General features: G+C 43.7%; 4 protein-coding genes, 1 long non-coding RNA gene and 2 pseudogenes across 8 annotated transcripts; 2 read left to right on the top strand and 5 right to left on the bottom strand.

The window, feature by feature from the left end:
* Window positions 1-13,349: 13,349 nt before the first annotated feature.
* LOC139560023 (proteasome subunit beta type-5-like) lies at window positions 13,350-44,034 on the bottom strand (annotated as a pseudogene).
* Window positions 40,775-41,284, bottom strand: LOC139560252 (uncharacterized). The gene is made up of 2 exons (XR_011671899.1): window positions 41,046-41,284; window positions 40,775-40,943 (listed from the first exon to the last, which is right to left on the bottom strand). It is a non-coding gene; the product is annotated as an uncharacterized lncRNA (long non-coding RNA).
* A 570-nt stretch (window positions 44,035-44,604) lies between the features above and the next one.
* Window positions 44,605-45,573, bottom strand: LOC139560021 (proteasome subunit beta type-11-like; annotated as a pseudogene).
* Window positions 45,574-55,042: 9,469 nt separating this feature from the next.
* On the bottom strand, window positions 55,043-58,770 carry LOC139560163 (putative nuclease HARBI1). Of its 3 annotated transcripts, XM_071376707.1 has the most exons (11): window positions 58,389-58,770; window positions 58,027-58,097; window positions 57,763-57,939; window positions 57,611-57,672; window positions 57,442-57,528; window positions 57,313-57,354; window positions 57,071-57,244; window positions 56,956-56,991; window positions 56,303-56,857; window positions 55,910-56,021; window positions 55,043-55,815 (listed from the first exon to the last, which is right to left on the bottom strand). In XM_071376707.1, the coding sequence occupies exons 1-8, from the start codon at window positions 58,544-58,546 to the stop codon at window positions 56,956-56,958; spliced, it is 807 nt and encodes a 268-aa protein (XP_071232808.1). In that variant the 5' UTR covers window positions 58,547-58,770; the 3' UTR covers window positions 55,043-55,815; window positions 55,910-56,021; window positions 56,303-56,857. The 3 variants fall into 3 exon arrangements, with proteins under 3 accessions (XP_071232808.1, XP_071232807.1, XP_071232806.1); XM_071376706.1 differs by lacking the exons at window positions 57,611-57,672; window positions 57,763-57,939; window positions 58,027-58,097; window positions 58,389-58,770 and adding an exon at window positions 56,118-56,233 and having other exon boundaries at window positions 56,956-57,354; XM_071376705.1 differs by lacking the exons at window positions 57,611-57,672; window positions 57,763-57,939; window positions 58,027-58,097; window positions 58,389-58,770 and adding an exon at window positions 56,118-56,233 and having other exon boundaries at window positions 56,303-57,354.
* A 9,103-nt stretch (window positions 58,771-67,873) lies between these two features.
* On the top strand, window positions 67,874-76,564 carry prmt5 (protein arginine methyltransferase 5). 2 transcript variants are annotated; one of them, XM_071375849.1, is made up of 16 exons: window positions 67,874-68,070; window positions 71,065-71,183; window positions 71,337-71,422; window positions 71,693-71,827; window positions 71,969-72,081; window positions 72,163-72,212; window positions 72,332-72,495; window positions 72,601-72,762; window positions 73,558-73,635; window positions 73,757-73,815; window positions 73,930-74,052; window positions 74,308-74,483; window positions 74,838-75,041; window positions 75,188-75,298; window positions 75,387-75,451; window positions 75,548-76,564. In XM_071375849.1, the coding sequence occupies exons 1-16, from the start codon at window positions 67,973-67,975 to the stop codon at window positions 75,698-75,700; spliced, it is 1,896 nt and encodes a 631-aa protein (XP_071231950.1). In that variant the 5' UTR covers window positions 67,874-67,972; the 3' UTR covers window positions 75,701-76,564. The 2 variants fall into 2 exon arrangements, with proteins under 2 accessions (XP_071231950.1, XP_071231949.1); XM_071375848.1 differs by having other exon boundaries at window positions 67,894-68,070; window positions 75,188-75,300; window positions 75,383-75,451.
* A 16,419-nt stretch (window positions 76,565-92,983) lies between these two features.
* On the top strand, window positions 92,984-104,951 carry ap1g2 (adaptor related protein complex 1 subunit gamma 2). The gene is made up of 22 exons (XM_071377292.1): window positions 92,984-93,188; window positions 93,729-93,934; window positions 94,022-94,146; window positions 96,900-97,041; window positions 97,308-97,404; window positions 97,539-97,615; window positions 97,807-97,902; window positions 99,194-99,274; window positions 99,669-99,767; window positions 99,927-99,982; window positions 100,705-100,818; window positions 100,953-101,093; window positions 101,404-101,458; window positions 101,653-101,775; window positions 101,912-102,001; window positions 102,122-102,249; window positions 102,437-102,541; window positions 102,729-102,873; window positions 103,020-103,164; window positions 103,420-103,574; window positions 103,751-103,849; window positions 103,923-104,951. Exons 2-22 carry the CDS (start codon window positions 93,734-93,736, stop codon window positions 104,019-104,021), a joined length of 2,373 nt encoding a protein of 790 aa, XP_071233393.1. The 5' UTR covers window positions 92,984-93,188; window positions 93,729-93,733; the 3' UTR covers window positions 104,022-104,951.
* Window positions 104,952-105,070: 119 nt separating this feature from the next.
* LOC139560476 (ubiquitin-like protein NEDD8) lies at window positions 105,071-108,722 on the bottom strand. The gene is made up of 4 exons (XM_071377293.1): window positions 108,518-108,722; window positions 108,165-108,212; window positions 107,930-108,012; window positions 105,071-105,350 (listed from the first exon to the last, which is right to left on the bottom strand). The coding sequence occupies exons 1-4, from the start codon at window positions 108,533-108,535 to the stop codon at window positions 105,233-105,235; spliced, it is 267 nt and encodes an 88-aa protein (XP_071233394.1). The 5' UTR covers window positions 108,536-108,722; the 3' UTR covers window positions 105,071-105,232.
* Window positions 108,723-113,050: the final 4,328 nt, after the last annotated feature.

Below are 113,050 nucleotides of genomic sequence, written 5' to 3'. Positions count from 1 at the left end.
TACTACAAGTCAGTCACACAGTAGCATTGATTCAAGCCAAAAATAGCAATAACGTTATAAACCACCAAACGCTATTAATTTTTTCACTAACCTTCTCAGAATTCTTCAGATGACAGTCCTGTAACATCATATTACACAATGCATATAGTTTGTTCGAAAATGTGCATATTTAGCCGCACAATTCGTGGTTACACAACGTGTTTAGTGGGCAAAAAATCAAGCAATCTGTCCGGCGCCATTTTGGAAAGGCACCTAATCTTATCGAAAAATATTCATAAACTTGACTAAAAAAATACAGGTTGGACAGCAATTGAAAGAGAAATTAGTTCTTAATGCAATCGCTGAATTACATTTTTAAAATTAACCTTACTGCGCAATACTGGGTACAATACAGGGTGCGATAGCGCAATGCTACATGGAAAATAATGGCGTCTAATACATTTTTCTTTTTCAACAGAACAACGTTTTATCAGCATAAATAGTACCTACTATTAGCTGAACTCCCATCAGAATCTTGTGAAAGGTGTCCGTTGGCCAAAAGAATCGTTGCTGGGTTGGAGAATGTTTCCCTCGAAGTTGCAATTAGCAGTACAGAATGGCATTCGAGAGAGAGACACCCACGTTTCTACAGCGCCATGGAAATAAATACCTGAAAATCGCAATATACTGACCTAAACTGGTATAATTCGGTTCAAAATAACAAGATTATGATGTCTTTAAAGCCTATAGCGAATAAAAACAGAGCCGGATACTTCTAGGAGCTAAAACCAGACGTTCTAAAAAGACATGCCAAGACCCTCTTTGCGTCAGCGCGAAGTCCCAAAAGGTCGGACACCTCGGTTCCAATCAATTTAAAAACTTTGGGAAATACGTAGAGACGTAATTTCAACTCTCCCTATTCGCTAACAGCCAGGGGAAGGCGTATGCAGTGCATCTCAACCAATAGAAGACAGGCAAAGTTAAAGACAGGTCTCAAAGCAGATGATAGAATTTCCCATTCTCACACAGACATAGGAAAAGTGCTCTAAGTCGAGTTCTGTTTCACTTACAGACATAATTCCAACGGTTTTAGAAACTAGAGAGTGTTTTCTATCCAATAGTAAGAATAATATGCATATTGTACGAGCAAGAATTGAGTAGGAGACCGTTTACATTGTATACACATTTGTGCTATGTCGAAATAGCACCCCCCTAGTGGCAAGAATTAACAAGAAATTTGTGGAGTGGTTGAAAAACGAGTTTTAATGACTCCAACCTAAGTGTATGTAAACTTCCGACTTCAACTGTATGTACACTACCGTTCAAAAGTTTAGCCCATTATCAGCAACCATCACTCTTATGTCATGACGTTGGCCTGGGGGTAGGTTTATGACAGTCATAAATACCCCCCCCCCCCCCCCTTTCCTCTCCCTACTCTACTGATGTGACATTAGAAAGCCCCTTTGGTTAACATAGAGATTCTGGGAACATCAGAAGTTGGGGGGAAATGAATTATATTCTGGTAATCCGACCAACTGAACATATGCGGTGGTACTTAAGGTATATTATGTCAGTTCGGTTGTCCTCTGGCACATTCTCATCAATGATAGAATGACATAAACTCTACTGTGGAAAGTATAAACATCAGAGGTATCGGATTCACATGGAATTGTTGTTTAATTCAAATGTTTGAATATGAAATTATTTGTGAAGAGATGAAATGTAATTTTAGCTTCCAAATGAGAGATTTGGGTTTTCATAAGTTTAGGGCTCTGCTCAACCAGTGGCCCGCCCCTGTGAAGAGACATGGGTAATAAACTTTTCAGACACACCCCTCTCCCTCCACTATATAAGCCATTGACGAAAATTTAACTATCTGTTCCGAGGATGAGGACGACGGTCCTATGTCAGAATGGTTCAGATAATAACTACAGAACTAAGCCAACATCAGCATGAGCTTTGGTTGTGAATGGTATGAACTTTGAACTCGTATTCACTATAGAAGTGATACCTCCTAGACGTTGTTAGCAACAGCTGCTGCAAACGCAGGCTAGGAAGGACAGACAGAGTATCCCGTCTACTACACAACGACGTTACTACAACATATCCAATTTACCAGCAAAGACATTCTTCAAAGGACAAAGGACTCTGTTGGGCAACACGGCCTTCCATCTACCACCAACCTACCGAAGCACAGCTCAGAGTAAATATTTATTGCATTTTCCTTTTCCAAATGGGCGGTAACTTAGAATGCATAAGATATTGTATTTACGATAGCACAGCTTCGCCCTTTGTTCCTCAGTCTTCCCGCTCTTTCACTCAAACCCAGCCCTTTTCTTTTGTGTAACAAGCTGTCATATCTGTTCCGCCCGCTAGGGACGTTTTCCTTTATGACGTAATTTTTAATCAAGGTATGATTTATTCTGTGTATATGTAATTCTGTGTGATTTAGTTAGGTATTTAGTAAATAAATAATTAAACCCAATTTTGTATTGCTGATTCAACTTGTTAGCCAGGGTTCGTGAAGATAACCAAGAATTTACAAATTTCAGATGAGACTGAAATAAGGTGACGATTAATATTGACTGCTATTGATGTAAAATATTATTAGGTCTTTAAGAGTTTATTCGGAAGATAACAGCTCTATAAATATTATTTTGTGGTGCCCCTCCTCTCTAGTTAATTATATTTACATGATTAGTTCAATCAGGTAATATTAATTACGGAGAAAGTATTTTATAGAATAGCATGTCATAACACTTAATCCGGCATAGCAAAGACACGACACCTATGTTCCAATGGTACGTTGTGTTAGCTAATGCAAGTTTATATTTTTAAAAGGCTAATTGATCATTAAGTAACCCTTTTGCAGTTATGTTTGCACAGCTGAAAACTGTTGTGCTAATTAAAGAACCAATAATAACCAGCATTTGTCGGTTCGATTACAGGCTCAAAATGGCGAGAAACAAAGGACTTTCTTCTGAAAGGCAAGGCTATTCCATGCGAGAAATTGCCAAGAAACTGAAGATCCCGTACAACGCTGTGTGCTACTCCCTTCACAGAACAGTTCAAACTGGCTCTAACCAGCATAGAAAGAGGAGTGGGAAGCCCCAGTGCACAACTGAGCAAGAGGACAAGTACATTAGAGTGTCTAGTTTGAGAAACAGATGCCTCACAAGGCCTTAACTGGCAGCTTCATTAAATAGTACCCGCAAAACACCAGTCTCAAAGAAAGTTGCAAAGAAAAAGCCATATCTCAGACTGGCCAATAAAAAGAAAAGATTAAGATGGGCTAAAGAACAGAGACTCTGGACAGAGAACTCTCCCTAAAAGGCTATCAATCTGTAAGGCCTGGGTGTCGGAGTGGAAGTCAAGCGCAGGCAACAGCAGGTGCAATAACCAAATGTTCTTTAATGAACATGAAGAAAACTAGGCCACCCAACTAACACACTGGGTGACCACTTCAACAACCCCAGACACGGGGAATACGAAAACAGTACATCAAACACGATGCACGAAACAAACACCACCACTTACAAACAAACAATCCCGCACAAAGAAACGTGTATGCCGGCTGATTAAATAAGCCCAACTAATTAACCCTCATACAAAACAGGTGCGCCCAATAAACACATAGGGAGGGGGAGAAAAGGATCAGTGGCAGCTAATAGGCCGGTGACGACGACCGCCGAACGCCACCCGAACGGGAAGGAGAGCCTGCCTCGGTCGAAGTCGTGACAGTACCCCCCCTCTGACGCGCGGCTCCCGCAGCGCGCCGACACCGGCCTCGAGGTCGACCCGGAGGACGAGGTGCAGGGCGATCCGGATGGAGGCGATGGAAATCCCTCAGCATAGACGGATCCAAAATGTCCCCCACCGGTACCCAGCACCTCTCCTCCGGACCGTACCCCTCCCAGTCCACGAGGTACTGCAGGCCCCTCACCCGGCGTCTCGAGTCCAGAATGGCCCGTATCGTGTACGCCGGGGACCCCTCGATGTCCAGAGGGGGAGGAGGGACCTCCGGTACCTCACCGTCCTGCAGGGGACCAGCTACCACCGGCCTGAGGAGAGACACATGAAACGAGGGGTTAATACGATAATAGGAAGGGAGTTGTAATCGATAACACACCTCGTTTATTCTCCTCAGGACTTTGAAGGGCCCTACACACTGCGGACCCAGCTTCCGGCAGGGCAAGCGGAGGGGCAGGTTTCGGGTCGAGAGCCAGACCCTGTCCCCCGGTACAAACACGGGGGCCTCACTGCGGTGGCGGTCAGCACTCCTCTTCTGCCGTCCACTAGCTTCTTGAAGTGATTCCTGGACGGCTCTCCATGTCTCCTTGGAGCGCTGCACCCATTCCTCCACCGCAGGAGCCTCGGTCTGGCTCGGATGCCATGGTGCCAGGACCGGCTGGTACCCCAATACACACTGAAAGGGGGACACGTTAGTAGAGGAGTGGCGTAGTGAGTTCTGGGCCATTTCGGCCCAGGGAATGTATCTCGCCCACTCCCCTGGCCGGTCCTGACAATACGACCGCAGAAACCTACCCACCTCCTGGTTCACTCTCTCCACCTGCCCATTACTCTCAGGGTGATAACCGGAGGTAAGGCTGACCGAGACCCCCAACCGCTCCATAAACGCCCTCCATACTCGGGACGTGAATTGGGGACCCCGATCAGAAACAATGTCCTCCGGCACCCCGTAGTGCCGGAAGACGTGGGGAGGAGACGACAGGACTTCGAGAACCGATCCACAATCACCAGTACCGTAGTGTTCCCCTGAGACGGGGGAAGATCGGTCAGAAAATCTACGGACAGGTGCGACCAAGGCCGTTGTGGAACGGGGAGGGGTTGTAACTTCCCTCTAGGAAGGTGCCTAGGAGCCTTACTCTGGGCGCATACCGAACAGGAGGAAACATAAACCCTAACGTCTCTTGCCAAGGTAGGCCACCAATACCTTCCCCGAAGGCTCCCCACTGTCCTCTTCACCCCAGGGTGACCCGAGGAGGGTAGAACATGAGCCCACCGAATCAATTTGTCCCGGACACCAAGCGGCACGTACTTCCGCCCCACCGGACACTGAGGAGGAGCGGGTTCCGCCCGTAACGCCCGCTCGATGTCCGAGTCCACTTCCCACACCACTGGTGCTATCAGCCTAGAGGCGGGAAGGATGGGAGTGGGTTCAGTGGGCCGATCGTCCGAGTCGTAAAAACGGGACAGTGCATCCGCCTTTACGTTCTGGGAGCCCGGTCTATACGTTAAGGTAAACTGGAATCGGGTAAAGAACATGGCCCACCTTGCTTGACGTGGATTCAGTCTCCTGGCTGCCCGAATATACTCCAGATTCTGGTGGTCGGTCCAGATGAGAAAAGGGTGCTTAGCCCCCTCAAGCCAGTGTCTCCACACCTTCAGGGCACTGACCACTGCTAACAACTCCCGGTCCCCCACATCATAGTTACGCTCCGCTGGGCTGAGCTTCTTCGAGAAGAAAGCACAGGGGTGGAGTTTTGGTGGCGTACCAGAGCGCTGTGATAGCACGGCACCTACCCCAGCCTCGGACGCGTCCACCTCCACTATGAATGCTAGAGAGGGATCCGGATGTGCCAACACGGGCGCATCCGTGAACAGCGCCTTCAACCTGTTGAAAGCTCCGTCCGCTTTTGCTGACCACTGCAAACGCACCGGACCCCCCTTCAGCAGTGAGGTAATAGGAGCTGCCACCTGGCCAAAACCCCGGATAAACCTCCGGTAGTAGTTGGCAAAACCCAAAAACCGCTGCACTTCTTTTACCGTGGTCGGAGTCGGCCAATTACGCACGGCCTTAATGCGGTCACTCCCTACCACCACGCCCGAGGTGGAAATGCGATAACCCAGAAAAGAGACGGCTCGTTTGGAGAACTCACACTTCTCAGCCTTGACATATAGGTCATGCTCCAGCAGTCTACCAAGCACCTTGCGTACCAGAGACACATGCGCGGCGTAAGTGGCTGAGTAGATCAGAATGTCATCGATATAAACAACCACTCCCTGCCCGTGCAGGTCCCTGAGAATATCGTCTACAAAGGATTGGAAAACGGCTGGAGCATTCTTTAACCCATACGGCATGACGCAGTACTCATAATGGCCAGATGTGGTACTAAATGCGGTTTTCCACTCGTCTCCCTTCCGAATACGCACCAGATTATACGCGCTCCTGAGATCCAATTTTGTGAAGAACTGCGCTCCGTGAAATGATTCCATTGCCGTAGCAATGAGAGGTAGTGGGTAACTAAACCCCACTGTGATGGCATTTAGACCTCTATAATCAATACACGGACGCAAACCTCCCTCCTTTTTCTTCACAAAAAAGAAACTCGAGGAGGCGGGTGAGATGGAGGACCGAATGTACCCCTGTCCCAGAGACTCAGTGACATATGTCTCCATAGCCACCGTCTCCTCTTGGGACAATGGGTACACGTGACTCTTGGGAAGCGCAGCGTCTACCTGGAGATCTATCGCACAATCCCTTCCCGGTCGATAAGGTGGTAATTTAGTCGCTTTCTTTTTACTGAAAGCGATTGCCAAATCGGCATACTCGGAGGGAATGCACACCGTGGAACCCTGGTCTGGACTCTCCACCGACGTGGCACCGATGGAAACTCCCAAACACCTTCCAGAACACTCCTTTGACCACCCCTGGAGAACCCCCTGTTTCCACGAAATTTTAGGATTGTGCCGGGCCAGCCAGGGAATCCCTAGTACCACCGGAAACGCAGGCGAATCAATAATATAAAAGCTAATACGCTCCTTATGATTCCCCTGCGTCACCATGTCCAGGGGAACCGTGGTCTCCCTGACCACCCCTGACCCTAATGGCCGGCTATCTAGGGAGTGCACGGGAAAGGGAGAATCTATCGGCACAAGCGGAACCCTTAACCTAAGAGCGAGTCCGCGATCCATAAAATTCCCAACTGCGCCTGAATCGACTAGCGCCCTATGCTGGGAAGAGGGGAAAAATTTAAGGAAAAAAAATCAAGACAAACATGTGACTAACAGGGGGTTCTGGGTGAGTTTGGTGCTGACTCACCTGGGGTGATCGAGAAGTGTTCCGCCTGCCATCTCGACTCCCAGACGGACCCCCCCAGCACCGATCGGCCGTGTGTCCTCTCCGACCACAGCTGGTGCAGGGAGAGCCTCCTCCTCCGGTACCCCTCTGCCCAGCCCCTCCCACCTCCATCGGAATAGGAGCGGAGGGGCTGGGTGGTGGAACGTACAGGACCCTCTCAGAACGCCCGCGGGCAGCCAGCAGATTGTCCAGACGGATAGACATGTCAATCAGCTCATCCAGGGAAAGAGCGGTGTCCCGACATGCTAGCTCCCTGCGGACGTCCTCCCGGAGACTACACCGGTAGTGATCAATAAGGGCCCTGTCGTTCCACCCAGATCCTGCAGCCAGGGTCCGGAACTCCAGCGCGTAATCCTGGGCGCTCCTCTTCTCCTGCCTAAGGTGGAACAGTCGTTCTCCCGCCGCTCGGCCCTCTGGAGGATGGTCAAATACGGCCCGAAAACGGCGGGTGAACTCTGGGTAGTGCTCCTTCGCTGAGTCTGGGCCATTCCAGACTGCGTTTGCCCACTCCAGAGCACGACCCGTGAGGCAGGAGACGAGGACACTCACCCTCTCCGCTCCCGAGGGAGTGGGTCTTACGGTGGCAAGGTACAGATCCAGTTGGAGTAGGAACCCCTGGCACCCCGCCGCCGATCCATCATAATCCCTCGGGAGTGTCAGATGGAGAGCGCTGGAGCCGAGGGATGGAGAGTCCTGGGCTGGAGGAGCCGAAGGTGGAGAGAGGAAACCACTCCTCTCCCATCGATCCATACGTTCCTGCTGACTCCATATCAGTAGGTGCGGGATTCTGTAAGGCCTGGGTGTCGGAGTGGAAGTCAAGCGCAGGCAACAGCAGGTGCAATAACCAAATGTTCTTTAATGAACATGAAGAAAACTAGGCCACCCAACTAACACACTGGGTGACCACTTCAACAACCCCAGACACGGGGAATACGAAAACAGTACATCAAACACGATGCACGAAACAAACACCACCACTTACAAACAAACAATCCCGCACAAAGAAACGTGTATGCCGGCTGATTAAATAAGCCCAACTAATTAACCCTCATACAAAACAGGTGCGCCCAATAAACACATAGGGAGGGGGAGAAAAGGATCAGTGGCAGCTAATAGGCCGGTGACGACGACCGCCGAACGCCACCCGAACGGGAAGGAGAGCCTGCCTCGGTCGAAGTCGTGACACAATCTGTTTCCAGCTACAATAGTAATTTACAACATCAACAACTGTCTACACTGTATTTCTGATCAATTTGATGTTCTTTTAATGGACAATTTTTAAAATGTTCTTTCAAAAACAAGGAGATTTCTAAGAGACCCCATACTTTTGAACGGTAGTGTATATATTTATATTTATATTTTTTGAGGGGGGGGGGTTATATCTTCATTTATTTCCACAACTCACTAATAATATGCGTAATAATGTAGGCAGTTAATGCAAAGTATTGTTACCTATAACCAGGATTGCAATTACAAAAATATCATTTTGGCAATTATTATTTTAGCAAACAATTATTTTGATTCATCCTATATTGTCCCTAACATCATTACCCCATAGCAAGATGTGGGATACACACACACACACACACACACAACCACAAGCTCAGATGTTCAACAGTTGTTCCAAGCCCAACTCAAGAAAAGACTTGATGTGAGAATGCATATAGTTGTAGCTGTTTGAGAAGGCATGCAAATTTGAGAACGAATGTCACGTATACTCCCTCTCCGGCCTCTAGGTCATCAGGTTGCTGATTATCCTGCACACCTGTCACCATCGTCTCGCCCACCAGCGCCTCATGACACTCACCTGGACTCCATCACCTCCTTGATTATCTTCCCTATATCTGTCACTCCCCTTGGTTCTCTCAGGTGTTATCGACTCTGTTTTCATGCCGGTGCGTTGTTTGTGTTATGTGTTAATTGTTTTGTTTTATTTATTAAAAACACTCACTCCCTGAACTTGCTTCCTTATTGTGAGTGCACTCGTTACAAAGAATGGGGAGATTTGATTAACCAATGTCAAGTTCTAGCTGATGGAGCGCAGATACATCCCTTTCCCCTCAAACACACACACGCTGGTCTCCCATTGTGACCATTTCCCAAGCACCTTGGGCTCCCGAGTGGCGCAGCAGTCTAAGGCACCGCATCTCAGTGCAAGAGACGTCATTACAATCCATAGTTCGAATCCAGGCTGTATCACATCCGGCCGTGACTGGGAGTCCCATAGGGGCGGTGCACAATTGGCCCAACACTGTCTGGGTTTTGTCATTGTAAATAAGAATTTGTTCTTAAACTGACTTGCCTAGTTAAATAAAAAGATCTCTGTGCAGTCAGACATTTGATTATTTTGTGCCACCGGGGCCACAATAATTTGCCCCCTCTCTGATTGTCTGAGTGTGACACCCTCCCCATGGGTTACTGCAGCTAGTGTTGGCCTCACTGCCACTACCTGGGTGGGGGCACCCCACTGGAATTCCCACTGTGTAGATACAAGGTAATCAAGGTTCTCATTAGCAGTTTTGAGAACTTCCTTGTACAGTATATTATGCTCACCCATCCGGGGGCATTGGCTTTGTAGGACCAACTTTGCCAGGCAGGCACAAACTCTTGAAGGGGCAGTGCTGCTTTAGTGGGTCTCTGACTGCATGTATCATTCTATCTTGGCTGCGTATAGGCTACTTGCAGTAGGCCTATAAAACAGTAAAGGACTTCTCCTTAGTGTATGGGTCGCTCAGTTGGGTGTCTAGCGTATAGGGTTGGGGACCGTTCCATCATGATAGGACAATAAATAACCTATTGTTATCATTTATGTTAAAATGTACAGTATATCCCATATCCGCAGAAAATTGAAAGCTCTCTCTGTCACAACTCCCAATCGCAAACACACATGGGCTCTGGCATTTGCAACCATTTTCCTTTTGCACTCACTTTTCCAAACACAAAAACACACACCCCACCTTCCATCACAATACACATGCACATACACACATACTGTGGCTTCTATGTCCTCTGTTTGCTGTCTTTTTATCCGTACCATGTTGATTCCTACCTTATTTTAGGCTTTTGAGTACTTTCCTGTTCCAGTTCCATATATTTGAAGATGTATTATTTCAATAATTATCCTTTCTTCTAATGCTGTTTTATCTATTTATAAGTACTATTAATAGAAAGTCGAATACAAATTATTTTACAACATTCCCTATCTTGAATGGTAGTGTATTTGTAGTTAATTTCTTTATCAATTGTATTTGATTGTTTTCCTTTTTCTTTTTTCCTTTTCTTTTTAACAATCCCTACCATGGATAGTGTTGGGTGTTCCATTACTCAACTCCTCTATCGGAACTTTGTGTTATTTAGAACAGCCATGGAGTCATTATTCCTTCATTACTGTTTAGTATCATTAGAGTGTCAGACACAGACTGCAATTTAAGCTCTCCAGATCTGCTAACTTGGTCCTTCTATAAGTTACCTGATGTCCGCTTCGTAGAACAGTCATAGGCTGCGTCTCAAACGGCACCCTATAACCTAAACTGTATAGTGCACTACTTTTGACCAGAAGTAGTGCGCTATATAGGGAGTAGGGTGCCATACATTATCATATATTACTTTCTGTGTGAGTGAGTGGGTACTTACACAGAACCCTAGAACATCTGTCCATCACGCCGTCCGAGCCACTAGAGTCTGTGTTAGTCGGCAGTGTCATTGCCACGTCCATCCCTCCGGATCATCTGTCAATGGCGTCCTCTCCTCCTCTCTCATTACCCTCACATCCACTTCCAGCCTGAATTACAATTGCAGAGTCAGTAAACAGGCAGGAAGCCGAGGGGCTGGGCCTGAGTAATGAGCTCTGAGGTGTTTAATTAATGCCTCCCCTTCCACTGGTGTACTGGGCGGGCGTTCAGGCCAGAGGGAGATGGCATTGATCGGGCTGGGCCTGAATGGACCTGCGGGGTTGGTGGAGGGGGAGGTGGGCGATGGGCCGAGGTCGCCCTGGGGGAGATTAAGTGGAAATCTAGGAGAAGAGAGGAGAGGACTTCACGCCTCGCTGCAGAGTCTGGCTCTGGCTGAGATGGGTCTGCAGAAGCCTGGCAATGAATGTCAAAAACCCTGCAGTCCTTCGAGAAATTTCAAACCTCCAAAAACACTGTACTTTACTTCCCCCAGATACATGCAGGCAGGCAGAGAGCTAGCCTATTTCCATAACTAGTACAGCCGATGATGTGATGAATCTAAACTGAAATCATTTAATCGTGTATGTCATAAACTAGTCATTTGATGTTGGATACATGAACATGGTGCTCCGTACACCACACTGCCATGTAGCATATACAGAATTCTAAAAAGAGATTTGAATTTGGTGCACACCCCCCACATACAAGGTCAGACACACAACAACTTAAATGATGTGTCATCCTGACAAATGTTAGTACATACAAACAATACCAAGCACTAAAACCAGCAGGCTCTCAAAATTCTCTTGATACCCTGAAAAAACAACCAGAAACAACCAGAATCGAGATGCAATCCACGCTCCAGTCCTACAGGGCATGATGGTCACCACATATTAAAGGACAACAGCAATAAAAACAAGTGCCACATAGGAGTAAGTGGACTGGCCATGGCAGAGACCATCGCTCTTACTGCCATGTCTTTAGCGGCTTCTTTTGACCCCGTGTCTGTTTGCCTGGGAGGCCCTTATGCTGCTGACGATAAAACAAACAGACATGCCACATTTATACAGTCAGGTGTCATGACAAGGGCCAAACAGCCCTGAGCCCCGGGGCTCCTCTGGGACACGCTGTGCTAATAGTGGAGCTATCATTATCACCATCACCATCATCAAGAACAACATGCAGCAGCAACTGTGGCAGCAACACACTATAAGTGCCTAGAAAGGACAAGGACTGACTCGAGAATGGACCAGACCTGTCAGACTACACATAGAGACCGCCAATGTTTTCTCAGTGAGGCTTTATTCCTTCGTGCAGCCAAATTAATTGATGGGAAAGCCATTGCCAAAACCAGGAAAGGGGAAAACAGGCTCGAGGACACCGCGCAGCAGCAGCCGCCACTGCCGAGCCCAGAGGGATGAAAAACGGCACCTCTCAAATGAGGCGAGAGCAGCAGCCTCTTGCGCGACCGATGATAGGGATGCGCAAAAAGCACGAACACAATTATCCCTCGAAACTGGCACGCGTTTAAGGACTCGAGCACGCTGATTACACGACACCCCAAGGGCCTTCGGGGTGGACACGAGACAGTGCGCCCAGAAACATTACCTCAGCCAAATAACACTTCTCATTTGTTTTGTTGATGTACCTACAGCATCCAGGATGAGAGAAATTAATAGCTATTACTCTGGTACACTCAAATCATCACCGACGGCACACACTCGTATCATTGTGTTTTTCCTCTATGATCTCTGAGCTCACACCTTCAATGGGATAACGGTTTTCAGATAAACATGAAGTTTGAAGTGGATCTGTGCTCATCCAAGACTCGCCTCCCCCCGGAGTCTTGGCCTTAATCAGATCGAGTGGCTGAGACCAAAATCACATATGACCACCTGACAGATGGCATATCGTGGGCACAGAGGTTATTTTCTGACACTGAAAATCATCATGCTGGCACCTTCCAATATCGCCAGCTGGTCTTTTTCTAAATGCTCGCTCTCATTTAGGTTCAAACAATGTTATTTTCACCATTTGTCACGCTATCCCCCGATGTCACAATCCAGTAGTCGATTTTAAAGCATTGTGAGTGGAGAGAGCAAATCATAACGGAGGTAGTGACACTGAAAAATGTCAGACATTGAGAGCCAAATGGCCCTATACGATGGGTGAAGACCTCCGGTCATGGCTGGCTGCAGGTTGTATAGGCGTTCCATTCCAGTTCTTCCATACAAGAAAGCTCATCATGCTCGAAAGAGAAGACCAACATTAGTTTAATACTTGAATCATGTATTATAAATCCTGCACTTATCCTTAAAATAGTCTATACCCACATTACCTTTCAGTGTCATATCAAAGTGGTCTACTTACCAGTAAATTAAGTGCTCTGTATGATTCCAGCTTGCCATTGTGATTGTGTGGGTCCACCATGGTGTAATTCTCATCTCTTCATTTACTCAGCGCAGAGAGCTGGAAAGGAAGGCTCATTTACATTTATTGAAATCCCATTTATATTCCATCTGCTAACTATCCACCTGTGAAACTAGTTTTTAACCATGGCTGGAAGGTGCAGGGGCTTAGATGGCTACCAATCGCTTTTATTAGTGTTTATTTCCCGCCATAAAACCACTGAAGGGGCTCACACAGCCCCGCGCAGATCATTACATTGTAAAGCACAGTGACAGAGCGGCATATAACATTAGCATTGAGAAGCTAAGTGTGTCGGAGAGAAATAAAAAAAAAATACATTTCCCTTCCAATTAATGAAAAAAAAATATATAAAACCATTGGAGGGGAAGTTAAGTGAGGGGGAAAATATACCGTTTTCCACACAGGAAGCACAATTAGCGATAGATATGTAATTAGCAACTCCTATAGTTGAAAGGTAAACACTACAGCTACTCCCCAATGATCACAGAGCAGGGTTAGAGCTATAGCTGTAGGTTGAGGAACAGAATACATCAGGATCTCAACAGATGCAGATGACAAAACACCAACAGAAAATGGAAGGAGTTATATCAAGGGATGGAGAAAAGAAGAAAAAGATCAAATGACAGAAGTGAGAATGTGTTGTGTGTATGAATAAAATACACATCTACAGTAAACACAGGAGGAAAAACAAGAGGACCTAAATCAAATAAAAACACATTTCATGTTTACAAAAACATCACAAGGTTTTTCTGAGAAAAGATTTGCTTTCCCAGTTTTTGTTAGAAGGTAGATCTGTAACATTGTAAGAGATGCAGACTATTCCTACACCGAGTAAGACGGATTTGACTCATCAGCCTCTTCACTAGAAAACGGCACCCCCTTTATGAAACACGTTGTGTGTGGGAACTGCAGCAAACTGTTCGCGAAATGAATCCAAATGAATAAAACATTGCTGCTATATCATTATCAACCTTCCTGATTATTACTATTCTTCATCAATCCCTCCTTCCCCTCTCTATATGTTCTGTTCCTGGTATTGGTGGTGCAGCTTCAATACGTCTTCCTGGTTCAGATTGACCTGTCCTCCGCTATAGGCGTCTCGGTATGTGGCCTGGTAGATGGCTCTGCGGCCCAGCTCGCACGCCTCCTCTACAGACATAGCCTGTCTCAGCCCGCTGTCCACCACTCCATACGCATACATAAAGCCAGAGCCCACCGCAAATAGGTCTCCACACACACGGTTCCCCTCCGAGTCCACGTAGTACAGCCCTAAAGAGGAAGGAGACAGGAGTCAGTCTGTACCATCTGACATTCAGTGAGGGGCAGGGAGTATAGCAAGGTAAGAAAGCAGCAAGGTTCGTTGCACAGGCTTCATGAATTCTGACTCAGGTGTTGAACTTTGTCAGGGAAATTGAGAAGGTGTACACACACACACACTTCTCTCACACACACATAATAGATCCACACACACAGTGCGTTGCGGTGCCCTCCAGAGCGAATGTGAACAGCTGCATCCTCTCCGAGTAAACCAAGCCCAACAAAACCTGCTGATGAAGCGCACCCCGACACGCTGCCGGTCTGTCCTCCGTCCCTCCCCGGGGAACTGCTCCAGGCCTTATTGATCCCTCCCAACACATCCAAATGAATTATCGACCCGTACCTGGTCCAAGCAGGTGACCTGACCTCGGAACTCAGAGGAAAGACAGCGAAAGAGATGGCCAAAGAACAACATCCACACAATAACAACTATATTCATGTTTACACTCGCTCACTCACATAAGCTACACTTGATAATGCAAGTGTAACCCTCTCACCAGGCTCGAATTTGACTCTCACGATATTAATGTAACGCTCCTCCTCTTCGTCTGATGATGAGGAATAGGAATCATCGGACTAACACGCAGCGTGGTAACTGTTCATAGTAAATTTAATCACATAAACTGAACACTGAATGACAAAAAACAACAAAGAGAGTGAACGACACGAAACAGTCCTGTAAGGTGAAAAAACACAAAACAGGAAACAACTACCCACAAACACAGGTGGGAACATGCTACCTAAGTATGGTTCTCAATCAGAGACAACGATAGACAGCTGCCTCTGATTGAGAACCACACACGGCCAAACACAAAGAAATAGACAACATAGAACACCAGACATAGAATGCTCACCCCAACTCACGCCCTGACCAAACCAAAATAGAGACATAAAAAGGATCTCTAAGGTCAGGGCGTGACAGTACCCCCCCCCCCCCCCCCCCAAAGGTGCAGACTCCGGCTGCAAAACCTAAACCTATAGGGGAGGGTCTGGGTGGGCATCTATCCGCGGTGGCGGCTCTGGTGCGGGACGTGGACCCCGCTCCACCTTAGTCTTGGCCCACTTAGGTGGCGCCTCTGGAGCAGAAACCCTTGCAGCCGACCCCGGACTGGGAACCCTCGCAGCGGGCCCCGGACAGGAGGGAGACTCTGGCTGCTCCGGACAGGAGGGAGACTCTGGCAGCTACGGACAGGAGGGAGACTCTGGCTGCCCCGGACAGGAGGGAGACTCTGGCAGCTCCGGACAGGAGGGAGACTCTGGCTGCTCCGGACAGGAGGGAGACTCTGGCTGCTCCGGACAGGAGGGAGACTCTGGCTGCTCCGGACAGGAGGGAGACTCTGGCTGCTCCGGACAGGAGGGAGACTCTGGCTGCTCCGGACAGGAGGGAGATTCTGGCTGCTCCGGACAGGAGGGAGACTCTGGCTGCTCCGGACAGGAGGGAGACTCTGGCTGCTCCGGACAGGAGGGAGACTCTGGCTGCCCCGGACAGGAGGGAGACTCTGGCTGCCCCGGACAGGAGGGAGACTCTGGCTGCTCCGGACAGGAGGGAGACTCTGGCTGCTCCGGACAGGAGGGAGACTCTGGCTGCTCCTGACTGAAGCCCGTCGCTGGAGGCTCCGGACTAGAGGGCGTCGCTGGAGGCTCCGGACTAGAGGGCGTCGCTGGAGGCTCCGGACTAGAGGGCGTCGCTGGAGGCTCCGGACTGAAGGGCGTCGCTGGAGGCTCCGGACTAGAGGGCGTCGCTGGAAGCGCCGGACTGACGGCCTTCGTTGGAGGCCTCGTGCCATAACTCCTCACAGGAGGCTTCGTGCCATGGATCATCACTGGAGGCTTCTTACCATGGATCATCACTGGAGGCTTCGTGCCATGGATCACCAATGGAGGCTTCGTGCCATGGATCATCACTGGAGGCTTCGTGCCATGGATCATCACTGGAGGCTTCGTGCCATGGATCATAACTGGAGGCTTCGTGCCATGGATCACCAATGGAGGCTTCGTGCCATGGATCATCACTGGAGGCTTCTTGCCATGGATCATCACTGGAGGCTTCGTGCCATGGATCATCACTGGAGGCTTCTTGCCATGGATCATCACTGGAGGCTTTGTGCCATGGATCATCACTGGAGGCTTCGTGCCATGGATCATAACTGGAGGCTTCGTGCCATGGATCATCACTGGAGGCTTCGTGCCAATGGATCATCACTGGAGGCTTCACGCCATGGATCATCACTGGAGGCTTCGTGCCATGGATCATCACTGGAGGCTTCGTGCCATGGATCATCACTGGAGGCTTCGTGCCATGGATCATCACTGGAGGCTTCGTGCCATGGATCATCACTGGAGGCTTCGTGCCATGGATTATCACTGGAGGCTTTGTGCCATGGATTATCACTGGAGGCTTCGTGCCATGGATCATCACTGGAGTGGAGAGACACATAGGAGGCCTGGTAAGTGTTCATAGTAAATTTAATCAAATAAACTGAACACTGAATGACAAAAAACAACAAAGAGAGTGAACGACACGAAACAGTCCTGTAAGGTGAAAAAACACAAAACAGGAAACAACTACCCACAAACACAGGTGGGAACAGGCTACCTAAGTATGGTTCTCAATCAGAGACAACGATTGACAGCTGCCTCTTATTGGGAACCACACACGGCCAAACACAAAGAAATAGACAACATAGAACACCAGACATAGAATGCTCACCCCAACTCACGCCCTGACCAAACCAAAAGCGATACATAAAAAGGATCTCTAAGGTCAGGGCGTGACAATTAACTTACGTAGAATATCTCAACAACATGGGATGTTAGGTGAGAAGGACATCTCAAATAAGAATCCCTATTGTAAACTATCTAGGGTGATGACAAATAGGGTATTAACTTCAGATGGAATGATTATAGATTTTTGTTATTGTATAAGTATATACTTTCCCATGCATTAAATTAAATTGAAACAGGAAATGACTCCACCAAGGCAACATACATAAGGTTCAAGATGTGTAGTATTACATTTTCAATGCACCACATCAAAATAAATAGTAAATAATAAACCCCAATGAGTCATGCACAACCCATGTCCAAATTATTTCAAGCTTGCTTAACTTCGTTGGCGCGCGTTGGAGCTAAAAAAAAAATGGTGACACACATAAAGTCCAGAAGCACCCCACCGTTGTGGTTACTCACTACTCGTTGATATTCCCTCAGCGAAGTACGGCAGTTCTGTGCAGATTTCCTCACAAGATCCACAGCAAGCACAGCTATTAATGCAGACAGTACTCTTTAGCAGTAACCGATATCCCATGGGAACATGAACTCGTTAATCTTTCCCAAGCAATTCTCTCTCGGTTTCACACGATTCTAGGCTAACCTCAAGGCTGTCAAATAAGTCTTTCTTAACAAAATTATAACAACTCTCTTATAAAATCAAATCGTTATTTCCCTTCAAAACTCGGTAGCTATGGGTTTGGTTCAATTTTTACTGTTTTCTTTTATTATTTTTCTTCACCAACGGTCATAATGTAATGTCCATCCTTTTCTCATCTTCTCTCTCCCTCTCTTTTTTCCCCAGGCCTCCTGTTAACCAGGTCAACTCTCCCATTGGCCACAGCTTAACAAGCGACCATATTGGGCAAAACTTCAACTCAAAAGTAAACCAACCTATTCACTTATACATCACCAATTAATTATAACAAATAAACGAAATACTTGGTTCCAACAAGGGTATTAACAGAAGCATGCACACACACACAGTCATAATGAAGGCTGGTGTATCTGCAAGGATGACTTGTGAGACAGTTTGTTCCCCAACGTGACTCGCAGAGGGCTTGATCACAGTGACGCAGTGGCAGTGACTGGCACCACCAGCCTGCGTGGTGTTGCTCCACCAGAGAGCCCACCTACAGATGATGAATCAGGAAGGGGGAAAAGGCCTGTTTATCTCAACACCATCACAACGTGAACCTGTGAGAATTGTGGATCGCACACACAGGCTAGTGTTGCACGGTATACCGAAACTAGAACAACGATTTGGTACTAGGATTTCTGTTCTTTTCAGGACTTCTGTCAAATGTGTCAAATTGTCAAATTGGGTTTGATGCAAGAAACCACTTTACAAAATAAAATGCATCATTATTCTCATACCATTATTAGAGAAACAGACAAATTACACTACCCTTTGCCTATTGTCTACTTAGCTTACTCAAGACTGTCTCAAAATACAACTTTAAGACATAAAAAAGCTCTTTACCTGACTTGCTTTTCAAAGATGGATAGAAATGCACACATTTTGTGCTCTTGTAGGAATCAATCACTCCCCAATTGTTGACTAGAAATAACTGGGCTAATAACTCACTAACTAGCAAAGAATATGAACAAATGTGCACATGCAGCTCTCACTTTGATATCAAAACAAACACATCTACTCACAACCACTCATGCTATAAACACAGTCCAGTTCAAAGTGAATGGCACAGATCCATATATGGCACATTGGCTTAATGCAGCTCTGATTGGTTATGGTGCACCGGTCTGAGTACGGGCCTGAGTCATGCCTGTCAAAGCAATAGAATCCTACTCCAATACACTCTACCTACAAGAAAATCTCTCGCAGTTAGTTTTGCATACTAAATCTTGCATAGTTTGTTTTGTTTCGGTATGTTACATTGAAAGTGGCTAATGCTGTTTTTATTCAAGCACAATTCCCACAGTAGCGCGAAACATTGATAGTGTTAACTAAAGGAGAAAACTTGTGTGAAGAAAGTTGAGTGAAGTTCAATCTGCTGCTACTCTGCATTGGCTGCACCTGCGCAGCTTAGAGAGAACATTGGTGGGAAGCGGGAGGGCGGGTGGATGGGTTATCTTTGTCTGCATTTATATGATTGTTTTTGTACCCGTAACCCCCCTCTGAAAAAGAAAAATGACAAAACTTAAAATGTTTTTTTGGCCAACCAGCTTTATTTTGGTGTCCTCTGTTACATTCTACTGCCTTGATTCCATCTGAAACACACTGAAATTATTGAGTTTCCCTCCCAGATTTAAAAAATGTGTTGTGGTATCGTGTTTACAATTTAAAATGACTGAAAATGTATACATTCAGTGTATTGTTAGTTTTAGGGGATATCATCTAGGCCTATATGATCATGGCTATTTTCTAAGAGAACATTAAACCTTTTATTTTTTTTTACATTTAACCTGTCTTCTGTTATGGTTAAAGTATTTTACTGCAAGATATGAATTGCCCCAATTACAGTATGTTTGTTCTTCAAATTAAGTATTTTATTAAAACAGCAAAATTAAGTAAATAGGCCAAATTATCCCCAATGAAATGTGTAAGGTTACATTTAAAATCAAACAAATTGTGTGTTGGGCACTTTATCAAATGGAAAAATGGGACTAAAATAAAACAGAACAGATGCTCAATTAGGTTTTGGGCCCATATGTGTTAAGAGATCAATGCGTGTCAGTTAAATTAGTAAAATCATTTCAACATGTGCCTGCAACTCTTTGTGAATTGCAGTGTCATTTAAAAAAAAATTAAAATGTGTTTAGCTAACCCACAGATTTCTTCATAAAGAACCTTGTAAGAGTCTGCTAACTTCCACAGGCTTCAAGGTTCCTTTTAAGAGGCATTTTGTCAGCTATCTGCACCACAGGTATGATTGAGGAATGATGCAAGTGTTAATCATGGGCTTTGCTACACAGAAAGCAGCAGTTTACTACTCCATTGTCAACACTTTGATTAAATTAGTAGACCTATATCAATTTCTTAGAAAATACCATATAGTATTATTAGCTTTTAAAACAATTGTTTTCTTTTATCATATTTTCGACCAGAGTCGGGATATCGCTCCACTAGTCTAACTATTGTTCCTGCAGTGAGGATGATTCACTATCTTCATTGAACGTTTTCATAATGTATCTGCAGATAATCGGCAAAAAGCTTACTAGTATGCAAATTAAGGAGCCAACTAAACAGCTCTTACAGATGCGATTCGGTAGGCTACTGACGAGTCACTCACTTTAACGTCATTGTCTGGCAAGTCATGATTGATTTCATACCGAAAATACTAACTAGCTCTTTAGTTGACTTGTCGCGATGCAATACCATGGACATATAACTACGTTGTATGATGTATGAATGGCGACGATATGAAATTGACTTTATTCAATCAATTCGATACCATTTATGAACTAGTCAAGCTTCCTGTTCGTCAATCAAATCACAGTAAGCCTATACGCCAGCACTTCGTGGCTGAATATGAATCACGCTAAATTGAATAAATGGTGCCAGAAAACAATAGGCTTAGCGGATTTCGAATCATCGTTACCACATTATACAGGACGTGCAAATTGACTCACAGACGATGAAGGAGCTTCATGCTCTCTTCCTACGTGAAAATAAATTAGCCTGCAACCACACTGTACACAACACACACACACACACACACAAACGAGGTACAGGAAGGCGGAACAGACAGCAGACTGACAGGTGCCTGTCCTATCAATAGATAACTAGAAGATGCATATGCCTATCGTTCATTCTAGAGGGAGAGATTTTCCGAATTTAAAAGTAGCATAGTTAATTCATATCATTCATTGTAGCGAGAGAGTGCGTAGCTAAAAAAAATTCTGACTTGCGAATTGTTAAAAAGTGGCAAGGTTAATTTAAGTGGAAAAAGTACCCGGCGGAAAATATGTGTGTAACCGGCGCTAATGGAAAACACTGGGAAATTAGTTATTTATCATCTGTAGATCCGTGAAATCAACCAAAACAAGTTCAACTCAATGCATAAACATACTCCTATATAATATGCATTAATTCACCTGTATTGTGAATAGGCCTAGACTACATCTTGATTTACCCAGTTAATCAATAGAGATTTACCATTCAAATACATTGCCATTGTGTAGTTAGATTTTATGATTGACTCATTAATGCATAGATGTACATCAAATTTCAACATTTTTGAGAGCCATTTTTTTTACTAGAAAAGTACATTTCTTGAAGAAAATATGGTGTGCTTGCTAGATACACTAGTCCCCTGTGGCTCAGTTGGTAGAGCATGGCGCTTGCAACGCCAGGGTTGTGGGTTCATTCCCCACGGGGGGACCAGGATGAATATGTATGAACTTTCCAATTTGTAAGTCGCTCTGGATAAGAGCGTCTGCTAAATGACTTAAATGTAAATGTAATTGTTTTAAAGTATTTATGGTTTTGAAATAAGTTATAGTAGTGGTAGTGTCTGGTAATAGTTGGAAAAAGTAGGTAGATTTAAAAATGTATTGATTAATTGGCTGATTGATTGGATAGCCTTAACATGTAAAATTTGGTTTGGTGTCTCTAGCTTGAACGGTTCAACAGTTGTTGGTGGGTTATTTTTATAAGGGCACAAGGCGAGGCCCAGATGCAGACATGGGAGGCAGATGGTTAGAGTCTTTGATATTTATTCATAATCCAAAAGGGGTAGGCAAGAGAATGGTCGTGGACAGGCAAAATGTCAAAACCGGTTCAGAGTCCAGGAGGTACAGTGTGGCAGGCAGGCTCAAGGTCAGGGCAGGCAAAATGGTCAGGCAGGTGGGTACAGAGTCCAGAAAACAGGCAAGGGTCAAAACCAGGAGGACTAGCAAAAGAGAATAGACAAGGCAGGATCACGGGAAAAACACGCTGATTGACTTGGAACATACAAGACAAACTGGCACAAACAGACAGAAAACATAGCTTTAAATACCCAGGGGATGATGGGGAAGATGGGTGACACCTGGAGGGAGTAGAGACAAGCACAAGGACAGGTGAAACAGATCAGGGTGTGACAATTTTATGCTGATAATGCAAATGTATATAGTTATATTTGATAAACGTTTAATAATGAGAAGTCAGGATAGCCTGAACATTTGAACATTGGTTTGGTGTCTCTACCTTCAACGGTTCAGGTTGGTGGTTTTTTTATGCTAATTTATGTAGGCAAGGGGTGGCTAATTTGAAGAATCTAAAATATATTTGGATTTGTTTAACCATTTTTTGGTTAATACATGATTCCATATGTGACATTTCATAGTTTTGATGTCTTCACTATTATTCTATAATGTAGAAAATAGTAACAATTAAGAAAATAACCTTGAATGAGTAGGTGTGTCCAAACTTTTGACTGGTACTGTAAGTATTCAGACCCTTTGCTATGAGACTCGAAATTGAGCTCAGGTGCATCCTGTTTCCATTGGTCATATTTGAGATGTTTCTACAAATTGGAGTCCACCTGTGGTAAATTCAATTGATTGGACATGATTTGGAAAGGCACACACCTGTCTATATAAGGTCCCACAGTTGACCTTGCATGTCAGAGCAAAAGCCAAGCCATGAGGTCGAAGGAACTTTCCGGAGAGTGCCGAGACAGGATTGTGTCGAGGCACAGATCTGGAGAAGGGTACCACAAAAAAAATTCTGCAGTATTGGTGGTCCCCAAGAACACAGTGGTCTCCATCATTCTTAAAATGGAAGAAGTTTGGAACAACCAAGTGTCATGCCCTGATCTGTTTCACCTGTCCTTGTGATTGTCTCCACCCCTTCCAGGTGTCGCTTATTTTCCCAGGTGTATTTATCCCTGTGTTTCCTGTCTCTCTGTGCCAGTTCGTCTTGTATGTTCAAGTCAACCAGCATGTTTTTCCCGTGTTCCTGCTTTTGCTATTCTCTTTTTGCTAGTCCTCCCGGTTTTGACCCCTGCCTGTTTCTGGACTCGGTACCCGCCTGCATGCCTTGACCTCGAGCCTGCCAGCCACTCTGTACCTCCTGGACTCTGAACTGGTTTTGACCTTTTGGATTACAATAAATATCAAAGACTCAAACCATCTGCCTCTGAGCAATCGGGGGAGAAGGGCCTTGGTCACTCTGACAAAGCTCTAGAGTTCCTCTGTGGAGATGGGAGAACAGTAAGCAGAATTCCACCAATCAGACCTTAATGGTAAAGTAGCCAGACGGAAGCCACTCTTCAGTAAAAGGCAAAACAGCTCGCTTGGAGTTTGCCAAAAGGCACCTAAAGGACTCTCAGACCATGAGAAATAAGATTATCTTGTCTGATGAAACCAAGGTTGAACTCTTTGGCCTGAATGCCAAGTGTCACGTCTGGAGGAAACCTGGCACCATCCCTATGGTGAAGCATGGTGGTGGCAGCATCATGCCGTGGGGATGTTTTTCAGTGGCAGGGACTGGGAGTCTAGTCAATTGAAATAAATAATACCCTAATCTATGGATTACACTTGACTGGGCAGGGGCGCAGTCAAGGCTGGGCCTTGGGAGCCAGGCCCAGCCAATCAGAATGAGTTTCCTCACAAAAGAGCTTTATTACAGACAACACTACGCAAATCTGCTTTTAGTTTCATGCACCGTGTTCCTGAACAAAATTCTAAATACATTTCATCTTGATGTTCTGGTGCCGTTCGGGCAATTTATTTTTGGAGGAATGTAACTGTGTGGGTGATTTGTGATGTTTTATGTTTAGGTAAGACCCAGATGCAGACTGTGTTGAGGTAACAAAAGTTTATTACAACAACAGCGGCAGGCAAATGACAGGTCAAGGCAGGCAGGGTCAATAATCCAGAGAAGGTGTAAAAGGTCCAGAACGGCAGGCAGTCTCAGGGTCAGGGCAGACAGGGGTCAATAATCCAGTAAGGTGGGGTAAGGTACAAAACAGCAGGCAGTTTCAGGGTCAGGGCAGGCAGAACGGTCAAAACCAGGAAAGACTAGAAAACAGGAGCAAGAAACAGGCAGGAGTAGGGAAACAAACGCTGGTAGGTTTTACGAACAAAACGAACTGGCAACAGACAAACAAACACAGGTATAAATACACAGGGGATAATGGGGAAGATGGGTGACACCTGGAGGGGGGTGGAGACAATCACAAAGACAGTTGAAACAGATCAGGGTGTGACAATTTGTGCTTACCATGACTGTATTATTGCATTTTAATGTGTGAGAGTGTGTGTGAGATATATATCTCACATGTCTTGTGTTTATATATTGCATTATACAGGGCACATTTGGAAAATAGACCTACGTGTCAATATATCTTCCCTGTTAAATATACTACCGGTCAAAAGTTTTAGAACAGCTACTCATTCAAGGGTTTCTTTATTTTTACTATTTTCTACATTGTAGAATAATAGTGAAGACATACATCCAAACTATGAAATAACACATATGGAATCATGTAGTAACCAAAAAAAGTGTTAAACTTCTTTTATATTTGAGATTCTTCAAATAGCCACCCTTTGCCTTGATGACAGCTTTGCCCACTCTTGGCATTCTCTCAACCAGCTTCACCTGGAATGCTTTTCCAACAGTCTTGAAGGAGTTCCCACATATGCTGAGCACTTGTTGGCTGCTTTTCCTCTGACTCATCCAAAACCATCTCAATTTGGTTGAGGTCGGGGGATTGTGGGGGCCAGGTCATCTGATGCAGCACTCCATTACTCTCCTTCTTGGTAAAATAGCCCTTACACAGCCTGGTAGTGGGTCATTGTCCAGTTGAAAAACAAATGATAGTCCCACTAAACCCAAACAAGATGGGATGGCGTATCGCTGCAGAATGCTGTGGTAGCCATGCTGGTTAAGTGTGTCTTGAATTCTAAATAAATCACAGATAGCGTCACCAGCAAAGCACCCCAACACCATAACACCTCCATGCTTTACGGTGGGAAATACACATGCAGAGATCATCCGTTAACCCACACCGTGTCTCACAAAGATACGGCGGTTGGAACCAAAAATATCACATTTTGACTCATCAGACCAAAGGACAAATTTCCTCTGGTCTAATGTTCATTGCTCGTGTTTCTTGGCCCAAGCAAGTCTCTTCTTATTATTGGTGTCCTTGAGTAGTGGTTTCTTTGCAGCAATTCACCCACGAAGGCCTAATTCACACAGTCTCCTCTGAACAGTTGATGTTGAGATGTGTCTGTTACTTGAACTTTGTGAAGCATTTATATGGGCTGCAATTTCTGATGCTGGTAACTCTAATGAACTTATCCTCTGCAGCAGAGGTAATTCTGGGTCTTCCTTTCCTGTGGTGGTCCTCATGAGAGCAAGTTTCATCATAGCGCTTTATGTTTTTTGCGACTGCACTTGAAGAAACTTTAAAAGTTCTTGACATTTTCCGTATTGACTGACCTTCATGTCTTAAAATAATGATGGACTGTCGTTTCTCTTTGCTTCTTTGAGCTGTTCTTGCCATAAAATGGATTTGGTCTTTTACCAAAAAGGGCTATATTCTGAATACCCCCTACCTTGTCACAACACAACTGATTGACACAACTGATTGGCCCAAACGCATTAAGAAGGAAAGAAATTCCACAAATCAACTTTTAACAAGGCACACCTGTTAATTGAAATGCATTCCAGGTGACTACCTCGGTTGAGAGAATGCAAAGAGTGTGCAAAGCTGTCATCAATGCAAAGGGTGGCTATTTGAAGAAATCTCAAATCTCAAATATATTTTGATTTGTTTAACACTTTTTTGGTTACTACATGATTCCATATGTGACATTTCATAGTTTTGATGTCTTCACTATTATTCTACAATGTAGAAAATAGTAAAAATAAAGAAAAACCCTTGAATGAGTAGGTGTTCTAAAACTAGTGTATATATCTGTATTTTTTAAACATGTTCATTTTTGCAAATGTAAAATCGTTAAAGTTAAAAAGCATACATAGAAATCTAAGTAGGGGCAGTCTGATCATCTCAACGTTGGTTTGGAGTTGATAGCTTAAAGTTTGAATTCTTCAAAAATATTTTCTCAAGCTATCCGAACTGGGGCAGTCTGGACATTTGGAAGTTGGTTTCGTGTTAATAGTTTAAATCATTGAAGCTCTATAATAAGACTATAAGAGAAATCTAGAGTTGTGCTTTGCCATCAGCAAGCACATTAATGATAATGAACTCAAAAGATGCCCAATGACTGAACAGATCAGTAGCGGAATTTCTGTCTGGATCATGTGCTGTTCTGTGACTTTGGCTAATATGCTTTTTTTTGCCGTAGTATCAAGTATCATGATGGTATTGAGTATCGTGATAATTAACAAATAAACCATTGTCAGGTTTAGTATTGCCAGGGACCTCACGATGTGATATCACGATAATTATGTGCCGATAAGATATGCAATTTTATTGCGATTTTATGTTCAAAACGTCTTGCTCGCTATACACCGAGGGTACAAAACATTAGGAACCCTTGCTCTTTCCATGACAGACTGACCAGGTGAATATTATGATCCCTTATTGTTGTCATTACACAATCAACTTCAATCAGTGTAGATGAAGGAGAAGAGACAAGTTAAAGTAGGATTTTTAAGCCTTGAGACAATTGAGACATGGATTTTTTATGTGTGCCATTCAGAGGGTGAATGGGCAAGACAAAATATGTGCCTTTGAAAGGGGGTATGGTGGTAGGTGCCAGGCACACCGGTTTGAGTGTGTCAAGAATTGTAATGCTGTTAGGTTTTTCACGCTCATCATTTTACTGTGTGTATCAAGAATGGCCCGCCACCCAAAGGACATCCAGCCAACTTGACAACTGTGGAAAGCATTGGAGTCAACATGGGCCAGCATCACTGTGGAATGCTTCTGACACCTTGTAGAATCCATGTCCTGACAAATTGAGGCTGTTCTGAAGACAAAAGGGGATGCAACTCAATATTAGGTGTTCCTAATGTTCTGAAAACTCAGCGTACGTCTGCTGCAAAGAGACAAGATAACATGAGAAAATGAATTTTGATCAGTCAAGGAAATAGAAGTGCTAAAAAAAATGCTGTCTCCCTACTTAAAAAGATGAGAACAAGCTATAGGATGAAAAATACTGGAGTTTTGGCGCAGGTACAGCCAACTAGCGCCAGCTAACGCTTCCTACCGTATGTACATATTTTTTCTTTATTGATACTTTGAGTAAAATATTGATATATCGTCCACAAATAATGTAGCATCATATAACTATCGATCCCCCCCCCCCCCCCCCCATCACTACTAAACCTGGTATCGGTCCATAAGTACAAATTCTGGTGCACTAACACAAACATCTCAAAGAACAACCTTATGTCTATGCATTAGCATCCTGGGGCTGCATTTATTGTAACTGGGGATTTTAACAAAGCTAATCTGAAAACAAGGCTCCCGAAATTTTATCAGCATATCGAATGCGCGACCTGGGCTGGCAGCATTCTGGATCATTGCTACTCTAACTTGCGCGACGCATACAAAGCCCTCCCTCGCCCTCCTTTCGGCAAATCTGACCATGACTCCATTTTGTTGCTCCCAGCCTATAGACAGAAACTAAAACAGGAAACGCCCGTGCTCAGGTCTGTTCAACGCTGGTCCGACCAATCGGATTCCACGCTTCAACATTGCTTCGATCACGTGGACTGGGATATGTTCCGGATAGCCTCAGACAACAACATTGATGTATACGCTGATTCGGTGAGCAAGTTTATTAGCAAGTGCATCAGTGATGTTGTACCCACTGTGACTATTAAAACCTTCCCCAACCAGAAACTGTGGATTGAAGGCAGCATTCGCGCAAAACTGAAAGCGCGAACCACTGCTTTTATTCATGGCAAGGCGACCGGGAAAACACGACCGAATACAAAACAGTGTAGCTATTCCCTCCCTAAGGCAATCAAACAAGCTAAGCGTCAGTATAGAGACAAAGTAGAGTCGCAATTCAACGGCTCAGACACGAGACATGTGGCAGGGTCTTCAGTCAATCACGGATTACAAAAAGAAAACTAGCCCCGTCACGGACACCGACGTCTTGCTCCCAGACAAATTAAAACAACTTCATTGATCGCTTTGAGGACTATACAGTGCCACTAACACGGCCCGCTACTAAAACCTGTGGGCTCTCCTTCACCGCAGCCAACGTGAGTAAAACATTTACACGTGTTAACCCTCGCAAAGCTGCCGGCCCAGACGGCATCCCTAGCCGCGTGCTCAGAGCATGCGCAGACCAGCGGGCTGGTGTGTTTACGGACATATTCAATCAATCCCTATCCCAGTCTACTGTTCCCACATGCATAAAGAGGGCAACCATTGTTCCTGTTCCCAAGAAAACTAAGGTAACTGAGCTAAACGACTATCACCCCGTAGCACTCACTTCCGTCATCATGAAGTGCTTTGAGAGACTAGTCAAGGATCATATCACTTCCACCCTAACTGACACCATAGACCCACTTCAATTTGCTTACCGCCTCAATAGGTCCACAGACGACGCAATCGCAATCACACTGCACTCTGCCCTATCCCATCTGGACAAGAGGAATACCTATGCTGTTCATCGATTACAGCTCAGCATTTAACATCATAGTAACCTCCAAACTCGAGACCCTGGGTCTCGACCCCGCCCTGTGCAACTGGGTTCTGGACTCTCTGACAGGGTCCTGGGACAAACTGAAATGGTCCACCCACACAGACAGCGTGGTGAAGAAGGCGCGACAGCGCCTCTTCAATCTCAGGAGGCTGAAGAAATTTGGCTTGTCACCAAAAACACTGACAAACTTTTACAGATGCACATTCGAGAGCATCCTGTCGGGCTGTATCACCTCCTGGTACGGCAACTGCTCTGCCCACAACCGTAAGGCTCTCCAGAGGGTAGTGAGGTCTGCACAACGCATCACAAGCAAACTACCTTCCCTCCAGGACACCTACACCACCCGATGTCACAGGAAGGCCAAAAAGATCATCAAGGACAACAACCACCCGAGCCACTGCCTGTTCACCCCGCTATCATCCAGAAGGCGAGGTCAGTACAGGTGCATCAAAGCAGGGACCGAGAGACTGAAAAACAGCTTCTATCTCAAGGCCATCAGACTGTTAAACAGGCATCACTAACATTGAGTGGCTGCTGCCAACATACTGACTCAAATCTCTAGCCACTTTAATAATACAAAATTGGATGTAATAAATGTATCACTAGCTACTTTAAACAATGCCACTTTATATAATGTTTACATACCCTTCATTACTCATCTCATATGTATATACTGTACTCTATACCATCTACTGCATCTTGCCTATGTCGCACAGCCATCGCTCATCCATATATTTATATGTACATATTCTTATCATTCTTTTTCACTTGTGTGTATAAGGTAATTGTTGTGAAATTGTTAGATTACTTGTTAGATATTACTGCACAATCGGAACTAGAAGCACAAGCATTTCACTACACTCGCATTAACATCTGCTAACCATGTGTATGTGACCAATACAATTTGATTTGATTTACATCTCTCATACAAATCCTCCTGGCAGGTCAGAGCACAGTTCCCAGGCCAGTTAAGGCCAGTCTATTGGAGAACTGTTTTTTAAGAAACTGCTCTAGGAAGTCACATTTGCTTTCAACTGGCAAATTGCCCCTTCCTCCCTCTGATAATCACTGAGCTCCTACCTTTGCGCTGGCATAATTTGCAATTTTTGGAGCCACGACTCTGAAGACTAAGGACGACTTGTTAAAAATGTAATAGGAGATACTTTTCTAAAAGCAACCACTTATGCTAAGAGGCACACAGGAAGGAGGAGGACAGCTCTTCGGGCCAGGCAGGGATAAAAGCATCAACACTTTCACATCACACCTGGAATCTATATAGAGAAAGCAGGATCGGATGAAAAAGAGAGGGAGGGAGAGTGCCTCCCTGAGAAGCGGCATAGAAGATAAGGAGGGGAGATGAGGGTGACACTTGTCGTGGCAGAACAAAATAATTTAAGTTCATGAGCCCACATAAACCTGCAGGAAGGCAGCGGGCTGTGCGCAACGGAACGTTCCGGCGTAACGCCTCGCCTTCCACTCCACCAGCCAGGTGGCGGGCGGTTAAGCTCTTTTTCACGTCAACGCTGAGGAGCGTCAGAGTGACAGCCTTCAGAAGAGCATGGGCTGGCATCACAGATGAGCAGTTTCTGTCTGTCTGAATATGTCTGTATGTCCTTCTCACTAGAACACATCACTGGCTCCGCTCCGAGGGGAGAAATAAAGTGAAAAAAATAACATGCTTCAAAAACAGACGCACAGCCTCACACACGAGGGAGCAGCAGCTTGCCTTTACTGTAGTGCCAGCTATCTGAGCAAATCCACTGACTCACTCCTGAATCCTATGCGGTTTGGTTTTAAAGTGCAGTATTTGGCCGTCAATACACTATCTCGTCTTACTTAAGTTTACAGTGCATTCGGAAAGTATTCAGACGCCTTCACTTTTTCCACATTTTTTTATGTTACAGCCTTATTCTAAAATGGATGAAATTGTTTTTTTCCTCCCCTCAATCTACACACAATACCCCATAATGACAAAGCAAAAACAGGTTTTTGGATTATTTTTAAAAATAAACTGGAGTTGTGTTTTGGGTCATTGTCCTGTTGAAAAACAAATGACAGACCCACTAAGCGTAAACCAGATGGAATGGCGTATCGCTGCAGAATGTTATCGTAACCATCCTGGTTAAGTGTGCCTTGAATTCTAAATAAATCACAGACAGTGTCACCAGCAAAGCACCATCACACCTCCTCCTCCGTGCTTCACGGTGGGAACCACATATTGCAGAGATCATTCGTTCACCTACTCTATGCCTCACTAAGACGCATCAGACCAAAGGACAGGTTTCCACCAGTCTAATGTCCATTGCTCTTGTTTCCTGGCCCAAGGAAGTCTCCTCTTCTTATTGATGTCCTTTAGTAGTGGTTTCTTTGCAGCAACTCGACCATGAAGCCCTGATTCATGCAGTCTCCTCTGAACAGTTGATGTTGAGATGCACGATATATTGGTAAGCATATCGGAATCGGACGATATTAACTAAAAATGCCAACATCGCTATTGGCCCAATGTCTAGTTTAACGCCGATGTGCAAAACCGATATCAAAGCTGACGTGCATACCTATATAACGTAGGTAGATGACGTAATGACGGCACGAAAAATACAGCATTCCTAACCTAGCCCACAATGTCTGCAATGTGGATCTATTTTGAAGTTTCAAATTGAAGATAACAAAAAGGCCATATGCAACGTTGGTGCTACTATTATTTCCCGAGGAGGGGAGAAAGTGAAATCTTTCAATACCACTAATCTAATTACTAATTTGAAAGTGCATCACCCCGAAACGTTCAGCGACTACTTAGAACAAAAGCAGAAAAAACTAGATAATGGAATGGATAATGGAGATAATGGAATTCATTGCCCTTGACAATCAACCATTCTCTGTTGTGGATGATGTTGGCTTTCGCCGACTGGTTGAGCACCTCGAGCCCCGGTACACATTACTAAGTAGGGGATATTTTTCAGATGTTGCCCTACCGGAGTTACAGAGTATTGTTGAAACGCACATCCATGAGCTACTTGCTATGGGCTACTTGCTATACACTGCTATTAGCTTCACAACTGACATTTGGATCAGCGATGTCAGCCCCCAGTGTGTTGACGAGGATTTCGTAGAGGAAAGTCGTATTGCATGCTCAAGAATGTGCTGGTTTTCATACCGCTGCTGCCATTTCAATGGCATTTGAGAACATGTTTGAAACTTGGAAACATGAACACACTCCTAGCTCCATTTGAACAACTGCCTCGAGAAATAAGCTCATCAACTGCGTCTGCAGCAGACGTGATGATACCCTCTGTCATGTCATTGAAATGCCTGCTCAACAAACTGATGACAGACCGTGGGTTAAAACTTGCAAGAGTACTCTACTAGAGGCTGTGAACAAGCGAGTCGGTGGCATTCTCTCTGAGCCTCTTTACTGTGTCGCCACCATGCTCGATGCTAGGTACAAGGACCGCTACTTTGATACAGACAAGAAACAGGGTTTATGTGAAATGTTACAGACACAGCTGGACAAGATGGAAACGGACGGTTTTGATTATATTTTACAGATAATGGGGACATACGTAAATGCCAACGAAATAACTTTTTGGTCAGTGTGTGTGTGTGTGTGTTTCAACTATTTAACTGTACTAGAATGCTTAAAAGGCCGCCAAAATGTTCAATATCGGTAGCGTGTTTTTTGGCAAGGAAAATATTGGATATCAGTTGAGGCCAAAAATGGCATATCAGTGCATCCCTAGTTGAGATGTGTTTTTTACTTGAACTCTGTGAAGCATGTATTTGCGCTGCCATCTGAGGTGCAGCGCAAACTCTAATTAACTTATCCTCTGCAGCAGAGGTAACTCTGGGTCTTCCTTTCCTGTGGAGGTCCTCGTGAGAGCCAGTTTCATTATAGCGCTTGATGGTTTTTACAACTGCACTTGAAGAAAAGTTCAAAGTTCTTGAAATTTTCCGGAATGACTGACCATCTTTTAAAGTAATGATGGACTGTTGTTTCTCTTTGCTTATTTGAGCTGTTCTTGTCCTAAATGGACTTGGTATTTTACCAAATAGGGCTATCTTCTATCTTCGATTGGTCGAAATGTTAGGTGTATTTTTCCATATATAGACATCCTATGTGTTTAAATCAAATCATCTATATGCACTGAGCTTGTCTGATGCTTTAAGTGCACTGTTTGATGAAATAATGAAGACACACAAATGACTAGAGCGAGTCCGACCACAATTGATTTGATTGTGCCAGGCCGGGCCCAGACTTGCTGCACTGTGTAAATTATTTTTTTTTTAAATGGCTGCAAGTGACAAGCACCCACTGTCTCTCTCCTCCCTGCTGCAGCAACCACCACAGAACATCAACAGTGTTAATCCCGCTGTCCGTGTTGCTGAAGCTGCAACATAATTACAGCTATTTCTGACTGAAAAGTTTGGTTACCGAAATCCCCTCATATGTTTACGAAAAGCATTCCTTATTCACTCAACCCTTGCTCTCTTTATGTGACATGTATGCATCGCACGCACGACCTATAGCCTATTATAATCACATCAATAAATTGGTTATAACAAACTCAGAACACCGTAACACAATGACAGCAAAATGGATGCAGAGGACAAATAAACTAAAAAAGGCGAATGTTTACTGGTTGCTCAGGAGGTAAAGGGGAAGTCAGATGTGTGGAATAAATTTGACTATTCCTGGAAAGTACTGGAGATCAAGAAAAATAAGGTAATGTAAGGAGCAAGTGCTGCGTGCATATTGTGTGTGACAAACAGGTGCTGTTAGATTACAATATAATTTTTCTGACCGTTTGGAACAATGTAAACACAAAATAAATTAGAAGCGTACTAGAGTCTGTTGTAAAGTTCTTTTGGAAAATACTTTATTACAGCATAGACTAAAAACAGTCACATTTATTCCTGAATGCAATTTTCCTAAATAAAATGGATTATTATTTAGGAAAATTATTCAAGTGTGCATTTTTATTTTATATTAAACTAAAATGCTTGATTGCATTTCAAATCATGAATGACTCATATGCTGTGTGATGACATTAACAAATTACTGATTGATACAGAAGCATATATAACTACTGAAATATAGACCTAAGTAAATTACGGTATTAAGACTAAACATAATGTGCTCTTAGGCCTACAGTTCGATGGTGGTTATACAAGACTACTATACTAAGCCTACTAATTATAATGACGTTACTTATTGTTATAATGATGATCATAATAATAACAATAAAAAGGAGATTGAAAAAAGGCGTAAAATTATAAATATGATTTTTGGGACAATTTGGAACAGTGTAAACACTAAATAGGCTGTAACGTAACAAAATGTGGAAAAAGTCAAGGGGTCTGAATACTGTCCGAAGGCACTGTTTTGGGATGATTTATTAAGCCAGGCACATTTAACAGTTAGGCTGTTGATTATAGACCTAATTAAGTTGGTTTCCTCTCTCCACACTTTTCTTAGACAATTAAGGTAAGGACTGTTTTCTTGTCTCCTAACTCCACTGCTGCCTCCGCTACATTGTTCTCAACACCAACATGCAGACATCTAGGAAAAGGCGCCAATTCAACAGCGCACCGATGTGTTTCAGAACCGCGGACAGTGACCGCTATCCAACGGAGGAGAAAGGTCATTTGTTATAAACTAAATGTATTAGTGTTGCACCATTGTTCTTACAGTGTAACCATATACAATTTCAGTAGCCTGTCTTAGTGATGGACTGTGCCATTCCACATGGCCTCCACAATGGATTTGTTCCCTCAGCATGAAGCGAATCAGACAGGTGTCTTGTACACCATGAACATTCAAATTTTTGGGCTACTGCTCGACTAAAGAAATCTTGGTCGACCAATAGCTTATCGACGAAACAATTGACTAAATGGGGTCATCCCTAAACAGCCTGAATACAAAATGGATTAAATAAAATTAAAATCTCACACAATACCCCAGCGGTTCCCAAACTAGGAGTTGCGACCCCATGTGGGGGTCGCTTGATATGAAAATGACGAATTTGACAAATTTCCAAAATTCTGTTAGAAAATACAATTACAAAATTAATATATATACACACACACAGACACACACACACACACACAGAGCACCAAAAGTATGTGGCTATGTCAGCCACATCCATTACTGATAGGGGTAAAAAAAAAAAAAAAAAATAACGAGCACACAGCCATGCAATCTCCATATCAAATCAAATCAAATCAAATGTTATTTGTCACACACATGGTTAGCAGATGTTAATGCGAGTGTAGCGAAATGCTTGTGCTTCTAGTTCTGACAATGCAGTAATAACCAACAAGTAATCTAACCTAACAATTCCACAACTACTACCTTATACACACAAGTGTAAAGGGATAAAGAATATGTACATAAAGATATATGAATGAGTGATGGTACAGAACGGCATAGGCAAGATGCAGTAGATGGTATAGTGTACAGTCTATACATATGAGATGAGTAATGTAGGGTATGTAAACATAAAGTGGCATAGTTTAAAGTGGCTAGTGATACATGTATTACATAAAGATGGCAAGATGCAGTGGATGATATACAGTACAGTATATACATATACATATGAGATGAGTAATGTAGGGTATGTAAACATTATATTAAGTGGCATTGTTTAAAGTGGCTAGTGATACATTTTTACATAATTTCCATCAATTCCCATTATTAAAGTGGCTGGAGTTGAGTCAGTATGTTGGCAGCGGCCACTAAATGTTAGTGGTGGCTGTTTAACAGTCTGATGGCCTTGAGATAGAAGCTGTTTTTCAGTCTCTCGGTCCCTGCTTTGATGCACCTGTACTGACCTCGCCTTCTGGATGATAGCGGGGTGAACAGGCAGTGGCTCGGGTGGTTGTTGTCCTTGATGATCTTTATGGCCTTCCTGTGACATCGGGTGGTGTAGGTGTCCTGGAGGGCAGGTAGTTTGCCCCCGGTGATGCGTTGTGCAGACCTCACTACCCTCTGGAGAGCCTTACGGTTGTGGGCGGAGCAGTTGCCGTACCAGGCGGCGATACAGCCCGACAGGATGCTCTCGATTGTGCATCTGTAGAAGTTTGTGAGTGCTTTTGGTGACAAGCCGAATTTCTTCAGCCTCCTGAGGTTGAAGAGGCGCTGCTGCGCCTTCTTCACAACGCTGTCTGTGTGGGTGGACCAATTCAGTTTGTCCGTGATGTGTACACCGAGGAACTTAAAACTTTCCACCTTCTCCACTACTGTCCCGTCGATGTGGATAGGGGGGTGCTCCCTCTGCTGTTTCCTGAAGTCCACAATCATCTCCTTTGTTTTGTTGACGTTGAGTGTGAGGTTATTTTCCTGACACCACACTCCGAGGGCCCTCACCTCCTCCCTGTAGGCCGTCTCGTCGTTGTTGGTAATCAAGCCTACCACTGTAGTGTCGTCCGCAAACTTGATGATTGAGTTGACAAACATTGGCTGTAGAATGACCTTAATAAAGAGCTCAATGACTTTCAACATGGCACCGTCGTAGTATGTCAACTGTAAGGGATGTTATTGTGAAGTGGAAACGTCTAGGTGCAACAACGGCTCAGTCATGAAGTGGTAGGTTACACAAGCTCACAGAACGGGACCGCCAAGTGCTGAAGTACATAGCGCGTTAAAATTGTCTGCAACACTCAGTACCGCGTTCCAAAACGGCCTCAGGAAAGAAAAGTCAGCACAAGAACTGTCTGGAGCTTCATGAAATGGGTTTCCATGGCCGAGCAGATCACCATGCGCAATACCAAGCGTCGGCTGGTGTGGTGTAAAGTTCGCTGCCATTGGACTCTGGAGCAGTGGAAATGCATTCTCTGGAGTGATGAATCACGCTTCACCATCTGGCAGTATGACGGAGGAATCTGGGTTTGGCGGATGCCAGGAGAACGCTACCTGCCCCAATCCATAGTGCAAACTGTAAAGTTTGGTGGTGGAGGATTAATGGTCTGGGGCTGTTTTTCATTGTTCGTGCTAGGCCCCTTAGTTCCACTGAAGGGAAATCTTAACGCTACAGCATACTATAATATTCTGGACGATTCTGTGCTTCCAACTTAGTGGCAACAGTTTGGGGTAGGCCCTTTCCTGTTTCAGCATGACAATGCCCCACATGCCCAGAGCCCTGGCCTCAACCCCATTGAACACCTTTGGGATGAATTGGAATGCCGACTGCGATCCAGGCCTAATCGCCCAACCTCACTAATGCCCATGGCTGAATGGAAGCAAGTCCCTGCAGAAATGTTCCAACATCTAGTGTAAAGCCTTCCAAGAAGAGTGGAGGCTGAAATAGCAGCAAATGTGGGACCAACTCGATATTAATGCCCATGTTTTTGGAATGAGATGTTCGATGAGCAGGTCATGTAGTATACTTTTTTGTCTCTCAAAATCATTGTAATGTGGTTACACCTTAATTAAAAATCTAAAATGAAAATTATTCAACCAGAGAGCGCCCTTAGGTCATAGGAAAAGTCCGCACTTGACGGTTGCACTTGAATCATTCCCACGGTGAATGGCTAAGCCCGCTAAGATGAAACCAAACACTATTGCAGAGACTTTGATATTATCAGCCGCAATTGATAGTGACAACAGTGTGTGGGGAGGCAGAGGCACAGAAACTCACCACAATACCTTTTATCAGAGGAGGCACAGAAACTCACCACAATACCTTTTATCAGATAACACTGTGAAACTAAGAATTGATGCTATAGCTAGCAATCAAGAGGAAACTGACTGAACGACTCAAACTTCCCACCGTATGCTCTCTAAATGGACGTTAGCTGTGAGGGCCGAGATGCGTTGACTTTTGCTACATGTTCGGGGATGCTATTCACGAGAACATAGTGTTCCATCTCACGATTCCTGAGCATGAAACGGCACATGGGATGTTCAGTGTGCTGCGAGGCTAAATTGACAAAAAACAGATTCCATGGGATCGAATGTGTGCTTTTGCACAGATGGAGCTCCATCTATCACGGGACGGCAGAGAGGCCTCTGCACTCTAGTTATGAATGTGTCTCCCTCTGCCATATGGACGCATTGTATGATACACCCACTGAGCTATAATGGATACACCGAGAGCAACTGGCGGCAAAAGAGCTGAGCGCAGAACTCGGGAGATATGCAGGAAGTAACTTTGATTGTAAACTACATCACTCACATCTGTTCGCAAAACTATGTGGAGATATGGGATCAGAGCATGACAATGTTCTATTTCAGGCTTGGTGGTTATCGATGGGGAGTATTGGAAATATTTTTGGAATTGATAGAGTAACTGTTGTCATTCGCAATGGATGTAAAAATCAGACTGTTGACTTTTAGGGGAAATATTCAGACGAGTGACCGAATCAGCGAAATCCGTTTGAATGGGATCCTGGCTCAGTTGAGATGCCGGTAAGTGAAATCCACAGCTTATCAAGCTGTCATGTGACCGAATAATGCAGACAACTCATTCACGGGTGACTATGGAGGGATTTTGGTTCCTGACTCAAAGGGAATACTGTGGAGTCTCCTTCAGAGCATTAAAACTCATGGTCCTGATTCAGTGCTCTCCTCTGCATTAAAAACAAATACCGATCCAGGTTGGATGTGACAGGAGAGATGAGTGGCGCACTGTCGACTATACCCCCTGACTTTGAAAAGCGCCCGACGCGACATGCGTCAAGCACACCCATCTCATTAGTGGTGGTGAGATAAGAAATGATGTCAGACTCATTTGCAATTGACTGCCATAGCCCCACATTAAAAGTATATGATGGTGAGTTGAGAATACAAATCAGAAATACTGTTAGAATGTTTTGAAATTAACAAATCTTGGCTGTTAATTACTTTATTTTTTTTTCACATGGTTGGGGTAGTGAGAATGTTCAAATATCAAAATCTGGTCATGGGCCCAAAAAGTTTGGAAACCCCTCTAATACCTGATATTAGAAAAGTTTATTGAAAATGAAATACTGAAATCTCATTTAGATATGTATTCAATACTTTGTAGAAGCACCTATGGCAGCGATGACAACTTTCAGTCATCTTGGGTATGTCTATCAGCTTTTCACATCTGGATTTTAGGATTTTCTCCCCTTATTCTTTGCAGATTTTCTCAAGCTTTGTTAAGTTAGATGAGGAGGCGAGGTGAACAGAAATCTTCAAGTCTTTCCACAGATTTTCAATGGGATTCAAGTCTGGGCTTTGGCTGAAAGTCAAGGACTTTCACATTGTTGTTCTGAAGCCATTCCAGCATTGTTTTGCTTGGGGTCATTGTTCTGTTGGAACGTAAATCTTCACCCCAGTCTAAGGTCATTTGCACTCTCAAGCAGCTTCTCATCAAGGATTTGCCTGTATTTGGCTCCATTCATTGTTCCCTCGATCCTTACCAGTCTCCCAGTCCCTGCCGCTGAAAAGCATCCCCATAGCATGATGCTGCCAACACCATGCTTCACGGTTGGCATAGTGTTAGACGGGTGGATGAGCTGTACCCATTTTTCTCCGGACATGGCACTTTGCATTCAGACCAGATAGTTAAATTTTTGTGTCATGAGACCACAGAATATTTTAGCCTTATGCTCTGTCTTTCACGTGCCTTTTTGCAAACTCCAATCGTGTTGTCATGTGCCCTTTTCTCTGGAGTGTCTTCCGTCTAGCCACTCTCCCATAAAGGCCAGATTGGTGGTGCTATAGAGACTGCTGTCCTTCTGGCAGGTTCTTCCATCTCAGCCAAGGAACTCTGTAGTTCTGTCAGAGTGGTCATTGGGTCCTTCTTGCACGGTTGCTCATTTTGGTTGGACGTCCAGCTCTAGGCATTCTGGGTAGTTCCATATTTTTTCTATTTCCCAATAATGGAGAACTCTGTGCTCTTGGAAACTATCTATCTATCTATAGTTTTATACCCTTCCCCAGATATATGCCTCAGCACAATTCTATCTCAGAGATATACGGACAGTTCCTTGGACTTCATGGTATAGTTTCTGCTCTGACATGCACTGTCAACTTCAATCAAGTTGTAGTGACATCTCAATGGATGGACTTGAACTCAATTTGGAGTGTCATACCAAGGGGTGTGAATACTAAAAACATGTTTTCATTTTGAATTCAGGCTGTAACAACAAAATGTGGAATAAGTCAAGGGGTACGAATACTTTCTGAAGGCACTGTAACGTCAGTTCACTACTCTAGAACTTTATTTGGGATAGCTAATATTCAAGATATTCTCATTTCAAAGCTGAATGTCAACATAAATGTTATTAATTCACTGGTACTTGTTAGCTAAATTACTTGTATTTCCCTTGCTGAGCTGAACTGCCTGACTACATGACTTGCGAGTAGTGTCTTTTCTCTAGAAGACCATAGGCTACTTCTATGAAAATGTTGATCAGTAGGCTAACTTCCCTAACGACTCACCCTGAATTTAATTCCGTTGGTCTAGCTACATACACTCAGTCTGAAGCTGCCATCCTAGAAGTAATTTGTGCAACTTCAAAATAAAGAAGTTGATAACGTCATCATGTAGGGTGGCTCTGACCCAACCCAGCGGTTTCTGGGACCAATCAGAACGGACTGAATGTGTTCGCAAGCTAGAAATCCAGACCTATCGTGGAAAAGAAATGTCAGTTGGCCAGAGAGATTTGTATAGTTAGCCAGACACAGGCCTAACATGATCACAAATGAAAGGGGAAAAGGTCATGTCATCTGTAGTCCCATAGACCACTGAAATCAACCAAAATTAGCTCAATAACTCAAGACATGCACACAGTCCTATAGAATATGAATTCAACTGTATTGTGAGTAGGCCTATACCATCTTGATTTACCCAGTTTACCATTCAAATAAGTTATTACCATGATGTAGTTAAAAACAATGTCCAATCTATTGTCACGTTCTTTCAAAATCGAACCCAGAAGCAGACCAGGACAAGGAGCGTAGGAAGAAGGTGAGTATTTATTTACAAGTGAATGTGAATGGGTAGATATATCCAGGTGGCGTAGCGGGCAGCGGTGGTGAGTTGATGGGAGTAAATAGGTGAATCCAATGGGGTAGCGGAATCCTCCTCCGACCAGGCGGGAATGGGGTAAATGATCCGGGTGAGTAACTGAAGACAAAACAAACGGAGGTAAGTTTAAGGCAAGCAATACGTAAAAAACAACAAAACAAATTCTATCCAACTTGAGGCTGATACTATGGCACAACATACTGTTCATGGCTAACGATCCGGCAGGGAATGGATGTCAGGTCCGGGCTTATGAAGAGGAGAGATGATGATCAGGACCAGGTGTGCAGATAGCTGATGGGATACAGGTGCGGGTAATCAGAACTCCCAACTGGCTACATTGCCCGGCAACCAGACAGGGTGCGTTCCAGGACGCCGGAAAAAACACTCCAGGACAGAACACAGGCAAAAAACCGACTCAGGAAACGGGATTCGTGACATCTATTGTATGGTTGTATAATGTATTTGTTAATGCATACATGTTTGTCTCTGGGAAAATGTATCATCAAAACGTTGAAATGTAATAAAATAATATGTATAATAACAATAACAAGCCACCGGCCTCCTTGACACCCACAAATAAGTGTCAGCGTCGGCCCTGAAAAGAAACATATTGGTCGTTCTCTAGTTACGAGTGCGTGCACTCACACTGCCTAGCAACCAGGCACTAAGCATTTCACCAAATGAGTATCATGGCATTACATATTTGTCAAGCTCTTAACTGTACTTTATTCGATTTATTTCACGTGCCGCTTAAGACCCCCAATCACCAGAATAACTGTGCTTGACATCATTGTAGCCGCTAATGAGCCTTTTCTTAATCGAGATTTATTTAATTTACATGACATTTACCTCACCATTCAATCACTGGCATTGTAGCTGCCGCCGTTCCCATTGAACTTATACTGGGATCATTATTCTCCTGATTGACTGCAGGATTTAACACGTGTCACTTAGGTCCCAGGCTGTCTGGAGGCCTGTTATTGTCCACACATACTCCCCGCTCTATGAACAAAGCTCATCGATCAAGTAGAACAACATTATGCATGCGACCCAATTGTAAGGGCCGAGACCCTGCGTCCATCACCGCGCCGGCACTCCCAGGCCCACAGTCCCAGCCCTATTGATTTCCCATTACGGTGTCACTGTGCAGCCCTCTTTAAGCACATCTCCAGTGATGTACTGCCTCTTACTGCACAGTATCCAATAGCACAAGTCAAAGCCACAACAGGTAAACAAGAGTGGGGCAGCAATGCCATCTAGTGGCAGACGACCAAACTGTACTTAATCTGGTGCTTAGCAGAGACAGGGGAGGTTCGCTCAGTCACTGCTAACTACTCATATTAGGACATATGATACAAAAAATTATATCCTACGCTCTGAGCAGCTACTAAATCATGCTCATATTGCTACCCTTGGTCTGAGTATGTTAAAAAACAGTGTTTACATAGTTCAGCTGATGGTGGTTTAAACATATACATGTACATGCATGAATGGGGTTCAAGTCTATTGTGGTTACTAATGTGTGCTCAGGTGTATGAAACTATTAACCTGGCCCTCTCTTGTCCCAGCCGGCCCATGCCTTTGTACTGGTATACCATGTTAGCCAGAAGCTTGGAGGCGGCTCCCACAGAGATGCGCTCCTTGTTGCGGGGCTCGTAGACACGACAGCAAGCGCTCCCAGAAGCTGAAGTCAGCTGCACCTCCAACCATGGTGCCCAGCAGGTAGGGGTTGAACTCTATCACCTTCTTCACTGTCTGGGAGGCGATGTAGGCGCCAGCTGTGGCCCGAGAGTCCACTGCCATGATGACGCCATGTTGGAACTGTGGAATGATGACAAATGGGATTTTAGGTTAGTTAGGGAGTGCCAGCTGCACTTGACTTGAGATTGGTGGCCTTACTAGCGTGAGAGTTTTATCCACTTTTTGAAGGATACAAATTCTCATTAACAAAGTGCAGCCCTGGACAGGACCATGTAGCTAGTAGCTACAGAATTGTAACATGATATGTGAATGCTCCATACCCATTACAGTTTAGATAGTGTAAAGCCTGTGCAGCAATTTTTGCTCCATGAGGTAATCCAACAATGCGTACGCTGCCATATTGTCTGTTTCTTCTCTCATTGCTCAAAACTGGTGGGTGTCCACTCCAAAGTGATGCACATCATGAGCCCGACTCAGACATCAAGCTTCGCTTTGAATGACACTCACCGGTCTCGAGCAATGAGAAAATATCTGAAATGGACAATATGGCGGCATACACATTGTTGGATAATCTCATGGAGCAAAAAAAGTTTTTATTTAATAACGGAATATTTATAAAAATTCTTACATTCCACCTGCAACTAACGATGGGAGATTAGAATACACTGATAACTTCCAAATTGAGAGGAAGAATTGCTGCCGAGGCTTTACACTAGCTAAATTAACTAGGCAGGGCAATCCCGATCTGGTGATTTCTGGTATATCATCAAAATCAATCAATCGCAGAGCGTTTTTGGACCCATCCATCAGATTTAGTACAATACCATTGGAAATTAATGTTGAAAGGTACATGTAAATTCCTAAAACTTAAAGCCTTTGGTATTTTTTTATGTTTAAAAGCTCCAATAAATTGCTAGTGGTCATCCAATGTGATGCAACAGTAACAATAGATTTTCCCCTCAGATTTTGTGGCGCGCACAATAAGGGATGTGTTTTTCATTAGTGAGGAGGCGGTGTGACAGCCAATTGTTGGGCATGGGCTCAACTAACTAGCTAAAAGCTAAAAGCTAGCGGAGATACCTAGCTGACAGACATGGCAGATGCGAGGGGCAAACGACCTGACCTAGCAGCAACTACTCCTCAATCTAAACTAAAGAAACCTAGAAATTTGGAGAGCAGACAGGCAAAAAGGGAAAGCGATAGAACCCGGGCCAAGACGAGAGTAAACCTTGGATTTGCGCTCAGACAGTGGAGAGAACGAAGGGAGTTGAAAGGATTCAAAACCGACCCAGAATTAGCATTTTCTTCTGCTCAAAAGGTAAGATGTACAGTGCATTCGGAAACTTTCTCTCTCCCATAAAGTGGCCAGTCTTCTTCATCCATCTTTTTGATCCTCTTTTGTCACAAATTATTTTCTCTAATCTACTCCTACCCTCTCCCTAGCCCTGACTTTCCAATGCTGGCCCTTGGACAACCTAGTCAGGTTCATTTGTATTGACATCCCTTGTCTGTTACGAATGTTGAATAAAATTTCATTTGAACTTACTCTATGCCGACGTTGTCCTTTTGTGAGTAGAAATGTGAGACTAAATATCTACAGAAAAATATAATTAAACCGACTTCAAAACACGGGTCTCCGTGTGTGGCTATCACAATTAGTTTGCTCATCATCTAAGGCATCTAAGACGGAAGTACATGCAAGCAATGCATGCGTACTAACTGAAGTAATGCAGGTGTTTACATTGTTTTGTGCATGTGGCAGGTGCAAGAAATCTCAACGGTAATACCAGTGTTTGGTAAGTCAATTTAATAATACTTTCCTGTGGATATCTTTTCTCAAATTCCTACCCACCGCACAGACAACTGGTAGAGTAAGTTGAAAGGACCTTTGATTCAACATTCTGGCTTGTAGAGCTTGTGAGAGGAAATGTTCCTAACAACAACCAAAGGTATCGCAGTCTGTCAGATAACGCTCTCCCCAGCCCTAATCTCTCCCTTTCCCCATGCATCTTTCCCTATTCAAATGTCCTTTTTTCCTCCCTCCCTCTTCTCCTCTCATTCATTCTTTCACCATCTTCAGCACCCTCTCCCTCTCTCTGTGGTACTCCTCTCTCAAATCCTCCCTGTCTCTGTGGCTATATCCTTGGGCATTTATGTGAAAGAGGTCCACACAGTTCCCTGAATATGCATCGCTGTGTGTGGCCATGTACACAATTTCTCTGGCCAATGAGATTGCCTCCTCCTCACTAAGGCTCCACCGGACCCCTCCATCCAGTACTGCATAGGCATAGGGCAAACCTGAGTCCACTGAGAAAAGCTCTCCCTGCAGACGGGTGCCGTCACTGCACACATAGAAAAGCTTTGGGCTACAACGATCACTGACAAGGGATATTGTCAGGTTCCCGTCAGTTACTGCATGTCTTGTTCTGTCACTGGCACTGCCAGTCAAGTCATCCTGACTGCAAGAATCACTTGCAGACGTTCCTGTCTCTTCAAGGGGTACTTTTGCTGGAGAGATGCTGTCTCTGCCTGATCCTATCCTATCAACTTTTTGTCCCCTGAATTTCTACACCCTAACCTCCTCTACATCCGAGCCAGATAGAGTGGCTGCCACACACACGTCCCCTTAAATGGGTCCAGCATATGAGAGAGGAGCTTGGCAGAGCTAGTGATTGACAAGCGGCGGCCGTGGCGTAGCTGGTAAAGGCGGATCTTTCTAGCCAGGATTCTCTCCCATAGCATGCAGTCTGCACCACTGCCTGAAGTGGTGACCCAGTAAATGGGAGTGGATGGGCAGTATCTTCTGGGCAGAGGGACAGGAGACAAGCCCTGAGCAGCTGGCACGTGTGTCTGCTGCTGCTATAACACCTCCTTGGAACACAAAGGCCAGGGTAGTGGTTCCGTGAGACAAAGGGAATGGGCGGCGGGTGGGTGGTGATGGAGGGGTGGACAGGGAGGAAAGGGACGAGTGTCTGTTGTCACAGCGGAAAGGAACAGAGCTCTGAGGGGTAGGTGTGAAAGAATGCATAGGGACCCCTCCATCTCTCTCAGATTTAAATCCTCCCCAACCAAGGCTCCTTTCCATCAGCCATGTCCAGGAGAGGAGTGATATCTCCCATAGGCCTAGAGAGTGAGGCAGGAGTGTTCCACCTGTGAGACATCGGGGTATTCTGCTGAAGCAGCTTGTCAATGGAGCCACATTAGAGATGTGACACTTGCACTTGAATAAACATGTCTTCATTACATGTTGTGTTTCACATTAAATGTTATACCTTTGAGTTATATTTGACGGTAATTCAAATAATTATTTTGGGTCCCAAAAGCTCAAATGTTGTAATCGAAAGAGGACGTGACGGTGCAAGAGAAGCAAACAAGCCGGTATCCTGACAATCAAATAAACCGCCTCTACCCTCCGTTCTATTGGCGAACATACAATCACTAGGGAACAAACTGGACGAGCTCCACTCGAGACTATCCAATCAACGGTACCTGAAGAACTGTCATTTTCTATGTTTATTGGAGTCGTGGGTGAACCAGGACATGGATAATATATATTGAACAAAAATATAAACGCAACATGTAAAGTGTTGGTCCCATGTTTCATGAGCTGAAATAAAAAAAATCTAGGAAATGTTCCATAAGCACAAAAAGCTTATTTATGTCAAATGTTGTATTTCTGTCTGAAGAGTATTTCTGTCAATAATGAAGCCCTTTTGTGGGGAAAAACTCATTTTGATTGGCTTGGCCTTACTCCCCAGTGGGTAGGACTGGCTGCCAAGTGGCCCTCCCAGGACCACCAATGGCTGCACCCCTGCCCAGTCATTTGAAATCCATAGATTAGGGCCTAATTCATTCATTTAAATTGACTGATTTCCTTATACAGTATAAACTGTAACTCGGTAAAATCGTATACATTTTTGCATGTTGTGTTTATATTTTTGTTCAGTATACATCTCGCTGGTTTTTCCATGTTTGAACCAGGTTTTCCTCTAGAATTTTGCCTGTGCTTAGCTCTATTCCGTTTATTTTATTATTTAAAAAACTCTCTAATCCTTGCCGATGACAAGCATACCCATAACATGATGCAGCCACCACCATGCTTAAAGAGTGGTACTCAGTGATGTGTTGTGTTCGATTTGCCCCAAACATAATGCTTTGTATTCAGGACATAATGTTAATTAATTTGCTTTGCAGTTTTACTTTAGTGTCTTATTGCAAACAGGATGCATGTTTTGGAATTTTTATATTCTGTACAGGCTTACTTCTTTTCACTCTGTCAATTAGGTTAGTATTGTGGAGTAACTACAAGGTTGTTGATCCATTCTCAGTTGTCTCCTATCACATCAATTAAACTCTGTAACTGTTTTAAAGTCACAATTTACCTCATGGTGAAATCCCAGAGTGGTTTCCTTCTTCTCTGGCAAGGACGCCTCTATTTTTGTAGTGACTGGGTGTATGAATACACCATTGACCAATAGGTGCCCTTCTTTGCAAGGCACTGGGAAACCTCCCTGATCTTCATCGTTGAGTCTGTGTATGAAATTTATTATCGATTAAGGGATCTTACAGATAATTGTTTGGGGTACAGTCATTCAAAAATTATGTTAAACACTAGTATTGCACACAGAGTGAGTGCATGCAACTTATTATGTGGCTTCTTAAGCACATTTTTACTCCTGATCTTATTTAGGCTTGCCATAACAAAGGGGTTTGTTACTTATTAACTCAACTCAACTGCTCTGAGGCTGCATGGTCCTAAAGCACACCAATGCTGCTTTTTGTATCACAATGCAATAATAAAACTGGGGGGGGGGACAAAATGCAATTTCAGAATGTGTGTAGGAGGGGTCATGATGTTTATCTCCTTTCCCAGTTTCATCAACAGTTTTGAATTCACACTGTTCCAGATGCAAAGGGTGTTGTACCTAATAAAGTGACCACTGACCACTGAATCTATAGACTTTCCATAATGTGTTCTGGGAATACCCGGGGTATTAAACATTTGGCTGTAAGTGTTGAATAGTTGAATCTATTACCTCAGGAGATGGTACCATTCAGCTTGTCTGGGGATGACAAAGAAGGACTTCAACAAAGCCAAAATAGAAAATGATTGGAAGGGAACTCTTTGCTGTTAAATTAGAGACTTATAAATAAATGACTGTTGTGCCTTGTAACTGATGAATGTCTGTTGAATGTCTGTGTTGTGTGAATATAAAACCAACTTTACCTCGGCCTCATACCTCTGCTCCAAATGTCCCACCGCGTCCCTTACAGCCCGCTTGCTTTCAACTGCAGCTAATCTATTTTTCAATCTCAAGGCTCAATCCCTCTACTCATCATTTAAACTTCCGTTGAAACCTCAGCTTCTTCAATTTATTAAAACATGGCATAATTAGAGTGTCATCCAAAAAAAACACTAACAACACATTACCATTCACATACTGTCAACCCTCACCAAGTTGACATCAATCCTCTTTATCAATGTCTTCATCAGCTGCAAAATCTGGATCCCTACAAATCAGCTTGGCTAGACTATCTGGACCCTCTCTTCCTAAATGTATCCGCCGCCATTGTCGTGGATATTACTAGTCTGTTCAACCTCTCTTCGCATCGTCAGAGATTCCTAAAGATTGGAAAGCGCCTGCGGTCATCCCCCTCTTCAAAGGGGGAGACACTCTACACCCAAACGGTTACAGACCTATATCCATCCTGCCCTGCCTTTCTAAAGTCTTCGAAAGCCAAGTGCACAAACAGATCACCGACCATTTCGAATCCTACCATGCACCTCAGCCACGGGTGCACCTCAGCCACGCTCAAGGTCCTAAACGATATCATAACTGCCATCGATAAAAGACAGTACTGTGCAACCGTCTTCATCGACCTGGCCAAGGCTTTCGACTCTGTCAATCACCGTATTCTTATCGGCAGACTCAACAGCCTTGGTTTCTCTAATAACTTCCTCGCCTGGTTCACTAGCTACTTATTAGACAGAGTTCAGTGTGTCAAATCGGAGGGCCTGTTGTCCGGACCTCTGGCAGTCTCTATGGGGGTGCCACAGGGTTCAATTCTCGGGCCGACTCTTTTCTCTGTATACATCAATGGTGTCGCTCTTGCTGCGGGTGATTCTTTGATCCACCTCTACGCAGACGACACCATTCTGTATACATCTGGCCCTTCTTTGAACACTGTGTTAACAAACCTCCAAACGAGCTTCAATGCCATACAACACTCCTTCCGTGGCCTCCAACTGCTCTTAAACGCTAGTAAAACTAAATGCATGCTCTTTAACCGATCGCTGCCCGCACCTGCCCGCCTGACTATCATCACTACTCTGAATATGTGGACAACTACAAATACCTATGTGTCTGGCTAGACTGTAAAATCTCCTTCCAGACTCATATTAAGCATCACCAATCCAAAATTTTATCTGGAATCAGCTTCCTATTTCGCAACAAAGCCTCCTTCACACCAAATATACCCTTGTAAAACTGACTATCCTACCGATCTTTGACATTGGCGATGTCATTTACAAATTAGCCTCCAACACTCTACTCAGCAAATTGGATGCAGTCTATCACAGTGCCATCCGTTTTGTCACCAAAGCCCCATATACTACCCACCACTGCGACCTGTATGCTCTCGTTGGCTGGCCCTCGCTACATATTTGTCGCCAAACCCACTGGCTCCAGGTCATTTGCTAGGTATAGCCCCGCCTTATCTCAGCTCACTGGTCACCATAGCAACACCCACCCGTAGCATGCGCTCCAGCAGGTATATTTCACTGGTCATCCCCAATGCCAATACCTGCTTTGGCCACCTTTCCTTCCAGTTCTCTGTTGCCAATGACTGGAACAAATTGCAAAAATCACTGAAGTTGGAGACGTATATCTCCCTCACTAACTTTAAGCATCAGCTGTCAGAGCATCTTACCAATCGCTGAAGCTGTACACAGCCCATCTGTAAATAGCCCATCCAACCAACTACCTACCTCATCCCATATTTGTTTTTGTTTTTCTGCTCTTTTGAACACCAGTATTTCAACTGGCACATCCTCATCTGCACATCTATCACTCCAGTGTTAATTGCTAAATTGTAATTACCTCGCCACTATGGTCTATTTATTGCCTTACCTCCTTACTTCATTTGCACACACTGTAAACAGATTTTTCTATTGTGTTATTGACTGTACATTTGTTTATCCCATGTGTAACTCTGTGTTGTTGTTTTTGTCGCACTGTTTTGCTTTATCTTGGCCAGGTCGCAGTTGTAAATGAGAACTTGTTCTCAACTGGCCTGCCTGGTTAAATAAAGGTGAAATAAAAAATAAATAGTTTGTCACGGCCGCAAAAAGAAGAGGACCAAGGTGCAGCGTGGTGGGCGTACATTTTCCTTTTATTAATAAAAATGACGCCGAACAAAACAATAAACACTACAAAAACAAACCGTGAAGCTAAAGGCTATGAGCCATAAACAAAGTCAACTTCCCACAAAGACAGGTGGACAAAAGGGCTACCTAAGTATGGTTCTCAATCAGAGACAACAATAGACAGCTGTCCCTGATTGAGAACCCTACCCGGCCAAAACATAGAAATACAAATCATAGAGCATAGAATACCCACCCCAACTCACGCCCTGACCAAACCAAAATAGAGACATAAAAAGGATCTCTAAGGTCAGGGCGTGACATACTTAGTTAAACTGCAGCTGGCACAGAACGGAGCGGCACGTTTTGCTCTTAATTGTAATCAGAGGGCTGATATAAATATTATGCATGCCATTCTCTTTTGGCTAAGAGACTGACTGCCTCACTTTGTCACGAACGTCGTCAGGGAAATGACCGGTCCAAGGTGCAGCGTGGTGAGCGTACATTTTTCTTTATTAAGAATGTCGCCAACAAAACAAGAAACACCAAAAACTAACGTGAAGCTTACTAGTGCTATACAGGCCACTAACAAAGACAACTACCCACAAAATACAAAAGGAAAAAAGGCTGCCTAAGTATAGACAGCTGCCTCTGATTGGGAACCACACTCGGCCAAACACACAGAAATACAAAACATGGAATGTCCACCCCACATCACACCCTGACCTAACCAAATAGAGAAATAAAACGGCTCTCTAAGGTCAGGGCGTGACACACTTCTTATTTTTAAAAGAAACAATGTGTTGAAATTCCAAAATTGTTTGCATAGTCAACTTACACACAGCTCTGACACACACACGTATCCCACCAGATATGACACCAGGGGTCTTTTCAGTCCCCAAATCCAGAACAAATTCAAGAAAACATACAGTATTATATAGAGCCCTTATTGCATGTAACTTCCTTCCATCTCATATTGCTCAAATGAACAGCAAACCTGGTTTCAAAAAACAGATAAAGCAACACCTCGCGGCACAACTCCTTTCCCCTATTTTACCTAGATAGTTTGTGTGTATGCATTGCTATGTAGGCTACATGTGCCTTTTTAAAAATTTATGTAGTTCTATCCTTGAGCTGTTCTTGTCTAATGATGTTCTGTATTATGTCATTCGGTATTATGTTTCATATTTTGTGTGGACCCCAGGAAGAGTAGCTGCTGCTTTTTCAACAGCTAATGGGGATCCTAATAAAATACCAAATACCAAATACAAAAACGTATTACCTCGAAATCGCCTCGCTATTCATGTTGAATAAATTAACCTTTCAATTTGAACTAAACAAGCTGCTAAATCGTTCAGTTTACATCTTAAAACAAACACTGGCTGCTGTTTCTAGCTAAGCAAACCATGGCAATAGTGGAATTACAATCAGAAACCCAGATTTTAGTCAGTACCATAGACCCAATGCTTTTGAAATGACAAGTCAATCCTGTAAATAACCCAATTATAATGGTTTGCGGTCTTAACGTCTGGCACGTAATAATGACATGATTACCAGAAAAGTCTATCTTTGCAAAGATTTAACATGCGCAAAGGGGATTTAGCAGTCATCGAGTTTCCATTGATTTGGAAACAGATCTGGTGAGATCAATAAAAGCAGTTTATATTTTCCCTTGTGACATAATGAAATTCCTTTATTACATCACATTTGCTCCACAATGATTATTCATTTGATGGAAAAACCGAATTCATTTTTTTTACGTCATTACAAGTTACGTCTACATTCCGTCTTAATTCGCTCCAACTGTATGGAAAAGGGTTTATTCGACAAATCAGGCCTTATGCGCAGTTTTCTTTAAATGTATTACCCGGACTGAGAAAATCCCATGAGCTTTATAATTTCATTGAGCAAGTCAATTCCCGATATTTGTACCAAAAGTGGACATACGCCAACCTTTACCTTCCAGATCCTGTAGACAGCCATATAATGCTTTAACCTTATCTCTATCAAATGATCCATAAAGAGAACACTCTGAACCTTTCAGAAAACATTTTACACCCCTTACGTATGTCTACGTATGGGTTGTTTAAGTTGCATATCATAATTATTCCCATTATTACTTTATCAAATCTCTAGTAATCGATTATACACACATACAATTCATCATATTTTCATATCTTCACAGAATCGATAGATAACATTAGAAATTCTTAGGTACTCGCATCAACCACTCCATGTGCGTTTTCAACGACTCTCCGCCGCCACCAAGCAGCTCTGCAAACATACTCCCGGCGGAACCCCAAAAACATTGGTTTCCCGGACATCAAGGACTCCCTAGCCTCCCAGAAAAACCTATATAATTACCACTACTTCCCATACATATAAAATAAACATCCCGCGCTCCATAAAACCCTGTGATATTCTATGATGGCAGTGATGGATGGAACCCCAAGATAACATTATATATCGAAACTAATTATCCAAATTTAAATCAGCTTATTATACACATTTCTATATCTTATTATCCAAACTTCAGATTCACACTTATTTCCACACTCACACAACTCTCATATCACAATTTACACAGTACTGTTCCCAAAACACACTTAATCATTTAGTTGTTTTCTACAATATTTTTATAACCTGCAGGAATATTTTCTAGTTTCTATCTCAGGGTAAGTTCCTGGGATAAGCAACTCATACATTTGCATCTTACAATACTAACCCATGGTACTGCAATGCATCACGGCCATACCATGTAGGACTCCAAATAATTTCTTACTTCAGGACAGTATGATCACGACTTCCTATTTATTATGACAATACTATCAGGATATCATAACCTTAAAATGGCAGTGCCTTCAGGACTCCGTATCTCTTATTTCTAAAATGGGGTTTGGTTCAAAACAAATACAGGTGCACCTTATTATCTTATAGAATATCATTGTAATGCATTCTCTAATATCTCTGTAGTGCTTTTGAGTCCATACAGGTCTCTAGCCCACACAGGACTTTCTCTTTTAGGCCTTAACTAGTCCTCACAAGGTCTAGTTATACATCCGGTACACACAGCTTTGGATGTCATCCGCCCACAGGTTCTAGTTATACATCAAGTACACACAGTTTTGGATGTCATCTGCCCACAGGTTCTAGGTATACATCCGGTCCACACAGGTTTGGATGTTAACGTCAGGTGGCAGTTCCCTCAGAACCCAATTTTTATTTAAAAAAACACAATTAATAATTGTTTCCAAGAAATGTCAGACTCACCCTATTTCTCTGTCTCTGTTTGAAATTACGTATCCATTCCACTGATGCTCCCAGCCAGGCGGGGATCCAATCTGCTCCGTCTAGTGGAGTATGGCTTTCCTGGCTGCATCTAATGCAACTCCTGTGCACAGTTAACCTGGATTCCCCCTGGAACAATCAGCAAAATTAAGATTATCATTCTCTCCTTGTCGCCAAATATTGTTGTGGAATATTCTAATCAAGTGAGAGAGACTTTGTAATTTCTTCAAACAATCATCTTTATTTAATATTGACTCATTATTGCAGTAATTAATCAGAGCTCCCCGATAATGAAAAACATATAGTAAACCTAAAACAGCTTAGTCATGGCTGGTTCCACCCCTCCCATGCAGATCAGGGCATCATAAACCACCTTGGGTTCATCTTGTGGTTAACTGAACCGGGTGTTGTTTTACCACCAACCCGACGTCATGACGTTGGCCTGGGGGTAGGTTTATGACAGTCATAAATACCTCTCCCCCCCTTTTTCCTATCTCTACCCTACTGATGTGACATTTGAAAAATCCTTTGGTTAACATAGAGATTCTGGGAACATCAGAAGGTGGGGGGAAATGAACTATATTCTGGTAATCCGACCAATTGAACAAATGCGGTGGTACTTAATGAATATGATGTCAGTTCGGTTGTCATCTGAGACATTCTCATCAATAATAGGAGGACATAACCTCTACAGTGGAAAGTCTGCACATTGTAGTTATCAGATTCACATGGAATTGTTGTTCAATTTAAATGTTTGAATATAAAATTATTGGTGAAGAGATTAAATGTAATTTTAGCTTCCAAATGAGAGATTTGGGTTTTCATAAGGTTAGGGCTCTGCTCAATCAGTGGCCCGCCCCTGTGAAGAAACATGGGTTATAAAACTTTTCAAACACGCCCTCCTCTCCCTTCCTATATAAAGCCTTGACGACAAAATAACCTTCTGTTCCGAGGATGTGAGGACGACGGTCCATACGTTAAAAGGACTAACCTGTCAACTACAGAACTAAGCCAACCTCAGCATGAGCTTTGGTTGCGAATGGTATGAACTTTGAACTCTTATTCACTACAGAAGTGATACCTCCTAGCTGTTGAGTTAGCAACAGCAGCTGCAAACCTGGGGCCTGTTGCACAAAACTAGGATAAGGGATTAAGCCAGGATATCTTGGTGATCCTGGCTCAATTGATCCGTAATCCGGTTGCACTAAAGATGGATAGGGGGCAGGAGGATATGTTATGGTATAAATTACCATGGAGATTTATTCTGTGGAGCTAGCCTGCTCCAGACCAGGCTAAATTCCAGGATCTATTTAATCTCATCCCTAATGTCAGTCAGCAGTCACCACAAATGGAAACCAATAGTTATTTCACTGCTCACTATACATTGTTATCACATATAACTAGACCCACTGTTATTATTTAAACGTTTGTGATCATTAATTTCAATGATTTTGGATAAAAAATGATTTTTAGATGATGTTGCTATCATTAGATAATTTACAGTTTCCCATAGACTATAAGGCTATATATAAAATGATAGAATATTAGGGCCACAGAGGGGAAAAAAACACAAGTCATAATATTGTAACCAGTTGTTTTAAAGGAGGACAGTTGTTAAAATGACAGATGTGGGGCATTTCGTGAAATTGTACTTCAGTATGGTTTCATAAACAAAGACATGCTGATGTGCCAGAATATTAAGTATCACATTGTCATAAGTATCAAAACTGTAAAAACAATATGTAGCTTTTCTGCAGAAAGAACCAGCCTCATAAATTTATGACTTTATCCTTTTTCTTCAGTGTGGCCCTAGTACTCTGTCATATAAACAAATACACATTCCATATGAATATAAAAACACAATGTGTAACATTATGTTCCTTTATTGAATAAGGACAAAACAAAGCAGGTAAACCATCAGCTCCTTTCGAAACTGAAGTCACAGTGACTCTACAAGATGGAAAGCACAGAATCCAAGCATATTATACAAAATGATACATACACATTCAAAGGTCTGTATATAACACACCCTGCATGTCTGCACACTAAAATAAATGCAGGACAAATCCATACACATCAACTGAACAGACAAATGAATGGATGCAGTAGCCTCCCTGCAGCCTTGTATTACACACAGTATACCGCACAAACATCATAAGAGGCCAAATTCGTCAAAAAACGAACCCAAAAAAACCCAAATTCCTCTGCCACCGCAGGACATATTTAACCAAAATTGAAAGCACACATACTAACTAAAATAATTCAACACATATTGGTCCCTCAGCAGCCGACCACTGTCGTCATCAGGGAAGATTGCCGGATTGTCCCAGTCCATGGCTGGTGGCACTCTGGGGGCCCTCTCCTTCCTCAGGCAGGCCACATTGTGGAGGACAGCACAAGCCACAGTAATATCACATGCCCTAACAGGGCTGACCCTTAATTTGTGAAGGCAGTGAAAGCGTGCCTTCAGGAGGCCAAAGGTCATTTCAACTCTGGCCCTGGTCCTGGCATGGGCATGGTTGTAGGCCTGCTGTGCTTCCTGGGGGTCTGTGAAAGGTGTCAGGAGAAAAGGCTGGCAGCCATACCCCCTGTCTCCCAGCAACACACCAGAGAATTCACCTGTCAACACAAAATCTCATCATTACTACCTCATAAACACAGTGATATTCTTGACACAGCCATGATGGTTATAAATAGGGGTTGTGTGGCTTACCTTGTGATAGGCACTGATAGATTTCAGAGGCCCGAAAGATTCTGGAGTCATGGACTGAGCCAGGCCATTTTGCCACAACATTGCTGATCACACAGTCAGCATTGCAGACCATCTGAAATCATAAGATGAGGAATATTACACCAATCAATGCACATCACTGGCAATGCAGAGTGTTCGTCAATGGACAATATCAAAAAGTTATGTTCACCTGAACATTAATGCTGTGAAAGGATTTCCTATTCACAAAATCGGCCTCATGGGCACCTGAGGGGGCTTTTATCCTTATGTGTGTGCAGTCCACTGCACCAATGACATTGGGGAAACCTGTCACACAAAGTAATGAGTATCCTACTATGTGTTAACAGTTGTCCTGTAATTTGTAGATCCTCTTACCTGCAATCCTATAGAACTCCTCTTTGATGTCACAGAGTCTTCTGTGGCCAGGGAAGGAGATGAAGACATCTGCTAATGCTTTGATAGCCAGACACACACTCCTTATTGTGCGGCAAATTGTGGCCTTGTTCAGCTGTTCTGCATCCCCCACTGAGTACAGGAAGGCTCCACTAGCAAAAAAGCGCAAGGCCACACAAACCATTTGCTCCACACTCAGTGCATGGCTCTGTGCAGTGCGGTGCTTAATCCTGGGACCCAGTAGTCTGCATAGATACCTGATGCCATCTGCAGAAAACCTGTATCTTTCATATAGATGGTCATCAGGGAAGGCCAGTGGGTCCAACCGGTCCCTGAAGACCCTTTCTCGCCTGAAGGCTCTCCTCAGCACAAGTGCTTCTTCATCCACCACATCTCGCACGAATGGGCATGCCATTGTCAGAGCAGAAAGGAACACACAATTTTGGGCCTTCATATAGGCTAGTGGCCACACCTGGTGCTGGGGGGGTGGGCAAAAGAGGGCGATGCCTTATAACGATGACTTGGTTGTACTGATTGCTGGGAAAATAAAAAAAAACTTAGAAAGATGCCACCGTCCTGTGTGCTCACAATAAGAGCTCATATGTCATGGCTCACTTGACTTTACGAGAATATACCTAATTTTTATTTTGAGCTGTGTCATCTTCTTGGAGCTGGGGGAGGAAAGAAAAATAATGATTAATACATTTGTGTTACAGTTAGCATACAGTGTACATTGAAGGCATATCTCACCTCCCTCTCAAGTTTTTTTATTTCAAGGTCCAGTTTCCTAATTGTCCTCTTTTTTATTTCGGACTCCAGTGCAAGATTTTCCATCTTTTTCTTCTTGTACTGAATGTCTATGTCTGCCAGTTCTATTTGGCGCCGGAGGTGGTTGCCATACAACTTTCTGATAGCTTGTGAGCTCTGTGAACACAATACAATTAGCGCAGCTGGAATTTGGCAGGATGTGGTGTCCTTTTATTAATACGCACTATGTTGCCAGGCTGGTTTTCCCACTGTATAGCATCTGGGTCCTGTAAAAGAAATTAGATTTTTTGATTTTGATGAGGACTCCTCACCATTGTAGAGTAAATAGTACTTTCACAGTCTTAACATGATACCTCATGCCTTCTGGAATCCAGAGAGATGGTCTCCTCCTCATCATCGTCTCCATCATGTGCTGTTGCTGCTGCACTGGGGCCTTCACCCTATCACATTTAATCGGATTCATATTGAAGCTAGTAGACAAGACATGCCAGGCCTACAGTATGCCTTTGATGGAGTACTCACTGGATCAGCATCGTCTGGTGCTTGTGCTGGTGGCTCTAACAGGAACACAGTGCTGCCAGACACTGCAAGGCAATAGGTAAACCAAAGTCAGACAGTCCAAATTGATTCAATATGAATGTGGTTGTATCCCATGTAGAGATGGAAGGACATACCTTGAATGAAGCGGGTGGCATCTTGGGAGGAACCTATGCTCGTCTCTTTCCCCCCAGGGATCCCCTCTAAGACGGGCCTGCCTTTATTTAGCTCCAAGGCCATGTCCTCTGCTGGGGTAAGGTCAGCCTTTGGTGACCCACCACCCGTGCCTTGTCTGTGGGTATTCTTTTTCACTGCTAAAACAGTACAGACAATGTGTGAGCAGGCACCTTCTGGGTACAATATATGCTTGTGCTTTGTTAAATATTAGTCAGGGACCATACCATTCTGCAGAATGTTCTTGTATTTGATTTTGACCTGCTGCCATGTCCGTTTTGGCCCGTTCATGTTTAATCTACACACACACACACACACACACACACATTTAATGGAGTCACACTGCAAAAAATTACTTGGTATTTTTGTCTTGTTTTCAGTAAAAATATCAAAAAAATTATCATAGCTTTATACAGTGTGATGGAGTTACTTTACACAATTTCACTCATATCTGCAGTGCATTTCAATTAAAAATTTAACCGTTTCATAATTACAGTACAACTGCATTTTTGGAGATGTGAATTAAATATTTGAATTGTAATTGTGATGTTTCAGCGGAGCGGTGAGTGTGTAATTGTGCACTACTTACGCATTCAGGCGGTCTGCAATACTTTGCCACGCTTTTTCTCTTTGCTTTATCACTGTGGCGGTGTTGCCTTTCTTCTTAATTATATCTTTTACCTCCTCGTATGCCTCCATGAGGATTTGTGCTTCCGACGGGGAAAAGTACGCGGCTCTAGTTGCCATGGTAAATCAGTTAATCTGTGATCTGTGGCGGGGTCTATTTGAGTGAGCCGTGAGCGCGCACCTATCCAGGATTGGTTTCACCTGGCTTAATGAATCCGTGTCTGCTCATCCTGGCTTGGTCTTTGTGCAACCAATTAAGCCTGGACGCACATGTTTTGGCTTCATTGAGCTCAGCTGAGTCATTTATCCCGGATGTCTTAATTCTACTTTTGTGCAACAGGCCCCTGGGCTAGGAAAGGACAGACAGAGTATCCCGTCTACCACACAACAACAGTACTACAACGTATCCAATTTACCACCAGAGACATTCTTCAAAGGACAAAGGACTCGGTTGGGCAACACGGCCTTAAATCTACCACCAACCTACCGAAGCGCAGCACAGAGGAAATATTGCATTTTCCTTTTCCAAATGGGCGGTAATTTAGAATGCATAAGATACTTTATTTACGATAGCATGGCTGGTACCTTTGTTCCTCAAGTCTTCCCGCTCTTTCACTCAAACCCAGACCCCTTTTCTTTTGTGTAACCAGCTGTCATATCTGTTCCATCCGCTAGGGACGTTTTCCTTGATGACGTAATTTGTAATCAAGGTATGATTCATTCTGTGTATATGTAATTCTGTGTGATTAGTTAGGTATTTAGTAAATAAATAATTAAACCCAATTTTGTATTGCTGATTCAACTTGTTAGCCAGGGTTCGTGAAGATAACCAAGAATTTACAACTTTCAGATGAGACTGAATTAAGGTGACGATTAATATTGACTGCTATTGATGTAAAATATTACTAGGTCTTTAAGAGTTTATTCGGAATATAACAGCTCTATAAATATTATTTTGTGGTGCCCCGACTTTCTAGTTAATTACATTTACATGATTAGCTCAATCAGGTAATAGTTATTACGGAGAAAGGATTTTATAGAATAGCATGTCATATCACTTAATCCGGCATAGCCAAAGACACGACACCGGCTTAGTTTCCCAGATGCAAGGATGATTAGAAACAAAGAGGGGTTTGTTCTACTCCAACAGGCTATCTCTGTCTCGGGTCACACACACCAACTCAGTCTATGGAATGCAGGCTGTAGGTTCTATCACCAACACATCATAAATCAATTGCCAGCGCCAAGCCCCAGAGGCCCAACTCAGTCCCACAGACACAGATGAGAGAGTACTCATCAAACCTTAGTTGATGCATAAACAGTATTATAACATAATCTTGTAATTTTTCTACCATACTCCACACTGCCGCCTCCCACCTGGACAAGAGGGACACCTATGTGATAGTGCTGTTTATTGACTACAGCTCAGTGGGGAACACCGTAGGGCCCTTGAAGCTCATCACTAAGCTCAGGACCCTGTGACTGAACACCTCCATCTGCAACTGGATCCTGGACTTCCTGACGGGCTGCTCCTTGGTGGTGAGGGTAGGCAATAACACATCGGCCACTCTGATCCTCAACACGGGGGCCCCTCAAGAATGTGTGCTTAGTCCCCTCCAGTACTCCCTGTTCACCTATGACTGAGTGGCTGCGCACGACTTAAAACCAAATCATTACTTTTGCTGACAACGCTATGCTGGTAGGCCTGATCACAGAGGATGATGAGACAGCCTATAGGGAGGATGTCAGTGATCTGGCAGTGTGGTGCCAGGACAACAACATCTCCCTCAGTGGAGCGGGTTGAGAGCTTCAAGTTCCTTTGTGTCCACATCACTAAGGAATTAACATGAACCACACACACCAACACAGTCATGAAGAAAGCACGACAAAGCCTTTTCACCCTTAGTAGGCTGAAAAGATTTGACATGCACCCTCAGATCCTCAAAAAGTTCTACAGCTGCACAATTGAGAGCATCTTGACTGGCAGCATCACCGCTTGGTATGGCAACTGCTTGGCATCCGACCGCAAGGCGCTACAGAGGTTAGTGAGTACGGCCCAGTATACCACTGGGGCCGAGCTCCCTGACATCCAGGACCTCTATACCAGGTGGTGTCAGAGGAACACCCTAAAAATTGTCAGACTCCAGCCACCACAGTCATCTCTCTGCTACCGCACGGCAAGCGGTACAGATGTACCAAGTCTGGAACAAGACCTGAACAGCTTCTACCCCCAACTGCTAAACAGTTAACCAAATAGCTACCCGGACTATCTGCATTGACCTTTTGCATTAACTCTTTTGACTCATCACATACAGTATGCTGCTGCTACGGCTTATTATCTATCCTGTTGCCTAGTCACTTTACCCTTACCTATACAGTATGTACATATCTACCTCAATTACCTCGTACCCCTGTAATGTCAATTTTTATGTTTGTGCTTTTCTGATAACTAATTTCTGTGTTCTATTTATATGCTGTTCTAATAACCAATTTCTGTGTTCATGCAAGTGACTGATTTAACGAATCCTCACTTATCAGTATCTGCAATTTGGCAGTACGCCCAGACCTTGATTTGAGAATGAACTAAAGATATCTCAGTTTCAAGGTCTCAGCTTAAAGAGAAGAAGCCTTGTGAGGTATTGATCTGTCACATGTTATGAAACAGTATTGGTCGGTCACATGAATGAAACAAAACGGTAATGATGAATTAATTATGCTAAATCATACAAATATAACTTGTCTATGTATAGCCGTATATAAGACAACTGCCGGGACTGCCCAGGGAGAGCTCCTGATTGACATGTGTACTATGGTGCATTGAGTTGGTTGGAACCTCTCAGGTGCACTGACAATAAACAATAATTCATTAAGATTGACTTTGTGTGTCCCTGTGTAAGAATTCCCACGACACCCCTGCACATCGTCTCGGTACTGGTACATGTGTATACAGCCAAGTTATCGTTACGAATTGTGGATTTATGTCTTGTGTTATTATTTTTGCTATTATTTTGCTATTTATCTCTCTGCATTGTTGGGAAGGACCCGTAAGTGAGCATTTCACTGTTAGTCTACACATGTTGTTTACGAAGCATGTGACAAATAAGATTTGATTGATTTGATTTCTCAGGGTCCTTGACAACTGATTTAGGGGCTGGGGCCTAGATTGTTTACTTTTTCGCATTGCAATTATTACATTGTTGGGAAGGGCCCATAAGTAAGCATTTCACTGTTAGTCAACACATGTTGTTTACGAAGCATGTGACAAATAACATTTGATTTAATTACTCAGGGTCCTTGACAGCTCATCTAGGGTCCGGGGCCAAGTTTGTTTTCTTTTCACATGACAATTAATACATTTCTGCACCTACAACAACAACAACAACACGTTGTTGGGAACATTAGAACAAGTTTAAGTTGAACTTAGACCTCTGTCTTAAAATGCGCATCAGACAATTACAAACGTGGACGTAGTTGCACGTGACACTTCAATCAAGTACAGGCTTAACTGAATGACAACAGAGACAGAATACAATATGGAATTTTATTGAATATTTTTGGTGCTGAGCAAGAGCAAAATAACATTAGGGTGTCTAGTTTGAGAAACAGACGCCTCACAAGTCCTCAACTGGCAGCTTCATTAAATAGTACCCGCAAAACACCATTCTCAACGTCAACAGTGAAGAGGCGACTCCGGGATGCTGAACTTCTAGACAGAGTTCCTCTGTCCAGTGTCTATGTCATTTTGCAAATCTTAATCTTTTCTTTTTATTAGCCAGTCTGAGATATGTATTTTCTTAGCAACTCTGCCTAGAAGGCCAGCATCCCGCAGTCGCCTCTTCACGGTTGATGTTGAGACTGGTGTTTTGCGGGTACTATTTAATGAATCTGCCAGTTGAGGACTTGTGGGGCGTCTGTTTCTCAAACGATACACTCAAATGCACTTGTCCTCTTGCTCAGTTGTGCACCGGGGACTCCCACACCTCCTTCTATTCTGGTTAGAGACAGTTTGCGCTGTTCTGTGAAGGGAGTAGTACACATCGTTGTATGAGATCTTAATTTTCTTGGCAATTTCTTGCATGGAAAAGCCTTCATTTCTCAGAACAAGAATAGACTAACGAGTTTCAGAAGAAAGTTCTTTGTTTCTGGCCATTTTTAGCCTGTAATCGAACCCACAAATGCTGATGCTCCAGATACTCAACTAGTCTAAAGAAGGCCAGTTTTAATTGCTTCTTTAAACAGGACAACAGTTTTCAGCTGTGCTAACATTATCGCAAAAGGGTTATTTAATGATCAATTAGTCTTTTAAAATGATACACTTGGATTAGCTAAGACAACGTGCCATTGGAACACAGGAGTGATGGTTGCTGATAACGGGCCTCTGTACGCCTATGTAGATATTCCATTAAAAAATCTGCCTTTTCCAGCTGCAATGTAATTTACAACATTAACAATGTCTACACTGTATTTCTGATCAATTTGATGTAATTTTAATCGACTAATTTTTTTGCTTTTCTTTAAAAAACAAAGACATTTCTAAGTGACCCCAAACTTTTGAACGGTAGTGTCTATAGGGGGAAGAGGTGTTGTCGTGCCCTCTTAGACCGTGTTGGTGTGTTTGGACCGTGATAGGTTCTTAGTGATGTGGACACAGAGGATCTTGAAGCTCTCAACTTGCTCCACTACAGCCCCGTCGATGTGAATGGGGGCGTGCTCGGCCCTCCGTTTCCTATAGTCCACGATCAGGTTCTTTGTCTTGCTGACATTGAGGGAGAAGTTGTTGTCCTAGCACCACACTGCCAGTTCTCTGAACTCCTCCCTGTAGGCTGTCTCATCGTCGTCAGTGATCAGGCTTACTACCGTTGTGTCATCAGCAAACTTAATGATGGTGTTGGAGATGTGCTGCCATGCAGTCTTGGGTGAACACGGAGTACAGGAGGGGACTAAGCATGCACCCTTGAGGGTCCCCCGTGTTCAGGATCAGTGTGGCGGATGTGTTGTTGCCTACACTCACCACCTGGGAGTGGCCTGTCAGGAAGTCCAGGATCCAGTAGCAGAGGAAGGTGTTTAATCCAAGGGTCCTTAGCTTAGAGAGCACTATGGTGTTGAACGCTGAGCTGTACTCAATGAACAGCATTCTCAAGTAGGTGTTCCTTTTGTCTAGATGGGAAAGGGCAGTGTGGAGTGCAATAGAGATTGTGTCATCTGTAGATCTGATGGGGCGGTATGCTAATTGGAGTGGGTCCAGGGTGTCTTAGATGGTGTTGATGTGACCCATGACCAGCCTTTCAAAGCATTTCATGGCAACAGATGTAAGTGCTACATGATGATGGTCATTTTGACAGGTTACCTTAGTGTTCTTGGGCACAGGGACTATGGTGGACTGCTTGAAACAGACAGTTAGGGAGAGGTTGAAAATGTCAGTGAAGTAGTTTTTTTGGGGTATCTCTACTTTACTATTTATAACTTTTACATCACTACATTCCTAATTGAAATTATGTACTTTTTACTCTATACATTTTTCCAAAAGTACTCGTTACATTTTCTATGCTTAGCAAGACAGGAAAATGGTTCAATTCACGCACTTATCACTAAACACACATGCTTTGTTTGTAAATTGTGTCTGAGTGTTGGAGTGTGCCCCTGGCTATCCGTATATTTTAATTAAACAAGAAAATGGTGCCGTCTGGTTTGCTTAATATAAGGAATTTGAAATTATTTATACTTTTACTAACTATATTTTAGCAATTACCTATATTTAAAACCAAATACTTTTAGACTTTTATCAAATAATATTTTACTTAGTGACTTTCACTTTTACTTAAGTCATTTTCTGTTAAGGTATCTTTACTTTTACTCAAATATGACAATTGGGTATTTTTTTCCACCACTGGCCCTGCAGCCTTGTTAATGTTAAGCTGTTTATAAGTCTTACTCACGTTGGCTACTGAGAGTGCGTTCACACAGTCATCCAGAACAGCTGGTGCTCTCATGCATGGTTCAGTGTTACTTGCCTCAACGCGAGCATAGAAGGAATTTAGCTCATCTGGTAGACTCGCGTTACTGGGCATCCCGCAGCTGGGCTTCCCTTTGTAATCCATCATAGTTTACAAGCCCTGCCACATCCGACGAGCGTCAGAGCCGGTGTAGTAGGATTCGATCTTGGTTCTGTATTGACGCTTTGCCTGTTTGATGGTTTCATTGGAGGGTGTAGGGTGTAGGGGGATTTCTTATAAGCGTCTGGATTAGTGTCCTGCTCTTTGAAAGTGGCAGCTCTAGCCTTTAGCCCAGTGCAGATGTTGCCTGTAATTTATGGCTTCTGGTTGGGATATGTACATATGGTCAATGTGGGGACGACATTGTTAATGCACTTATTAATGAAGCTAGTGACTGATGTGGTAAACTCCTCAATGCCATTGAATGAATCCCGGAACATATTCCAGTCTGTGCTAGCGAAACAGTCCTGTCGCTTACCGTCCACTTCATCGAACCACTTCTGTATCGAGTGTGTCACTGGTACTTCCTGTTTTGCTTGTAAGCAGGAATCAGGAGGATAGAGTTATGGTCAGATTTGCCAAATGGAGGACTTTGTATGTGTCTTTGTGTGTGGAGTTCAGGTGATCTAGAGTTTTTGCTTTTAGTTGCCTTAAAATTGGTAAAAAGGATTTAAATCTTCCTGCATTAAAATCACTGGCCACTAGGAGCGCCGCCTCTGGGTAAGCATTTTCTTGTTTGCTTATGGCCCTATACAGCACGTTGTGTACGGTCTTAGCGCCAGCATTGGTTTGTTATGGTAAATGGACAGCTACAAAAAATATATTTATGAAAACTCTCTTGATAAATAGTATGGTCTACAGCTTATCGGGAGGAATTCTAACTCAGGCAAGCAGAACCTCGAGACTTCTGTGAGGGCTGTTCTAACTGTTATTTCTGTGTGTAGAATGACCCTATGATGTCTGGGCACTCAGCCAAGACTTGACAGAAACTCACTGGTTCCTCTTAAGTTAACTGGAGACAGAGTAAAGATTATATCCTGCACACTAATGATAAAGCTATTGTTCTGTTTGGAGCCTGCTTCTGGGCCACAGATTCATGTGTTGTGTGTGTGTGTGTGTGTGTGTGTGTGTGTGTGTGTGTGTGTGTGTGTGTGTGTGTGTGTGTGTGTGTGTGTGTGTGTGTGTGTGTGTGTGTGTGTGTGTGTGTGTGTGTGTGTGTGTGTGTGTGACCAGTACGACCATACATAATCTGGGCTGACAGTCAAAGGCACTTGCTTGCCCAACTTGGGGGAACCGTTGAGCTACTGTTACAGGAAGTATGTCTGGAGTGACTTCCTCACTCAGTTGCAACAGACTGAGGCAACCTTTTCACCCCCCCTCACACACACATACACCTACATAGGGTCACGTGTTTTGCAGATGCTTGCATGGGGTAGCTGGACTATATAAATGATCCTGTACTCATTGTACAGGAGGCTCTCACTCCATTTCACCTGTGTGGGTGGGGCGACCAGCCTCCTTATTATAATCTGTTTTTAATAAAAGTAATACCTTGATTGATCATTGATTTTGCCTCTCCTCATTATTAGTTAAAGATAGAATTTCCACATACTTCCTTAATTTTAGAGCTCGAGCAACAGCTGTTGTTAACAAAGAGACACACACCACCACCCCTGAACACCCCTGCCGTTCTGTCCTGCCGATGTATAGAAAATATGTATATGTCCTTGTTCAGCCACGAATTGGAGAAACATAGGATATTACAGTCTTCAGATCACATTGATAGGATAGTCTCGAACGGAGTTCGTCCAGTTTATTCTCCAGTGATTGCACGTTCGCCAATAGATTGGAGTGCAAAAGCGTTTTATCAACTCGCCGACGAAGTCTCATCAGGTATCACGCACGCCGGCCTCTGTAATGCCGCCTCTTCTTTTCCGAGTATCGGGGATTTGGGCCATGTCCAGGATGAGCAATATATCTTCCGCCTCCGACTCATTGAAGTAGAAATCCTCATACAAATTGAGGTTAGTGATCTCTGTTCTGATGTCCAGAAGCTCTTTTCAGTCATAGGAAGTGATGGCGGAAACATTACAAAAAACTTTAAGAAGAAGAAAAACACAAAAAATTGCACAATTGGTCAGGAGCCTGTAAAACGGCTGCTATTCCCTCCAGCACCATTTATCCATTCAACACACTAACACAATAAATGTAATTTTACATTTAAAAGGTGGAATAAAACTAGTGATCACTGTGAGCTGTCAGTCAAATGCACTGTGACCAGTCAGTGAAATGCATGGGATCTAGTTGCTTTGATTATCAGAAGTGCCATTGGACTTCTGTTGACTACGCTTTTATGAACGTGTTGGATCACGTACAGCAACATCAACTAATTATTGTCATTGTTGCTAGCTACATTTCCATCCAGAATCACAACAACACACCGGCCATGTTTGAAAGCATCAAAACGACTGCATGCTGACTGATCTACAAATCACCTTGTATCATAAATAAGGACTCATTATTATTTGTAGATCAGTCAGTCAGTCACAATTTATCCATGACACATTGCAGTTTTGATCCTCTCGAACAAGGCCACTTCCTTTAGCTCTATTGAAGCCTGCATAATTTTCGTGATATTGTCAGCCAACCCCTCTATTGGTGCTTTCAAGACAACTGGTGCCACGTTCAAAACAACTGGGAACTCGGAACTGGGAAATCTCTGACTTCCGTCTTCAGTTCGTTCAAATCACCTGGAAACAACTCAGACCGGGAAAAATAATTTAAACGATCTTCCAACTCAGAATTCCAACTCAGGAACTCTGGCCTCATTCTAGATGTCCAACTTACCAACCTGAAGATCACTGATGTCATGATCTGACCTTGTATTTTTCAGAGCTCCCAGTTCTTTTGAACGCGGCATGGGAACTCATATATACAGTCATTGGTCTGCTCTCTAGAAGGAGGCCAGAGTGGCGCAGGGGTCTAAGGTACTGCATCATAGATCAAGAGGTGTCACTACAGACCCTGGTTCGATTCCAGGCTGTATCACAACTGGCCGTGATTGGGAGTCCCATAGGGCGGAGCACAATTGAACCAGCGTCGTCTGGGTTAGGTGTGTGTTATGCCATCATTGTAAATAATAAGGGGGGGGGGGGAGAACTGACTTGCTTTGTTAAATAAAGGTTAAATAAAAAGATTCCCGAATTTGATGACCATTCAAAAGATTTTTCCGGTTGGAGCTAGCTTTTTTTCCGAATTCCCAGTTGTGTTGAACGCACTGAAGTTGGAGATTGCCGAGTTCCCAATTATTATGAACGCAGCGTACATGATCAAGATGATCCCAAGTGTTTTTCGAACAACAGCCTCAAACTACCATAATCTCACTGGACGTGCAAGTATCGCGACAGTTCTCGAAACGTGTGAAACTGCATTCCAGAGGAAGTCATTTTGACTCTCAGCTCCAATGATAGCAAATACATGACCCGAGCCAAAATGGCGTCAGTTTCCTTTTACTAAACTGCAACTCTCTTCTTTCCCATTCACTCGGCTGACGATGGCGTCCCACAGCACAGGAGGCAGGGTGTCCTGCGGGAGAGATTTGAGTTGTGTGCCCGAGGTTGCTGACACACTTGCGGCGGTGGCTAAACTTGGGTAAGTAAACTGTTTCGCTCCAGCAATTATTTGGGGGGAGGTGGTCAATACAGGAGCCGACAAGGCTAGTATATACCATTCGGCTTCATTTCTGCATGTGATGTTGCTAGCTATTTTACTCGTAGTAGCTCGCTAGCTAGGCGAATTTGCCGGTGACGGTGAATTACCACGTGCACCATCACAATGGCTAACAACGAGATGATCCTCCTTACCACGACCTCAATATGATTTTATGAGAATACATTTGACAGTGGAGTCATGACTTTACTTGAATATATTATCCAAGTAAATAACCTTAAACGTTTGTAGCTACAGCAATATGCCTAGCTACAGTCAACTTCATGCAAGAGCGTCAAGTTATTTCAATGGTCAGTTATCATTATCAAGTCATTGACTAAGTTGTTGTAAAGATAGGGCGAGGTATGTATGTTTATACAAATATTTTTTGACACAGAGATCAACTGTACTAGTTGTTCAGGCTCTAATTTTGTATCATCTTGATTACTGTCCAGTAATGGTCAGGTGCAGCAAAGAAAGTCCGTGTAAAGCCGCAGCTGGCTCAAAACAAAGCAGCATGCCTTGCCCATATTAACTGCACACAAAGAACTAACAACACGCATGATAGTCATTCATGGTTGAGGAGAAATTGACTAATTCTCTTCGAGTCTTTTTAATAAACATCTCTGTGTTGAAAATGCCTACGTCGAGTAATATGTTTGCGTACATTTCAAACAGACCCCGCCACTATGGGTTTCTTCACTGTCCCTAAACCAAAAACCGATTTAATATTTCGTTCAGTTATGTATAGAGCCATATCGTCATGGATTGCTCTGCCACCAGAGGTTACTCAGGCAAAAAGCACGTTTAGCTTTAAAACAACATCTTGTATCAGTGTCTCTCCTCTTTCTAAATATCTACTTTAACTGTACTGTATATATGCGTATGTGTATATACAGTACTAGTCAAACGTTTGGACACCTACTTATTCCAGGGTTTTTCTTTATTTTTACGATTTTCTATATTGTAGAATAATAGTGAAGACATCAAAACTATGAAATAACACATTGAATCATGTAGTAACCAAAAAAGTGTTAAACAAAACAAAATATATTTGAGATTCTTCAAAGTAGCCACCCTTTGACTTGATGACAGCTTTACACACTCTTGGATGAGAAACCCTTGAGTGAGTAGGTGTAGTAGTGTGTCCAAACTTTTGACTGATACTGTATATTAATTGTGTAAATATACAGTTGAAGTTGGAAGTTTACATACACCTTAGCCAAATATTTTTTAAACTTAGTTTTTCACAATTCCTAACATTTAATCCTAGTAAACAATTCCCTGTCTTAGGTCAGTTAGGATCACCACTTTATTGTAAGAATGTGAAATGTCAGAATAATAGAGAGAATGATTTATTGCTGCTTTTATTTCTTTCATCGCATTCCCAGTGTGTCAGAAGTTTACATACACTCAATTAGTATTTGGTAGCATTGCCTTTAAATTGTTTAACTTGGGTCAAACGTTTCAGGTAGCCTTCCACAAGCTTCCCACAATGAGTTGGGTGAATTTTGGCCCATTCCTCCTGACCGAGCTGGTGTAACTGAGTCAGGTTTATAGGCCTCCTTGCTCGCACACGCTTTTTCAGTTATGCCCACACATTTTCTATGGGATTGAGGTCATCGATTTGTGATGGCCACTCCAATACCTTGACTTTGTTGTCCTTAAGCCATTTTGCCACAACTTTGGAAGTATGCTTGGGGTCATTGTCCATTTGGAAGACCCATTTGTGACCAAGCTTTAACTTCCTGACTGATGTCATGAGATGTTGCTTCAATATATCCACATAATTTTCCATCCTCATGATGCCATCTATTTTGTGAAGTGCACCAGTCCCTCCTGCAGCAAAGCACCCCCACAACATGAAGCTGCCACCCCGTGCTTCGCGGTTGGGATGGTGTTCTTCGGCTTGCAGCCTCCCCCTTTTTGCTCCAAACATAACGATGGTCATTATTGCCAAACAGTTGTATTTTTGTTTCATCAGACCAGAGGACATTTCTCCAAAAAGTGCTGTCTTTGTCCCCATGTGCAGTTGCAAATTGTAGTCTTGCTTTTTTATGGTGGTTTTGGAGCAGTGGCTTCTTCCTTGCTGAGCGGCCATTCAGGTTATGTCGATATAGGATTCGTTTTACTGTGGATATAGATACTTTTGTACCGGTTTCCTCCAGCATCTTCACATGGTCCTTTGCTGTTGTTCTGGGATTTATTTGCACTTTTCGCACCGAAGTCTAGGAGACGTGTCTCCTTCCAGGCATTTGGAAATTGCTCCCAAGGATGAACCAGACTTGAGGTCTACATTGTTTTTTCTGAGGTCTTGACTGGTTTATTTTGGTTTTCCCATGATGTCAAGCAAAGAGGCACTGAGTTTGAAGGTAGGCCTTGAAATACATCCACAGGTACACCTCCAATTGACTGAAATGATGTCAATTAGCCTATCAGAAGCTTCTAAAGCCATAACATCATTTTCTGGATTTTCCAAGCTGTATAAAGGCACAGTCAAATTAGTGTATGTATACTTCTGACCCACTGGAATTGTGATTAAGTGAAATACTCTTGTCTGTAAACAATTGTTGGAAAAATGACTTGTCATGCACAAAGTAGATGTCCTAACTGACTTGCCAAAACTATAGTTTGTTAACAAGACATTTTTGGAGTGGGTGAAAAACGAGTTTTAATGACTCCAACCTAAGTGTATGTAAACTTCCGACTTCAACTGTAATTTGTCTTTTCAACAAGTTTTATTTTAATTGAATTTTAATATAATATCTTATGTTATTGTCTATAACTGTTCTGTACTTTCATGTATTTGTATGTTTTATGTGGACCCCAGGAAAAGTAGCTGCTGCATGTGCAGTAACTAATGGGGATCCTAATAAACTAAACTAACGTTAGATCAAGTGTCAACTAATGTGTCCCATCTGTCACTTTCTCTTTCAGGTTTGACTTCCTGTGCATGCCCCTCTTCCACCCGAGGTTCAGGAGGGAGTTTGAGTTGGACCCCGCCAAAGTCCGATCAGGAGCACATACGCGCTCTGACCTTCTGCTCTGTGGGAGAGGTGAGGAGGCTACCTGTATTCATACTGACATCAATGGTAGACAGTTCATTCTCATGCACAGGAGCATCTACTTACAGGGTCATCTAAATGGCTCTATAGTATGTATATTTAATTAAGTATCCGGATATTGAATTTCACTTCTTCCTTACCCAGACTGGAACACTCTGGTTGTTGGAAAGCTTTCTCCATGGATCGAGACCGACTCAGAGGTGGAGACAGAACGCAGGAATTCAGAAGCGGTGAGTTGGACAGACTTTGGGTGTGTTCATTAACTTCCAACGTAGCAAACATTTGCAAAACATTTCCCCAAATAACTTTTTGCAATGAGAACGACTGCTTCTTTTGGGGGGGAATTATTGGATCCCTCCCCATTTTTTATTCCGTTTGGTTTAGTGAATACACCCCCGTCCTTGTTCGTGAACTAAGAAAAGTTCAAGCAGAAAGTTTTAAACCTCTTAGCTACAAGTTGAATTGTTGCTCTGTCCTGCCATCCCTCTGTCCTGTCTCAGGCCCTGGTACAGGAGCTGAACTTCTCAGCATATCTGGGTCTGCCAGCCTTCATGGTCCCTCTGAAGGGCCCTCACTGTGCCAACCTGGCCCGCGTGCTGCTCAACCACATCCAGACGGGACACCACTCCTGCATGGTGACTACAGCACTCAAACATTCTCTATCTATAGCATATACAAATTATAACTCATTCTTAATCCTTGACTTGTATTGTGACGGGCAATGTTAAGGTAAATCGGTTAACTTAAAACTAAGCAACTGGATTGTTTCGTATCAGTTTTGGATCCGGGTCCCCCTGATTTCCGCTGACGACATGCGTGATGACATCATCGAGAACGAGCCTACGAAACACACAGATGATGGCAGTGATGACGAGAAGACCTGGGCCTGGTAAGTATTGTGCTGTGACCAGGGCCTGCAGATTATTTTTTGGTTTAGTTATAAATGTACCTTCGGTTTTTCCTTTTTCAGGTGGCATTCATTCAGAACTCTGTGTGACTACAACAAGAGAATCTGTTTAGGTAAGGGAGCAAGACGGGGAAACATGTTGGGGTGGTGTTGACAAACTGATAAGTAATTGTTTTGATAAGTAACTGATAAGTAATTGTTCCTGATTTGTCTTCCCTTCCTTTTGCTGAAGCCATTGAGGTTGGAGAAAACATGCCCTCCGACGCTGTGATTGACAAGTGGCTTGGGGAGCCAATCAAAGCAGCCGTTCTTCCCACCAGCATCTTTTTGACCAATAAGAAAGGGTTCCCAGTCCTTTCAAAACCCCACCAGAAAATCATCTTCCGTCTCTTCAAGGTACTGTAAATTCTAGGCTACGGCAATTGGTATAGCAAATGAAAGTATTTTGTCTTCACTCTGTCCTTGATTATGTATTTTACAAAACATTTTCTCGTCTCCCAGCTTGAGGCCCAGTTCATCTTCACTGGCACCAGTCGTCACAGTGAGAAGGACTTCCGCTCCTACCTGCAATACCTTGAATACCTCAACCAGAACCGCCCTGTCCCCAATGCCTATGAACTGTTCGCCAAGGGTTATGAGGATTACCTACAGTCTCCTCTCCAGGTATGTGTGTTGAGGTTTGCAAATAGTCATACCTACAGTACCAGTCAAAAGTTTGGACACACCTTCTCATTCCAGGGTTTTTCTTAATTTTTTTACTATTTTCTACATTCTAGAATAATCGTGACGACATCAAAACGATGAAATAAATAATGCCAAGAGTGTGCAAAGATCTAGGTAAAGGGTGTCTACTTTGTAGAACCTCGAATATTAAATATATTTTGATTTGTTTAACACTTTTTTGGTTACTACATGATTCCATATGTGTTATTTCATAGTTTTGATGTCTTCACTATTATTTTACAATGTAGAAAATAGTAAAAATAAAGAAAAACCCTGGAATGAGTAGGTGTGTCCAAACTTTTGACTGGTACTGCATATTGTAGTGATGGGCAGGGAATTGATAGTTTGCCGATTTTGGACAATATTATATTGTTACATTGACGCCAAGTCAAAAATATTTTTAGGTAGTTGGCTGTACCTGTGCCAAAACGCTGTTATTTTTCATCCTATAGCTTGTTCTCAGTCTTTTTTTAAACTAGTGAGCCAACTTTTTCAGCACATATTTCCCTGACTGATCAAAACTAATTTTCTCATCTCAGTAGCAGACATACAGAGTGCAATATGTTTGTAACATCAAATCGCAGTATCACATCACAAAACTTATAGAATCGTGAGAATCGCAATACATATCATATCGGCACCGAAGTATCGTGAGGTCCCTGGCAATTCCCACCCCTATTATATTTTGTGTGTATGCATTGGATTCTTTGTCTCTAATTGTTCTCTTCCCATTAGCCCCTCATGGACAATCTGGAGTCTCAGACCTATGAAGTGTTCGAGAAGGATCCCATCAAATACTCCCAGTACCAGCAGGTAAGGAGCCTTTGATACAGATGTCTTCCCATTCTAATACACTGTAACATCTAGCAATGGTGCTGTGGCTGGTAGGGTAATATAATGAAGTACTGATTGGGTTCTCCTGATATTTCTGCAGGCTGTGTACAAGTGTCTGCTCGACAGAGTTCCGGAGGAGCAGAAGGCGACCAATACACAGTGAGTAGCTCCAACACCTACCTGTCTGTCATCTCTCTTAGTATTTATTCTCCTGACAATGACCTTCCCCCTCTGTATCTGCTGCGTAACAGTATGTATGCTCTGTGACCTTAGAGTTTTGATGGTGCTGGGGGCTGGGAGAGGTCCTCTGGTCAACGCCTCCCTGCGTGCTGCCAAGCAGGCTGACAGGAAGCTCCGTATCTACGCTGTGGAAAAGAACCCCAACGCAGTTGTCACGTGAGTGAACTCTCTGACCCTCTAATGGGGTTTCCATTGTTCACCAACCTCATTCAAGGAGATTATAGAACTCATTCAACATGATTACATTAATGAAACTATTTAATTAATGTATTACGAGTAATCGCCCGGTAAGGGTTAATACTTTCTGGCAGGTAAATTACAAGACTATAATGGGACGGTTGGCAACGTTAATCTCCATTGAGCTCCACCCTCTATCTGTCTGTGAGACTGATCCTGCCACTCTATCCCCAGGCTTGAGAACTGGAAGTTTGAGGAGTGGGGCGATCAGGTCACCGTGGTGTCGTGTGACATGAGGGAGTGGGCGGCACCTGAGAAGGCGGACATCATCGTCAGCGAGCTGCTCGGGTCCTTCGGGGACAACGAGCTCTCCCCGGAGTGTCTAGATGGAGCACAGCACTTTCTCAAAGGTAGGTGTAAATATTACACTTCTGCAGTGCACCTCGTTGATATTGAAATGTCACACTACTTAGTAAAGAGCTGTGAACGGGCCATCTCTTCGCTGTTGGGTGACAACCTCGTAAGCCGTAACTCCACTCATTGTACTCGGAACATTTCATGACTAGGACCAACAAAGTTGATTAAAAAATTGCTTCTGAAATGTCATTGTACATTCGTTAATGGGGAAATATGAACTTTTACTGAAAAGTTTCTGTTTTGGAGATGAGAGGTTTTCACCAGACAGTGACGATATGTCATTCAAAGCACTTTTTTGCCTATACCCTCTCTCATCCAAACTTGTCCCGATTTATCTCGTTCTTCAGATGGTGGGGTTAGCATCCCCTGTTCCTACACCTCTTTCCTGGCCCCCCTCTCCTCTTCCAAGCTGTATAATGAGGTCAGGGGGTGCAGGGAGCGAGACAAGGACCCCGAGTGCCACTTTGAGACCCCCTATGTCGTCAGACTCCACAACTTCCACCAGCTGGCTGAGCCCAAAGCCTGCTTCACCTTTGTACACCCCACCACAGGTAACAGACGCGTCAAACCCCCTTGCATGGCTAAAGCTTACACACCAACCCTCCACATCCCACCATAGGTAATACACACACCCTAGCTAACACCGGGTAACGATCACACAAGATGTGTAATAAATGTACTTTCCTTTCCTTTTTAGATATGAACAACAATAGGTACCAGTGCCTTAGATTCTCTGTGGGATGTAACACGGTGCTGCATGGCTTTGCTGGATACTTTGAGACCACTCTCTACGGAGACGTCACACTCAGTAAGTACCAAAAGTGGGAATGGTGATGTTTTGAAGTATAAGATGGATGGATATCGTTAACATTAATGTGTGTGTTTGTCTGGTCAAGGTATCAAGCCGGAGACCCACTCTCCCGGAATGTTCTCCTGGTTCCCCATCCTGTTCCCTCTCAAAGTAAGTTGACTGTCGTGTAAAATGTATACTTTACATTTAGCACATTTTTATTACCCAAAAGAATGTAGTGTATTGACCCGTTTCTTCCACCTGCAGCAACCGATCCCTGTGACGCGGGATGATGATGTCGTGGTGAGGTTCTGGAGGTGTAACAATGGGAAGAAGGTGTGGTATGAGTGGGCCGTGACAGAGCCCTCGTGCTCCGCTATCCACAACCCAGCAGGAAGATCCTACACCATCGGCCTGTGATGACCTCGCACACACCCTCATACTCGCATATATACACACATATATACAGACACAATTAAACAGGCACTTTGTTGCTAATGAAGTGCAGGTAGTTTCTCTCAATGTCCAGCATTTGACTAATTGGCCTGTAATAATGAGCCTGCTCATACCATGAAACATACGGACCAGGATCATGGTGACGCTTTAGATCTGCAAATGAGAATCCAATCAATGGTTTAGATGGGACTGATTTTGAGTCTATTTTACAGTGTTATTAAGAGGAGTCAGTTTCAGGCATGGACTATCATTCAAATACAATGTTTACTGAGATTAAGTTACTTGTATAGCAGGCAGTTAAGATATCTTTAGAGAGTGGATCTCATAGACTCAGCCTTTTCTGTCTACGTGGGTCGTCATCCGTCCTCGCTTTGAAGAGAATCTGTTTGTTTTTTTAAATTGTTTTTTGTTTTTTTATATTGTTTCAGTCAGTCACCTGGCATCGCAGTCACACAGACTTGCCAACAGGACCTCAGCCTTACTGACAACCACATCTGGGTCAAACATGTACTTGTTTTCATTCAAATACTTTAAGTGCCAATGGAATAGTCCCAAAAACGTGAACTCTGGCATGCTGAGCAAGCTAAATCAAGCGTACCTCAAGTAACTGAAAAATAACAAGTATTTATTTGGTCTAGGTCCCCTGAGCACACATTCCAAGCTACAACTCAGATGAGATGGCTCTAAATTGTCACTCAACACTTACCTGGTTACAACTCCGATACTGCAGGGTGTAGGAGACGGGCTTTTCAGCATGTATGTTTTTCGGGTGTCCATTTTTTGTTTTTGTCTGAGCCATGTTAAGACAATAAAGACAATACTACTAGATATTTGCTGCTTTGCGCCGTTTGTATGTGCTTCTTCCATTGACTTACTAAGTATGTCCCCTCCATGAGTAAAATGGCAGGCTGTGACAAGGTCCCTATTCCATTGCCAAGCATATATCAAAAGCTATTTGGAATTTCAAACTTGAATGCACGCTTGTACACAAATGTATGTCTATAAAATATATCCTCATCCTAAAGTGTCTTCTCAACAGACTACACCAGTGAATGATCTACTGATTTGTGTAGTGTCCAGTAGAAGAGGGCAGGATGCCGTATTGGCATTGAGGTAAACCTATCAAAGGGGCAGTAGGTAGCCTAGCGGTTAGAGCTATGGGCCAGTAACCGAAAGGTCGCTAATATAAACTCTGCAACAAAAAAAAAAGAACCGTCCTCACTGTCAACTGCGTTTATTTTCAGCAAACTTAACGTGCACATATGTATGAACATAAGATTCAACAACTGAGACAAACTGAACAAGTTCCACAGACATGTGACTAACAGAAATGGAATAATGTGTCCCTGAACAAGGGGGGGGGTTCAAAATCAAAAGTAACAATCTGTATCTGGTGTGGCCATCAGCTGCATTAATTACTGCAGTGCATCTCCTCATGGACTGCATCAGATTTGACAGTTCTTGCTGTGAGATGTTACCCCACTCTTCCACTTGCAAGTTCCCAGACATTTCTGGGGGGAATGGCCCTAGCCCTCACGCTCCGATCCAACAGGTCCCAGACGTGCTCAATAGGATTGAGATCCGGGCTCTTCGCTGGCTATGGCAGAACACTGACATTCCTGTCTTGCAGGAAATCACGAGCAGTATGGCTGGTGTCATTGTCATGCTGGTGGGTCATGTCAGGATGAGCCTGCAGGAAGGGTACCACATGAGGGAGGAGGATGACTTCCCCGTAACGCACAGCATTGAGATTGCCTGCAATGACAACAGAGTAACAGGCCTCGGTGTAACGCTCATTACTTCGACGATAAACACATATCCGACCATCACCACCGGTGTGACAAAACCGCGACTCGCCAGTGAAGAGCACTTTTTGCCAGTCCAGTGACGGTAGGTTTGTGCCCATAGGCGACGTTGCCGGTGATGTAAGGCAGGTCCTCACCAGACAACAGGCCTACAAGCCCTCAGTTCAGCCTCTTGTGGACAGTCTGAGCACTGATGGAGGGACTGTACGTTCCTGGTGTAACTCGGGCAGTTGTTGCTGCCATCCTGTACCTGTCCTGCAGGTGTAATGTTCAGATGTACCGATCCTGTGCAGTTCTTGTTACACGTGGTCTGCCACTGCGAGGACGATCAGGTCTCCGTCCTGTCTCCCTGTAGCGCTGTCTTAGGCGTCTCAGTACGGACATTGCAATTTATTGCCCTGGCCACATCTGCAGTCCTCATGCCTCCTTGCAGCATGCCTAAGGCTGTTAGGCTTTCCTGTTTCAAATTTGTTACTGGAAACTTATACATTTCCCAAATTGACCTTCTCCTGTAACATACAGTATATATATGGAACACATGTAAGCCCTTTACTATTGCCCTTACAGTTAGTCCCAGCAGGGACCCTGGGCATCTTTCTTTTGGTGTTTTTCAGAGTCAGTAGAAAGGCCTCTTTAGTGTCCTACGTTTTCAGAACTGTGACCTTAATTGCCTACCGTCTGTAAGCTGTTAGTGTCTTAACGACCGTTCCACAGGTGCATGTTCATTAATTGTTTATGGTTCATTGAACAAGCATGGGAAACAGTGTTTAAACCCTTTACAATGAAGATATGTGGTTACTTTGATTTTCACAAATTATCTTTGAAAGATAGGGTCATGAAAAAGGGATGTTTCTTTTTTTGCTGAGTTTATATATTCTACAAGGTGAAATATCTATCTGTGCCCTTGAAATCTTGAAGCAAGTGAGGACAGCAGACTGGGATAGGGAGAGATTGAAAATGTCCGTAATCACTCGGTGCGTGTACGCAATGTGTGCATGCATGATCAGTGTCATTATGGCAGTCAGTCAGAATGACATGTATAAGATGCATGTTTTTTTTTTACCAACTCAAAGTCCGTGTTTAATGTTTGTCTCTGTTTGTGTGTGACCGTAATAAGGTTTTTTGCAAGAGTTTTGTGATGACTGAGTGGCTCCTGTTATGAGAAAAACAAACCGCTAGCTGTGGCGTTCTAGTTGAGTAATATGTAGCCTCCACCCAGAAGACATGGTTGACTCCATGTTGTCTGTTTTAGAGGAACCTGTTTTGTCTCTTAGATCAGTCTAGTTTCCAGACAACTCACAAGATAACACTGGCATTATTCAGTGTTAGTGCTATGATGTGATGGCTACTTAATCCCCTCTATTTCAGTTATTGGAATACTTTCTATCATTCTACTTTCACTTGAATTTCCCCAAACTAATAGAAACCAAAATTATTAAATTGAATTGAGTTAATACCGACATATTCTTACAGTAAAATAATACATTGACACCCCGGCCATGTTGATTGGTTCGAAATTAGCATTTCAAGCAAATGGTGTTACATTTTTCATTTAGCCAGAAAAAACAGCTGTCGAGTGTGCTTGACAACAGGATGCTGGAGATTCTTCATTTTAAAAATCACGGCAACTCGGAGAATGATGAGGTGGGTCAATCACTCAATGACTTCCTCAATCTTCGTGTGACCACCTGAGATCCAACCTGACATGGATTTTGTTGTTGTTGCAGAACCTAGCAGAGTAAAGAACCTTGCACAGGTTAACAGATTGCACAGTTAACAGTGCTCATTTCACAGCTGATCTGAACAATATCTTCAAAACCTCTTTTTCCAGTCTTTTTTCTTTACTGGCCTTTTTTTGTCATAGCAAGAAAATGCACAGGGCCCAACATAATGCATTATGTGCTCGTGTGAGTCGTGTGTATTTCACCAGTATGTGGATTTGTTCTAAATGGCTGTCACAGAGCGGCAGCCACCCCACCCACATACAGAGAAAGTAGATGAAACGTAATCTCACTAATGCTTGGCCTGTGTAGCGGCTGTACTTTACATCATCAGCATGTAAGAAGCATGTTGCAAATCTCCTGCACCGAGACAAGATAATAACCTCACCCAGTTCTATAAAATAGGCTACACCAGGGCTCGCTCACCCTGTTCCTGGAGAGCTACCCCCTGTAGAGCAGTAGCTCTTCAGGGAAAGGGGGGCACCTAGTCAGTTGTCCAACTGAATGTATTCAACTGAAATGTGTCTTCCGCATTTAACCCAACCCCTCTGAATCAGAGAGGTGCCGGAGTTGGAAAGCCCTGGGCTAGACCGGTGGGTCTATTTTGGGGGAAAACCAAGATCTTTACTGGATAGCTGTAGAATCAGAAACTTCACAATGACAACCATTCTCTCTGCATGTAGAGCTAATCTTTTAGAAGGACTTTTGCAGTCTGAGTCTGAGAGCTTACCTCCTGGGGGACTTTGTGGCCAAAGGGCCGGTCAGATACATTCAATTCTGAACATATTGTCATTTATAATGCTATTTACTCATTCTTGTGAAGAAGTACACTGAACAAAAATATAAACGCAACATGTAAAGTGTTGGTTTCATGAGCTGAAATAAAAGATCTGAGAAATTTTCCATATGCACAAAAAGCTTATTTCACTTAAATTCTGTGCACAAATGTATTTACATCCCTGTTAGTGAGCATTTTACTTGGGAAATGGGATAACATTAAACAATTCTAGTCTGTCCACCCACTGTGATCTACCCCACCAACCAGGCTGTAATCATCCTCACCTTCTCCAACTACGTCCTGCAGCCACACTTGCCCTCCTGCTTCCCCCCCCCCCCCCCCCAGAGAGTGGCCTCCCTCCGTCTGTCTACGTGAGTCCCTCAGAGAACTACAGCATCAGAGGTCATTCTTGCAATTATCTACCAGAAGATCACCCAACAGTCAGAAACAAAAACAGTCCAGGTAAACGAGTGCGCTCTGAGAACGAGCAGAAGACACATTTCCGTTGTCTGTAACATGGACAATAAAGATTTGAGGTATATTTTTTTTATGTCAGTTTTGTTCTCTCTTTCTCAGAATTACTCCCATATTACCCAATCTAGTATAATGTTACTGTAGGCAACGTGTGATGTGTTGCTGAATGCTATTTTGTGAGACTCTTTTCCTCCCTTCCTCACAGTTATGCTGACATGGGTGAACTGCTCCAGTGTACGCTGGGCCACACGTGTTCAGGGTGTCTTCACTACTGGGAAAGGGGGATACCTAGTCAGTTGTACAACTGAATGCATTCCACTGAAATGTGTCTTCCACATTTAACTCAACCTGAATCAGAGAGGTGCGGGTGGCTGCCATAATCGCAAGCTACTGGCCTGGGGGCTTATCATCATTATGGCCTTTGTGCAGATCAGCAAAGGTAGGCTCTCCCTGTCTCTGTCTCACTCATTCAATTTATGTATCTGTAACTGTTTATTTGTTTTATCACTCCACATTTACATACTCTGGGCCCACTTACAAACTTTACAGCCTTAATCTTTGTCTCCCCCTGCTGGACAAAGTGTCTGAGGCACTACTAAGACTGAACAGCTAGTCGGCTCTGTTATTCACCCAGAAAATGTGAAACACTCAGTAGTAATCACAAGATGTGAGAGGGGGAAAGTGGCTAAAGAACCTTAAAGTAGTGCCAAAACACCACAATACTGTTAACTCGTGCTTTCCGGGGGATTGCATTATCCTGATGTGAAAGAGGGGATTAAAATCCACATACCTCTTCTTCCCACTCATAATCCCTGACCACGCTCCATACATCCGGCCAAACTTAATACACACACACACACACTGATTCCACCACCCACCCACTCTGTGTTGTGTGTACCCAGGAAAGTAATACTGTCTGGAGCCGGTGCATGCGTTCGAGACTTTCCAGCCCTACGACATTGGCCAGATAGCCCGGTCCTTCCTGCAGGGTTCCTTTGCCTACGGGGGATGGAACTTCCTCAACTATGTCACAGAGGAGCTTGTCGACCCCTACAGGTGTGCTAGAACCCCAACTTGACCGAAATCAATGTGACAAAAATACATGACCCTGTGGTCACATTTCAGTTCCTTGTTCTTCCTGTGCAATCTTTTCTCAATTTCTGTCCCTTGTATTTCATCTCTCCGTGCCACTACATCTATTAATAACCATGTTTCGATCCAACCTTTTTATGCAAGTGAAGTTAATGTCGGATAAAAAAAATGTCACGACAGGCCTGATGAAAACGGTCAATTTGTCTGTATACTTTCCAAATGACAAGGTGGGATCTTTTTGTGTCTGTAAAATGTATTATGTGACAAATGGCTGTGGAAATGCCTTTATGCTAAAATATTGATATAATAATCATGATACTGTTGTGTGGTCCTTCCACTACGACTCGGGAAAGCATGCCGTTTATAAGGCTACAGATGAAATAAGTTATATGAACTTCACAGGGTGGTGAAAGTGCACAGTGATCTTGATGCTCCTTTCCAATAGATATCGAGAGTCTTATTCTGGTGACATGAATCTGACATGCCGTTTGACAAATACAAATAATCTCGCTCTTTTGTCCATAATAATCACATTTTGTAGGTAACCTACCTGCACTGTATCTGCAAGTTGTTGGCTAGAGCGCACGTACCAAGACCAGAGTGGGCACATTCGCAATATAACACAAACATTTATTGTGACAAATCGGCAGAGTTTAAAATGCGGTGGAAACCCATTTAACTTGTATTTTTATTCGGTACATGGGAATTTAACTGCAAAAGTTAATTTGATGTACACTATGTCATCACGCACTTTTATCTGCGACAAGTCAGTTTGATGGAAACATCTCTCTGGTGGGAAAATGTGCATATTGTTTTTATGCAGATTTTTGAATATTTGCATGAAAATCTGTCGCCAATTGAATGGAAACCTACTGCCTTACTTTAATATCCAATTTGTCATCACCTGTATATTTTAACAATGGACTGTTTCTTCATTCTTTGTGTGCCCAAAAGCAACAACTGTTTTTCCAGTTTCTCAGTGCTGACTTTGTGTTAATGTTGTTCTTCTCTCTCTCTCTTCCTTATTCAGGCTGTTTTTCGCTGGAGCGAGGGAAGGCCATCTCCCTCGACTCCTGGCCATGATTTATTTGAAACGCTGCACCCTGACCCCAGCCCTGCTGTTCACTGAGTCCTACTTACTCTACCTGACAACAACGCATCGCTCTTCCTCAGTCTCTCACACGCACTTACACATCATCAAATATATGATACCAGTTCACTCTGTGCCTCTCTTTCTATGTACTCTGATCTCTCAAGGGTATACTTGTAATGCCCAATTAGACTGGGAAATTAATGGATCTTTTTTTGTTCCACCTCCCCTATCTTTTTTTCAGTGTATATCATCTATACTGATGCTGTGTACCAGTGACATGTACAGTGCATTCGGAAAGTATTCAGACCCCTTGACTTTTACCATATTTTGTTACGTTACAGCCTTATTCTAAAATTGATGAGAAATGTTTTCCTCATCAATCTACACAAAATACCCATAATGACAAAGCAAAAACGGTTTTTATTTTTACGGAAATATCACATTTACATAAGTATTCAGACCCTTTCCTCAGTACTTTGTTGTAGTATCTTTGGCAGCGATTACAGCCTCAAGTCTTCTTTGGTATGACGCTACAAGCTTGGCACACCTGTATTTGGGGAGTTTCTCCCATTCTTCTCTGCAGATCCTCTCATGCTCTGTCAGGTTGGATGGAGAGCGTTGCTGCACAGCTATTTTCAGGTTTCTCCGGAGATGTTAGATCGGGTTCAAGTCCGGGCTCTGGCTGGGCCACTTAAGGACATACAGAGACTTGTACAGAAGCCACTCCTGCGTTGTCTTGGCTGTGTGCTTAGGGTCGTTGTCCTGTTGGAAGGTGAACATTCGCCACAGTCTGAGGTCCTGAGTGCTCTGGAGCAGGTTTTCATCAAAGATCTCTCTGTACTTTGCTTCGTTCATCTTTACCTCGATCCTGACTAGTCTCCCAGTCCCTACCACTGAAAAACATCCCCTTGGCATTTAGGCCAAAGAGTTCAATCTTGGTTTCATCAGACCAGAGAATCTTGTTTCTCATGGTTTGAAGTCTTTAGGTGCTTTTTGGCAAACTCCAAGCGGGGTGGCTTCCGTCTGGCCACTCTAACATAAAGGCCTGATTGGTGGAGTGCTGCAAAGATGGTTGTCTTTCTGGAAGGTTCTCCCATCTCTACAGAGGAACTCTGGGTTCGGTCAGAGTGATCATCAGGTTCTTGGTCACCTCCCTGACCAAGACCCTTCTCCCCTGATTGCTCAGTTTGGCCAGCCAGCCAACTCTAGGAAGAGTCTTGGTGGTTCCAAACTTCTTCCATTTGAGAATGATGGAGGCCACTGTGTTCTTGAGGACCTTTTAATGCTGCAGAAATGTTTTGGTACCCTTCCCCAGATCTGTGCCTCGACACAATCCTGTCTTGGAGCTCTACGGACAATTCCTTCGACCTCATGGCTTGGTTTTTGCTCTGACATACACTGTCAACTGTGGGACCTTATATAGACGGGTGTGTGCCTTTCCAAATCATGTCCAATCAATTGAATTTACCACAGTTGGACTCCAATCAAGTTGTAGGATGATCAATGGAAACAGGATGCACCTGAGCTCAATTTAGAGTCTCATAGCAAAGGGTCTGAATACTTAGGTAAATAACGTATTTCATTTTTTAATTTTTTTTTTAATGTGCAAACATTCTAAAAACCTGTTTTCGCTTTGTCATTATGGGATATTGTGTGTAGATTGCTGAGGATTTTTTTTTAATTTAATACATTTTAGAATAAGGCTGTAACATAACAAAATGTGGAAAGTCAAGGGGTCTGAATACTTTCCAAAGGCACTGTATACCTTTATCAACTATGTGGGCTTCATAAACAACCTTTTCTATGGGGTCACTGTCGCTGGGCAGATTGTGCTGCGCATCAAAACAGCCAGACCTGTATCGGCCTATATAAACTCTCCATATCTGTGCACTGAATCCTGTTGGACAAGGTTATTGCCAGCTTGCACATTTTGTGAGGAGCATGATTTTGATAGGAATGCTTGACTGCAGTCAGGACAGTATTGAGTAATGGGTCTACTCTTGTTACATGCTGACACATGCACAATGTCATCATGTTCAAAGCAGGTTTTGTGTTCTCTGTGCATTGTTCAGTTGTACTTTGTGTTTGTATTACAATTAATTGAATGTTTGTGTGTTAGATGCATAGATTAATTAATTAATTGACGAACAGCATTGTGTATAGCAGGGGTCTGCAACAGGATGCCTGCGGGAGATTTAAAAAATATATTTTGTGGTTTTAGTTTTTTGGTCAACAAAGACTATAAAATCACTAGAAATTCATGTAGAAATCGAAGTATTCCCACGAATAAAGAGACGTGATCGTGTCTCAATGTAACCAAGGTATAAAATGATTGTTCTTTTCAAATACAACCTATTTTTGGGCTTAATTGTGGTCAATTTTCCATGTACAAATTATTATCATTATGTTCCGGACCCCAACCATCTGCTCTGACAAAAATTGGCCTGCGGCTGAATCTATTTGCCTGCCCCGGTGTATAGTTTGTGTATAGTGTGCTTGTGTATAGATTGTTGACTGTCGTGTCATCGGGTGAGCCCGGTGTGGCCAGTGATCTACCTGCTGTTCTGGGCCTTCCTGCTCGTCTGCTCGCTGTACTCTGAGCCGGTGGTGTGTGGTATCGGCCTAGCCATTGTGAGGATTGAAAATATGCTTGGCCTATAATGGGGGTGTCTGTGTGTGTGTGCTGGAAGTAACATTTTGCCCCAGATAGTGTGCTGAGAAGCTGTGGTTAACCTTGAGCGGGAACAGTATGTTTTCTATGCAGGTGTAAATAGCTCAACAATGTTGCAGAACTGTCTGACCTCAGTTTCTAGAGTGTGGGCGCGTAATCTACACAGCAACAGCGCTGGACAGTTGGAGCGCCAGGGGCTGGGACCAGCCTGTGCGCCAACGATAGGTTGAGTGAGTCTAGACCACGCTCAGCCTCTACTTTGACAGGCCAGCTCAGAAGCGGGAACTAACTCTGTCTTAGTATATAAGAAGAACTCTGTATGAATAAGTTAGTTCTCTGTTCTGCCCTGCGAGGTGTTACAGTGAACCCGTATATACGAAAATTGCATTTACCATTTATCACTTGAGTTTAATAAAAGTACTTATAGTATATTCGGTGACTCTGAATCACATTTTATCCTGATACCAGATTTGATTGACGCAACCCTTTACACCATCATCTGGAGTCCCTGTCTACTGGGACAACAAGCCCCAATGCTTCAACACCTTCATGGGTATGACAACCATATTCAGTACTGATGAGGCTCATTACTAGGACCCCGAGTTCTCCCTGGTCAGGTCATGTGGTCAGGACAAACTTGAGGACCTAGTGAAGTAGCTCATAACAGTTTAATTGTATTAAATCTGTCTTTTATTTTTCGCTCTTTCCCAGTAGCAGTGTGTGGGTAAAATCAATGGGGAAGTTAAAAAAAGCCATATTACAACCTATGTGTTGTGATAATTGTGTTGTTTATTCTATAACCTGTTAGTTCATACGCCTTGCGACCGTGATATATAGGCGCTATGGCCGAGACAATAAGACAGTGGCAGAATAAATTCAACCACACCTTTTATTTAGTCACAAAACCGGAGCGCAAAACTGGTGAAGTCCACAAAGCATTTTGCATGTAACAAACAGTTACATGACCTACAGCATGGTCAAGCAAGTTCATGTTTAAGACATTTTCGTACCACTAAACAACTATTGATTTAGAACCACAGAGAGTTACCGCAAGTCCCAAAGAAAACAGAAGCTGCCTCCACTATTCCAGCACCATTTCAACGTCAACATTTCAACATCATCAAATCACCAATGCTTAATCTAATACAGTGACAACTAAAAGATACCAAAAACGATTTAGTCCAATCTATGTAAGCTAAATATGATGTGACTGTCCATGTTTCTGACTCACCCGACTTGTAGAGAAACGCCAATGCCACCCTCCTCTCTTTCATGTTGATGAAGCAGTTTATCACTCTGTCATACAGTACACATGTATTTGTTGTTGTCTTAGACTAGCGAGCAAGCATTTTAGCCAGGTATCCTAACTTCCTTTCATGGGCAATGTTAGCTAGTTAACATTAACCTTCTACATCTAGCTACATATTGAACTTCCATCCTCTCAGGCCAGGGACACAACAATGTACAAATTAATGGTTGGATCAGAATTGCCATTATAACCATTGGCCAGTACAGAGAATTAAGTAAAACCAGGAGTCCAAATCCCAATCTTCATCCATGGCTAATTTAGGAGAGGGCAAATTTTTGCTAGCTAGTCCCTTGAGGACAACAACACAATGAGATGCAACAATTCAAGTTGTTTCTGTCAATGACGTATGCTCTCATTGCGATTTGATAGGAGTGACGCCAAATCCAAACTGGCTTCCCTTGACACTTTTTTTTTTTGGTGCACCAGGACCAATCAAAGTTGAGCTCACTCAATTATTTTATACTTTTTTTCTATCAAGGGAGGCCAAATGCTCGCTGGCTTCCTTTGCATTCAATGCTATGGGCAGCAACAATGTCATACTCTTTTGGACCAGACGGCATCAGATAAATGGCCTACACATACAGAAACAGAGGGGCACTGTTTTGTTCGTTCAGATGCTTTCTCCGGTGAGATACATTCAGCCTCTTGCAAATTGAAGGACAATTATGAAACACAGAGAGATGAAAGATATATTATTGGAAGTATTTTATTCCATTTTTTTGGTCAATTTTTGGAGGAAGCCTGGCTTCCCTTGGCATCCATGAATACACTTTAAGACTTTACACTATTGCCTCAGTGCAATACTACCTCCCATTCCCAGGAATCTGAGGTGCAATGTCAATATTGGACGGATAAATGTATTTTTTTAGATATTCAGATGTAACGATCATTTCCCGTAGGACAGGTTTCCCTAACTCAGTCCTCGAGAACCCAGGGGGAGCACGTTTTGTTTATTGCCCTAGCACTACACAGCTGATTCAAATAATCAACTTATCATCAATCTTTGATCACTTGAATCAGCTGTGTAGGGCAAAAATCTAAACATGCACCCCTTGGGGTCTCGAGGACTGAGTTTGGGAAACGTTGCTGTGGAATCGATTATTTTTGGGGGTCAATTTTGTATTGTCTTATTTTGGTATCTGTTAGTTGTGGCAAAGTTGTTATTATGTTTAAGAGTTGTATTAAAATGTATTGTCTACCACAAGACACCAAAGAAATTGTAATTCCCTAAATGTTTTGGTTTTACTGTATTTCTTTTATCACCCCTTTTCATTGGCTTATGTTATGGTTATACATGAGTGTAATATATTTTCTGGAGTCTGTTCTTCAACATACTGTATTGTAGAGGGCAGGTGTATGGAAAACTCCTGAATGATCACATCGTTTTATGTGATGATAAAGCCACTTTAAAGTTCTCTCTCCCACAACTTGTCATTATGCATTGATGTTCAAGATGTTATTTTTCACTCTTGCAAAAGAACTAGCATGACCCACTAGCCCTTGATCATGACGCTCAGTTCCATTACATTACACATACTGTACGAGTCATTGGACGAAGGAGTCTTCTGTAGGGGGTTGTTTTGTTAAGATCCCCGACGCTCAGTCTGAACATTAATATGCATCACTTGCGGTACGGTTTTGGAAGCATAAGGATGTTTTATCTTTCATATCAGCGAAAATAACAATACAAAAAATGGTTAAATTGATACACATTGTTAGGGTTCCCACACGGCCCTATATCCATGTTACAGCGCTTGTTTGCGGACAATGGAAGACAAGAGGTCGACCTGTGCTAATTAGCTATTCAGCATGCTCAGAACACCTGTGTGTAAGCGTAACTCGGGAAGGGTAGAAGAAGTGTCGTTTCGTTGGATGGAGGCACCCATTGATGTATGGATCTGTGCAGAACTGCATCTTTTTTATTTGAAGGATTCTTTCTCGCCGATGAAAGATAATGCCATATGTTTCGAAAGCTATAGCGCAAGAGATGATTATTGACCTTTCTTGACGTTAAAACTCAGCGTCGGGAATTATAGTTCACATAAGGCAGTCGCGTGTGACTTTAATGGCTGAGAACTGTAGTGAGAAGGCAGAATACTGCTTAGTTTTCCAGAGCTAACATGACCCATGCACTGAATGTAATAATGATTAATACTGTATTTTTGTTTGGCTGTACACATTTAGCATTGATTGGCATTTTTGGTATTACAGTGGTGCTGAGCTCTAGCTATTTCCTTACACTTTCAAGTTTCATTACCCTCTTGTATTCTACAATATCAATACAAACCTGCACTGAAACACACTAACACACAGTCACTTATAATAGAAGTAACCCCTCACTGTGAACTGCTACTAAAACTCACATTTTTTGTTACCCAGTTTGCAATGCAACAACAAACAGGCAGTTTGCTCCATAACAATATTACCTCTCGATGTGAAAATGAACATGCTCAGTCACACTGGCTCCTTGTGATGCTGGGAAACCCCATCCTGGTAGTTTAGTTCACATTATAATCCTCCCACAAACACAATTACCTCTGCTCCATTTATGTGGTCACATGTATGCTCCAGAGGACATTTCTTAACTTTCCATATGATATTCACAGGGCCGGGCCGTTCATTAGGCAGGAGTAGGTTCCCGCCTGTGGCGGCAGATTGACGAGGGCAGCATTTTCTGAGCTAAACTGACCAAGATGCACCTCCAACAACACATAAAACCTCACTGAATTGTGCCCCAAAACAATTACAATTTCTCTCAACCTGTGGCATATGGGCTTTTTAGGTGAGCGCTGATGCCGCCCTGTGATAAGTAGTGCTCACTTGGTCAAAGGCAGGGGAGCAAAATATTTGACATGTCCATTCCCAGCACTCCTCTCCAGAGTGATGTTGGAGAGTCCAAAAAATAATCTATCATAAAGCATGTAGCAGATATAGCCAGGGTAAAACATTCACAATAGTTAAAGCAAAATGTCAAGAACTTCAGGCCATTACATCACTTTTTATCATTACTGCATGTCAGAGTCATGAAGAATTAGCGAATGGACTTGAAAATGAGTGGTACAGACTAGAGGTCGACCGATTATGATTTTTCAACACCGATACCGATTATTGGAGGACCAAAAGAAGCCGATACCAATTAATCGGCCGATTTTTAAAAGAAAATTAAAAAAAAATTCTTTATTTATTTGTAATAATGACAATTACAACAATACTGAATGAACACTTATTTTAACTTAATATAATACATCAATAAAATCAATTTAGCCTCAAATAAATAATGAAACGTTCAATTTGGTTTAAATAATGCAAAAACAAAGTGTTGGAGAAGAAAGTAAAAGTGCAATATGTGCCATGTAAAAAAGCTAACGTTTAAGTTCATTGCTCAGAACATGAGAACATATGAAAGCTGGTGGTTCCTTTTAACATGAGTCTTCAATATTTCCAGGTAAGAAGTTTTAGGTTGTAGTTATTATAGGAATTATAGGACTATTTCTCTCTATACCATTTGTATTTCATATACCTTTGACTATTGGATGTTCTTATCGGCACTTTAGTATTGCCAGTGTAACAGTATAGCTTCCGTCCCTCTTCTCGCCCCTACCTGGGCTCGAACCAGGAACACATCGACAACAGCCACCCTCGAAGCATCGTTACCCATCGCTCCACAAAAGCCCTGGCCCTTGCTGGGCAAGGGGAACAACTACTCCAAGTCTCAGAGCGAGTGAAGTCACCGATTGAAACGCTATTAGCGCGCACCCCGCTAACCATTTCACATCGGTTACACCAGCCTAATCTCGGGAGTTGATAGGCTTGAAGTCATAAACAGCTCAATGCTTACAGCATTACGAAAAGCTGCTGACAAACGCACAAAAGTACTGTTTGAATGAATGCTTACGAGCTTGCTGCTGCCTACCATCGCTCAGTCAGACTGCTCTCTCAAATACCAAATCATAGACTTAATTATAACATAATAACACACAGAAATATGAGCCTTTGGTCATTAATATGGTCGAATCCGGAAACTATAATTTCGAAAACAAAACGTTTATTCTTTCAGTGAAATACGGAACCGTTCCGTATTTTATCTAACGGGTGGCATTCCTAAGTCTAAATATTGCTGTTACATTGTACAACCTTCAATGTTATGTCATAATTATGTACAATTCTGGCAAATTAATTACGGTCTTTGTTAGGAATAAATGGACTTCACACAGTTCGCAACGAGCCAGGCGGCCCAAACTGCTGCATATACCCTGACTGCTTGCACTGAACGCAAGAGAAGTGACACAATTTCCCTAATTATAAGAAATTCATGTTAGCAGGCAATATTAACTAAATATACAGGTTTAAAAATATAGACTTTTGTATTGATTTTAAAGAAAGGCATTGATGTTTATGGTTAGGTTTGGTGCAACAACAGTCCTAAATCATCACCCGTTTGGCGAAGTAGGCTGTGATTCGATGAGAAATTAACAGGCACCGCATCGATTATATGTAACGCAGGACATGCTAGATAAACTAGTAATATCATCAACTATGTGTAGTTAACTAGTGATTATGTGAAGATTGATTGTTTTTTATAAGTTTAATGCTAGCTAGCAACTTACCTTGGCTTCTTGCTGCCCTCGCGTAACAGGTAGTCAGCCTGCAACGCAGGCTCCTCGTGGAGTGCAATGTAAGGCAGGTGGTTAGAGCGTTGGACTAGTAACCGGAAGGTTGCAAAAACGAATCCCCGAGCTGACAAGGAAAAATCTGTCCTTCTGCCCCTGAAGAAGGCAGTTAACCCACCGTTCCTAGGCCGTCATTGAAAATAAGAATGTGTTCTTAACTGACTTGCCTAGTAAAATAAAGGTGTAAAAAAATACCAATTTCCGATTGTTATGAAAACTTGAAATCGGCCCTAATTAATCGGCCATTCCGATTAATCGGTGGACCTTATAGTACAGACTACTCTCAAATGCGATGTGGTTCTACGAGAACGGTCAAATTTTGCCAAGGCAGAGATGAATGGCCGACACTGAAACGTGCCAGTGGATGCATAAATTCTGGCCTGAAACATCAGCCAAATTTGGCATTTTGTGTAACAGATCTTTTCCCATTCACCTCATATGTTGCGAGTGGATGGATGTACAACTAGGTCCACATGGATCCTATTGAATTAATAGGGATTGTGTATGTAAATGTTGGTGCATGCGCTTGGTTCCGTACCGGGAAGAAATTACTTATACTTTCACCCCTGGATATAGCATATGGTAGAAAGAGTATGTGGCCTTTTTGTAGCCTACAGATAAATGGAGATAAAATGTATGACAATGTAATGACACTTTTTACATCATGCATGTTTTTCCAATCAAATAGCCTAACTTAAATGGCGCCCAATCAAATAAAAAATGTACTGACATGTTAGCAAACATATCCTAAAAACAGGACAGGTCAAAGTAAAATAGACAATATTGAATGGACAATCAGGCTACTCACAACTGCTGTCCAGGAGTTGTACCCTGTGGGGTAAATTGTCATGATCAGTGGGTTCAAGTTTATATCTGCCCATTTTTTATGAGCTGATCATGGTAAAAAGGAAAATACTTCTGATTTCCCACTGTGTACACATTGCAAATAGGTTCAGGATAACTACTAATAAAGTTGAATAGTTGATATGCAGAGCTTAAAAAGCCAAATTGAATAGTCACAGGAATCAGGACTAATACAACCAAGAGCTTGTTTTTCAGGCTACATGTACCGACGCCGACGTCTTTGTTTGGTCCTGTCCGGATTTCCACGTCCACTGATGTTGTTTTTTTGTCCCGTCCGGTCCAAATCTGAACCAATCATAGAAGGCATTTATTCTGTCTTGCCTAGGGCTGCAGAACAGTCAGGACAGGCCGATATATGATGTGTCACCACTGTTTTGAAACAACATGATGTAATAGAGCTCTTGGCCAACACCACATAAATGTGTTTATTGAATATTCTGACATGTCTACAGTGGCAGGGAAGCAGACGGGAAAAGTCCGTGCTTGCACACTTTTAAACTTTAAAAAATCACAAAATCATCTTCTCACTGCTCTCGCACACACTTATATGTACACACGGCACACACATATTATGTATGAAAATAATTGTAAAGGAGACTGACCATTACCTTCATTGTAATTATTCAGGTGATCACTTCTCTATCTGATCATGCACCATCAGTTACTGCACCCCCACCTCATCCATCTTCCACTTGTTGTCAAGGACACCGACCTCCACGTAGATCGCCTACAGTTTTCCTAAGGGGCGGAGTTCAAGCCTAGTCAGAGATCAGATGGCGGAAGTGATGCTGCCATTATGGTTTTCACATGAAGCTTAGGGGACCGTACAGTAGGCGTCCATCCAAGATAGCCGCCGAGTAGTTTTAGTTGCCCATTCATTTGTGAGGGAAGAGTTTAATTAATGTTGACACATCGCTGTTAATTGAGCACAGAAACGGCTTGGTATTTTTCTAGGGGCGTTTTCACTTTCCGAAGGTAAGGAACTAGCATCGAGCTCCCATGTAATCCGAGGTTATCGAGCATTAATTGGCTAAATAAATACATAGTTGACATCGCTTTTGTAGGCTTTACCCTAAACATGTTGTAAAAGTAGATCGCCTAATGAACTGAATTTCTAGGCAATTGCTGCGATGTGTTGTGGCTAGCAATGCTAGGTGAATTAATTCGATACATTGTATCAAGATAATATTGACGTCACGGCTGCCTGTATGTTGTACGGTTTATAGTTGTACATGGTTGTTTCATGTTTCACTTTTCATTGTAATTTATTAACAGCCACTGCACTTCAGGAGTATTCTCTCTCTATTCAAATGACTGTACAGTAAATGCTAGTGCTTTTACAGGTGCTCATGAATAACTTATTAGTTGTTTCACCTGCTTTGTTGTCCTACATGCACTGATAGTCAATGCATTTTCTTATTCAGATTAGTATCTGTGGGTCTTTTTGTATGTCTGTTGAACATCTCTAATTCTGCAACCTCCCTCTTTCTGTCCCACACAAATACATACACACAGGAGCCATGTCTCCGTCTGTGCGTCTGCAGGAGATGATCAGGGTGATCAGAGGAGCCCGTACACAGGGAGAGGAGCGTGGTGTGATCCAGAGGGAGTGTGCTGCAATCCGGGCGCAGTTCAGACAGGCTGACAATGGGACACGCTCTCACAATCTGGCAAAGCTGCTGTATGTGCACATGCTGGGTTACCCCGCCCACTTTGGTCAGGTAATGAACAGTGCCTCTTAAGATGTCTGTTGGTATATTTGCTATATTTGTATCCTAACAACTCCCCAAGTCCCTCTCTGATCGCAGATGGAGTGTGTGCGTCTGATTGCCAGCCCTCGGTACAATGAGAAGCGTGTTGGGTACCTGGGTGCCATGATGCTTCTAGACGAGAAGCAGGATGCTAGCCTTCTCATCACTAACTCCATCAAGAAGTAAGGACAGTTTTATCAGCAATTTGACCATGAAATTGGAAGTATGAACATTTGAAGTGATTGCTGCATTGTTGGGAAAGAGCTAGCAAGAAAGGCATTTCACTTTACTTGTGCACGTGAAAACAAATCTTGAAACTTGTATAAGACAGACAGACGAAACTAAGACAATCAGAGAGACATGACTCTGAAAACGTCAGACGGACGGAACGCTGAGACAGTCAGACAGACGGACGGAACGCTGAGACAGTTAGACATACGGACGGAACGCTGAGACAGTCAGACAGACGGACGGAACGCTGAGACAGTCAGACAGACGGACGGAACGCTGAGACAGTCAGACAGACGGACGGAACGCTGAGTCAGTCAGACAGACGGCCGGAACGCTGAGACAGTCAGACAGACGGACGGAACGCTGAGACAGTCAGACAGACGGACGGAACGCTGAGACAGTCAGACGGACGGACGGAACGCTGAGACAGTCAGACGGACGGACGGAACGCTGAGACAGTCAGACGGACGGACGGAACGCTGAGACAGTCAGACGGACGGGCGGAACGCTGAGACAGTCAGACGGACGGGCGGAACGCTGAGACAGTCAGACGGACGGGCGGAACGCTGAGACAGACGGACGGACGGAACGCTGAGACAGACGGACGGACGGAACGCTGAGACAGTCATACGGACGGACGGAACGCTGAGACAGTCAGACGGACGGACGGAACGCTGAGACAGTCAGACGGACGGACGGAACGCTGAGACAGTCAGACGGACGGACGGAACGCTGAGACAGTCAGACGGACGGACGGAACGCTGAGACAGTCAGACGGACGGACGGAACGCTGAGACAGACGGACGGAACGCTGAGACAGTCGGACAGACGGACGGAACGCTGAGACAGACGGACGGAACGCTGAGACAGACGGACACGGAACGCTGAGACAGTCGGACAGACGGGCGGAACGCTGAGACAGACGGACGAAACGCTGAGACAGACGGACGGACGGAACGCTGAGACAGACGGACGGACGGAACGCTGAGACAGACGGACGGACGGAACGCTGAGACAGTCGGACAGACGGACGGAGCGCTGAGACAGTCGGACAGACGGACGGAACGCTGAGACAGACGGACACGGAAACGCTGAGACAGTCGGACAGACGGACACGGAACGCTGAGACAGTCGGACAGACGGGCAGAACGCTGAGACAGACGGACGAAACGCTGAGACAGTCGGACCGACGGACGGAACGCTGAGACAGACGGACGGAACGCTGAGACAGTCGGACAGACGGACGGAACGCTGAGACAGTCGGACAGACGGACGGAACGCTGAGACAGACGGACGGAACGCTGAGACAGTCGGACGGAACGCTGAAACAGTCGGACAGACGTACAGAACGCTGAAACAGTCGGACAGACGGACGGAACGCGGAAACAGTCGGACGGACGGACGGAACGCTGAGACAGTCAGACGGACGGGCGGAACGCTGAGACAGACGGACGGACGGAACGCTGAGACAGTCAGACAGACGGACGGAACGCTGAGACAGTCAGACAGACGGACGGAACGCTGAGACAGTCAGACAGACGGACGGAACGCTGAGACAGTCAGACAGACGGACGGAACGCTGAGACAGTCAGACGGACGGACGGAACGCTGAGACAGTCAGACGGACGGACGGAACGCTGAGACAGACAGACGGACGGAACGCTGAGACAGACGGACGGACGGAACGCTGAGACAGTCATACGGACGGACGGAACGCTGAGACAGTCATACGGACGGACGGAACGCTGAGACAGTCAGACGGACGGACGGAACGCTGAGACAGTCAGACGGACGGACGGAACGCTGAGACAGTCAGACGGACGGACGGAACGCTGAGACAGTCGGACGGACGGACGGAACGCTGAGACAGTCAGACGGACGGACGGAACGCTGAGACAGTCAGACGGACGGACGGAACGCTGAGACAGTCAGACGGACGGACGGAACGCTGAGACAGTCAGACGGACGGACGGAACGCTGAGACAGTCGGACGGACGGAATGCTGAGACAGTCAGACGGACGGACGGAACGCTGAGACAGTCCGACGGACGGAACGCTGAGACAGTCAGACGGACGGACGGAACGCTGAGACAGACGGACGAAACGCTGAGACAGTCGGACCGACGGACGGAACGCTGAGACAGACGGACGGAACGTTGAGACAGTCGGACAGACGGACGGAACGCTGAGACAGTCGGACGGAACGCTGAAACAGTCGGACAGACGTACGGAACGCTGAAACAGTCGGACAGACGGACGGAACGCGGAAACAGTCGGACGGACGGACGGAACGCTGAGACAGTCAGACGGACGGGCGGAACGCTGAGACAGACGGACGGACGGAACGCTCGGACGAGACAGACGGATGGAACGCTGAGACAGTCAGACAGACGGACGGAACGCTGAGACAGTCAGACAGACGGACGGAACGCTGAGACAGTCGGACGGACGGAACGCTGAGACAGTCAGACGGACGGGCGGAACGCTGAGACAGACGGACGGACGGAACGCTGAGACAGACGGACGGACGGACGGAACGCTGAGACAGTCGGACGGACGGACGGAACGCTGAGACAGTCGGACAGCATTCTCAGACAGTTCCATAATCATCAATGTTGCCATACATAAACATTAAACTAGTGGTCTAGTAACCTCTACCTGAGCACAAAGCAATTGAGCAATTGTCTTTAAACCCCCATCGCAGTGACCTGTCCCACAGCAGTCAGTATGTCCAGTCTCTGGCTCTGTGTACTCTGGGCTGTATGGGCTCAGCTGAGATGTGTCGAGACCTGGCCCCAGAGATCGACCGCCTCCTCAGAGCCTCTAACTCCTACATCAAAAAGAAGGTGAGCACTCTCTGTAGACACAAACACACACACACACACACACACACACACACACACGCCACTCCTTTCATCACGCCTTCATGGCCGACCTTGGTAATGCAGAAACCCAAACCAATCCATCTTGAGCACTACTGTAAAACACTGCATTGCAACAGACTAAAGGAAACCGTCATGTGGTCTGAACTGAGGGTGAGACGTAAAGTGATGCGCTGACATTGAAGGTTATCGTCGTTATGAAGCTGATCGTGATGACAATGACATTTCAGGCAGCTCTTTGTGCGGTGCACATTGTGAGGAAAGTGCCAGAACTAGGAGAGCTGTTTACCCCTGCATCTCGATCCCTGCTCTCTGAAAAGAACCACGGTGAGTCCGTCGTCATTTGTTTTGCTTTTCTTATATTAACCAGCTGTTCACTGTCTGCTCCTTACTGTCAATCTTTCTGTGCCTAACTGTGTCCGTGTGGCAATTATTCCCCTCATGGTTTGGTCTGATTGCAGGGGTGTTACATGGAGCCGTGGTTCTGATTACTGAGCTGTGTGAGCGCAACCCAGAAACACTAGAGCAGTTTCGTAAGGTAAAATGCACACACGCTCACCCACCTCATCTCACCCCATTCCATTTCAGTCCCTTGAAAATGATAGATTTGGTTATACACTGTAACAAATGCCAAATCGATACTTGTGAAAAATGGCACACGGTTGCACATTCTCCCACATCCTTAGATGATGATCTGTGATTTTGACTCCTGGTGTGTGTTTGGTCCAGGCGGTGCCGGAGCTGGTCCAGATAATGAAAGGCCTGGTGATGTCTGGTTACTCTCCAGAACACAACGTGGCTGGTATCAGTGACCCCTTCCTACAGGTCAGTGTTTTAAATCATTTATTTTACCAGGGGAATTGGAGTCACTTTTGTGACTGAACATACATACACTACATGACCAAATGTATGTGGACACCTGCTCGTCAAACATCTCGTTCCAAAATCATGGGGATTCATATGGAGTTGGTCCCCACTTTGCTGCTACAACAGCCTCCACTCTTCTGGGAAGGCTTTCCACTAGATGTTGGAACATTACTGTGGGGACTTGCTTCCATTCAGCCATGAGTATTAGTGAGGTCGGTAACTGATGTTGGGCGATTAGGCCTGGCTCGCAGTCGGCTTTCCAATTCATCCCAAAGGTGTTCGATGGGGTTGAGGTCAGGGCTCTGTGCAGGCCAGTCAAGTTCTTCCACAACCGATCTCGACAAACCATTTCTGTGTGGACCTTGCTTTGTGCACAAGGGCATTGTCATGTTGTTACAGGAAAGGGCCTTCCCTAAACTGTTGCCACAAATTTGGAAGCACAGAATCGTCTAGAATGTCATTGTGTGCTGTAGCGTTATGATTTCCCTTCACTGGAACTAAGGGGCAGAGTCTGAACTATGAAAAACAGCCCCAGACCATTATTCCTCCTCCACCAAACTTTACAGTTAGCACCATGCATTTGGGCAGGTAGCATTCTCCTGGCATCCACCAAACCCAGATTCGTCCACCATTCGCCAGATGGTGAAGTGTGATTCATCACTCCAGAGAACGTGTTTCCACTGCTCCAGAATCCAATGGCAGCGAGCTTTACACCACTCCAGCCGACGCTTGGCATTGCGCATGGTGATCTTAGGTTTGTGTGTGGCTGCTCGGCCATGGAAACCCATGTCATGAAGCTCCCGACAAACAGTTATTGTGCTGACGTTGTTTGGAACTCGGTAGTGAGTGTTGCAACCGAGGACAGATGGGTTTTACACGCTAGGCGCTTCAGCACTCGGCGGTCATGTTCTGTGAGCTTGTGTGACCTACCACTTTGCGGCTGAGTTGTTGTTGCTCCTACACATTTCCACTTCACAATAACAGCACTTGACCGGAGCAGAAATTTGACGAACTGACTTGTTGGAAAGGTGATATCCTATGACGCTGCCACGTTGAAAGTCACTGAGCTCTTCAGTAAGGCCATTCTACTGCCAATGTTTGTCTATGGAGATTGCATGGCTGTGTGCTCGATTTTATACACCTGTCAGCAACGGGTGTGCCTGAAATAGCCGAATCCACTATTTGAAGTGGCGTCCACATAGTTTTGCGTATATGTAGTGCATTTCTCTTTCTGTCTATCCATCATTAGGTGCGCATTCTTAGGTTGCTGAGGATCCTGGGTCGTAATAACGATACAGCTAGTGATGCCGTGAATGACCTGCTGGCCCAGGTACAGTAATGAAACCACACACAAGGATTCACACTGCAGGATTTTCACTAGTAAATAGTCTTGCAGGGTTGTTGTTGTTGAATGGATTCTATTTAAGCAATAAATGCCAGAGGAGGTGTGGTATATGGCCAATATACCACGGCTAAGGGCTGCTCTTATGTACGACGCAACTCGGAGTGCCTGGACACAGCCCTCAGCCGTGGTATATTGGTTATATACCACAAACCCCAGAGGTGCCTTATGGTCGCTAATGTAATTAGAGCAGTAAAAAAAAAATGTTGGTCATACCCGTGGGTATGCAATCTGATATAGCACCGTCTGTCTGCCAATTAGCATTCAGGGCTCAAACCTCCCAGTTTATGATTCGATATTTCTATACTGCTTCTTTATACAGGTGGCCACGAACACAGACAGCAGTAAGACTGCAGGCAGTGCTGTGTTGTATGAAACAGTTCTCACTGTCATGGACATCAAATCGGAAAGTGGCTTGAGGGTAAGTGCCGCATGTGATACCATCATCAAGTCATTTCTTGTTTGTATGTATTCACATCTTTTTGAATGTGCCACAAGTGGTAGAGGCCAATGTAGCTAACATGGATGTACATCAGAGGCCGTATGTCTAGGTTGTGTCTGTTGTGTGTGTGTGCGACAGGTCCTAGCTGTGAACATCCTGGGGCGATTTCTTCTGAACAACGATAGGAACATCCGGTTAGTGCCCCCCCCCCCCCCCCTCCTCCTCCTTCCCTCTGTCTCTTCCTTTTATCTCATCTGGTCCTCATTTGGTCCTTCTTCATGGTTTCTAGCCCATTGCTTAGAGGCTTATTGTTGCTTAGAAGCTCATTGTTGCCTGAGGCAGACAAACCTGTTCATTCTAATAAATATAAACACAGTCAGTAACATCTATTCCTGTGATTAGATTCCTGTGAGGCCGTACAGTGACAGACAGGGTTGTTGGGCTATCTGTACGTTGTGGGCGAACAATCACATGGAAGTTTCCTTTTTATCCGTCTGTTCCTGTTGGGATTGTTCCCGTAGGGTCTGTCTGGCCCAGCAGGTTATTCTGGTCTGGTCCCAGGCTTTAAGCGCGTCCTCCCTGTGGCTGGTGGAAAGCTGCTAGACTGGCTCAGAGCAGATATGACCATTCTCTCAGCATGCAGAGTGATCGCAGATCGTTACACCAGATATACGTTTCAAAGACATGCAGTCATGCTCCCCATCAGGGAAGACGGCACACAGCTAAAATGTTTGCGGAAGATGCGTGAGGTGGGAGACCTTGGAAATGAGAGTCGCAGAAGGAAAGTTTGTTCCATGAACTGTATCCATGCACCAGTCGTGTTGATAAACTATCACAGCCCTTCTACACGTCCAGAAACACACACATGTAACGCGTCTTTCTCTCTCATTGTCTAAATATTTTTATTCGTGCACAGGTACATCTCAATGACTTCCCTTCAGAAGATTGTTCAGACGGACCACAATGCAGTGCAGCGTCACAGAGGGACCATAGTGGACTGCCTGAAGGACCAGGATGCTTCTGTCAAACGGTACTGTGTTGATTTCTGAGCCTGTACTGCCAGTTAGCCACGTGTCACCTATTCATGAGCGACAATGGAAGGTGGCATATGACTGTAGAGAATAACAGTATATAGTTACAATCTTCTTTGTGTTTATCCCTCAGCCGGGCATTGGAGCTTTCTCTGGCCCTGGTGTCAGCTGTCAACATCCGCTCTCTGATGAAAGAGCTGCTCCTCTTCCTCTCCAGCTGTCCCCCAGAGCTCAGAGCACACACCACCTCAGGCATCTTCAACGCCGCAGAGAGGTACTGGGCTGGCCGTCACCTGTCTAGGGGGCTTTAAATGTCTCTATGTCGTGTAGTCTCTGTGTATCTGGATGTCTCATTTTGTATCTATGTCTATATGAATGTTTCCCTGTCTCTGTGTCGGGTGTGGTACTGTGTTTCTGTCTTGCTCTCTGTGTCTGTATATGTCTCACTGCTATCTGGCTGTTCTACCACTGAACACACACAGGCCTAGCCAGTAGCCTGTCCTCGCTGTGTGTCACTGTCTGTGTTTGTGTCTCAGCCGCAGCACTGAACACCACTGAGTCTCTTGTCTCCGTGTCTCTGTCAGGTATGCTCCCTCTCAGCGCTGGCACATTGACACCATCCTGCATGTCCTCACCACGGTAAATACTGACACTCTACTGCACCGCAATCACCTGGTGACTGCACAACTTGTTTTAACTACCGTACTACTTGTTTTAACTATGACCAGCTATTGTAAATAACCCCAAGATGTATCCCACTTATATCACCCCACTGTACTTCAAGCTGTCTGGGTGGAAACTAGGCACATTGACAGTAGTACCATCTCTTTTAGGCAGGGGGCGACGTGAGGGATGAGACGGTTCCCAACCTGATCCAGCTCATCACCACAGCAACAGAACTACACTGCTACACGGTCCACAAGCTGTACAGAGCCCTGGTTACAGACATCTCAGTGGTATGGCTTTAGTATGAATGTGTTTGTGTGCCACGCTCTGTCGAAATGGGATTTGTGTTATCAGTCAGGAAAACCTCAATGCCCAGCTCTATTCTCAGCTGTGGAACTGTGCAACATTGTTGGTTTGTGTGTGCAGCAATCCCTGGTACAGGTGGCATGCTGGTGTATTGGGGAGTATGGAGACCTGCTTCTGAGAGGAGAGTGTGAGGAGACAGAACCTGTTCAGGTACATGAGGGAGGATGCTGTGGTTGTTTTAACACAGGCATGGTTAATACCCATTGACAATACAGTATTAACTGTCATAAAACCGAGACAGTTCTTCTTGTTTCTCTGTCCTGCCATTAGGTGTCAGAGGATGACGTCCTGGACGCCTTGGAAACGGTTCTACAGTCACATATGTCGTCGCCGGCAACCAGGGGCTTCGCTCTCACAGCGACAATGAAACTCAGCACACGCATAACACACAACGTGGAGTAAGCATCATTAACTCACACCCCTCAGAACACTGCTGCAACCGGTAGACAGCAGCTACTGAAAACTGCTTTGTCAGTTTTGCCCACTGCGTGGGGGGTCTTGGGACTTGTGACTCTCATTGCTGATGTAGAGAATTACTAAAATAGCTCTTGTTTCCTACTGCTATTCCTCGTCCCTGTCCGGCAGTCGCATTAGGAGCATCGTCAGTATCTACGGCAGCTGCATCGACGTGGAACTCCAGCAGAGGGCAGTGGAATACAACGCTCTGTTTAAGAAATACGACCACATGAGGTAGTCCATATGTATATACATACAGTATATTGTCAGTGATAGCCAATGATGTATACATATATTGTTATATCTATGAATACAACACTGAGGGGAAATGGCAGCCCCTCAGTGACTCAGTTATGGTCTTCATCGTGGTAGCCACTTTTGCTTTGCCCATTACACTGCTAAGAGAGCTCTGTGTTCGCAGGGCTGCTGTTCTGGAGAGAATGCCAGTGATTGACAAGAGCTCACCGGGACATACCAATGGAGAATCAGCAGGGGGGTCTATCAAAGAGATGGAGCCAACCAAACGGACACAGGAAGTAGTATTACCCCAGGAACCTGCTAACCAGGTAAGGGATGAAAAGGACTGCAATAAACTTTGGTAGTTCAGCTATCTTAATATGAAGTATAGACTTTACTTATTGTGTCCTTTCTCAAGCTGAACCTCTCAAAAGTAACTCGATGTGGAATATTTCCCTCATTTTCTCTTGTCAAGGTGTGTGATCTGTTGGACCTGCTAGGTGGTTCTGGGGAGCCTCCCCAGCCCAGCCCCGCCCTGTCCACCACAGCGTTAGGCCCTGTTAGCAGCACAGCTGGGGGAGACCTACTGGACCTGCTAGGAGGCCTGGACGTCACACCTGGTGAGACACGGAGCTGCTGAGTGAGAGTGAACGAGAAACAGAGATGGGGGTTTTCAGAGAGATGAACAAAGCCATCATTAAGCCATCAGAAAAACATTATGAAGATGTACTTGTTTGGGATTTTAGAATGAACACACCAGTAGCTTTATGCAAAAGATACAGCACATCTTCATAATGTATTTAATGATGGTCTGTTTTCTGGTGCTGAATTTCAGGAGCCCCCAGTGTGACCGATGTTTCTTTGTGTTTCCATAGTGCCACCTAGTGTTATAGTGTATGAGAAGAACGGTGTGACACTGAAACTACAGACTGACAAACAGACAGACACGGGCATGACCATTACCCTCACTGCCACCAACTCTACTGACAGGGACATCACCAGCCTCACCCTGCAAGCAGCAGTACCCAAGGTCTGTCGGTCTGTCTTTGGGTCCGCCTGTCAGACTACCTTACTTACCTTATTTGGTATTCCAAACTTGTATGTCATGAGTAGGCCCCTCTAGACCATGTGACCAGACCAGGAAAAACTCTGGGCCCTAGTTATAGGCTATTCATGACCTTTGTCTCTCACTTCCATCCACCTCAGAGCGTCCAGTTACAGATGAAGGCTCCGAGTGGTGACGTCATCCCCACACACGGCTTAGGTCAGGTGACCCAGACTGTGCTCCTCAACAACCCTAACAAGGTGGGTTTTCGTTCAGTCTGTCCGTGGTTGCCACACTCACAATGAACTAAACATTCACTTCCTTCCCAACCAGGTGAGTCTGAAAATGAGGGTGCGCGTGTGCTACACCAGCCAGGACGTTGTCTGCCAGGACACGGTGCAGATCGACTCATTTCCCAGCCCCGCCTGGTAATGACAGCTGAAAGCAACCAGTCCATCAACGCTGACATCAGACCATGGAAGGATCGACAGCCGACCAGGCCCAGGAGTGGGGATCCATTCTACCTGACAGCTGCCTGTCAATCATACACAGAGAGAATCCTCTCTGTCAATCAACTATTCTACAGTACAACCTGATGTTTTTCCAAATGACTCTTCTCTTATTTTTCTAAATGGCTGACCCTCAAGAACTGTGGAAAATGTCCCCCTACAGTTGGCAGGGATATAGATAAACTCTTGATACTGTCACCCTAAAAGCCATTGTCACCATGACCTTTTCAGCTTCTGATTGGACTACTGGTATTACATTTCCCATAGCATAACCAACAGTATTAATGGCACTATCTTTGTTGTGTATTTGGTGTCACATCAACCAACAATAGTAATATGCAGCTGTCTGCCTGGCTCTTTGGGACTTGTCCAATCAGAAGATAAATCTATCCTGAGAACTGTGCAACCAAGACTGTCCGCCGGGATAATCTTTTAAGAGAGTACCTTTGAAGTCTTGACCCATGCAACCGTGACAACTTTTCTTTCACTCCAGGACTACTTACCTACCTACTGTTGTGGCTCACTGTTACAGTTCCCTCTCGTCAATCTGAGCCACGTGATTAGCATCCCCTAACACTACGCCTTATCCATACTTACATACATACGGTACATGCCTTCCATTGATGTACTCTCCTCCTCCCTACCTCTATTTACCAACTGCTTCTCTCTTCCCCTGTGCCTGTCACTCAGAACCCCTTTTGGACCTGAGGTATTATCATGTATGTGTGTATATAGACTTTATTTTGAGGTGGGAGTTGCTGTTTTATCTGTGAATGATGTGTAGTACCGGGAAAGAGAATTCAGTTTGTGTGCATTGCCTTTGACATTTGTAATTAAAGGTTATCAAATTGAATTATGAATGCATTATTTTCAGAGTTCATAACTGCCTCTATGGAAAGTTGTTTTACAAGGCACTGCTAAATGACACACTCGTGCAATAGCAGCCATGCATGTACTTCAAAAGACAAACAGTACATTTCACCTTTTATTCACAAGCAAAATTCACAAGCAAAAACAAACTCTCTCACTGTGTCCCACTTACTTAAATTCCAACAGTGTATGGGTGGTTACAAAAACAGAGGAATTATAGCAGTCCAAATTGCAACATGGTGTGACGATGACAAACTCTGCCCACTAGGCGATGAGGTGTATGCTGGAACAGTGGCAGACTAGCCCTCCTCTTAGCGCCAGGACCAGATGCAGCACTGAGCCTCCCTGGATCTTGTAGTCCGCAGCTGTCTTCTCATCGTTCCTGAGAGGGATGGGATTAAGTCAGAGCAGATAAAACAAGTGTTGCATCCAAGATGTAATGCTGCCACTTGATTAACACTAGAACCACCCTAAACCAACAGTGTTTGATTTTGTAAATAAAGGAAATCAGTCCTGCCAAAAAAGCTATGTCCTGCTCCTTCCCTGTTGTATTTTACATTGCTCATTTGTCAGAATTTTGTTTATCACAAACATTAAAAAAATTCACACCTATTCCCAACTTAACCTGCCAAGACAATGCTCTGTAAGACGTTGGTACCCAGCCAGGTGCTGATGCGTGTCACTCTCCTCACTAAATTAACGACGAATTGATGAATGGACGATAATTGTGCACTTCACAACTGAATTTAAATTGACCGTGCTCCTTGCGGGTATATCATTCTTTCACGTTTTACTTTGTAAAAAGAAGCTGTTACAGCACTGATCTTATTTACTAGAACGGAAAGCATGCTACGTGTTGCAGTAGGTCCTTAGAATAATGCCAAACATATCCTTGAATATCCAAGTTGTTGAGCCAAGGGACTCAAACGATGCCAGCCCACTGAATGAATGGGCGATAATTGCACATTCCTTCACAATCTAATTTAAAATAGGCCTAACTAAATGATAAGGAGGGCGAACAGGTTGATTTAATTTAGAACAATAATAGTGTAATGATGAGTTTGTGTTATGCCTATTTATCGACGTTGGCTCTCATTTTAATAATTTGACCGCGTGCTTTGCTGGTTGATACGGGACTGTTTTATTTACTATAACTATTATTAAATCGTATTTATTGTAAGGGCAACAAAAACATGCTACGAGTTGCATTAGGCTTTTAGAATAATGCAAAACACATCCTTGACTCTATCCAAGATGATGAGCGAGGGGAAAGAAACGATGCCAGTCAGCCTACGCAGCCAGCCCATCGAAACTACACCTAAACTACACCGAAACTCATTTCACACGTAATAAGACAGCCTATAGACAAGATTAAATTGACAGTCTGAGTGACAATATTATCAGTTGCCAAATTGCACAGAGACGGGCACATTTTGTAATTGACAGATGCAGGGAAAGTAGCATCACTTCATCAAATCATCACATGCAGGTAAAACGTTTTGATTTCTATATTGTATCAGAAAGATCATATTGTGCAGTTTCTGTGACGCTTACGTTTGTCAAATAACGCAAAATTCAAGAAGTGCAACTCTATTTCCAAATTTCACTTTTTAAAAGAATATCTGCTGTCCATGCAGTCAGCACATGCCCACTAGGGGGCAGCATTTCTCTGGCTACTAAGCAAAGATAAGTAACATAATAAACTTAAAATATGGTATTCTGTTTTCGTTTAAATAAATATTCTTATTTTCACAATGTTTCTGTAGACCTGACAAAACTAAATTATGAAGGACTTATTTGTGATGGACTTGAACTAGTGTTTCTTAGTTTTGACAAACTGATGAAAATGCTATTACGCTCTTTGAAATAATTGTTTAGTATTCCAATGTTAGCTAAGACCTTTATAAGCCCACCCAAATGATTATTCTTCTGATTACATATATTAAATGTATTTATTAGACTGTTATAATGTTGATGGGTCATTGGCTGGAAGTGTCGAAAATTGGCTTTAGGTCTATGTTTTTCACGAGGACGTCGTAGAATAATTTAAAACATATCCATGACTAACAAATAACTATTGATGTTATATTTATACATGGATATTGAGGCTTTGATTAAGAAGTTGGAACTCTTCGCTGTCTGCATCAAAAAGGACAACACACAGGTCTTTCCATCATTGTATGATTTTTTTTGTGTGCAAATGAACTCAAGCTTACGGACAATGTCAAATGTGACCTGAGTGAGTTGGGAGGCCAATTGCGAAATTGCAACAAGCGGTTCGGTCAAAATTTAATTTAATCAGAAGCCACTCCCAGATTTCTGGATTGGGCTGCGCTCAGAGTATCCTGCCTTGGCAAATCGGCTGTTAAGACACTGATGCCCTTTGCAACCACGTACCTATGTGAGAGTGGATTCTCGGCTCTCACTAGCATGAAAACTAAATACAGGCACAAACTGTGTGTGGAAAATGATTTAAGACAGACTCTCTCCAATACAATCCAACATTGCAGAGTTATGTGAATCCTTTCAAGCACACCCTTCTCATTAACCTGTGGTGAGTTATTCACAATTTTCGATGAACAAGATGGTTAAATAAAGAGCAAAATAATTTATTATTATTATTATTTGTGCCCTGGTCCTATAAGAGCACTTTGTCACTTCCCACAAGCCGGGTTGTGACAAAAACTCACACTCATTCTTATGTTTAATAAATGTATTATATAGTGTGTGTGTCTGGCAGGCTTACAATGATGGCAAAAAACAACATTTGAGAGTGCGCTGACCCTGGTGCTAGAGGGGGTACGCAACTGGAGGTTGAATGTTTGAAGGGGTACGGGACTATAAAATGTTTGGGAACAACTGCTCTAGAGGTTACTTATAGGCAGAAAGACCAGGCGCTTCTGGTGTTAAAGGGAGCAGATGTTTCATGACAAGATTGTGATGGAAGGGTTTATCACTTACATCTGTTTTCCACTGTAGATGAGTCTTTGTTGTTGAGGTGGAATCCCCTCTTTCTCCTCCACCCTTTCTTTAATTCTCTCCACCTTCATACGTGTACAAGAGAGCATATAAGCACATCATTACTGGACATGACTCTCCAATGTATTACTGACATGGGTAACTTAATCCTTATATTACACATAGAAAGAAAATACATTAGATTAAAATCAACCTTCAAAGTAATGATGTTTCATACCTTGTCTGTGGGCTCAATGTCGATCTCTATTTCTTTGCCAGTGAGAGTCTGAGACAGAAAAATTACGTTAACTAGCTAACTAACGTTACGTAGCTAGCTAGTTAGCTAACATGGCTGTTGTAACAACATTGTAGCTATACGGGGATGACGGTTCAAAGTCAATGACCTGTAATGTCCACTATATAACTAGCGCTGTTCAGATCAATACATTTACCAAAGATATGTATAACTAACATACATGTACGTTACGTATAATATTACAATCCAACTAACGTTAGCTCGACGATGGTGAGATACGACCATAAAGTCTGTAAACTAGAGGGCATAGCCACAAATTAAATGGCTGGTCTTACCTTAACCTTGATCAGCATTTTGACCTTAAATACGTTTTAAATCAATTTAAGATTAAATACCTAATCCACAATTATAGTTTTGTGGTATTGTTGTCAAATTGAGCAAACCTTCAGATTAAACTTTACTTCCTGTGTAAGTCACTGTTCCGTCCGTTGTCCATCTACCGTATTTTGTGAGACAAAGGTTCCGCTTTGCAAATAATTACTTTCTGGGAAAATACTGTATGTGACTGTTATAAAGTTAACTTTAAAAAACGTTGTGCACGGGGGCATTTTCATGTTGTTACAGCAAAGGGCCATTCCCAAACTATTGCCACAAAGTTGGAAGCACAGAATCGTCTAAAATGTTATTGTATGCTGTAGCGTTAAGATTTCCCTTCACTGGAACTAAGGGGCCTAGCCCAAACCATGAAAAACAGACCCAGAACATTATTCCGCCTCCACCAAACTTTACAGTTGGCACTATGCATTCGGGCAGATAGCATTCTCCTGGCACCCAGAAAGATCCAGATTTGTCTGTCGGGTGGTGAAGCGTGATTCATCACTCCAGAGAACCCGTTTCCACTGCTCCAGAGTCCAATTGCGGTGAACTTTACACCACTGGCATTGCGCATGGTGATCTTAGGCTTGTGTGTGGCTGCTCGGCCTTGGAAACCCATTTCAATAAGCTCCCGACTAACATTTCTTGTGCTGATGTTGCTTCCAGAGGGAGTTTGGAACTCGGTAGTGAGTGTTGCAACCGAGGACAGAGGCCCCCCCCCCCCCCACCAAGCAGGCAAACATTTATTGTGGCCCCCATCTTGATGGTGGAGAGAAATATTTACGTTTTAAAGGGAATTTGCAATTCTACTAATTTTGCCATGGAGCGGAGAGATAATTTTGCAGTTTTACAACAAATTTCAAACAATTCTACTCATTTTGCCATGGGACAGGGAGAAACTTTTCAGTTTTAAAGCACATTTCTGCGGTTCTACAAATTTTGCCATGCGGCGGAGAGAAACTTGAGCAATTCTATAACAAATTTCATGCAATTCTTCTAATTTTGCCATAGGGTGGAGAGGAATTATTGCAGTTTTAAAGGGCAATTCCGCCACTTTTCAACCTCATATTCATCATCTTCCGCACCAAACCAGTGTCTACCTATGTAAAAACATTGCATTTCTATCAAATCAAATCAAATTTATTTATAAAACCCTTCTTACATCAGCTGATATCTCAAAGTGCTGTACAGAAACCCAGCCTAAAACCCCAAACAGCAAGCAATGCAGGTATAGAAGCACGGTGGCTAGGAAAAACTCCCTAAAAAGGCCAGAACCTAGGAAGAAACCTAGAGAGGAACCAGGCAATGAGGGGTGGCCAGTCCTCTTCTGGCTGTGCCGGATGGAGAACATGGCCAAGATGTTCAAATGTTCATAGATGACCAGCAAGGTCAAATAATAATAATCACAGTGGTTGTCGAGGGTGGAACAGGTCAGCACCTCAGGAGTAAATGTCAGTTGGCTTTTAATAGCCAATCATTTAATAGCCGCAGGCAGAACAGTTGAAACTGGAGAAGCAGGACGGCCAGGTGGACTGGGGACAGCAAGGAGTCATCAGGCCAGGTAGTCCTGAGGCATGGTCCTAGGACTCAGGTCCTCCGAGAGAGAGAAAGAAAGAAAGAAAGAAAGAAAGAAAGAAAGAAAGAAAGAAAGAAAGAAAGAAAGAAAGAAAGAAAGAAAGAAAGAAAGAAAGAGAGAATTAGAGAGAGCATACTTAAATTCACACAGGACATCGGATAAGACAGGAGAAGTACTCCAGATATAACAGACTGACCCTAGCCCCCCGACACATAAGCTACTGCAGCATAAATACTGGAGGCTGAGACAGGAGGGGTCGGGAGACACTGTGGCCCCATCCAACAATACCCCCGGACAGGGCCAAACAGGAAGGATATAACCCCACCCACTTTGCCAAAGCACAGCCCCCACACCACTAGAGGGATATCTTCAACCACCAACTTACCATCCTGAGACAAGGCCGAGTATAGCCCACAAAGATCTCCGCCACGGCACAACCCAAGGGGGGGCGCCAACCCAGACAGGAAGATCACGTCAGTGACTCAACCCACTCAAGTGACGCACCTCTCCTAGGGACGGCATGGAAGAGCACCAGTAAGCCAGTGACTCAGCCCCTGTAATAAGGTTAGAGGCAGAGAATCGGCCAGGCAGAGACATTTCTATGATCGGTGGTTAAAAAGATAAGGTCCTAAAACAATGCTTCTTTGGACAAGTCTCTGAATGTCCTTGAGTGGCCCAGCTAGAGCCCGGACTTGAACCCGATCAAACATCTCTGGAGTGACCTGAAAATAGCTGTGCAGCAACGCTCCCCATCCAACCTGACAGAGCTTGAGAAGATCTGCAGAGAAGAATGGGAGAAACTCCCCAAATAGAGGTGTGCCAAGCTTGTACCGTCATACCCAAGAAGACTCGATGGTCTGAATACTTATGTACATTTCTGTACATTTTCAAAAATTTCTTTAAACCTGTTTTTGCTTTGTCATTATGGGGTATTGTGTGTAAATTGATGAGGGGGAAAAACTATTTACTCAATTTTAGAAAAAGGCTGTAACCTAACAACATTTGGAAAAAGTCATGGGCACTGTATATTGACCCAATGTATGCTATCTTGGATCCCTCAAAGACTGTTCCTCCTATTCCCCAGATGACTGGAAATAAACATATATATATTCAACCAACCTGACTAACAGACCTGACTTAAGGCCTAAACCTGCTGCTATTGAATCACCCAATTGTGTGTTTACAAAAGGTAACTATCTATGGGGTGCAGTGTTAATCCAGTTTAGCTTTTGTCACCTTTTCAACTCAAATAATTAATCCAAACATTCCCCCTTGTTTGTAGACCTGAGGGGTGGATGCCCCTGCTACCTATCCCTGCATCTGGTAGTGCCGAGGCTCATGGAGGATTGGTTTTCCACATTGCAATCCTTAATGGTGAGTGTGACTCAGATACCCTAGAAGAGGAGATGCTGCCCACAACTGGTTCAAATCTAGCTAGCAGATTGATGCCCCATTAGTCGTTACAGGACAGGTACTGTTTGGCGTAGCACAGAGAATTTTTGACCAACATTAACTAAGCGATAATATCTCCGTTCTCGATTTGGCCAAACATGCATCTTCTAAAATGTCTGTGTCCAATTTCAGGTGGTTCATGAGCCACCTGGAATTGGACACAGACATTTTAGAAGATGCATGTTATGAAAATTTATATTTTTTCATTGCTCCATGAAGTAATCAGACAATGTGTACGCCCCCATCTTGTCTTTTTCAGATCTTCTCTTATTAATAAAGACAGGTGAGTCCACCCCAAAGTGCCTCATGTCATGATGACTCTCGCCTGTCTCGATCAATGACAGAAGATTTGAATGGCGGCATACACATTGTTGGATTACTTCATGGAGCAAAACAATCATTTCCAGTATTTTAGTACTGGAGCATTTTCAAAATTCAAACAAACCACCTGCAACTGGACACTGATATTTTAGAAGATACATGTTTGGCTGTATCGAGAACGGAGATAGTATCGCCAAGTTAAGGTTGGTCGTAAATTCGGTGCTAAGCCAAACAGAACCTATCCTAGAAATTCCATTATTTTATGTTTATTGATGGTGTCGGAAAACGCAGTCTCATGCGCCACTCCGGAAACTCCCGTAAGTGTTCAATTGGGTTGAGAGCTCGTGACTAAGAGTCACGTCATTTTCATGCTCATCAAACCATTCATGAGTTCTGTTTTAGTTAAATATTTTATCCGTATGGGCTTCTTGCTGTCAATTTGCAGTTTGCAAATGATTTGTAATTATGTTACTGCAGTACAACTGCAGTTAGAGTGCAGTATAACTGCAATATGTTGCAAATACCATCCACTCAAGAAAAAAATTGTCTCGAGGCTGAATCTAGTTAATGATCCCTGCACTAGCCGATGTTGGAAACACTTGAGTAAATGAGGGATACAAAATGTATTGAAAGCAGGTGCTTCCACACAGGTGTGGAAAAAGGGCAAAAAGATCATCAAGGACATCAACCACCCGAGCCACTGCCTGTTCACCCCGCTATCATCCAGAAGGCGAGGTCAGTACAGGTGCATCAAAGCAGGGACCAAGAGACTGAAAAACAGCTTCTATCTCAAGGCCATCACTGTTAAACAGCCACTGCTAACATTGAGTGGCTGCTGCCAACATACTGACTCAACTCCAGCCACTTTAACAATGTAAAAATGTATGAAAAAAATGTATCACTAGCCACTTTAAACAATGCCACTTCATATAATGTTTACATACCCTACATTACTCATCTCATATCGCATATGTATATACTGTACTCTATACCATCTACTGCATCTTGCCATCTTGATGTAATACATGTATCACTAGCCACTTTAAACAATGCCACTTTTATATGTTTACATACCCTACATTACTCATCTCATATGTATATACTGTACTCGATACCATCTACTGCATCTTGCCTATGCCGTTCT

The sequence above is a fragment of the Salvelinus alpinus genome, chromosome 30, assembly GCF_045679555.1.
Source record: "Salvelinus alpinus chromosome 30, SLU_Salpinus.1, whole genome shotgun sequence".
Classification (NCBI taxonomy): Eukaryota; Metazoa; Chordata; class Actinopteri; order Salmoniformes; family Salmonidae; genus Salvelinus; species Salvelinus alpinus.
This window is presented reverse-complemented; position numbering and strand designations above follow the sequence as displayed.

Bases quoted from the DNA above. Each gene is read 5' to 3' on its own strand.
- LOC139560476 (XM_071377293.1), bottom strand. The intron at 108,013-108,164 runs GTATGAAACATC...ACACGTATGAAG, and splicing joins ACATTGAGCCCACAGACAAG to GTGGAGAGAATTAAAGAAAG. The intron at 105,351-107,929 runs GTAAGTGATAAA...CATCCCTCTCAG, and splicing joins ATCTACAGTGGAAAACAGAT to GAACGATGAGAAGACAGCTG.
- ap1g2 (XM_071377292.1), top strand. From the start codon at position 93,734: ATGTCTCCGTCTGTGCGTCTGCAGGAGATGATCAGGGTGATCAGAGGA. The intron at 97,616-97,806 runs GTAAAATGCACA...TGTTTGGTCCAG, and splicing joins CACTAGAGCAGTTTCGTAAG to GCGGTGCCGGAGCTGGTCCA. The intron at 97,903-99,193 runs GTCAGTGTTTTA...ATCCATCATTAG, and splicing joins TCAGTGACCCCTTCCTACAG to GTGCGCATTCTTAGGTTGCT.
- prmt5 (XM_071375848.1), top strand. From the start codon at position 67,973: ATGGCGTCCCACAGCACAGGAGGCAGGGTGTCCTGCGGGAGAGATTTG. The intron at 73,636-73,756 runs GTAAGGAGCCTT...ATATTTCTGCAG, and splicing joins AATACTCCCAGTACCAGCAG to GCTGTGTACAAGTGTCTGCT. The intron at 75,452-75,547 runs GTAAGTTGACTG...TTCCACCTGCAG, and splicing joins CCATCCTGTTCCCTCTCAAA to CAACCGATCCCTGTGACGCG.
- LOC139560163 (XM_071376705.1), bottom strand. From the start codon at position 56,774: ATGAAGGCCCAAAATTGTGTGTTCCTTTCTGCTCTGACAATGGCATGC. The intron at 56,234-56,302 runs GTAAGAGGATCT...TTTGTGTGACAG, and splicing joins GGAGTTCTATAGGATTGCAG to GTTTCCCCAATGTCATTGGT. The intron at 56,022-56,117 runs GTGAACATAACT...TTATGATTTCAG, and splicing joins TTCACAGCATTAATGTTCAG to ATGGTCTGCAATGCTGACTG.